Source organism: Rattus norvegicus, chromosome 15, assembly GCF_021556685.1.
Source record: "Rattus norvegicus strain SHRSP/BbbUtx chromosome 15, alternate assembly SHRSP_T2T, whole genome shotgun sequence".
NCBI classification, from domain to species: domain Eukaryota; kingdom Metazoa; phylum Chordata; class Mammalia; order Rodentia; family Muridae; genus Rattus; species Rattus norvegicus.
The window spans coordinates 40,395,702-40,508,244 of NC_141548.1; the positions used below are offsets into that span (position 1 = coordinate 40,395,702).

A 112,543-nucleotide genomic window follows, 5' to 3' on the forward strand; every position below is an offset into this window, starting at 1 on the left:
TATGGGCTATAGCCAATGGATTGGGGTGGATGGTAAAGAACTTGGAAAGACTATGGTTGGAAAACTGGAGAAAAAAACATCTGGGAGAAAAGTATACAGATAGATCTCTCCAAATGGATGAAGGATGTGAAGGCATTTGTGTCCCATGAAAATGCTCATAAAAAGTTCACCCAAAAGACTTTGGTAAAGGAGTTCAATAATCAAGGAGTCAGCCTCTTTCCCCAACCATCCTGGTCACTGCCCAATGGGCTCATGAACAAAGTAGTCACAGTGGTAGATTGTATTTGGCCTTGACAACATGGATTTTCTATTCACCAAGGTTTACCTGGCTATAGCTGGTGCTGAGTGCCAGATCTACCAACAGCAGACACCAACACTGAGGACTCAACATGGTACCATTCCCTAGGATGACTAACCAGTGACCTGGTGGTTGGACTCCTTCCTTTGTGGAAGGGACAACACTCTAGCCTTCCTGGAGTAGATACTTGCTCTAGTTATAAATTTGCCTTCACTTTATGTAATGTGTCTGACACAACTACCACCCATGAACCAACACACTCTTAAAAATATCCCCCATATGTGTATGTGTGTACTAATTTGTATATTCATTCTATCAATTTGTCCTCTATGGAATCCTAACCATGGAAACGTGTATTTTCACATCTCAATTATACTTTTGAAAAGAGAAATCAGGAAGCAGAGATGTCCTTATTAGCATTTTTTTATCCTAGGCTGCCTTGATGGACATGGCAAAGTTGCGCATAAGCCTAAGAACTATAATTTGACCCTCGTGCTCTAGAATTCTCTGTAAGAACCTCTCCAAGGGCTGATCCATCCCCATTGTGTCCCTGGCAGTGTTTATCAGGGCAAGTGTACCAGAATGTTCTGGGGAAGCTAAGTGCAAAGATTCCCTAGGAAAAAGAGGTTTCCCTTTCACAACACAATGTGTGTTTGTGGAAAGCTCCTGATGCCCACAGCTGGTTGCAGCCTGAGCCCTATTCCAGGTTCAAGGGGAGACACAGCAGGCACCTTGTGTTCCTCTCTGTGGTGGCTGAAAGCCACACATGGGACTACCATGTACAGGGGAGGATGAGTCAAGCCTGCAGATTAAGCCTCTCATAAAAGCAGGTGGAATTGAGTTATCAAGTCAGTCTCCTGGTGTGTAAGTGGTACTTTCTGATACCTACTCTAATAAATTACATCTCCAGTGTGCTATTTGCATAGCTATTAAATATCCTTATTATGATGATAGGAAATTGGGAAGAAAGGGTTAGTCTGGCGCAGTGGGAAGGCCAGAAGTGAAGCCACTCTCTGCTCACTCAGCTGGCGCTTGAGGGAGAAGTGTTTGAGCCTCGAAACAGCCTCTCTGCTCCCGCTGTTCACGCTGCTAACTGTTCACACTGCAGATGTGTTCCACACAGCCCAGTTAACAAAGACTTTGTGAGAATGTTCATCAGGGATGACTTGGGCACCTCACCCAATTACTGGAGAAATACGGATGTACACACGGTGAAATCCTTGAAAGAAAGCTTTTTATAAAAAGGGACAGAGCGACTTTTAAAAATTACCACCACAGGGGGTTGGGGATTTGGTTCAGTATAAGGCCCTGGGTTCGGTCCCCAGCTCCGAAAAAAAAAAAAATTAAAAAAAAATTACCACCACAAAACAAGCATTTGACATGATAAATAAATCTATTTTTATTTAATCAGTCATACACACAATGTCTCACATTGTATTCTGTAGATATAAAGTTACATTTTGTCAATATGGAATAAAATTACAAAGACACCAGATCTTCTTCACCCTGTATTTGTATTTTAAGCTTAACAAGTCACAATGCTAACTCACTAACGATTCAGTATAACACCATGAGAGAACTATAGAGATGTGTCGAGATGCTTGAATCCCTCTAGACCATTTGTTTTTCTTTATTTCTCTTGTACTTGACAAGATCCCTGGTAACACCTGATCAAAAATTTGGCTACTCCCTCCCTCCCCCACCCCACCCCGCATGCTGCTCACAGAGGTACTTTCCAAAACAGTTAGGACTATGTTGTTTATGCCTGAACAGTCCCGTGTGCACGGTGGGTAAATAAACAAGTGTGTCAAATGGTGGCAGACCTATAAAGAAAATGCCACAGAGAGAGGCTAGAGTGAGGTACAATTATTAAGACCTTATAAGGGCAAGGCTTGTTGAATCGACATTTGAGGGAAAACTGAAAGGATTTAGGGCCAGCATGAGTCCATCAGGTGGAAGTGATGTCCGGGCAGATGAGCAGTAAGTGTGAAGGCCCTGGGGTAGCGTGTGCTTAACCAAACAATATAATTAATATGATTCCTTTCAAACTTTCACTCCAGGTGAACACAGATCAATTGTGGGTTTGACACATATGTCAGTACAGTAGATTTTTTATCTACTTCCTGTTTTGTTTTTCATTCCTAAGATTAAAAGATATTAACCAAAATGACCCTTTTATTCTCTCAAGCAAATGAGAATTGCTAGACTAAAGGAACCAGAGAAGACTTAAGCTGGTAGCCTTACAGCATTGGGGTAGCCAATTCATCTGAGGACAAATGTTGCTTATTAGCTCAGGGCAATTTTGCCTATGACCCTGAACAACAAGACTTGACCCTCCCTTTGTAGACACTATCCCAAGAAAGGTAACTGGGATGATTAGCTTTAATTGTCAACTGGACACATGCTAGGCTCATCTGAGAAGAGTCTCGGTGAGGGATTGCCTGTGCCTGCTTGGCCTATGGGATGCCTGTGAGGGCTTGTCTTAATTAAGCTAATGGATCCGTGAAGGCCTAGGCTAATGAGAGGCGTTATCCCTAGGCAGGAAGTTCTGAAATGTCTGAGTGGAGAGATCAAGCTAAGCACAAACAGGAAAGCAACCTCCATTGCGCTCTGCTTTTGACTGTGAATCTGAGGTGACAAGCCACAGCTTGTCACCTCCTGCCTTGGCTTCCGCACACTATGGATTGACTGTCAGTTGAAACAAATCTTTCTCTTCTAAGTGTATTCATTCCTCACCAGGTCGGATCGGAATCTGCAGATCCTTGGACTGCAGCAGCCTGTCTGTCAGCTGGTTCTCTCCATCTCCAGCTATGAGCCCACACTGGCAGCCACAGTGATGACTCCTTTGCCTCCCTTGTACTGGAAGCTTCTTCTGAGGTCACATGGCACTTGACCTCTACCTTATATCTGACATGAGCTGACCCACCACTTTCCCAAACTGTCACTCCCCTGAACCATCACGACATGGTTTCCCACTGATCTTGAGCGTCCTTTCCTGGCGTCCTCTTCCCCATGTGCCTCCTTTAAATGCCATGTTCCCAGGTACATGGTACATGGTACATGGTACAAAATGGAATCATGCGAGGTTTCTGAGTGCTGGTGAGAAAACTCCAAGAAAACAGGGCAAGAGTCTTGTGACCTCAATTTCTTCAAAACAGGGACTTGTTCTTGGCAAGGATGTTCCTCCCGGGTATAGTGGATAGGAGTGAGTTTGTTCAGCTGTTACCATTCAGCTGCTTTCTATGTAAAATTATGTTTTACCATGTGTGGCGTCCCTGCCACATGTGGTTTGCCCTTGCTATCAAACACGTTACTCATGTGACTCCTCTTATTCCCAGAGTATAAATTGTCTGATGCTCGGAATAAAGTTGGCTATTGTGAGGGACTTCAGTCCACCTTAATCAGCTCCATTCTCCAAGGTCCCAGCACCTGTAGAGCGGTAGCACCCAGAGTCTGTCTCTAGTCTTTTCTCTCACCATCCTGGCACTGACGGTTAAGATGCTTTCCCCATTCTCTCACTGTTAACTTCTAGGAAGTGAGGCTATTTCCTCCCTACTTCCTGTCCATCACCACTGCACTTATAAATAATGTCACCTGCTAAGTGTTAAACAGAAAACCATGCAGTGGGTAATGTCACCCGTATATAAAAAGGAACAGAGAGATCGTGGGCACACAAGGCAGATGCAGTTTGAGTTTGCATAGTTAGCTCTGGGAAGCTGCTTCTTCCCACTGAGGCACAACTGAAGTGGGGTTTTAATTTCTAAATAAGAAAATTGGAGCCTGAACAATTGCATGTTACTTCTGGAGAAATATTTGGATGGCAGATGAAGCACTAGAGAAAGAGCCACATGTAACATCTTCCAAGTATTCAGCGGACCGGAGGAACATTTGTGTAGGCTGACTGAAAAGCTCATGCCCTCCTACAGTGTATCTGATAGAAGCAGCCTAAAGTTGGGATACTCAGCTTCATAACCTGGCTTGTAGCTGGGCACTCCACTAGCAACTGCAGCTTACTGCAAACACTGCTACCGGATTCCCCTGTAGATTTTACTTGGAACATTTTTTCAGGGAGCAACGTTAGAAATGATGCTTCTGGAGGCAAAACTCAGGAATCAACAACGTCAGCTGAAATTCCATCTAGTGCTTTCCTGAACACACCCTTTGTAGCCCATTTTCTGAACTCCCTTCTCTGGGATTTGGGATATATTAAAGAGTGGTAAAATTTGGCTCTGAGTTAAGGTCTCTGTGTCATCCTAATAGAGAGAGGGGTCATGAGATGCACCTCCTATTTCAACTGCTGCATTTAGGGTACTCATTGTGCAGCCCCCAATATCGGCTCATTTCCACACACTGCTTCCTCCCAGTAAGAGCCATTATCGCAGAGGTAAGGTGCTCATCTCTTGTGATTTTTTTAGTCTAATATCTCAGCAGAAGAAAAGACTCAAGTGACTACTTATTCACTATACTGTCTTATTTCCCCTAGCACAAAAGAGTTAGTAAATCAGAAAATTCTTCCCCATTTTGGGTTGAAATCCTAGTTAGACAAGCTATTTCTTAAGTACTGGTATTATTAAAAGGTGATTTGTTTTTAGAAAGAAGAGAGTAAGAGATTACCTGAATCAGGTGGGGATTTTCATCCATGGTTCAGAACTTAGGGAAAAATTAGTCACTACCTCCAAGTACAGAGTTGTGATGAATGTCTATAACACCAGAGAGAGTGAATGCAGACATATATTACAGAAGTTATTAAGGTTAAAGAAAAATCTGTGGCTCTGGGTAGAGAGCTTAACAGATGGATATATTTTGGGTTAAAGTCCTGAGTTTTAAGTTGTTTATTGGTATTAGAATTGATAGAAGGTGTTTAAGTTTGTTTTAAGGAGAGTACAGAGATTACACGAATCATGGGGAGATTTTCATCGATGGTTCGGAACTTAGGGAAAAATTAGTCACTGACTCCAAGTAGAGAATTGTGATATTTACAAGGCATTAAGGTTAAAGAAAAATCTGTGGCTCCGGGTAGAGAGCTTCACAGCTTGAGATATTTAGGCTAAAGAAAAATCTGTGGCTCCGGGTAGAGAGCTTCACAGCTTGAGATATTTAGGCTAAAGTCCTGGTTTGATATGTTGCTTATTGGTATTAGAATTGGTAAAAGGTGTTTAGTTTGTTTTATGAGTTACCCCGCTAAAGGCCATATGGCTCAATGATGCTGGCTAGTGAGGGTTTGTGGTTACTTTTGATATTTACCACAAGAGGAAGCTCGAATTCTCTTAACATGGGCTCCACGGGAATTTTGGGTTCATTTCCTGATATCATAGAGTACAAAAGCCTATCAGGCTCATTGTTTAGCTTACTTCCTTTTAAAAAAAATGTTTAATTTTCATAATGGGTGTGACTTTGAGTTTTATGGTTCTATTATTACTCTGGGAGAGAGTGCAAGATACAAGCTTTTCTGGTTACAGACTAAGGAACACAGTATTTTGGGAGAAAGATTTTGTCTTTGTGTTTTTAAAAAGTGTGATTAGGCTCTGGAAACCTCACAGAGTCATACTGATCAGATTTGATAGAGGTAAAGTGCCTGAAAAATTTATTCAGGAAAATCAAACAAAAAGATATCTCGATTCTAAACTTTTGTCTTGAGACTTGTATTTTACAGAGTGTGACTACTTGGATTCCTGGTCTCAAGGACTTTCAGCTGGGTCCAGTCAGGACACATTGGCTGCAGAATTTGCTTCATTCTTCCTACCCCCTACCCCCAAGGATAGCTCAATGCCTATGTACAGCTTGAAGAGGTTATAGAGGAGTCATTGCTCCAAATTCCCTGGACTTTGGGGGGCTGAAAGTGGTTATTTTAAAGTAGTTTTTATGAGGAATTTAGAAATGGTTGTAATTTAACAGGGAGGAATTAGCTAGATTGAGTTATACAGTCGTAATCTCATTTGTTAACTAAGCTAAAATCATATCTTTGCTTTGATATAGAATTTATTTGTTAAAAGTTTAAAAGTACAAGGTTTAGAGCCAGTCCTTCTATTGATGTCATTACAAACTTCTGAGTTGATTACACATGTGAGTTAAGGGCCAAATAGCAAACATATTACTGACTTTGTGAGAGAACTTTCAAGATATTATTAAGATATAAAGTCAACAGTACAGATTGTCTTATATAGGTAGATAGTTTTCAAAAATGTCAGAAATCCACAAAATATGAGATTTAAAGTTATTTATCTTTTGTTGAGACATATCCTAACAGTTCCCCTTTGGTGGATTTAACGAAGAATTTGAACATCTCAACCTCCAGATGAGGCAATACTTTGTGGCTAGGCAGCCACTGGACAAAACTGCCTGTTTCACCTGCAGACTAATACTGTCCAGAAAAGGACAAATTATGCAGAATAGTTGACTGATAAACTCTGCCAAGACAGGGTGAACAGCCCTTCAAAATCTGCATTTCAAGAGTCTGTCAGTTGATTTTGGGCCAGAAGGCTGAAGACTTGCGCTCACATATTGCTAACAGGGGACTGTGCTAGTGGAGATTTGTCTCTACAACCTCTCAGTTCTAGAAGCCGGGTTAGGCTTCCTATGTGTTTAGATATTTGCTCATTCTCAGATTTCTGACGGGGTTGAAGACTGATTATAGTTTCATAGCCTATCAGGCTGTTTAACTCTGGAAATACATATTTTATTAGATAGTTATCAGACAGTATACAAGCTAGCCAAGATATAATACGGATTTTAAGCCTTTCTTAAGCTGGAATGGATAACTAAATGTTCTGTTTAACTGATACCGTGTTGGACTGGGTGTTAGATATATTTTATGCTTTTAATTACAAAATGATAATAGTTGTGCTCAGCTTATATTTGAGAGAAAAGTTTTTTTTAATTAGACAAAAAGGGTGAAATGTGGGATGATGTCACAGGTGAGGCAGGTACAAGATAGAAGGAGGCCTGTCATCGGATGAGAAGGAAGGATGGGCAGGAGAAAAGTTTGAAGGAGGCCTGTCATTGGATGAGAAGGAAGGATGGGCGGGAGAAAAGTTTGAAGGAAGAGGAGGAGACTGGAATGAAGAGAGAGACTGGGAAGGGGGAGAAGCAGGCAGGACGGTGGAGGCTGACATTAAGATCTCGCTCTGTGTATTTACAGGTTGTTATCAATGTTCTTAAGGGATGGAAGGTACCGGGCTTTGTATGTTTAAGTGGGCAATTATATCTTATCAATTGGATCTAAAAAAAAAAGAAAAAGAAAGAAAGAAAATTCTTCCCCATGGCTCCTGGAAAGTATTAAACTGTTTTTCTGAGTCATGGTGTAGCTGAGATTTGGGGCTGCAGACGGGATGTGCAACCAGCACATCTGCATGGAGTAAGAATGTGATGAGCCATCCAGGGAGCCCTTGACATCAGGCATGGAGGGATGTAGTGTTCCCTGCTGGGTCTCTGTCTCTCTTTGGTCCAGCACTTCCTCACCTATGCCCCATTTCCTTCCTTTGGAATGGAAATGCATATTCTGTGTCATTATGTCTTGAGAAGGAGATGATCTGTTTTTCTTGTTGTTGTTGTTGTTGTTGTTATTTTACAAGAGGTTAAAGTTAAGGGATTGTTTTGAGTCTCAGAAGAGCCTTTGGTCTTTTAAGCAAAGCTAAGACTGTGAAAGACTATGGTGACTCTTGAAGTTAGACTGAATGCTTCTGCATAATGATGTGAATAAAAGCCTATGGGGGCCAGGGAGTGGAATGTGGAGTCTGAGTGAGAATGGCCCTTATATTTGAGTGCTGGGTTCCCTGTGGTTGATACTCTTTGAAAAGAATCAGGAGGTGTAGCCTTGTTGGAGGAGGTATATCACTGAGGGTGGACTTTGAAGTTTTCATTGCTCATGCCAGGTCTAGTCTGTCGTGTTGCCTTCTGCCTGTTGTATGTAAGCTTTCAGCTACTGCTTAGCTCCATGTCTGCTTGCCTGAATGCCACCATGCTCCCCACTGTGATGATTCCTGGTCTAACCCTCTGAAACTGTAATCAAGTCCCCAGTTAAATACTGTCTTCTGTAAGTCACCTTTTGCACTGTGTTTTTTCACAACAACAGAACGGTAACCAAGAGAGGGACTTCGTACTGCAGCTCAGTTTGGGGAAAGAAGTGAGGGTACTTGTATTTGTAAAAATTCATAGGATCACCAAGAAAAAAAGAAAGAAAGAAAGAAAGAAAGGAAGAAAGAAAGAAAGAAAGAAAGAAAGAGAGAGAGAGAAAGAAAGGAAGGAAGGAAGGAAGAAAGAAAGGAAGGAAGAAAGAAAGAAAGAGAGAAAGAGAAAGAGAATGGCAGGGACCTGGTCTGGAAAAGAAATAGTCTCTTATTGGAAATTACAGAATCTAGCAAAGGAAACTGAGAACAGAACCAAGAAAAGCAGAAAGAAGCCTACAGAGAGGACACCATGGAGGTCAAGGGCCAAATGTACCTCTAAAAGCTGCTGCTAAGGGTCAAGTTGAAGTTCCTCTAGCCCACTCTCGGGAAAGTCTACTACAGAATCAGAATGTCTATTTTTTTAAAGGATCTCTGGATATACAACGTAGACTCTAGTTAAATTTAATAAAGAAAATTTGCAAAAATTACTTATTCGGCACCAAAATAGAGATTTTTTTAAGCACATAATTATTCATACAGAAATGTCCTTCATGCCAAACACTTGAATGTTTTCAAATAACTCAGCGTTTGGCATCATAAAAAACCAAATGGACAGATGTTTAGTAGTTTATTTCTTCCACAAATCATCCTGGCACTAAGTTCATGTGCAAAACACTCTAGAACTTTCCAACCTTGCTGGCCCCACATTGCCATCTTCTTCACTGAATGCAGTGGTTTCCCCTGGATCTCCTCATTTTATGCATTGGTGGTTTTCTAAGTTGCTTAGCATCTGACAGTGTTCTGAGACTTGCAGATAAAATGACACATGCATTCCCTCCTACCACTGAATCCAGATTAATTTTTAGTTAGTAGCATAAGTGCTCCAAGTTCCCCATATTGGTCTCTGCCTGTTGCCAAGGTGACAAAATCCTGGGACTGATTCCTATTTCAAGGACACAGCCAGACTTCCGTCACTATGATCTCTTCCATTTTCTGTTTAATTCCAGCCCCAGAAGCAATCTCAAGAATTATACAGAGTTGCACACCCGCTCTTCTGTCAACCATTATTAACAGGGTCATGGTATCATAATGTAGAAGGAGACCTGGGGAACTCATGGAATCAATACACTCCCCTTTCACAAAATTGTTAATCTTACCACAAGTAACTGAGTACTCTCCATATTTAAAAGACACCCCTTCCTTCCAGCAGAGAAGATCCCACAACTTCTAACACACAACTTCCAGTATTGAGTGACATCCCCCCCTGAAGGACCCCTGGTTGCCCAGCATCAGCACCCAGTGCATTTGGAGATCAGCTTTGGCAGATAGACATGGAAGAAATGGACCTAACATACCTAGGGATGACTCAGACAGAATACTTGGAATTCTGGAAAATATTGAGGAAAATTGAAAACAGAAAAGCACAAGCAGTTCATAAAAGAATGTTTTCAAAGTTAGATTACTCATGCCTAAGAGAGTCCAGAGGTCATCCAATGTCCATTGGGGTCAGTTTTGGGGAGTTGTGGGAGTTAGATTTGTCACTCGTTGTACTGTTTTTGCATGCCTCTTTCAGCTAAGCTCCCAGAGGGAGAAAACAGTGATTTGAACTGTGTCTGCTTTACTCTACAGTCTTCCTTAACATAATGAGCACCTGAATAAAATTGACTTTTATAAAGGGTAGCTCTTTAGTTTTTCATAGTTTCCTAAAGGGGTTATAAGAGGAGTAATAATATTCAAAGCCCATCTACTCAGCCAACTTTCATCAACATCCATGAAACCTATTGTATGCTACATTGAATGATAAATACTAGGCAAGAAGGCCTACATTAAGACCTTTAATACCACCCAATGTGTGGACAGCCACTAAGTTGACAGTGAAAGTTCAGCAGCCAGTGTATAGTCTCATCTCCATGAAGCACATGATTTCAGAGTGAGGAGGAGAATAATCAAAGAATCTCACAGACAAATAATAAACCAGGATTTTGTAAAGGTTCTCTGAATGTTCTAAATTCTCCCAGTATTTAGTGAAATAGGGGAACTGATCTAGCTGAGAAGGAAATAATAACCACGTAGGAGTGCACCAGGTAGTTTCAGTGTGCCCTGTGTGTGGAGGAAGACTTTGGAAGAACTAAAGAAGCTCATTTGGATGGCAGAAGAGGAAGGACACTCTGGTGACACAGGGATGAAGGCTGGGATCAGAACAATTGAAGCCATTGTGCTCCTGTGTGCTATGGAGGAGACGACACGTTTGGTCTTCCCTCTGGCTATCTACCATATGGTATCTGGTACGGTTGGGGTGTAAATGGAGTGAGAGTCATTTGGAAGATGAATGTAGTGAGTTGTCCCGGAGGAGAGGGAATTGGAGCTAATTTGAGGACAGAGTAATTTGAGATTAGAGAAATTTCAGGGCTCATCTAGCAATCAGGGAACCCTAGAGTTGATAGTAAAGTCATTTATGACTAAAGACAAAGGGTGAGTAAGACACTGGCTAGAGCTCTGGCTTGTGCATGAGGCTAGGTGACCATGCTACTTACTAGTAGAGACGGCAGAGGATAATAGTTAGGGGAGGGGGAAAGCCATGACTACAAAGGGCTTTAGTGACTTCAGTCATAAGTGCCTGTAATTGTGGAAAGAAAGAGATCAAGAGTTCAGTCATATCAACAGGATCAAGGAGAGACTGTGGCTGGGAGCCACAAGAACATGTCTGAAATGAAGGCCTAGGGTGGCAGCCAAGACAAAGAAGCTAAGAACACAGTGAGGACACAGCCATAGATATGTCAGCATGGGGGACAAAGAAGATAACCATCCAAGGAGTGGAAGGAAGACCTGTTACCCTGGAAACCAGGAAAGACCACTCCAAGAGATAAGGATGTCAACAGGGACTGTGAAAACTGTGATATACTCTAGTAGGAGGATGTAGAGATTATAAATATAAAACATTCACTTGATCAGCACAGTGGCTGTACTCTCAGCACTTGGGAGGAAGTAGGAGGGCAAGAGTTCAAGACCATCTTCTGCTATACACTAAGTCAGCCTAGGCTAAATAAGTCTATCTCTGTCTCTCTCTGTCTCTGTCTCTCTCTCTTTCTATTTTCCTCTCTGTCTCTACTTCCCTCTCTGTCTCTGTCTCCATCTCTGTCTATGTGTGTGTGTGTGTGTGTGTTGAATGTGTGTGTGTGTGCGCACGCGCGCGCGTGCTGTTTACAGAAAATTTACATTGTGCAGAGTGGCTGAAAATATTTTCAGAACAAGCATGGAAGACTAGAGACACATGGAAAGACAGGCAATGCATTTAGTGGAGAGAGAAGGCACAGGCAGCTTAGGTGAACAGAGTTTATTTGAAGATCATCACTAGAAATGATGGAAAAAGATCAAGCATTTGATTATCTACAACAGCCACACATATGCTAAAGCAAAGACCATCATTGTCAGCACCAGGGAACCCCAGAGAAACACCCCATTATTCTCTCCATGCCTCTCCACTCTAGTTAGGGTACTGTCTACTGGGGAACTTCAGCAGCTCTGCAGAGAGGCCACTGTGGGGTTTTGATTCACAACACTTGCAAACCCACCACTCAGAATATGGGCCACAGGCAATACTGGGGAAAAGCCAGCAAAGGTTGAATAAATCAGTAGGTGTGGTGATATAAGTTAGCAAAGAGTCTTGAGGATTACAAGGTAATGAAAACATTGATGTAGAGCTTGAGAAGGATTAGCACTGCTTTGCTAAGCTTGCTTTAAGGCCTTTCCAGATCCTCTGTCCTTGTGTACCCTCTGCTCCCTGAAGTACACCCTGCCTCCTAATCTATCAGCATGTGAGGCGGTGGCTCTCGTAATCAGTATGTCCCATGTCCTTTTAGAGTGAATCCATACAGAGAAGCTTAGATACCTCTCTTTATGAGATTAAATATATTGGTCAATTTTGCATTGCTGTGACTAAAATACCTGACAGAAACAGTTAAGGGGTATCTTATTTAGGCTTTCATGGCTGTGAAGAGATGCCATGATCAAGGTAACTTTTATAAAGGACAACATTTAACTAGAGCTGACTTACAGCTTCAGAGGTTTGGCCCATTATCATCATGGCAGGAAGCATGGCAGGGTCCAGGCAGACATGGTGCTATAGAAGGAGCTGAGTGTTCTATATCTTGATCTGAAGGCAGCCAGGAGAAGAGTGGCTTCCAGGCAGCTAGGAGAAGGGTCTCAAAACCCATCTCCATAGTAACACACATTCTCTAACAAGACCCTACTCCAACTAGGGCACACCTCCTACTCGTGCTCTCCCTGGGCCAAGCATATTCAAACCACCACAAGGGGGGAATGATTTATTTCTTCTCATGGTTTCAGAGGGCTCTACCATAGCCTCTGAGCTCCATGTTCCTGGTCCACTGAGAGGTAGGCCACCAAGACTGTGGAAGAGTGTGGAATGGGTAGCTCCATGCTGAATGAAAAGCCAAGAGAAGAAAAAAATCTATCACTAGCCATCACATTAGGAATAAGTGAGGAGACAGAAATGAATTCGGGTGGGACTGCAGGTGAGGCCATGCTTCTGTGTCGTGTAGCTTAGGCTACACAGTTAGCACAAGGTGACAAGAATAGAGCTGTGCAGCATGGTCTTGAACCAAATGCCAAGGTCCTCCCAGGCATGGTGAAGAATGGCTGAAACAGCTCACCAGCAGCAGTGAGGATCAGGGTTGGGGGACCTAAGAAGACAGGGTCTCCCTTTGCCCTCTTTGTCTCTTTGCTGACCTCTAGTGACTCATCAAAACCTAACCCACATTATTTAGTGGGCACAAGTTTCTTCTATCACTTCCTTCTGCCTCTCCCCTTCCCTCACCACACTCTTTAGATGTTTCTGGCTCTGACAAGTTTCTGAATTGAGTGCCATGTAGCACTGTGTAACAGTAATCACATAGGTTTATTGGTCAGCTAAGACAGAATGTCAGGGCAGAGGGCATGGCAGAGCACAGATACCTCGAGCATCCAGGAAGCAAACCAAAGGAGGAAGGGGCTAAGGACAAGATATATTCTTTAAGGACATGTCCCTAAGTACCCGGTTTCTTCAGGTAGATCCAATTCTGAACTCTGTCAGCTGGTGACCACGCCTTGGTACGTGGTCTTTCAGAGATATCTCTGAGCCAAAGTAAACAGAGCATAGTGTACTTGGGCTTGAGAGGGTAGTGCTTTGTCTTGACTGTCTACCACAGTCAGGACTCAAGGGCAAGGTCTCTAGATCAGATCCAGTCCAGTAGCATTTACCTTAGTACATTGTGAAGGAATGCATGCATTGTGGAGAGAGGAACTCTGGGACCCAGAACCCACCAAAGGTCACATAGAAAGAATGAGTCTTGGAAATCAACTGCAGAGCCCAATGACAAGGCCAAGTATTTCCCACGCGCCAAGCATGATCTCAGCCTTCTATATGTGGGGACTAAGCAGTCCTAAGAGCTCTGTATGGTTGTAATGGGAACAAAGGAAGAGCGCCAGATGGGCTAAGTCAGCTGCTTCAGGAAACGAGCTTCGTAGGTGATAGAGAGAGGATATGATTTTGGACAGTCCTACCTATGGCAAGGTCTCCTATGTGAAATGACCTCAAAGGCAGTGTTCTGCGATCAATTCCGTACCCAAAGATCATGGCATCTCAGAAGGCAAATGCGTTTGTAGATGCAGTCTTAAGAAATGATTGTATTAGAATTGGATAACTAGAATGTTTTGAATTCATTGTGAACAGAGTCTGGAATATGATATTTAGGCATGCAGAGAGACAGAGGAAATACCACGTGATGATAGGAGAAGACAGACATCTCCAGACAAGCGCAGAGGCCTCAGCAAAAGCCAACCCTACCCACCTTGGCTTTGACTGAAATGAGAGACGGTTGTGTGGTGCCCCGGGCTGTGCTGTCTCATTGTAGTCTATCAGAGTGAGCTGAGCTATAATGAACTGGGTCACGAAGGAAGACTGAGTCTGAGAGGGACCAGGCCAGTACATGCAGGTTTAGGTTCTTGGTAGCAACATACACAGATGACTCCACCATAATTCCCAGAGGGCCTCTCTGTCCTCGCAGGAGCCGGAGGACAGAACCATGAATGGGAGTTCTTTCACGGCTTGGCGTGTTCCCACGAGTCTCTATGTTCCTCTCTCATGAGGTGCTCCTAAAGCTGCCAGGCACTGGGGGCACAGTGGGCAGGTGGGAATGTGTAAGCTGCAGGCAGGGAGTCCTTGGAAGACTCTGAGGCCACCATCTCTGCTGTCCCCATCACAGCAGTCATTTGTATCTTGATGGGATTGTTTTACAGCTCACAGTTACCCGCCCTTCCTCCTGCCTCTGCCATCTGGTCCCCTTCTGCTTCCATGGAGGGCTAGTGGCTTCTTTGTCTAAGTACATTTGTCAATAGCTTTTAATTTCTCTTGTCATGATCAAAATATTTACTTTTACATTAGACAAACTTCTGAAAACTTGGAAGAAAATGGGTTTTTCCCCATGTCTCTCTTTAAACTGAAATTCCGATAGACATGGTTTTGTAAATCAATTAATTAAAATAAATGACCAAAACTTCCTAAACCAATAAATCACACAGTTCTTTTGGATGCTGGGTAATCTAGAACATACTATATTTAAACTTCTACATTAGATCAGATTAGCTTTCATGCAGGTGGTACAAGGGCATGCAATGAAAGTGACCACCTCCCTTGAAGCCCAAATGGAGGAAATCCCATGTCTTGAATCAATCTCTCTCTCTCTCTCTCTCTCTCTCTCTCTCTCTCTCTCTCTCTCTCTCCTCTCCTCTCCTTTCCTCTCCTCTTCTCTCTTCCTTTCTCCCCCTTTCTTTTTATTTTAATTTATTAATGTGTGTTTGTTACGTGTATGTGTATGTGTGTATATATGTATGTGTATATATGTATATGTGTGTGACTGTGTGAATGTGCGTCTGTGTGTATGTGTATCTGTTTGTGTGTCTGCATGTGTGTATGTGGATATGTCTGTGTAGATGTGTGTATATCTGGAAGTGTGTATCTGTGTGTGTGTGGGGGGTGTATACATGTCATATCACACATATAGAGGTCAGAAGACAAATTTTAGGAGTCAGTTCTTTCCTTTTGCCACAGGTATGAGTTCCAGGGATAAACTTGGCTGTCAGCTTTGGGTGAAAGTGCTTTTTCCTTCTAAACTGTCTTGCTGGCCCTTTTTTCTCCCCCAGCCCCTGAGATATAGCCTAAGCAGGACTCACACTTGAGGCAATCCTCCGGCCTCCCAAGTGCTAGGGAAAGCTGTTTACAGTCTCTGGATTTAAAGTTTTTGCACCCTTCCCAATTGCTTTCTGCCCTCCTGATACTCTAACCTGTCTCTTTTATCAAAAGCGGATGCACTCTACTTACTGAGAGATTGCTTGCTGCTGCTTCCTCTAGTAAAGGGCTTTAGCCCTTAGACCTACTCTACTGGCCAGCCACATGATGCACTGTCCTGTGTGGGGAAGATCCAGGACGATGGACCTGGTGAGAACTCCAGCCTTGCCTTCAGGCTATGAAACCTGATGAATGCCCTCTGCTAACTCCAACAGCTTTACAAAGCCAGAAACTAGGTCTGCTTCGCAATGGGCCCATGGCACCAGTCACTGCCTGGCACATTGAGTGTACACTACACGGGTGTGTGAACGACCTTGCTTCTTAGCCATGGGACATTATCCGTAGAGGTGGAGTAGAGCAAGAGCATTGTACAAGACAGATAACCTGACCAAGTCAAATCATTCTGAGAAAGGGCAATCGGAAACTGAGTGACAGCTTGTGTTCATGAGTTCTGTGACTTAAAGAGACCTGGAGCTTCTTCAATTTTCAGATCAACAACTCCACTTTAAGGGTACTGGAAGCCGGGGTTGGGGATTTAGCTCAGCGGTTGCCTAGCCAGCGCAAGGCCCTGGGTTCGGTCCCCAGCACCGAAAAAAAAGAAAAAAGAAAAAAAAGAAAAAAGAAAAAAAAGAAAAAAAGAAAAAAGAAAGAGTACTGGAAGCCACACGTATTTATAGAAATTAATGAGATTCTACAAAAAAATATCCCTAGCACAGTGTCCAACATTTAAACACAGTGGCTCAGGACCAGAGCCACAGTCCCGTGTGCTGGCTTGCTCTACTTCCAATCACACCTCAGATCCTCAGGCTTGGGCAGAAGAATATCTTTACGACAGCAGGAATGCAACCAGAGCTGTAATGCTCTCCTAACCTCTTCCTTGGGATGGCGACGGCTTTCTATGCCATGATCAGAGCAATAAACATTAAATAGCTCGGAAATGGGGTGTGGAAGCCCCATGAGGCTAAACTCCCTGTGCTGACCAACACACAGGGTTTTTGACAATCACTCATCCACAGCTGCTACCCAAAATCACAATCGGTGAGGCTTCCGACCCTGAGGAACTGAAGCAGCTTGGGAATGACTGGAGACTGTGATGCTATTCCGGCTTCTGTCCCCAAACAGAATTGCGTCTTCAAGTTGCCAGTCAATGGGACAATTTCATCCTCTGCAAGGGACCCTGAGTCCAGAGCATCCCTATGTGATGTGGGTAGATGATAGAATACTTCATCTAAAGTGTCAAATATGATGGAGTGGAAATTATAAATGTATGCCATACTTTATGTAATTGTCATAATTGTGTCCAAAGGGCCTTTTATTGGGATAAAAGGGGGAAAGGTTGAGGTTTTGTCTTTTACTCTTTATTGCAATGTAAATGGTGACCTCCAAGATTTGGAGTCTCTGCTCTCAGCCTGAAGGGCCCCGCCTCTGGGTAGGTATGATTGGTAAATAAAGATGCTAGCACCCAATAGCTGGGAAGAAGAGACACAGGCAGTGTTTAGGTTTCCCAGGCTAGACCACAGGGAAGAGGAAGGAGAGAGAAGTCACCATGGGATAGGGAAGACTATTCAGGAGGAAGAACAGTAAATAAATAAAATAATGTAGTATAAAAAAGAATCTTATAGAACACCAATTTGAGTGGACCAAAAAAGAAAATCCTCCCGCCACATAATAATCAAAACACAAAATCTACAGAGCCAAACAAGAGTTTTAAAAGGGGGAAGGGAACGAAGCCTTGGGTCCTGCCTGGCCTATGCTGACATGGGAAAAGGCTGAAGTCATTTAAGTGCTCTTGCCTGTCTACTCCTTCGTGCCACTGAGATTGCAACTTCCTCATTACTACCTTTTCAGTTAGCTTCAGTGGACACCATACTAGCTCAATGCTTACCACATTGTGTTTCATTGGGGTTAAATGAGAGATAGACTTGAAATGTACCTACACCTAGAAGAGCATATTCCTTGTGGCTGTGAGACCGACAAGATGGCAGGGCGCTTGTTTAACCTGGACTCATGAATATTTTACTTGCTCTTCTGCCTTCCAAATGGCAGCCATCTACTGGTGGATTCACAGTCAGGGTCTCGTTGCTGCCTTTGTCTTTTTGTGCAGTGCCAGGCACTTTTCCCTAACTGAATTGCTTGGTGTGCACCTCTGTGCCCATCACTACTGGAAGACTTGGCCTCCCTCTCCATGCCCACGGGGGCCGCTTCTACCTGCTCACTCAATAGATGGCTCTTGGTCTCATATGAAGATGGCTTCAGTTATTGTGGACACAGCAGGGAGCCAGGCTAGGGGTGGAGAAGGAAGGACAGTGACCCTGTCATCCAACAGCTGTATCTGGCTTAGAATAGCAAAACAGGAGACTGTCACAGAGGCTTGGTCACAGGGGAAGTTTCCCGACTCTTGAAATGTGCAGAGGTGTTCTGTCAGGGAACATGAGAAAAGGGACAGGAATACAAAAGCCCCAAGGCAGAGCAGGGCTCCCAGTCTCTTTCTGAGAGGGGCTTTCCCTGGCACTAATTTTAATTGTGACCTTTCTTTTCAATACATGGTTTCTTTCCTTCCTGTTGAGATGATAGAGTACCTCTCTCCCTCTCCCTCCCCCCACTCCCTCTCCACTCCCTCCCTCTCCCCTCCTCCCTTCTTCCTCCCCTCCTCCTCCCCTCCCCACAGTCTATTTGTCTAATTAGTCACTCTTTCTCGATTATGATCCTCAGGATGGTAGAAATTTAATCTGTGGGTAAGTTTCTTGCATTTGCATATGCAAATCCACTCTCTCATTTGGTGATCAGTTACGTGAGAATGATTACTAAATCATTACTCAATTACATTGCATGTCTTTCCCAGAGCTCCTCACTGTGTTTGAGAACTTTCTTCAGGAATCTGTTTTCTTTGTCTTTCTGTGACTTTGAAAAATGCACTCAAGATAAACAATAACACAAAGTCACAGTTTGGGGTCTTCCTACCTGTGGTTGGCCAGCTCCACTGCCTCCACGCTGTGCTAAGGCTAAGTGTCATGGTATGCAGCAGACGTCTCACCTTATGGTGATCAGGGGACAGCAAAGGAGCATCTGAGGACAAGCTACACTTGTCTGCAACATGGGTCTGCAAGCAGCCTGGAGGCAGGTCCCAGCACCCGGTTGCCCATTCACCCATGAATTCCCCAAAGGATTAGTGTGCTGATAAAGCATGACCCTAATGGCCCAACACTCTGTAGACTGAGTCTTCGATGTGAGTCATGGCATGGAGACTTCTTATCTAAATTGGAACAGTCTGCCCCTTAACCTCAAAGGCTCATGTCTGTCTCAACAAGCAGAAGGCACCAAGTCCATCTCCAAGAACCCCCAGATCTCAGTAGTTCCAAGATTACACTTAAACCAAAGTCTCCTCTGAGACCGGGGTGAAGTTTTAGCTGTGAGCCTCACAGAATTCAAAAAACATCCCATACTTCTAACATAAAATGACCCAAACATTCCCATTACAAAAAGGAGGACCAGAGCAATGAGGAAGGGGAATGGGAAAGAGCACCTCCAAACCACAGCAGGGCAAACATTAAGTCTCTTATGCCTATATCTAGCATTTGGGCCACACGGAGGAGCATGGGTTCCAAGGGTTTACACAGCCCTGCCTCTACGGCCTTGCTGGCTCAGCCCAAGGCTGGCTGTTTGCTCCCTGCTGCTTTCGCTGGCAGTTCTGGGGCCTCGGCACTGTTAACCCTCTAAGGCATAGATCCCAGTCTTGGTTTCTCTCTACTTTACAGATTGCCTTCCTGGGAGCTCCACAGTGAGAATGCCAGCCCCGTTACACCTGCTTTACCCTCCCAGACCTTCTTTTGAAATGGACTCAGAGGCTGCCATGTTGCTATAATTCTTGCTTTCTGCTGCATGCCTGCAAACCCAGCACCTTACAGACAATCAGCCTGACAGTACCTGGGTCCCCTCAGGCCACCCCTGCAGCTCCTCTGAGGATCTGGATGGCTAAAATCAGGGGGAAGAGAGTGGGCAAGGGGGTTGGGGATTTAGCTCAGTGGTAGAGCGCTTGCCTAGAAAGCGCAAGGCCCTGGGTTCGGTCCTCAGCTCCAAAAAAAAGAAAGAAAGAAAAAAAAAAAAGAGAGTGGGCAAGCAGGGTACCCTAGACCTCTCCTTTCAAGTGAGTTTTCACCCTTATACCTCTGAGTTTGTCACTTGTGAGGCCACATCCCTGAGGCAGTTTTCTGAGGAGTAACTGCCTCCTGCCTGCTGGCACCAATTTCTGCAACCACACCTTCCTGGTCCACCATCACAGAGATTATTTTCCCTCCTTAAGCCCACTGACCAAGCCCTTTCTACCTGCGTCTCTAAATGTTCCCAGGCTCTCCCCCCTAAGCTGGTCTGAAATGTCCTTGACCCCACGGGCAGCTCCCGTCACAGCAGCAACCCCACATCTGGGCACTGATTTTCTGTGTTGATCACTTCATGTTGCTGTGAGAAATATCAGAGGAAAACAATTCAAAGGAGAAGGACTCGTGAGATGGATCGGAGGTGACGGTGCTCGCCACCAAGCCTGACGACTTGAGTTTGAGTCAAAACCCCTTATGGTAAAAGACGGAGAGCAACTTCTGAAAGATGACCTCTGACCTCCACATATGTGTATCTGTTCATGTACACACACACACACACACACACACACACACACACAAATAAATAAATAAATTAATGTAAAAATAAAATAAAATAGAGTTACTTTGATACAGTGATACATTTTTAAAAATATTCTTTGACCCCAAAGAGACTGAACTTTTGGCAGACCTCAGAGCAAAGTTAAAAATAGCCCACTGAGGTCATTTAAGACTGTGTACTCAACCTGCTACCCTATTATGTACTCAGCCTACTTAAATTAAGTTGCCTTTAAGGGAACAATGTAACCAACCTCACTTGTCTTGGATTTCCCATTTAATCAGCTTTCACCTCTTAAGCAAATGCATAGCTTTAATTTTAGGTTATGTATTCTTCCATGCCCCTGCCTCAGAAGTGTGTGTGTGTGTGTGTGTGTGTGTGTGTGTGTGTGTGTGTGTGTGTAATCATTTACTGAAAACAGTCAACAGCCAACAGCATGTGTGATGGCTAAAGTTTATATCAACGAGAACTGAAGATGCAGGCATGACTGAGGGATTACCTTGGTTAGATCTTTGAATGTGGGAAGACCCACCCTAAATCTGGGCCGCATCTTTTGGTGGTAGCCGGCGTAAAAGGACATGGAAGAAGGAAGCTTTTGCTTTCTGCCTGCTTGCCCTCATTCTCGTCATCCACTTCATCTATTGTTGATAAGACATTCCTCCCCTAGTATCAGAACCTACTTCTTGGGGATTCCAATGTAGACTAAAGACGGATGCTCTCTAGGAATCCCCGGGACTCCAGCACCAGGCTGGGACTCCAAGACATAGTCTCATGGACTTGATACCTACTGAATTCTTGTCCTTTCTGTGAGGACACAGCCAACACCCTTAATAAATCCCCATATTCTATCTGAATACACATATTCTATCTGCTCTGTTCCTTAAGAGAAACCTGACTAATACAATCTGAAACCAACCTTATGTGATAAACATCCCACACAGGTGTTGGAAGCAACCTGTGGATATCATCTGATAACAGGCTTGCTTCTTGCTGTTTGCCTTTCTGGGTCAGTAAGATGACTTCTTTCCTGGTAAAATGCTGTTAAAGGTTTCTGTAGAGAATCCCTCATCCCTTTCCCAATGTCAAGCTCTATGTGCTGTTCAGTAAGTACAGAGCAAAATCCTTTGTTAGGGCAGACAAATCACAAGCGTCAGGCACAGACACACAAGAGCCGGATTACAGGCAGGCTGGAAACCATAAAGTATAAGGACACGGAAGACACGAGCTAGAAATGGAGGATTCGAATTTGGGCTTTCCCTTGACCAAATTAAACCAACATTCCTTAATGTGAGGTCAATGTGTTTGGTGCCTCTGAGGTTTTATCTAATGACTTAGCCGATGCATTTGAGTCTCTCCTGAGGGGGCTGCTGAGGAAACTTAATTTGACTCACAGATTGAGAAGTGTCAGTTTGCGGTTGCTCAGCTCCATGGTTTTTGGCCTGGTGTCACAGAGTGTGTGGCAGAGGTTCTACTGAGAGGAAACAGGATAACTTCCCGCTGATCTACTTCCTCCGACTAGACCCCACCCCCATACACACACTGTCCAATTAACTATGAATTCATCCATTGATGAGGTTAGCACCTTACTGATCCAATCACTTCTCAAAAAGCCTACCAGCTGGTCACCAAGCTCTTAACACATGAGACTTCAAAGGACATTTTTAGATTTCAAACCACAATACAGTAAATTGGCTGTGTCTCCCTTAAAGAACTGCTCTTTGTTTGAGTTAATGAGCACCAAGTTGATTATAACATATCTATTTTTGCTTGTTCTGGGGAAAGAATTTTAGGTTTAGGGAAGGCTATTCAGGTTTGGCATGGGCATACTTACCTATATTTTTTCCTGGTCAATACTATGTTTCTACTCTGCCCTTCTCTTTTGTGTAACATGTTTAAAATAAGATTTAGAAAACAATGATGATTATGTAAAGTGGGGAGAACAGGGAAAGAAGGAAAGAAAGAAGGAAAGAAAGAAAGAAAGAAAGAAAGAAAGAAAGAAAGGAAGATTCCTCTTTGACACTTGTCACACAGGAGTGACGCTGCCGTGCCAGTTGAGAGAAGGCTCGCAGCTAGTTAGCCTTCGCCTGTGACCCTGGCAGCTCCGGGTAACCAGTACTTGGCACGTAGCAGAATGCACGCAAGCCGTTTTACAGTAACTCAAATGGAGATACAGGGAAGATCGCAGTAGCTTAAATAGATATGATCCCTTCTAAATCACAATGGAGGTACAGGGAAAATAGCAGTAGCCCAGTATGCAAAGAAATTAAGGCTCCAAGAGGTTAAATAACTTGTCTGAAAAGAAAAGGTGGCTGGGTTATAGCCGGTTGGCAGAGCATGCGCAAGGCCACTGGTCGCGTCTTCGGCACTACCCGACAAAAGTGAATAGGGCTTACGAGAAAGCGCTTTCCATGGCTTCTAATGACACCTCCAGAATTAAGTCTAAGTTGTTCTTACTCCCCCTCCGCCTCCTCCCATCACCAAGTTGCCTCACCTCAGCCTGCTAGAGTGAAAATGACTTCCTGCTACCTCAGTCATTAACCCACCCCAAGGAGTGGCTGGGTTTAACAACATCCATCACCCTCTTGCTGCCAGACCCCTTGAATGGAGACACATCCAGGGAGGGCTCTTCGTGTTATTTTAAGACAGATAACAAAAGAATCCTTTCCCTGGCAAGTTGGGTCAGTGAGAAGCCAGTCTGTGCACTGAGCAAGGTGATAATGAATTCAATGTATGCAGTTCTAAGGAACCTGGAAGAAAACACCCACGTGTTTTAAGTGGTCCCCAAATGGAGATATCGCACCCTGCCCTGGTTGTGCTGGTGGGTGTTTCTCCAGTGCTGCTAGCAGACTGGGGCTGGAAAATCTCTGGGAAAGCCCGGGGACTCCGGACTCCTTACTGTGGGCCCAGGGGAGGGCAGCTTTGCTACTAGACACACATTTTGTCCGCACCAGTCACTGTAGAACGCACAGCAGCGGGGCATTAGCCAGGCGGGTTGCAAGGTAAACACTGCACGCCCATTGCACTCCATGCTCACCGAGAGAGTCCATCCCCCGACACCTCCCGCACTCACGCTCGGGCTCGTGCACACGCGCGCATCCCGTGCACACGCTCGGATCCTCGCCTAGTGGCGCCCGGCGCGCCCGCGCAGCAGAGCGGAGGGCGGGGAGGGCGCGGCCGCGAGAGGGCGCGGCGAGCGGCTAGCGTTCGGGACTGGGTCGTTGCCAAGGCCGGGTACGAGGCTGTCGGAGGGTCCCGGAGCGAGGGAGCGCAGAGGCCACGCGCGCCATGAACCCGAAGGCGGCCGGTGAGGAAGAGGACTGCGTGGACTCTGGAGCCGAGACCGGAGGGTGAGCCAAGCCCAGCCGGGCGGGACGGGAGCTCAGTTCTTGCGGTCCCGAGCCCGAGCCGGGGTTGTCCTGGGGTTGGGGTTCAGTGTCTGCGTGCAGGCGGTTTGATGTGTGGTTGCCTGGGGCGGGGTGGGGAGGGGCGGGAAGAACCCCACCCGGGGCTGATAGGTTGAGACCTGAGGCTTAGCGACATTCCTCGCAGCCCTGTGGACCCCACGGTGCCAGGTTCAGCCAGTATCTCCCTTCAGCTAGAAATGCCCCTGCACTTGTTCCCACCAGCAGGGCATCTGTGATAGCTATGGAGCCCCAGGCTGGTGAAGAGGAAAGCAGGTGGAGAGGGTGGGACTCCGGGCACAGGAAAAAGACACAGGAAGCCGGCTAGAAGAACTGCATATCTCACTTACACTGTGCGGCTGAGCCTCTCCACCCCGCCAGCCTGGAGTACCTACTGGATGCTAGGATGGGGTCGGTGTGCTTCAAAGGACTCAGTAATTAGCTCAAACCTTTGGAGGCTAATTAGCCCTCTCCCAACAGCAGTTTTCCTGAGTAGGACAAAAGACGGAATGCATTTTCAGAAATGAATGTCCCATAATGGTTTCCACCCAGCCCATATCTAGAGGATTTCCCTGTGCACAGTCAGCACCACATCCAGGATGCAAGTGCTACTCCAGTAGGAAAGTGTGTCTTTTCCTATCTAGAGAAGTCCTGCTAGAGGTCAGGGGCTACCCAGACTACAGAAGACCTCGGAATTCCTGGAAGGTGGAGAGGTTTCAAGCTAATTTTGAGATTTGGCAATCTACTGAGGACAGGGAGAGGCCAGTTCCAGAATGGACCTATGTTCTGACCTAACCCAAGAAAGAGTCTCCCAAGCTCTTCCTGTCTCCCAACCCCACCCTTCCTTGCAGCCTTCTCCACCAGCCCTACCCTAAATCTAGACCTTCAATCTTCCCCACAGCGGGGCTTTCTCTTGTCACCCATCCATGGTAACGGTGAGAGAGGAGTAACTTGATTTGAAGCCCCCACCCCCACCCCTGTCCACCATTGCTTTTGCTTCAATTCTGTTGATGTGACAGTTGTCAACTTAGTTTATTTCTTGATTTTTTTGGAGGGTTGGGGGTTCTGGAGTTCCAACCTAAGGCCTCACAAACAATAGACAAGGATTCTTTCACTAACTCACACCGCCACTATTTATCAACATTAGTTGACGACCTTTGGTTCCATTTCCCCCCTTTCCCTCCCCTCCCCTTCCCCATGGTTAGCTGAACCATGAAAAAAGAAAAAAAGCCAATTTTGCCAGCTCTATTATAGCTAGCATGAAGCAGTCACTGTTCCACTAGTTTTCAACTTGAAGGGCTCACCTAGAGCAGATGTTTGCCCAAGGACCTTGCCTTGGAGAAGAAGTAGTGCTGTCTTTGAGGGGTGTCAAAGACAAGAGTCAGGCTAGTATGAGAGCTACCAGGACACTTGGGAAGAGCTAGTTAAAATGGAGACACCCACGCCTCTATTTTCTGCTTGTCTTTAAAGAGTGTGGCTGTAACAGGACAGGATTGTTTAAAGAACTCTCATTGCACCACTAGAAAACTTAAAATGTAAGGTGATATTATTTTATACAGAAGTTTCATTTGTGATCATTAACCTTATATTTGCTCTTGACCTCTATGTATTTTGAATTTTGGTTTAACTATAGAAAGGGATGTTCATAGTTGGCTCATCTTTCTGCTGTTTTCCCTTTCTTCTCCAAGCCGAATATTAAGCACAGAAAGCTCCCTCACTGAATATCCCCACTGCTTGTTGCTGCTGCTGCTGCCGTTGGAAACAATGTAGTCCAGGTTGAACTTGAAATCACTAAGTAGCCATGACAACCTTAAACCCTGATCTTCCTGCCTCCCTTCCTAAATACTGAGTTTACAGGCTTGTATCCCGAGCAGGATTTCCTCAGTAATGTCCCTCTCCCTTCCAAGTGTTGACAGCTCTTTTGTCTATCAATGGCAAGAACTGAACGTAGCCTTGGATTGTTACACTGGTCCCACTTCTCCTCAGGTATTTTCTTTGCTCTCTGACCTGGCCACCCTGGCAGGTTTTTCTGATGCCTTGCTTTCGCCAAACTGCCCTTTCTGCCAGATCTGCGCTTTCTGCCTGGCATGCCTATCTATCAGGTGAAATTCTACTCCCTCTCTCAAAACCCAGCTCAAGTGACATATCCACTAGGATGTGTGTCCTTAATTTGGGGTCCACAAACGACTTCAAGGCATATACAGCACAATGGACTTGGTAAAGTTTTATGAGAAGAAAAAAATTAATTGGATTCTAAAACTAGCTCATGATCCTTTCGAAAGGGGGGAAATGTGAGATGTTTTTGGTGTCAGCAAACACAGTCTTAAGATGGGCAGTCAGCCACTAGGTATCTGGAGTTCAGTGTGGAGGTCTAACGTGACAATCTCTTCAGAACCGCCCTTTAAGTCCTGGGGGGGATGAACTCAGTTGAAGGTCACAGGGAACATTTACGTAACCCCCACTGTCTTTCTAAGCCTCTGCTCGCTCTGTGGGCTCTCCATGTCCTTGGTCAGCTTTGAGAAGCCATCGCATTGAAATGTTAAGCAAAGGGAAGGAAACTAATGACAGAGCCCAAGAAGAAGAAACAGGCTGTCCCGGATCTGAGAAAGGGTTAAGTTTGGGAGGAACAAAGGTCAATAATGACTAACTGAGAATCTCATTAAGATAAGGACTGTGAAGTGTCATTTTATTAATGGAGATAACTGAAGTGAGGCTTTGAGAAGTGGAGTGGTGGTGAGAAGTCAGATGAGAGCAGTGGCTAGAGGGGGGTGGAGGATGGGGGAGAGGATCAGACTGTAAGGAAAAGGTGAATGCTGGGGCATTTGTCTGGAAAACTATCCAGAAAAATGAGGACTAAGAAGGCCGGAGCCAGAGGGGCAAACGAGTCCTAGTCAGGGCTGTGATGGATCAGTCCGTGTCCACAGAAGGGGTTCTACTACAAAGGAACAATCAAGATACAGGAGAAAACCTGACTTGCATCAGTTCGCATTCTGAAGAGGAGGACTTCAGACCACATGCGGATGGGCCAGCCTTGGCTAGAGGGGGGCAGAGGAAAGAGCAGATGGCACCTCCTCTTTGTGTCAATACAGACTGGAGCTCTGACATGGACGGATGGGCAGCATTGAGTGGGCGTTCACCAGGAGGCAAGAGCTGGCTTGCTGCTTCTTTCCCTGTAGCCTCGGTGCCTCAGGTCTCACAGAGTCCCTGGCTACTTGTGGTCCTCACAGATTAGGAGAAGGGTGTATGTGCAGAGAAGAGCACAAAGCAAAGGACTCTGGGTCATCACTTAGGTTGATTTATCTATTTATTTTTTCTGTGTGATCAGAGAAATGGTTCTAAGAAACACCGTGGGTCTGGCTGGCAGCAAACAGACTGGGCTGGTCATTCTGGAATTTAGAGTCTACCTGCTTATATTCAAGCCTTGGTTCCACTTAGGAAGTGTGAAACCATGAGCCAATCCCCTCCTCTCTCTGCCTTTGGTTCCCCACTGTATCCAGTGGAGACAATAGTATTTCTTTGTGTCAGGATTAAATGAGTGTGCTCAGTCATTGGTGAGTGGCACCAGTCAAGGGAGCCCCTGAGCCTCATTTCTCATCATACTGTTATGAAAAGGACTCTCCAAATGACAGACTATATTCTATAGGATAGCAATGGGGACATCGTAACCACAAGTTCTCCTTTTGTTTTGTTTTTGAGACAGTCTTACTATGTAGCTGAGGTGGCCACCAGTTGTGAATGCCCCTGCCTCAGTCTCCCAAGTGCTGGCCTTACAGACATGTGCCCCTACAGTGAGCTCTGTGCATTCTTTGTATCCAACACAGTAGACAGTTGGATGTTTTTAGACATTTGAAGGAAGCTGGTCTTCATTGTTCAGAGCACCGGCCACACTGGGGATTGTTACGATATTTCAGATGGGGTGCCGGGGTGCCGCAACCCAAGGGGTTTATGACCTATTGTTCTGCTACCCAAGTCCTCAGCATCCTCCTCACCTCGTGGCCTCACCTCTCAAGGGACCATTTCATCTATAATCAGTTCTTGCTTCTATTTGGAGGAAATGCTCCCTTTTCAGACCTTCCTAACGTGGGCCAAGGCTAATGGCAGACGAGTGTTCTGTGACAATAGATGTCATTTGGCAGCTGCACTGGAAGATGAGCCTGTGCTTCTGTCTGCCGTTAGGAGAAACTAGCAAGCCATTGGCAACATTGGCAGGGTAGCCTGTGACACAGAATCTCTTAACAGAGGGACAGGCAGTTCCTTGAAAATACAAATAAAAGCCAGTGCCAGCAAGGACTAGATTTAGTGAGCCTTCAAGACATAGCCTCTACCCTGCCATGGCAGTAGTTTGGTCTGGCATTGGGGACGTCTACTTCTGTGTCAGGTGTCACTGACCTTTTGGCTCATGGCAGTGGCATACATTTCAGGGAACGACACCCAACCGCCCCCTGCAGCCTAAGAAAAGAGGCAAGGACTGAGAAGAGAAACAGGAGTATGGGAGAATGGGTACAGTGAGATTTTAAACGGGTCAGCCTTTTTAAAAAAGGAAACCTTATAGGGAGTGCAAAATGTCCTTGTAGAACGTTGACATACTGCATACAGGAGTACATCCTTTGTGTCCAAGGCCACTTAGCTCTGTTACCATCATTCAATTTAGTGCACTGAGAATAAGTGTGGATGTTCATGACACAGGGAGCCATGCGTCTGCATCAACAGGAAGGCCAGGTTTACAGAAAGCCCAAGATCAGTTGTTAGGCCATAGCTTCCTGGAAAAGAGAATTAGAAAGATACTCATTTTTTAAATAAAAAGAATATATGTGCAAATTATTTAGTGGACCTCCGGCAGAGGTGACCCATCTTAATTACAGAATGCCTTACCCTAGAATCCCAAATGTGTGCATTTTAACATACAGTCCGGATCATAATGAACTTTTTATTATTAGCACAGTTATTAAATGAAACAATATTTGGAATATATATGTCAGGTATGAGAGAATAATCCCTACATTAATATATGTCATGTACAGTATAGATTCAAGAATTTTACATCTCAGGATTCCTAAGTTCACCTCTCATGCTTCATTCTAGAAGGCTTGCATGTCATCCGCAGAGCTAGCAGGGGACCACTTTGTGATCAAGACCAAGAAAAAAAAATCTCAAGCTGTCCCCACCCACTAAGTAAGTTTGGGGAGCACAAAGTCCTTCAAGCAGTCTGGTCGAGTACCTGATTGTTTTCTGAAATCACCTCAATCTATTTCTTCATATAGCTGTCTGAAGCTTTATAGATCGTCTTTCCCTGGCCATGCCATTAAATAAACTCATTTAGAGTGTGAGCCGCAGATGGGGAATACCTTGACCCAGTGTGTACGCCCAGTCATGGTAGTTTTTCTAAGGACATGAAAGGAAGCACAAAACTTTACTCATAAATACCTCGTGGCCCTGTATTCTGCAAACGTGGACAACCAAGAACAACCACGCAGCGATTTCCGAAGAGAAGGGTTGAGTGGATTGCAGGGCATCACTTCATCGAAAGTGGGAACCACAGGCTGCCAAGGACGCGATCAGATGGTTTACAATGAAAAGAGCAGCACTTCAGAGCTGTTGCCTCTATCGTCATGGCAACTGTGCAAATCACATGAACTCAGAGCCAGGGCCTGGAGAGCAAGGTGAAATTTCAGATGCCTCTTCTGTTGAATTGGTTTGAATAGAAAAAGCTCTGCAGAGCTGGGCAGGGGTCACCCTTCGTGGAGAAAGGGGTTTGTGTTTTAGCTAATGAGCATGGACACCACTGAAAGTCAGACAGGATCCTGGAGCTGTACAGATTGGCTGCTGCATGAAAGAACTGGAGTTCACGAATCTGTCAGAGACTGGATGCTCAGCAAGCCTGACTCCAGCATTGCCATAAGAGATTTAGGGGAGCCTGGCGGAGTGGTGTCCTTTACTCTCGTGCTTATCCTAAAATACTATCCAGGCGCTTCAAGATTCTTAACTGTGGTTTTGATGTAATATTCATTCTGCATTCATATTCATCTGCATGCAGATCTTTACCCGCCTGCCTGTGTGAATCTCATCTCTGCCAAGCCCTAGCTGAGAAGACTGGCACCATTTTGCTACAGGAGGCATAGTAATACACTCCCTGTGTGGTATTTGGATAGTCGTGCAGTTTCTGGAAAGTCTGGTCATCCCACGATGATCATAGTTGTGGAAAATGTGGAAGAACGGTGATGAAGAGCCTTGCTATCAAATGCTTTCTGGGCATCCGCTGCACTTTATATAGTTAGTTTCCTCAGTGCCAGCCTAATGTGTTGTTTCTGCTCTGTCTGGCATCAGAAAGAGTTTAAGGTGCCAATGCCAGGTGCGGAAATCCTGGGTTTCAGGATGTCACCAGCCTTTGCTTCGTTTCCCTCAGGCAATATGGCACTATGCCCTAGCCCAACCCATCCGACTTTCTAACTTGCTCATTTCCCGTCCACTCTGCCCAGTGGGTCCAAACCCTTGTCCTTCCTCATTTCTGGGTCTCCTTAACAGACAGTACCACTTTCACTTCCCAAATGGAAAGTAACCAACCGACTGGATTTAGAATCACCTAGGAGACAGAGCCCCAGACATGTCAGTGAAGATGCTACCAGAGGTTCAGCTGAACAGGGAAGACCTAGCTTGAATCTGGGTGGCATCCTCCCACAGGCAGAGAGAGAGAGAGAGAGAGAGAGAGAGAGAGAGAGAGAGAGAGAGAGAGAGAGAGAGAGAGAGAGAGAGGAGGAAGGGCTGCATGCCAAGTTTCTTCTCTTTCCACTTCCTGTCTGTGCACAATCTCGTTCTCCCCACCCCCAAGATCCTTGCTTCTTAAGTCATTTGTATCAGGTATTTTGTCACCCAAACTGATATGACAGACAAGAAAATAGAATTTGGCACATGTGAGTGCAATTTATAAGAAGACCCGTAAATCTCTTTAGCAGTTTTTATTCTTTCCAGCTTGAAAGACCAAATGATTTTGACTACTGAAATATTTCATCAGGAAGAGAAAGCCAGTGCCCTTTTCCCTCCATTTTATTTCTTAGCAATAAACCAGGGCATCGTCTAGTCTGGGCACTGTGGTCACTTTAACATATAAAAGATAATCTTTCAAAAATTTTATGTGCAACTTTTAAATGTGGTAATGGGGTGAAACTGGATAGTTCAAGAAAGGCAACTGGGGACTGAGGTGCAAAGGGGAGAATATATACCTATAAAATTAAACTCCATGTAGCAGTTCATTTACAAAACTACACCCCCCAACTCCCAGGCACTGTGAATCCCTGCATCCCTAAGAGATTCCTACTGAGAATGACTTTGACAGCTTCTTGCCAAAGAGGAAAGTCTTAAGAGCCCTACCCGATGACAGGAATGTGGCAGACAAGGAGGCAGGGCAGGTCCTTGGCAGGATTCCATTCACATACTGACTGACTGCCAGCCATCTAGTTCTTCACATAAAACTCGCATGGATGGATCACTTCTCTTCCACTCTCCTTCCCCATCACAGCCCGTACCCTGTGGCTCTCCTACCCAGCAGGCTTAGGAAGGGAATCAACTGAGGTGCCCGGTGCTGAGGGTTCCTGTTGTCCTGTGGACCTGTGGATGCTCTCCTATTCCCTGGTCAAGTTCTGTCGTCCTTCCTCAGGGTCCCTCCCATCGTGTCAGCAAGGAAGCACCCCAGTGGTGCTGCTAGAACGATGGGAGTGTAGCCTTTTGAGGAGTTGTCAATCTGTTGAAAACTTAGACGCTTTCTCACCAGAAAAATAAACAAATATTCAAAAACTCTACAGCAATTTAGAGGGCCTGAGAATCACACAGAGCGACTCGTGGAGCCCATATGAAGGCCCAGTTTTGCTTCCAAAATTCAAACACAGCGCTGATTTGCACAAAAGAAGCCTCAACACTTTTTCACCCGTGACAGCTTTAGCAGGCAAATGCTCCTACCATATCACCATTAACGAAGCTTTTAGCAACAAGAGGTTCATTTGGACAGAGGAAAATGGTGTCTGATCCTACTTCTTATGTTTCAGGTCCGACTACAGCCATCTGTCCTCCACCAGCAGTAAGTATCCTTTGAATGTCCTTCAAGGTTGTCTTTTTAATTGAAATATAATCACATCGCTTTCCTGCTTGCTCCCCTCCCTCCCACCCGTCCCATGTACCCCCAACTCCCTTCCAAATTCACGACCTCCTCTTCTTTAATCATTGTTGTTACATAAACATTCAAACAACAAATAACCAGGCTGTGTTACTGCATGCATTTGTTTCTGACCACTTAGTATTGGATAACCACTCAGGAGCTCACCCCTGGAGAACACTAATTCTCCGTCTCTCAGAAGTTGTCAATTGCGTGTAGCTCCTCAGGGAGGGGTGGGGATCCCATTATATTTCCTCTATCTATGTTGGGATGTCAACTGCTATTGGAATGGTTCAGATCTTGAGACCCTGTCATGATGATGAGATCTCATGGTTGTAGTTTCCCTGTCATAACTAGAAGGCGCAGTCTCACAGAAAAGTGCCTGGTCTGACTTTTACACTCTTTCTACCCCTCTTCCATGATGTTGCCTGGTCCTTAGATGCAGGAGTTGATTAGCAGATGCATCAGTAGGGGCTGGGGCTAATTGCGCTTTCTGTAATGGCCTCCTGCTGCAAAAAGAACCTTCTTTGGTTGGGGTAAGATCTACACTTAACTCTGAGTGTAAAGAGTAAGTATTTAGAATATACTTAGGAATGTGCTGCTTTAGGAAAGTGGCAGTTGTAGGTTCTCCTCTAAGATCCATGACCTGACCTGTCACATATAGTTGGCCAACTTACAGTGTACAGTACCACACATGATTTCCCTCCTGTTCGGTGAGCTGCGAGTTCAATAAGATGGCTGTTGGTTATTGCTAAGATTAAGTCCCACCGTTGCCCCTTTAGGGATATCTTGTCATGCTGGAATTGCTGTGGTTCATAGGTGTCACAGCTGGGTAGAGCAATTGACCGCTTGTGCCTCTCAGCAGCTTTCATAGCACCTTCTAGCACTATGAAAGCTAGTTCACAGGGCGGAGATGGTCAGGTTAACTCCATCTCAAATCCTCCAGGCTCGATGTCCAATATGTGTGGTGTCTTTGGCAATAAGGACTCACCTTCAGCCTCTGGGAGGCAACCAAGGGCAATGGCAATAGCATAGATTGTTTTAGGAGAGTCTTGAACTCCCCTGCCCAATAACTCAAAGGGAGGTTTCTCCTGCCTGCTACTGGGGTTTTTGTTAGATAGTCTATGGTTCTTGGATGGAGTATTAAAGCCAGCCCAAAGTGGTGTAACTTCACTAAAACTTCATTAAATCAACCTCTGTCCCTCCTTCCCTCTGTCCTTCCATTTCTCTGTCTCTCTCTGTCTCTGTGTGTGTGTGTATGTGTATTATGTGTATATATGTATGTATGTATGTACTTATATTTATGTGTGCACATATACTTGTATATTTCATATGCAATTTTAGGTAAATGTAAAATAATAATTCCCTATGCCCCTTTTCAAACATCATTAGTTTTATTTACCCCTTCTCCCTCCCTGTCTTCCTGTACTGACACCCCCCTCAGTTATAGACAATCCCTTCCTCGTTTTCCCATTTCCCCTCCAAATCACCTGTAGCCTGCTACCCTTCTCTAGAACTCCTTCCCCAACACACACCATGGTCCTTTCAGTCTCCTGACTTCTGCAGTTCTCCAGATTGTGTACTCATATCTGAATGTTTGGAGCTAGGAACCACAGATAAGAGAGAATGCATGGCATCTGTCACTGTGGGACTGCGTTACCTCGCAAAGTATAATATTTTCTAGAGTCTATGCACCTGCGAGTTTTGTGGTTTCATTGCTTCTGACATCTGAGGAGCACTTCATCGTGTTACCATGTTTTCACTCTCTGTCCATCGTCGGAGGACATGTAGGTTATTTCCATGTCTTAGCTATCGTGGATAAAAGCAGCAGTGTAGTTACATGTATTTGTATGCGTCTGTCCAGTAGGATGTCGGGTCCTTTGGGTGTGTGCCAAGGAGCGATGGAGCTGGGTTTTAGGGTAGACTCAGTCTTAGCTTTTTGAGAGTTCCCCATGCTGATTTCCACAGTGGTTGCCTCCATGGATGTGGGTCCCCTTCCCCCAGATCCTCACCAGCATTTGCTGACAGTTATTCTGTTGAATGTTGGCGTTCAGACTGGGGTGAGATGAAATCACGGTAGTTTAATTTGCATTTCCCTAATTGCTAAGAACAGTGAATAAATACTCCTTTGAAATGTTTCTTGTTTTTCTATTTCATCTTTCGAGAGTCCTGTTTGGATACAAAACCCATTTTTAAACTGGATCATTTGTTCTCTTGAGTCTCTGTTTTGAGTTCTTTATATATTCTGCATACTAATCTTCTGTCAGAACTGTGGCTGGAAGGAGTGAGTCTCTCCCTTTCTGTGGCTTCTTCTCCACTCAACTGATGTCTTGCTTAGCTGTGCACAAGCCTTTTGGTTTCATGAAGTTCCACTTGGCAAGGACAGATGCCTGAGCAAATGAGGCTTAGAAAGTCTGTCTACATCCACACCGTGCAGGTGCAGACTGTTTCCTTCTAGCAGTCTCAGTGTTTCCAATTTCATGTTAAAAGTTTTTTGTTTGTTTGTGTGGGGTTTTTTTTTGTTTGTCTTTGTTTTTGTTTTGCTATATCTGGAGTTAATTCTTGTGCAAGGTGATAGATACAGGTCTTATCTATTCGTTTCTTTTACATATGTACATCCGGTTTTCCCAGCAACATTTATTGAACGTGCCTCTTCTCCAGTGTATATTTTTGGCATGTTTGCCAGCCACCAGACTGCTGTAGTGGTATGTATTTATATCTGTGTCTTCTAATTTCCTCCCTTGGTCTATACATCTTTTTTTTTTTTTACTGTTTATGGTCATATTTATTACTTGGCTCTATAACACAGCTTGAAACCTGGAATAGTAGTCCCTCCGGCGTTGTTCATGGTGCTTGGGATTGTGGGAGTATTTTGTTTTTGCTGCTTTTGTTCCATATTAATTTAGGGTGCTCTTCTGTGTTCACGCAAAGGTCCTCGTGGGTGTTTGATTAGGAATGAATCCGTAAGTTACTTTTGTTAGAGTTGTTATTGTCTCCACATCAAATCTACCGATCCATGATCAAGAGTTATCTTTCCGTTTCCTGGTGTCTTTCTCAACCTCTGGCTTCAGCGGTGAGTCAAGTTTTCGTAGCCCAGTTCTTTACTCCCCTGGAAGGTTTATTCTTGGTTATATTGTTCCTTTTTGAAGATACCGTGAATGAGAGTCTGTCGTGATCTCTTCCCAAGTCAGCTACTACGAATTATTGTAAGTTGATTTCATACTTTGCCATTCGGCTGAATTGCTGTTTGTTTCTAGGCGTTTTTGATGGAATCCTTGAGATGAGTCTGCAAATAGGAGTAGTTTGACTTGTTCTTCTGCTCTTCTTGCTCCAGCTCAAACTTCAGGCACTGTATTAGGTAGGAGACAGCACCGTCTTATTCCAGATTTTAATCAGATTACTTTGAGTTTTTCTCCATGTAGTATGTGCTGGCTATAGTTTTCCATATATAGCTTTACTATGTTAGAAATGTTCCCTTCAATCCTTGCCTTCCTCGGCAAGGCATGCTGGATTTTTGTCAAGTGTCTTTTTCTGTATCTATTGAGATGATCATTCAATGTTTGTCTTTAAGCCCTCTTACATGGTTTATTATGTTTTATGGACTTACGTATGTTGAACAATCCCTGCATCTTTAGGATAAAGCCAACTGGACCATGGAGAGTGATCTTTTGAATTTATACCCGTATTCAGTTTTCAAATACTTTGCTGATCATGTTTCATCTATATGACTGGCCTGGTTTTCTCTTGTCCTGTCTTGACTGATCCTGACGTTAGAAGGCTGCTGGGTTTGTAGAGGGAGTTCCCAGGCATTCCCTCTGCTCCCTTTCCTTTCTGCTATGTGCACAGCTAAGCCTGTGTTTTCCTTGGGCACTTCAATCTCTTTACTTGTTGTTGGTCTGCTTCAGTAGTTGACCTCATCTTAATCTGACCCTGGTGGTTTAGATAGATCTAGAAATGCTCCCCTGTCCTTTAGGTTGTCCAGCTTAATGGAGCACAGATTTTGAAAGCCTTCCCTTATTCAGAGTCACTGACTCTCAGTGGCGTCTGTTGTAATGCTTCTGTGTCATTTCTGATTCTGTTAACTTAGGTCCTCTCGTTCTATTCGTTGGACCAAGGGACCATGGATCTTGTTTATTGTCCCAAAGAAGCCAACCCTAGGTTTACTTCTTCTTTGTACTGTTTGTTTCTGTGCCATTAATTTCTGTTCTTATTATTATTTCTTCCATCCAGTGGATTTGGGCTTGGTTTGTTGCTGTTTTTCCAGATCCTTGAATTGCATCATTAAGTCATTTATTTGTGCTTTTTCTGATTTTTCACTGTCAGGGCTTAGAGCTCTAAATTCCCTCACAAGAAGTCATTAGTAATCAATTCAGTTAGCCTGGCTCTTAGGCGTCCCAGTTTGGTTGTGCCGTGTGTTTGTTTTCATTTGGTTCCAAGATTATTTTCCTTTCTTGATCGTTTCTTTGACCCATTCATTATTCACCAATGAGCTGTTTGATCTCCATGAGCTTGTGAACATAACCGTAGGGTTTGGGGGGCAGCTGTTTGCTACCTATTTTTAAGTTTTGTTACAAATTAGCAGATGGCATTAAGTTATTTCAATATTCTAACTTTGTCCAGATATGTGATATGTTTTAGAGAGGCTTTGATGAACTGCTGAGTAGAATGTATTTTCTTTGGTGTTTTGGTGAAATATTATATATATATATATATACATATATATATATGGACCATTTGATGTATGATGGCATTTAATTCGGATGTTTATCACTTCATTTTTTGTTCAGATGACTTTTAGAGAAAGTGAGATGTTGAAATCACCCATTGGTATGTTGTTATTAATCTGTGTCATTAATTCCAACAGTACATTTTTTAATGAGATTAGGTACACCAGAGTTTGGTACCTGCAATGTTTTCTTGGTTAACTGTCCTCTTGGGTAGAATGACGTGCCCCTGTTTATCTCTTCTGATTAGTGCTGGTTTGAAGTCCACTGTGTCCGGTTTTAGGATGGCATTGCCCGCTTGCTTCCTGCTCCTGTTTGTAGGATGGCATTGCCCCCTTGCTTCCGGCTCCTGTTTGCTTGCAATGCTTTTCCCGTCCTTCAATTTAAGGTGTTGCCTGTCTCGAGAGGTAAGATGAGTTTCTTGTAGGCAACAGAAAAGTGGGTTTTGTTTAAATTGTTATTCAATTTATTTGGCCTGTGTCTTTTGATTAGAGAGTTGAGGCTGTTAATATTAACTATTATTGAAAATTCTATGGTTCCAGTCATTTTATTGGGTTTGGTTTTTTTTGTGTTTTTTTTTTTGTGTTTTTTTTTTTTTTTTTTTGCTGCTTGTGGTCACAGTTGTCCTTTGTGTGTTATGATTATAACTTCATTCATCCTCCTGGTAGAGTCTCTTGGCTGTGCCTAGTCCTTTCTTCAATCCAAAACATTGCTTCCATTATTTTCTCTAGTACTACTCGGTGGGTAGGAATTATTTTAGCCTATTTGTACCATGGGAAGTTTTTCTTTCCCCTTTAACTATGACAGTTAGCTTTCTGATTGCAGTAGTCTAGATTGACAGTCATGGTCTGTAGAACTTGGAGCATATTACTCTAGGTTCTTCCAGATTTGGAAGTTTCCATTGAGGAATCAAGGCTGTCTTAGCCGTCCTCCAGAGCTCAAGTACCTCAGAGAGCATCTGTGTGGCACATGCTTTGATATGAGTAGAAATGGCCAAGGAAGCCCTTTTCCACAGAATGTAGTAGGGGAGACTTTAACTCTGAGCTGGGGGCTCTTCCTGTCCCTTGGGTATGTGACTCCTCTCCCTAGAGACCCAGCCTGGATTAGGGTTAGGGTTAGATATGGGGACAGATGTGCCCCAGGCTTTGTCAGCAGCCTGTAGACCTCCTCAGGAAGCAAATTAACTCATCCCCTGACCCTGAGTGCTCCAATTCCTGCTGTGTGAAGGCAAAGAAAAAACCTCAGAGCCTGCGCTGCCTCCATGGAGCTCAGCTCACTCCTCTCAGGGCTTCTCTCACTTCTGTCTCAGAAGGCAAATGTCCCCTCCCAACTTAGAGAGGACACCCTGCTATGGAAACTCCTGTGAAGTGTGTTACAGCAATACCAACACCAACAGAGGCTATAATTAGACAAGTTACCTATTATTTCTCCACTTCAAATTTTGCTAAAAGGAGTAGAGAGATTCTCGAGATCATCCTGAGTCTGGGCCCTGCCAAGCAAGCGCCCTCCGTGAGATGGACCTCCAGTTCCAGATGTAAACATTTTTATTAATCCATCTTCCTAATTCAGTAACTCCTGGCTTATAAACGATCATTGAATGTAATAACAATGAATAGAAATGTGTTTTATACTCAGAGTGAACTCTGAACATTGAAAGGTGCTTATACTCAATATGAAAATATCAGTAAATGTGCACGTGAAGAATGAAGTCTTGTGTCTAGACAGGATTTTCAGTGATTAAAAACTTTACACCAACATTTGCTTTAAAATTACCCAAAACAATCGTCTCACAATAAACGCCTTGACGCTTTGATTCAATAAATACTGAATTGCTCTGCCCTCTCTCCTGATCCTGTTAAGTTTTCAACTCTAAGTAATTCCCAAATGGAGAGACGCTTAATTGACTCATTATGTTTACGGATGTTCTGGCTTGGTTTTGCTCTGCAACAGGAACTATGAAAAAAACTGAGTATCTAGAATTGTAATTTAGTGTCAAACTTTACTCACTTATTAGTGATGGCTGCAGTGAGCAGTTTCTGATCATCGTAGCCAACTGGGGATACAGCATCACCCCCCCAACCCCCCCACCCCGCCCCCGTTATTAAAGCCATTGTAATCATGAGAGCAGGTCCCCGCTGGCTGGCGCACAACTAAGCCTCCAAACTGCTCTCCAGACTGCCGCTTTCGTTCCTCTCTGACCCAGACACTACTATACTTCCTCAAGAAGGGTTTCTCTAAACTCCCGGCCCACTGACACTGCTGGATTTGCTCTCTCGTGGCCATCCTCTGTTGTTGCGAAGCTCCTCTCCAGGCAGCGAGTGCGGCCATTTGGTTTGGATTTTTCCCTCTCCTCCATTTTGCCATCCGGGATTGAGGACTGAGTTTCTGTCCTTCCCCCATCCGAACCCGTGGTGTTTGTGCCTCACTCGGGAGAGCTCATACTCAGTGCGTGTTTCTATCAGGGAACAGGAGAAAAATGGCCTTTAAGCAAGTAGAGATTTATTCTCCTTCATCCTTAAAACGAATGCGGCACAGATCTGAGGAGCACTTTCAGTCACTCTGTGGCACCAGGCTCGTCCCTTGGCTCTACCCTGAAGGTCGCCTGAGACTTAGAATATGGCTACTGCCACCACAACCGTCCTCCCATCCTTATTCTCAAGAAAAGGAGAAGAGGAAGGCCAAAGTGTTACCAGAGATTTTAGGGTCGAAGCTTGGCAGCCGGAAAAAGCCAGCCATCCTCAGTGCACCAGTTCAAGGACATGGCTAACAGTAAAAAGCAGAGAGAAGGGCTTGTTTTCCACTTGGATGAGAAAGCCCAAGTCCACGGTTAAAACAGAGGCCAGAAGTAAACACGACTAGGCAGTCTGGGTCAGCGTGTGACTTTGCCCATCACTGTTTTGACTCCAGTGTCCCTTGTCATGGTTATAGGAGGAACTGTTCAGTTTTTCTTCCTGAGGAGCCAGTTTCCTCCTCTAGCCCCAGGCTTCAGCCCTTCTCTCCCTGCAGCAAAAGTCAGGGGAATTCTAATCTCTTGAACATTCCAATAGTTTCCATAACCAGGAAACCATTGAGCTACATCTCCAGGCCCAGTCTTTGCTTGGAAAGTTTTCCCAAAGACATTTACCTAGTAATTTTCTTACGCCTGAGCCAGATTTTTGACAAATGTTTATTTCTAGTTCCCAGGGCTCGGCAGCCCTTTCCTGGTAGTAAAGAATACTGGTGGATCCCAGCTGGCCTGCTTCAGCACCTCGCCTGGCCCTCCTCCTAGCCAGGCACATAAATCTTGCCCCACCCACATCCAGAAGGCCCCTTGGGCAGTCACTGAAAGAGTGCACTTTCTGAAAACATTGTTAAAAATTAAGTCTAAAGTCTATCGTGGAAAACACAAGTATCACCACGGTGCAATATGCTCATCCAAGGAGATTGTTAAAATCACATCTCCTGTGACCGAGAGGCAGAGCAGGAACAATGACAACTGTGTCATTGTCCTGAAGATTCTGTTGTGGGGGTCTCTCTCCATCATGAGGACCGGGTACGGTCCCCCTGTATGATCAGCAGGTTCAATCCTTACCTTATACCTGTGTAGGGAGAGGCAAGAAGAGCCTGCACCTTTTTGTTCTCTTTGACCCAGAATTCCCAGAATGAAAATCTGAGGAAATAAACATGTGCGGCCTGTTTACGCCAATGTCAGGGCTAAAGGAATCAACCCTGAATGTAAAAATAAATAAATAAAAAGGAGGAAGGACATAGCTGCTTCTAGGTAAGGTGGATGAGAATGTTTATTGGTATAAAAGGGAGAATGCAATCAGCCGCAGAAGCAGACACATCTGAAAGAGTCCAGAGTGAACATGACCTCCAGCCAGGCCATGTGAAGAGAGGGGGAAAGGAAGAGGGGAGAGCGAGGAGACCAAGAGGCCAGAGGGGTAGAAAGGACCAGTATAGCCCAAGTGGCTGGATTATACAGGGAAGAGAAGCTCGTGGAAGGGCAGCCAGCCCCCTAGACTGCAGGGCATGCCAGCAAGGAGGATCCTATAACAGGGACTGAGGGATGCTGGGAGAGCCTGGCATCCGGAGTCTGCTTTGATGTGTTAAATAGGCAGCCCTGCTATCTGAGTCGAGTTTGAGACCTAACATCCCAGCCTTTTGGTTGGTAATGAATGATGACGGTGATCTTTGTATTGCTACTTCCTGCCGACCCTGGGGCACTGATGCTGTTAAAGCTACAGTTAGTCAGGCAGCATCACCAGAGATCTGAGAAGGATAAGTTACAGCAGGAGGTATAATCTAAAAGCTAAATAAAGGCTTACATATCAATTAAAATGGCAGAGACTTACCCACCACCTAGACAGCTGACCTAGGCTCCCATGGCCTGGATGACTTTGTCCTGGGCAGTAGTCAGTCCTCAGCTGTCACGCAGTTCACCACTCAGTCTTCAGCTGACAGAGCAGCATCACTGGCCTATGGGTGCCAGACCCAGAAGACCTGAGAGATTTTTATGTGCAGGAGGAACTTGGAGCGTTCGATCTTACTTTGGCCAGGTTGAGTACCAGGCTGAGTATAGTCGTCATCCCAACAGGGTCCACAGTTTGGGCCCAGCCCTGGCAGCAGCTGAGACATGGAGAAGATTTTTGCCCAGTGGTTAGTGTTACCACAGTCCAGGTGGGGTCATGCTCTACCCTTCTTCTTTCAAAACCGTAGGGTTCCTGCTAGGAGCCAGCCCTTCTATCTATTGGGGAAGCTTTTTCATTAACCATTTTAAATGACATAGTCAGCAGATCTCTGAAGAGTTTGAGAAGTAGAATCTATTAAGCATACCTGAGTTAAACAAACTTTAATCGTTTTAAACACAGGAGGCTAAATAAAGCTTGTCACTAAATGAATTATCTAACAGCTTATGCATGAACAGTTTTTTTTATAAGATTAGGAATTTACAGCTTTCTCCCTGTTAAGTTTGAACCTTACAATTTTGAGTTGAAGATTTAGCTGAAGATCTTTTGGCATCAAAATAAAATTTTAGACCATAAGTGCATAAATGCATAATATGTAAATACAGACCACAGAGAAGCTGGGAGCCCTACTTTCCTGTCCCTTTTGTAGTGCACCATTATAGAATATCACAATTTCTTGTGTGACTCAGTTTACCCAGATAGCTAAAGCTTAACACAGTGAGCAGAGATGCAGGGTTAGACATACATCATGGTGACCCTGTGCAGACCTCAGGAATTTATAAATCTTATTTACCAAATATGCCTAGTCAGACATATGTTGTTCCTTATTTAAAATTTTTAGTTACGCGGTGGTGAAAACAATGGACGGTGACATAAGCAGCTAGACATACGTCCCTATGTTCGCTTTTGGTAACCCGAGTATATCTTTATAACCCTAGGAATTTATCATCATACCAAAAAACCCATACCAATCCAAAATATTTTGGAGAACTGCTTTGCTTTCTTAGTCTAACAGGAGGTAGGGGGGTCGACCGAAGGCTCAGTAGGACTAAGAAGCCTTGCGTGTTGCCTTAGCTGGTTTATACCACGTGATTATCTTACAATGGTGAGTGACGTGACATGCACTTCTCTAACCTTAGTAACAATGGCTGCCAGCCATGCGGTTGGTATTAAATGTGTTTGGGTTGTTTTATTTGGGGGGGTTGTTCTGCACATCTGTTTTTTTAAAACAAGAGTTGGAGCTAAATTACAAATATTTTAAACAGGGATTGAATTGAATATTAGTAAATTGTAGCAAATTAAGATTACCTATGTGTCGATTTTTAGCTATAGGCCTTTTGTTATATGTTTTAAAATAAGTTTTGTAACAGATTTTACAGTTTTTAACCTTATCCAATGAACATACAAGTCCTGATAGTTTACAGCAGAGTTTGAAGAGATTTTTTTTTTTTATTTTTGAAAGCAGAACCCAGAGAAATCATAGAGAGAAAAGAGTTTTAAGAGTGAGAAGTAGAACCTGAGAGATAAGAATCTTTCGGAAGTTCAGAACAGGGCATGTTTAGATGTGATGTCTGGGGATCATTTGTTCAGACAATGGCAGACAGTGTTATGATTTGTGAGAACTTGGAAATCAAGGGTGCCAAGTTTTGGTCATTGATCTGTATTGAAGCCAAGGTGTTTATAGTCCAAGAGGAGAAAGTGGTTTGCAAAACAGAATTCTGCTGGGGGAATTTTTATAAGCTCCAAGATGGGGTGGGGTGGGGAGGTGTTGTGGGGGGGGGAGGTCGAGATGGAGAGTGAGCTAGCTCACATCTGGTGGCCTGTCTGGGCTCCAACAGAGAAGAGGACACTTTAGGAGGGAGCTGAAAGAGGCTAGGGCTGCAAAGTACCATGGAAGCCACCAGCCGTGGAACTTTAGGCCACGGAACTCTAGGTTCCCCTAGACAAGGAAAATGTCACGGAAAAAAAAATCACAGGAAGCTCCTGGGGGAGGCAGTAGAGAGTGGCTTGCCCCGCCAGCTGGGACCCAGTTATTTGTTGGGGTCGACGGGGACCCATACCTGCGGGAAAGAGGAGCGAGACCAAGCAGTGTCCTTGTCAAGGTCTGTTTATTGAGAGGAATGTATAGCATTTAAAGCTCTGAAGCAGGAATTGAAGCAGGAACTGAAGCTTAGGGCGGGGGGGGGGGGGAGTACTGGGAAGTGCCCAAGGACATAAGGTGAATCTCTAAACCGCAAGATATTCTCCTTAGACAAGGAGGCAACAGTCTTCCGGGGACAGGTTCTTTCTTCGAAAAGGTCAAGCCCTTCTCAGGAATCTGCCTAGTCCCGCAGTCCGGTCCCTGACAGTGGCTGAGGTGGATAAAGTGTACTTGTAACAAGAATATTCATGGCGGGGAGGATGTCCCCAAGAGAAACGGGAAACTTGTCAGAGAGGAAAATGTTCCAAATCACAGATTTTTGTCCCTGTGATTTCACGGGGCCCAGAGGGGGCAAGAGGAGCGTTTGCTCTAATGGCAGCTCCATGGTGAAGTTTATCTAGTAGAGGGGGTGGGGGTAGACGAAGCAGGCAGCTCCGTGGTGGTGCTTTTCCTGGGGGTGGGGGTGGGACACACGGGCAGAGCAGGATTCTGGAACTACAGGGTTGGAGAGAGGTGTGATGGAGTCTAGAATTTGGGGTCAAATTTAATGGCTGGCAGTGTGTGTTTATAAAAAGATAAAGGGGGAGAAGAAGTATGTTTTGGTGGATGTGCGGTAAGGTGTGGGGTAAGGGGATACCTCCGTGGGCTCAGCATGAGGCATCCCTTCCCCATGAAGAACCAGCCACAGGACCGTATAATATAGAATAGAGTTTATTCAGGGCATGGAGGGGGGAGTTAAGAGGGTAGTAGAGACAGAAAGGCAGAGAGAGAGCAGAGTAGACACGTAGAGGCCGGCCATGAGCACTTGGAGAGAGGCGGGGGGCGGGGAGGGAATGGGAAAGGGGGGCGAGTGAGAGGAGAGAGCCAGAACTAGAAGGCAAGGGCGAGAGAGAACAGAGTGGGCGAGCAGCCCCTTTTATAGTGAGTCAGGCACACCTGGCTGTTGCCAGGTAACTGTGGGGCGGAGCCCAGACAAAATGCTAACAGGCAGGAGCCTTGGTTCCGAGGCCAAGTTACCAATCCCCGGTTTCTGCACCCGATAAACAAAATGAGCGCAGTAAAGAAACCAAAATAGACCCTTCGTGGGTAAAACAAAGAAAAGTTTATTCCAACCTCCTGTGGAGGCTTGATGCTCCAGAGAAGGGAGATGCTAGAGAGGTGAGGCGGGGAGTGAGTGGGTGGGTGTGAGAGCACCCTCTTTGAGGCAAAGGGGAAGGGAATGGGGAGGGGGTTCATGGAGGGGAGACTGGGAAGGAGGATCAAATATGAAATGTAAACAAATAAATTCCCCTCGTTGTCCATGTCTGAGAGAAGGAAGTTGGAGCTAACGATGTGCCTCTTCTGAATGATCCTGGAATCCTGCTTGCACTCACATCTTGTGATGCCGTCTAACCACGGAGGGTGCATAGCTGAGAGGCTTCTCTACCGTGTGGCTTCATTTGGGGGCGGGCATGAGTTTTTGCCAGCTATGAATGGTTCATTTGCCCTTTCTAGGTTGGTGGAGAAAGCCAGGCCCCCTTTCAGGCTTTCTGCAAAGCTCGGCACACTGTGTCCCTCATAGAATTTCACTGAGGTAAAGGAAGAGGAATTCCATTCACTCTCAGAATCTTAAACGGTGTTTCCAGAACTCTGGTGAGATCATCAAGCCATGAGGCCCGATTTGCATTCTTTTCTTTTTTTTTTTTTTGGTTCTTTTTTTTTCGGAGCTGGGGACCGAACCCAGGGCCTTGCACTTCCTAGGTAAGCGCTCTACCACTGAGCTAAATCCCCAGCCCCTCCGATTTGCATTCTTAAGTGGTTTGAATAAAGGGGACAAATTTTACAAGCAGGATGAAAGGAAAACAGTCATTATACTGGGGAGGGGGAATTAAGCTTACCATGTAATGCTGCTGGGATCTGATCCCATGTGATTGGGAATTTCCATTCAGATATAGATTATTATAATCACACTGGAGAATTACTCTCAGAAGGTACTAGGAGCTTATAATTTACTTTTTTGGTGGGGAGCATATGACATCTCCTTAGGATCGCTAATCCCAGAAACAGATCTCTAATCCTGTGTAGGAAACAAAGAATTAACTAGCTGTATTTGAGGTCATTCTTTAGGACCCTCCTAGTTTGAGCCTAAAGTGGCCCCAGCTGTAAACTCAAGACACCCGTTAGCTCTCCTCCTGCTTCTTACCACAAGGAAAGAGGAAGCAAGAATTGGAGGTATTTTCCCATTAGAAAGCCTGGGTGGGTGTCTCGGCTGGCTGCAGGGCACTGAAGCTCGCCTGAAGCTCGTCTGGAGCTCGTCTGGAGCCACAGGTTGTGCTGAGAACATCTGTACCTGCGGGTTATCTCCTTTTCACATCTTAGGGGCTCTGCTTCCTCTTGCAATTGCAGGATACTCGGTGAAGCATCAGAGATTGGCATTTTGCACTGGTTATGTTCATGATCCCTGTAACCTTTTGGAGAGAAGTGACCTCCCTGTGGCTTAATCACTAGCTTAACTGGCCCTTGAAAGAGTAGATGGCAGAGACAGCTCAAGCTGTGCAGGAATCTGCACAGACTCTGCAGAGCGAGGTTCTCTTCTTTCTGTTTATTGTGGACATCACTTCTTGACAACTTCATCTTCCTTTAGAGCCATTTTATCAAAAGAAAGATCGGTGTTTTAGAGAAGCTGGCAGCATCAAATTTAACTCCAATCCGCTTGGAAACATCATAATCATGTTTCTCTTCTGTTTCTAACACAGGATTGTGAATCTCAGGACATATCTAGCTCCCACTGTCGTTCTTTTACCTTCCTCCCAAAAGCAAGGGCCTCACTCACACTGAGGGAAAGAACAGCCTGCTGGGGGCAGCTCCTCTCACATCCTGCACATCAGGCCTTCGTGTAACAATCATGGCTTCAGCCTTGGAGACATTTATCATGTTCCTGGACCTTCCTTTTAGCAATGGAGTCATTTAATAGCTTATAGCACCCTGATATATCTGGGTCTTGCAATGGTTCGAGTGGAGGCTTAGCCACAGTTAGCAGGTTGGATAGCCTATGTGACCCCACATTTTATCAGCTTCCCAAAGATGCTGTTCAAAGCCTGGAAGACAATATGCAGTTACTGCCTTGGAGAACTGCTGCCCCTGATGCAGAGTGTCCCCACCGGAAGTTGCTTGGGGTAGTTTGGGGAGCCCTGACACAGTGCTCAGTGACACAGTGACGTGTGCGTGTGTTTCCTGTACTTGGACTCTAGCTTTGTGGTTCTCCGATTTTCAGATTGTCCGCTTAGGAAATGTGCTCACTTGATAAATACTTAGATCGTGTTGTTGAGCTTTTAAAACAAATAATTTCATCCCCCCCCCCACACACACACACACTAAGAATGGTTTACTTTAAAACCCGGACCACGTCCCTTCGGTTTTGTGACAAGTGGCAGCAGCATTTACAGTGGTAGAAGTAGCTAAGGAAATCTCTGAGGTACTGAAGCACAGCCTAAGCACTTGTACCCACACTGTGGCCGATGGTGTAGAGTTCCTGTTTTTTCTGCACGGGAGATGAAAGCTACAGTGTATGGGTGTTTGACAACTGACAAGGCAAAGTGTGTCAGGAAATCAAAGGGTCAAGACGCTGACACACAGACAGCCCTCCACCCCACACTCGATGCTCTGCACTGCTCAGATCTAAGTTTTAAAATACAGCAGAATCCTTCTGGCTTCAAAAATAGGAGATATGGCTTCAAAGTTCTCATTTTGAACTAAGTGCAACTACACGAAATTTCTACCAAAGAAGAAAACAGACAATGGAGCCAGATTCTCTTGCTTAAGTTTTCCCAGGGAAAGCACAAGTGGCCCCTCAGGGATACATGGTCTCTACCAGCGTTGTCAGGCCCCTAGGTGGGGGACAAAAGAGAGTAGCTGGCACTACTTGCAGCTGTCCTCGATGTGACTACTACATTTCTCATTTTAAAAATAATTTTATGGTACAAATTGTTCATAGCCATTGGGGTTTTTGTTGTCGTTTATTTTGTTTAGTCAGAAAATGCAAATTAAAACCTAGAATCCCACCCAGAAAATCCATTATTTGTCGTTTGGTGTCATCCTTTGCATATTTTTAATGACATCTGTAGTATTGTTATTAGAATGGCGGAGGCAGATAGAAAGACGGACGTCTCATTGTCTATCATTTCCTCACTGTAAGTAACTGTGTCTCCAGGAGCATCTTCCTGTCACAGTTTGAGCAGAATTTATTTCATCGCTTGTGTCTTGGGACAGTCACCAGTGCCTAAAGCAGACCATTTCCACGTTCACCATTATCAACACGGCCTCCAGGGTCATCCTTACTCAGTCTGTATTCATCCATTCGGAGGGGCAACTCCTACAGGTAGAACCATTGAGGTGAAGATGTGCTTTTGCAAAGCTCACAACACCGTCTTCTCCCCTGTAAACCATTTCACTCTCCCACACCGCCGAAGAATAACCAGATGTCCCGTGAACACTGTGACTTAATATGCAAAAGGGAGACACACCTACAAAGACACTGCACATAGACACACTGTATATAGGCAATGAGCAAAAATGCTCTGTGGAGTCTGAAATGAGACTCTTGTGGGGCGGAGCTCCTCAGGTTGAAGGCTTTTTTACCCCTCTCATTTAAAGTGTGACCTAGTTCCCTCTTGGTCTCAGGCAGCAGTAGTAGCCACAAGACCATGGGGCAATGAACAGGCTTCATGAGAAGTAGTTCCCACTCCTGTGGGCAGTTCCTGGTCAACATCCCTACAGGCTGCCTTTAACACATGAGGCTCAAGCAGGATGACTTGGGAGGATGTTCACAAAGACCCCAGATCAGAACTGAGGAGGCTGGGACCTGTAAGTCTCCTCCCTGCCTCCATACCCCCATTCTGCACATTTGTTAAACTTGTCTTGTACAACACGGTGGCTATGGGTGGAAAGAAATGATCGGTCTTCCCTCACTTCCTCTTTTATTTTTATCTCACTCTGGCATCACCCACTGACTCCTGAAGGAAGTGAGGCTGAACTGTTTAACCTGTACAGGAAAGCACAGCATTCATGTGGTGGTGGTGGTGGTGGTGGTGTGGTGGTGGTGGTGGTGGTGGTGTGGTGGTGGTGGTGGTGGTGGTTATGGTGGTGGTGGTGGTGGTGGTGGTGGTGGTGGTGGTGGTGGTGGTGGTGAGTCTTTCAACTATGGGTCTTTCTCTGCACTTCTACTGTTGCCTCAGGCTTGATGATAACATGAACGGGGGTCACATGTCATAATGGAGAAGGTGTACGTCTTTCTGTGAGATGGCATCATAGAGAGTTGCCCTTGTGTTTTATAAAATGTACTGGAGTATAGCGCAGCGGGAGGGAGCCCCGCAGAGGGCCCTGCCTGTTCCCCTGAAGAATCAGTTAAATGACAGACCTAATATGAAGGTTTATTGGTGGGATGGGAAGGAGACCTGGAAAAGGGGTAGAGGCAGGGAAAGGAGGGGAACAGAGAAGAACAGAGAGAGGAGAGAGGGGAAGAGAAGAAGGGAAAGAGGACTGGAGGGGAAGGGGTTAGGGAAAGGAAGGGGGAGGGTGAAAAGAGAGAGGGGGAGGGAGAGAGGGAGAGAGGTGTGTGGAGGAGAAAGGAGGGAGGGAGAGAGGGAGAGGGAGAAAGGGAAGGAGAGAGAGAGAGAGAGAGAGAGAGAGAGAGAGAGAGAGAGAGAGAGAGAGAGAGAGCAAAAGCCCTTCTTATTTTCAAGCCAGGCTCCTACCCTCCAGCTAGCAAGCTGTTGCTAGGTAACTGTTGGGCGGAGCCTAGAAGAATTGCTAACCACGGTCAGTTGTCAGCCCCACAGCACTACTATTGGAGTAGAAAGCCCTGCCCCTCAGACCATTTATTTCCTCTGCTGTAAGTTCAAACAAACGAAAAACTTCAGGACATTGGTTCTTGGGTTTTTCTCATCCTACAGCAATAAAGGCAGGAATTTGCAGAAGTGGGAACTTGAAATAGTAGAAAAACTGGGAAAGGGGAATCTATATCCTGCATTCCATCCTCTCCATATTTGGAACTAAACATCCCCCATGAGTTTTTTTCCCTATGTCTGCATGTCAGTCTTTCTTGCTCAGTTGCACGGTACTGAGTCCCCAGGGCAAGGGCGACCTATTGTTTGCTGTGTTTGAACACTTGGTTCCCATCTAGTGACCACGTTGTCTGAGGTGGTGGGCCTTTAAGGCACGGAGCTGTAGAGGCAGGGGCTATGCCTCAGCGCAGCTCCAGCCTGAGTTCCCTGTCTACTGATTCACCAAGATGTGCGCAACCCCCTCTCAAGCTCTGACCACCACATATAGGAATCGCTCTCCCCTCTGAGAACTCCACCACACCTTCCTCAGCATGAGGAACTCCATCCTTACAGTCCATGAACAAGATGAGTCTGGTCTCTGACAGTCATGCCGGCACACGATGGCATGGTGAGTATGCACCCATCTCTTCCTTTGAATCTTTAGGGCTTTGGCAGGTTTCTGCACTTTGGAGCCAGGGAACACCGAGGTGAAGTTTAGAGACCAGAAGTGCAAGTTGGGAGATGCTCGCTCTACTTCTAGACTGGTCTACCTGTGAATAGCGCTTAAACTTGTCTGTTAACAAAAGCCCAGATGAAATGTCCCCGTTGTCTTTAGGTTGTATCTCTGTCCAAGCAGCTCTCTCTTCGAGCAAGCCTGAAGTGTACAGGGACAACAGAGAGCATGTTGGTGCCATCCCAAACCTGCCAAAATGCTTGACTCTTCCACTGACTTTTAGGCCAAAAGAAGTCTAGGAGCTCCTTTCCGCCCATTTCTAGGTTAAGCAGGGGCAAGGCCAGCACAGGGTCACAGCTCTGGTTTCCTAGGCAGGCAGTTAGGGTGTACTTGGCTAGTGTGCACAAGGGATCTTGTCTTTGAACAATTAGAATAGCAATTTCACCTAATGCTTAACACCCACCAGACCAAACCACTTCTCAGAGAAATCTTCATTAGAATTGTGAAGCTCCTGTCCCCAGCCTCCTATAACAATGGGAGGCCTGGAGTTCTCCAGTGAGCAAGTCCATGAGCTCGGTGCCGGCTACATCTCTCTTTTGTCTGTTTTGTGACAATAGACTCATTTAATTTTCTGCAACTAGATGGATTTTAATCTGAGTGTGTTCCTCCCACGGCTGGCCGCCACATTCTCAAATCTGTAAGATAGTAAGAGTACAACTTTCTTAGAATGCTTTTGCTATAGGGGAAATGTGACAAGTCTTTGTGTACTTTGGAAAGAATTGAAGTCTCTGAGCAGAAGAAAGGTTTGGGGGCACCTGATGGCTTGAATGAAAATGGCCCCATTGGCTCATAGGGAGTGGCACTATTGGGAGATGTGGCCTTGTTGGAATAGGTGTGGCCTTGCTGAAGGAAGTGTGTTACTGGAGTTGGACTTTGGGATTTCAAATGCTCAAGCCAGACCCACTGTCACTCTCTCTCTTCCTGATGCCTGTCAATATAGAACTCTCAGCCACCTCTCCTGCGCCATGTCTACCTGTTTGCCACCATGAACCTCTGAACCTGTAAGCCAGCCCCAATTAAATGCATTCCTTTAAAAGAATTGCTGTAGTCATGGTGTCTCTTCATCGCAATGGAAACCCTAACTAAGAGAGGGTACAATGCCACAGCCTCACCAGGGTCTTAAACCAGAAGTTTTGTACAGCGGAGTCTGAGCTGTCAGAGAACCTGGTAGGCAGAGTCGGGCGTCCCTTCTCAGAAGCTTTCAAATTCTGCTCTAGCATGCTTGTTTCTAGTTGTGTTCATCTCTCCTCAGACTAATTAATGCCCTCTCAGAATCTGTGTCAGGCTATGCCCAGCTCAAGTTTCCTTTCTCACTGTCTGGCAGCTGCCTTTGATCTTTCCCCTTCCCCCGGGTGTTTCAGAACACAGCCCGGACAGAGCTCAGAAACGCATTTAAGGTGAAATGGAAGCCCTGCTTCCAAGTGGGGAACTGTCACACAGGCAGCCTTGCTTTGTGCTGTCTGCCTTACTGGCCGAGTTCTGTTTTCTTAATAATGCCCCGGCAGAAGAGCTCAGTGCGTAGATTAGACATCCAGGCCCTTGACATTGTCTCTGTACCAATGCTGAAAACAGAGAGCCTAAGTGGTCCAAGCTGTAGCAGAGGCCTGTTGTTTACAGAAGCTTGAAGGGCCCAGGGAGCTCAGAGACTCCTTATTGTTCTCCGGTGTCCGCTTAACCAATGCAGCCTGAATTGGTTCTGAGCTGCAGGGAGTTGGAGGAACTGACAGAGGAGAAGCCATTCTACTTACACTACAGATGTGGCTTGTAATTGCCCACAATTGCTTCCCTGACAATTTTATTATTGAAATTATAAAATTATCAGTAATTGGGGAAATCTGAGATTTGTCTTAAATATTGGCAGCTTACGGGAATTGTTAATGATTTTCTCCTTAGGTCAAAGATGCAAACAACTGTCTTCTTAAAACATGCTAAAAGCAAAGAAGGCAGCTCATTCATTATGTTCTGGAGGAACGGCTCTCCAGGATGGAGCGCACCCCTTTCCGATGCTGCTGAATAGAAAGCATGGCCCCCTGTGAAGTCTGTGTTCCTTGTTACTGGGATCTTTCCTTCTCGCCTTCCAACCTGTTCGTGGTTCAGTGTCAGCCTGTGCTGGGGGAGTCTACTTCATGTCTAATGCGTGTTTTCTACTGCTGGTTGCTTGCATCCAATTGACAGTCACAGCAATGCCTGGGGCAGTTCATTGCCTCAGTGAGGCCTTAGAGCGGCCACAGAGGTTCAGTCTCTCTCCTCTGCCTTTCCTAAAATGATAGCCCTCAGCTGGCAGTGTGAGCCTCCTGAGTGCTCTGGGTACCGGTATTCATTGGTGGGCATTTTGGCACTGGAAGGGCGCCGAATGGTTTGTTCAGTGACAGGACCTGGTTCTGGCTGTTGCTGGGGCTCCTTCCCACGTCACATGGAAGTCATGTTTGCTAAGTAGTTTTCACTGTCTATGTCACTATTCATCGCGTCTCCTCCCACAAGAGTATCCACTCTCTGAAGGCTATCTAGCCTACTTTCCATTATGTAGTAACCAGCACATAGTAGGTGTTCAATGAGCATCCCTCGATTAAATAAATGGTTTCAAATGGATTACCCTGTTGCAGTAAAGATAAAAAAAGTGGAGGAACCAGTTCCCGAGCATAGTCTGGCGGTCACGCTCTCTCTCGCTAGTTCTAGCTCCAGCAGGTCATTGGAATTCGTTCTAATTTATCTCTGCAGCTCCATGTCGCCCCCATCTACTTCCTGATCTGCTGTCCTCAAGCCATGCCAACACAGCACCCTGTCAGGCCACCCCGCCCTCACTCACAGTTCTCCTGGCTAGTTTCCACCATGCCAGGCATACACATCTCAGTTCTGTGGTGGGCCCACTGTGTCCCGCCACCACACACTCTCTTGAACTCAATTAAGTTGTCACATGAAAGAACATATCACACAATATCCTCTGATCCAATTGATAAGATATAATTGCCCATCTAGACAACACAAAATCCTATACACATCCATCCCTTTCTAGCCCAGGGGCTGGGCTGCCTTTCCCTCAGAGTCTCTTTCCTAAATAATCCAGACATTTTGGTTGACTTTTCTCTCTGCCCTCCTCTCTGCCCCTTCTCTGCATTCTCTCTCTCTCTCTCTCTCTCTCTCTCTCTCTCTCTCTCTCCCTCCCTCCCTCCCTCCCTCCCTCCTTCCCTCCCTCTCTCTCTCTCTCTCTCTCTCTCTCTCTCTCTCTCTCTCTCTCTCTGTATGTGTGTGTATGTCTCCCCTCACTCTCTCCCTGTCTGGATATGGCAACTTTACTGACCCCGTCCCCAGAGACTGGTGACACTGTCCTAGAGTTGCCCACAATAAACCTACTTTTATACTTTTAACTTGGCCTGAATTGACTTATTAAGTCAGCGGGGAAATCTGATAACAGTCACTGGGGAGACTTGGGGTTCAGATAGCCCTTGCTCTTCTCTAGCCCAAGGGCCTTAGCAACTCAGCAGCTTAGCCACAAAATGGGTAAGATACACCCGCATTTTGTTTCAAAGATTAAATGAGATCACACAAAGGCTTTAGGATAGTACTTGGCAAGCAATAATGACTTAATAAATGTTTGGGTTGTGTATTTTTTTCTTGAGTTTATGCAAAAACAAAACAAAACAAAAAAACAAAACAAAACAAAACAAACAAAACAAAAAAAACGCTGCACGTCTAAAGGCTGGGAAAATCTGTGGGAGCATTGGAAGCCAGGGCTGGCTGTGCATCCTTTCTTGGGGAAGGCCTGGCCTCCCCTCTGCCTTCCTTAACATCTGAGCTGCTCCACGGTATCAGGAGAAACTCTAATCCTGTAGCCACAGGAGGAGCGACCTGAGCTAATTGAAAGCAGGTCCTGTCACCGTGGCAGCCTCCAGCCTCTCCGGAGGCATGGGGCGGTCATTGTGGGGTTGCTTTTGCTGTGTTGTGCCGTGATGGAAGAGGTGTTCTGTGGAGTCCTTGGAAAAGACGGAAGATCGATGTGATAAAGGCAGAGCACACCTGGGCACAGCCCCTCTCTCCTCCAGGGAGGTCCGGGAACTGTTGATGTTTATTAATTACTCATGTCTCCTCTTCTTCCCCTCAAATACTTGATTTCCTGCTCAGTGCCACAGAGATGCCCACGCAACCCTCGTGCCCAACAACTGTTTGAGAGCTGTGCTCAGGGTTGCTCAGGAGAGCACCAGCAGGCACTCAGATGCTCCCCAGGGCTGGCTGGGGCAGCACCTCAGCCTCTCCTGGCTCCAGGTTCATACAACATAAAGGCAATGCAGGCCCTGGTCTTGTCTTTCCACCTGCTTGATCTTGACTGCAATGCTTCTCAGTCCCAGCTCGCTCTCCCAGGCTGGGCGGCCTGCCCTTTGCAAGCTGTAAACACTCCACCATCCACACAGGCTTCAGCCTTTGTTCCTGCTCTCTGGGAAACCTTTATGTGGCTGCAGGAGATGGCACAAGGCTGAGGGCCATGACAAGTCTAGGATGGGAAATGTAACTCCCACTCCTGGCTTCTTCATGCCCAGGCTTTCCTGTCTACCTGTGGGCTTTCTTGAAATTTCTGCCCTGTTTTTATCTCCTGGATACACCACCTGTGCCTCTGGCCTGTGGTGCCCTCCATTTTGAGATATAAAGACTTAGGCATGAGCCAAGAGGGAGGTGGCTTCTGGCATGCTTGTCCTCAAAAGGAACCTGGGGCCAGAGGTAAGAAATGCAAATAAGTATCTGAAACTTCCTAGCTGGTGGCTAGGAAAGGACCGTGGAGAGGAGGGGAAGATGGGGTCAGTGTGGCCAGACATGTGCTGAGCATACGGCTAGGATGTAAGCATAGCAGAGAGAGGGGCTTCAGAGGCTCACAGGTGCCTATGCTAGAGCCTCTCTGCCTCTGCCTCTGCCTCTCTGCCCCTCTACCCCTCTGCCCCTCTGCCCCTCTGCCTCTGCCTCTGCCTCTGCCCCTCTGCCCCTCTGCCCCTCTGCCCCTCTGCCTCTCTGCCCCTCTGCCCCTCTGCCCCTCTGCCTCTCTGCCCCTCTGCCCCTCTGCCCCTCTGCCTCTGCCTCTGCCCCTCTGCCTCTGCCTCTCTGCCCCTCTGCCCCTCTGCCCCTCTGCCCCTCTGCCCCTCTGCCTCTGCCTCTGCCTCTCTGCCCCTCTGCCCCCCTGCCCCTCTGCCTCTCTGCCCCTCTGCCTCTGCCCCTCTGCCCCTCTGCCCCTCTGCCCCTCTGCCTCTCTGCCCCTCTGCCCCTCTGTCTCTCTGCCACTCTTAGCGGGGAACTGGCTCTGGTATCTTGATTTTCTTCTTTTTAAAATGCAGGCTGCGATCTCAGCCACTTCAAGGGCTGAACTGGGACTAAATGAGCTTGTGTACTCAAATCTTTACAAAAGAACTCCTGTTAGTTCGCTCACTCCTGGCCTCTGGCTATGTGTGCACCCTGTGAGGGGTCTGAGTCTTAAAGGGACTACCTCATTCCTCTGACAAGTTCTTTACCCAGCATTTCTTCTGCTTCAAATACTCCTGTTTTCCTGACAGAAGCCGTCCGTAATGCCTCGACCAAGCTTCGTCACTGTCCTGTCCAAAACCAAGCCCTTTTGCATTTAAGTTGAAAATTGACTGGTGTTTAGCAAAGTTGTATGTCTCCGAAGTCAGGAGTTCAAGGCATCCTGGGAGAGGGCAGCTATATTTTGGTAGCTGTGGAGCCTTCTTTTGAAGAGCTGTGGCACGGGGAAGGGACTGCTTCCACTTCATCTGTGCTGTTGCTAGGGTGACGCCAACATATAAGGAAATGTAAGGAAGCCAAGCAGGCAGAAAGGGCGAGCTCCCCAAATGGCCAGAATAACCCCGTGATGATTCTCTAAGCCAATCATGACGGATTTTCATAATTCGAATCTGGATGGAAAGCCACATATCAGATAACCACACAAGTGCAAGGCATTATCTAAATGTCCACACAAATCGGCCTACCCCGCCCCCTCCCTCTCATATTTGGTAGAAGCTGCCATGCCTGACACACGAGGTTTGATTCTTAGGACCCACACGGTGGAAGGAGGGAACCGACTCCAGTCCTCTGGACTTCACCTCCCACACCAATAAATGAACATTAAAAGCATGTTCCAGTGTTTATACCTTCTACAGGTAGCCCTAACTTCTTGTTAACCCCCATCCCAAGATGCAATTCTGTTTCCTTCATTCTAGGCACATACTACATTGGGTTTACAATTTTTTTATTGATTTATTTAATGTATATGAACACACTGTCCTTTACACAAGAGAAGAGGGCATCGGATCTCATTACAGATGGTTATGAGCCACCATGTGGTTGCTGGGAATTGAACTCAGGACCTTTGGAAGAGCAAGTCAGTGCTCTTAACCACTGAGCCATCTCTCCAGCCCCCGGGTTTACAATTTTATATCTGTGTTCCCCACCTAAATCATGAAAGTCTCCCCTGTGGCTATGGTTATGTTTAAAGCTGCAGTCTGCGGTGACACGGGCTGTACACTTCATGACTAAGAGAGCACTGTTCATCGGGAATCTTCCCAAACAGACCCCTAGCACTTTATACACACCAACTGCTCAGACATTGTGAGTGAGTGGGAAGGGTCACAGTGACCCCAGCCGTCCTCCAGTTGGGTAACAGAGTTGAGATGAGAAGTTAAGGCACATTTTGGCCTAACATTAGCAAAGCCCTCCTTCAGCTGGCATAGTGTAAAGGGAGAGACACGACTTTCCTTATTTAGAAGAAACTAGGCAAGCTGATGGATAACCAAGGTTTTCCTAACACTGTCCACCATAGAAACTAATAGCCTCCTTTTCCTCTCTAAAACTTGAAATCACAAACTCTAGGATCATGGATTCCATTCAGTTAGAATTTGGCTTCTCTTCCTGCCTTGGCAATATATATCGTTACTGTTTCTCTTAGTGGAATAATTATCACTTCACACACTCACCAACCATACACTAACCCATCCATACACTCACCCATCCATCCACTTACTCATCCCACCCATCCATGCATCCACTTCCCACCCATCCGTCCACTCATGCACTCATTTATCCATATATTCATCTGTCCATCCACTCATCCATTGGCCCACCTATCCATCCATCCATCCATCCATCCATCCATCCATCCATCCATCCATCCATCCATCCACCACTCCATCCATCTACCTAAGCAGCCATCTGGCCATTCATTCATTCATTCCTGTGTGCTCCCAGGTGAGCTTTCTGTGGAGGAGGCCCAGGACCCTTTCCTGGTGAGCATCCACATCATCGCAGACCCAGGGGAGTCTCAGCCACTGCAGGAGGCCATCGACAAGGTTTTGGCATGGGTTCACCCTGATCTCCCACTGTTCCGAGTGTCTGAGCGGCGCACAAGCAGGCGAAGACGGAAGTCTCCCAAGGGTGCACAGCCAGCACTGGCGGTGGTGCTGTTCCTGCAGGAGGAGTACGGAGAGGAGCAGATCCTACAGGTGCACAGGGTGCTGCAGCAGCCGCCCTGGCGCCACCATCACACAGAACGAGTGCACGGCCGCTTCATACCCTACCTGCCTTGCAGTCAGGACTTCTTTACTCTGGCTCCCGGGACCCCGCTGTGGGCAATCAGGCCAGTGCACTACGGTAAGGAAATCGTGCGCTTCACCATCTACTGTCGCCATAACAGCTATGCTGACAGCCTCCGCTTCTATGAGCTGATCTTGCGGCGGAGCCCCAGCCAACGGAAAGCAGACTTCTGCATCTTCCCCATCTTCTCCAATCTGGATGTGGACATCCAGTTCTCCCTGAAAAGACTACCCTGCGACCAGAAGCCAGTGCCCACCGACTCCTCGGTGCTGGAGTTCCGAGTGAAGGACATCGGGCAACTGGTACCCCTCCTTCCCAACCCCTGCAGCCCCATCAGTGAGGGGCGCTGGCAGACTGAGGACCATGATGGCAACAAGATCCTTCTGCAGGTACAGAGGTCGTCTGACATCTGTCTGTCTGTTTGTCTGCGAGTCCGTTGTGCCGGAAAGTCGTGTAGAAGTTGCACAGCCAAGTTAGGGCAAAGAATAACACAATGGCCGTGTCCATCCTAGAGTAGTAGGGTATCCCTCACTCTTCCCATCTAGAGCAGAGGTGTAAAGATCTCTCTGCCCTGCAGTGGTGTGGTCTCCGTAGACGCATGAGCAGTTCTTCCAGGTGTCGTCCTAGGCTGAGCACTCCTAACACTCATGGCCCTTTTGGGGTGGAAGTACACAGGCTTCTCAGCTGGGGAACTTGCTGATAAAGAGCCCTTAATTTGATCTTCCATACCACGGGGAGGTTTCTCAAGTATGTTCTCTACAAAAGATGCCCAGAGGTTTGAAAATCGTGCCAAGTCTATAGACAAGATTATGAATCTCTTCACCACCCCCTCCCCTTCTGCTTTCCACATGCCACAGGAAGATTGTTACAATCGGTGATATATTATATTAAGTAACCCCAGGGTCACCTAGAGATGACCGCTGTTGATAGGACCTCCTTGATTTTCAGACTTCCTTTGGAAGAATGTGGCTCTGTTATTAAATAAACACTAGCCTTTGCTCTCTAATCTTTGAAGTGTGAGAAAAACAATTCTGTATCTGAACACTGACAAATTTGTATGCAAAGTTTAACAGCCACACAGGTAAAAGTTAAGGACATGCAGAAGTCATATGTGTACTTGGGGGCCCAGGTAGAGGTGATGACTGTCATGAATTGTCTTGGTCCTTCTAATAGTGCAAAAGAAAGGACAGTCTAGAAGGTTTGGACTGGGCCCTGACTCACAGGAAACTCTGAAAGGATATCAAAGATGATCCACACATTTTGTTGACTATAAAGTCTACATAGGTGTGGGATTTTGAAGACCAATGGTTGAAAGAGAAAGAAAAAAAAATCTCTTCTTGGGACTAAGGAATGTAGAGTTTTTCTCTAAGCCAGTTGCAGCAAGGTAAATACCACAGGCAGGGGCAACAAATTGCACCTCCCAGTTTTGGAGAATGGTCACTGTTCACCTACAGAGAACAGCCTTCCGCTCTAACACAGCCACACACCTGCCCGTCTCTCTAAGTTACTTTCTAGAATAAAAATTTATATATCAGTCTTTAACAAAATTACAGTATTCAGGTCATAAGGGGAAGGACACTGAAGAAAGTTCTTTTTATTTTATGCACAGTTCTCTCTCTCTTTTCTTCTTTCTCTCTCTCTTTCTTCCTTCCTTTCTTTCTTTCTTTCTTTCTTCCTTTCTTTCTGTAACCAAGTATTCCTACAATCATCAATGCTCATTGCTGGGAGAGACAGAAAGTTAAGGGAGGAAGAATTTATCTGGGCTCACAATGTGAGAGTACACACAGCCCATTGTGTCAGGGAGGGCTTAGCCCCAGGAAGCTTGAAGCTGTGCCCTCTGGAGGCTGAGGCTGCCCACTCATATCTCAGCAGATCCGGAAGAGCCTAAGAAATGACTGCACTCCTGGTTCTCTTTTTATTTAGCGTGGGACCCCAGCAGGGACAAATGGTGCCAACTACATTCAGAGTGAGTCTTCCCTTCTCGGTCAAACCTCTAAGATTCTCACAGACACCTCCACAGGTCAGAGCAGGCACTTCTTAGTGCAATCAAGTTGACAGTCAGAATTAGCCATTACAGTTTCCTAAAACTCTCTTCAAGTATACTTTTTAAGATAAAGTTTTGAACCATGGATGTAGTTATACACTGTAGAAAAACTTTGATCAGTGGATGTAGTTATACACCATAGAAACCCTTGACAGCATAGTTCGCCAGCTGCCTTGTTTAGACTGAGACCACATTTAGCTTCTCCCCTCCTCTTCCTTGTCCAGACTCTGGATTGGAACCTCTTCCTCCTCTGTAGCTCTGTAGCTCTTCCAGAGGAGAGGGATTATTTGCTTTTTGGTTTTTTGTTTTTGTTTTCTATAAACAACACAGCCCCTCCCTGAGCTCTGTATTGCTCAAGAAGAGAAGGTATTAGTTAAAACAAGGTCCAGAATGGCTATAGTCCTCTCCGTGCATACTCATTTTGCATACTCATAAGTACATACCACATTTTTTAAAAAGATGACTGATCATTACACATACTCAGCAAGGAGAGGACAGCAACTCGATACAGAAGGATTTGAAGTAAAGAGTAATGTTGACGTGGGTACAGGCCTTGCCGCTCTTCTGAAGGACCCAAGTTTGGTTCGCAGCCTCCACGTTGGGTGGCTCACAACCGCTTGTAAGTCTAGCTCCTGTGAATCCGACACCTAATCTCTCAGGGGACCCTCACACTTGTGTACCAACCCATGACAGGCGCACACAGAAGAGTAAATAAAAATGCATCTTTCTACGATGTAAAAAGCAAAGCAGCCTTACACAAGAAGTTGCTGCCTGTCAAAATGAGCTTCAAGACAGAGTCCTGAGAATGTCTTCCCTGAGAGACATGGTACCACGCAGAGCAGCTGCCTCAATCACTTACATGCAGCCTGGACACTGACGAGACACTCAATCCCAGAGTACTCATAGCCACAACGCCGACAGCTGTCACCAACCTTCATGGCATTGCCTGTATCACACACTGCTGGAATCCTTAGGTCATGAGGAAAATAGATCAGGCCTAACTGTAGCCAGACTCAGCCAATCCACAGGGTGCCTTCTCCAGGCCAGGCACTGTGACCTCTGGATGCAGCCAAGCAGAAGTCACTGCTTTAGTGAGATTAACGTCTGCAGGGGAGGCAGATAGCAAAAACGAGGTATAATAAAAATTGTAGAGTATGTTAGGAGGTACAGGGGTTGGAGGATTCCATCTAGCTTCTAAAATTTCCACTGTGAGTTTGATTCTGTTCATAAAAGCAGAGTTAATTAGTCTGTCAGCATCCGAGAGTTCTCAGTTGGCTCTAGCCAAGCTAGAATTGTGCTTGTGTGTGCTAAGACACACACCAAAAACTTGGGAAATGTGGATAAACTCCTCTGGGATGAGAAGATCATACTCACTTTTCAAGTTCACTTTTCTGCCTTCACATAGTATATATTATACAAAATATATTGTTTTGAAAACTCCAAGATGCAGACCCTTCTTGTCTGAACTTGGTGCACTGCTTAGCTGAAGTATTTATTGTGAGAATTACGAGTGTTACCGATCTCTGTAGCTGCTTCGTCTGCTGCAATGGCAGATAACAAAGAAAAGCAAAGACAATACCTGGGACTGCAAGGCCAGGCTGCACATTAGTCACTGTGTGACTCCTCCTGTTTCCTACTACTTTCTAAAGCACTGGGCTGCCCAGGTTTCTTGTTCTATAAATTCCATGTAAATAAGATGGTTTCCAGTGTTGCCCTTCTCCGGATGGGTGATAGCATTCATGTAACTGAAAAATAATTTAATCGTCTATGAGAAACTACTTCCATTGAAGCATGTAAGTGGGGGCTGAGGATAAGGGTGAAGCTTCCTCTTCTGTGACAGGTGCTGTTCAGGTCTATATTTTGCCAAGACATACCCTCCCCAGAAGGCCTTGGCTGAAAGCCCCTCTACCCCATGCACAGTTATAACTGATGCAGCCCAGCCTCCTTAACTGTAGCTGGTGCACTGTGTTGAGCAGAGGGCTGACCCGGTCCAGCCTTCTGCTGTACCTACAGCAGACTGACCCAGTGTGGCTTCCCTGGATGTGACTGGTGCATTCAGGTTGTCTGTGCCCCTGGCATCACATAGACATTAGGAACTAGAGTTTGGAAAGAAAAACTACTCCCCTTTCTGGTGGCTAAACCCCCCATATGCAAAATTTGGAATGAGACAACAGCTGTATTTTCCACCAGGGAGGGGAAAGTGTCCCACTTTGAGTGGGACAGATCAGACTCTCACCTGCGGAGAGGAGACTAGAGAGCTGTAGGACAAGGTCTCGTGTCCCCACAGGTCCAAGAGCTTGTCTGCAGCCTCACAGCTATAGCTGTCTCCTCAGCGCATTAGCTACTTCTGTCATGGAAGGAACTTGTCAGGGAAAAGAGAGTTTCTTCTCACAGTTGAATGGGCTGCAGCCCATCCTGCTGGGTGACAAAAGCAGAAAGCAGCAGCTGATGTTGCCTCTGTGATCAGGAGGCAGAGAACCAACAGGAAGTGGGGGTGCAGCTATCACACCTCCAATCTCTCCCAGGGGCCCCTCTGTCCAAAGAGGCCTCACCTCCTAGATGTTTTCTGTGAGAGGGACCAAGTGTTCGAGCCCATGAACCCATGGGGACATTTCCCAACCAAAACCCAATGCTCTGCACAGCTGGAATTTAACCTCAAGTAAATGAATTCTCCCTTCTTCACAGTACACGTGGGTTTTTGCTCATGATAACCAACAAAGAAGTACACAAAATTCAGCACTGACCTCCATCTTTGGAGAGAACTAGCTATAAGGAAGGAGGGATGACTGTGTATTTTTACACAGGGGCTTGGCCTGGACATTAACTGCAGGCTAAAAGGCAGTCTCTACGGAAAAGATAACAATGTATTTTATTACCCTATGATGTGGTCTCTTCATGAGGAAAGTTTTGCAAAGTGTTTGCCTTCACTGCAGGCACATTAAAAAATAATTATGGGTTTAGGCTCCCAACCAATTGGACATCTAATGGAGCTCTCAGCCTAGACATTAGCAATGCAAACACTTCTGTTGGCCTGGCCCTCCGTGGCCATGTATGCTGACTGCCACTCACCCTTCAAAATCAAGTGTGTTTTTAAAAATATTTAAAATTTTATTTGCCTGCATATGTGTCTGTGCACCCCATGTGTGAGTGCCCAAGGATGATACCAGGGAAGGGCATCCGCTCTCCTGAGGGTAGAGTTACAGCCAACTGTGAGCTGCCATGTGGGTGCTGGGACTCGAACCTGGGTCCTGGAAAAGCATTCAGTGCTCTAAACTACTACCCTATATCTCTAGCCCTATGAAGTGTTCTGCCTCTTTGAACAATATCTTTATGTATGTGAGTGCTCTATTTGCATGCCTGCACGACAGAAGAGGCCATCAGACCCCATTACAGGTGGTTGTGAGCCACCATGTGGTTGCTGGGAATTGAACTCAGGACCCCTGGAAGAGCAGTCAGTGCTCTTAACCACTGAGCCATCTCTCCAGCCCCAGTGTTCTACCTATCACAGGATTCTGAAAGAATGAGCTCTAAAAGGAAAGACTCATCTACTGGACAAATGTATATTAGTCAGAAGGAGTACAGGTCCTCTGAGTCCAGCCAGTTGTCACTGAACTCAGCAATTCTCCTGTTCCATGTGAGATACTGGGTTTACAGAGAAACAGTGTGTGTGTGTGTGTGTGTGTGTGTGTGTGTGTGTGTGTGTGTGTGTGTGTTATATTTATATATGTGTGTGCACTTGTGTCTATATGAGTATACATGTGTATATAAACATATGTGTGTATATATGTGTGTGTATAAATATATATATTGCCATGTGTTGTTTGACTTTACTTAGAAACTGACACAGAGATGAGATTTTGCCCTCCCATCTCAGACCCTAGCATGTCTGCCTCAGAGTGTCCTCCAAAGCTGCCATCACGAGTCGTGCTGACCCTTGACTCTGGGACAGGGATAAAGGAGAATAACCACAGTCCAAGAATGAAGACAGCGCACCCTTAAGCGCACCGAAGGGGAGAGTATTTCCAACAGGGATTATCATTGCTTACCTCATAGTATGGAGATATCTTCAGCCAAAAACAGCTAATGGGATGCTCACTCCTGGGGAGGGAGAGCAGACCCTCTTCCTAAAACAAATCTCTACAGGAACCCCACACCACAGTTGCCACGGGGCTTCCTTGATTGAGTTCTCTTGGGTGTTACAAGCATCATTTCAATAATCTTTGTTATGTTGTGTGTCTAATAATCTCTCTATCTGCTACTTAGACTCACTTCAAAACTCAAACCATAGTTATGCTAAATGGCTCTACATACTATATGAAGGTGTAAAGACCACAGGGTTTACCTTGGCACTTTCACGGTCTACTGGCATGTACACAGATGATATTAATCTATTACATTAACCTGTGTGTTTAGTTTGGCTTGGCTTTCTTTAATTGGGGTGGTGTTGCACGGCACTGTCCTCTAAGCCACACTACTATCTTCTTGGCTTCAGCTGTGTCTGCTTGCAGACGATCATCACAGCTGGGCTTTTTGACTATTGACACTCCTTCATAAAACGACAGGTTGGGCAGACTCCTTAGACCACCACCTCATATAGCCAGCTCCTCCTAGCCAGGTGTAGGTAATTCTGCCCTAATATCACATGGCCTTGTGGATTGGAGGACCAGCAGAGTATACGGGCTAGGGAGTGAGGACTCCACAGTGTCCATGAGAAAACCGTCATCCATGCTGGATGAAGACTTTCTAGTGCAGATGCTTAGGAAGGTCCCTCATACTTCTGCAGTCATCCCTCACCCATGTTCTGGAAGTAAGTCCATTATGTTTGTTGGCTTCCCAGGGTAAAACCAAGCTCTTGCTTATCCATGGGACTTCATGAGGAGACTATAGACAATATTCTCCTCCACTCCCCAGAGAAAGAAAAAAAAAGTTCACATCAGATACTCAATGTGTTATTGTCACTGAGCCTCATGCTATTGAGGAAAAAACAGTGAGTAAATGATTTTAGTAAAGATGGGTTTGTCTATGTAGCAAACACAGGCAAACACAGAGGTCTGAGTAAGTCATTTCAAGTTTGTAAAGAATGAGAATTGGATATGATGTATATGCTATTGAAAATTCTAAGATCAAAGTCCAATACACTGATGTCCAACCAGTGGAGTTATTGATAGGTTCTTATTAAATAAAAATGTATGCTTGACAATGTCTTGCTTTTCCCAAGCTTTATGTAAATGTTGCACAGAAGTCACAGTGCCAGATTGGAATAAATAATCTTCTGTGTGTTCCATACCCATGGCCATGCTGATGTGCCAAAGGAATCAAAACAGGAGGGAGTCAGTGAGGTCCCAGGGGACTATAGGACATCTCAAATGTTCTATGTCTGTGGCAAGGCATCTATTCTCTTGTTTAGGAAGGCCATGAAGACCTCACCTGGTGATTCTAACCAGTGTCAGGTCTACAAGAAGTGGACCAACCCAAGAAATTTTCCCTAATGCTTCTGTGGTGGTTTGAATATGCTTGGCCCAGGGAGTGGCACTCTTTGGAGGTGTGACCCTGTTGGAGTAGGTGTGGCCTTCTTGGAGGAAGTGTGTCACTGTGGGCATGGGCTTTAAGACCCTTGTCCTCGTTGCCTGAAAGCCAGTCTTCTAGCTGCCTTCAGTACAAGAGGTAGAACTCTCCTGGATGCTGGAGATGATGATAATGGACTGAATCTCAGAACCTGTAAGCCAGCCCCAATTACATGTTGTCCTTTATAAGAGTTGCCTTGGTCATGGTGTCTGCTCACAGCAGTAAAACCCTAAGACAGCTTCCAAGCGAAACCACGGTCAAGCAAGGCTGCTACCTTAACTTCAAATGAAACGAACAGCTAGCCAAAGAGAGTCTGGAGGAGCCAAAGGTCACTCCCAAATCCAAGTGACCCCCGAGGACCAGATCTTCAATTGGCCTTAGCAGGAAAAAAATGGCTATTCAGGAGTAGTGCTGCACACCTTTATTCCCAACTCTCAGGGGCAGAGGCAGGTGGATCTCATTAAGTTCAAGGCCAGAATGATCTACATAGAGAGTTCCAGGACAGCCAGGGGACATAGGATTTGTCTCACAAAACCAACAGAACAAAGCCAGTTAATGGCCACCAACATAGTCTTCAACATCCAGCATAAAAATATAACCAAAGACTAAAGTGATTAGTGTGGTTTTAACAGTCCCATGGATTGCACTCCCTAAATATTATCCGCCACTCTCTAGAAAATATCACGTACACACCTATGTCTTACTAATGACTTTTCTTCTTGATAAGAAAGCCGTGTAGATGTAATACTTCAGAGATGAGCTCCGTTCAACACTGCAGTACCTACCTGCACCCAAGAGAGAGAAACCCACTATTGTTAACCTAAGAAACAAATGATGATTAAATGTCTTCTCTCTTCCTCTCTAGAAGCCATCAGGGAGGGACACCACATTGTGGTTCTAGATATCCTAACAGCTATCAAAGTGACTAAAGACAGATTCTGGGTTCATCACTATTGAGTCCACCCTTGGAGGCCAAGAACAATGAGGAGCCAAGTAGATAGGTGCTCTCGGGAGCCCATCAAGAGACTCTGATGGACTTTGATTTAAACATAGCCTGTGCTCTGGCTTGTCCTGATTCCCTGAGGCACTGGTTAGCTTTTTGTCAACTTGACAGAAGCTAGAGTTCTCTAAAAGGAGCACATCTCCTTTTAGACTGAGAAGATGTCCCCATAGAAGTAGCCTGCAGGCAAAACAATGGGGCATTTTCTTATTAATGATTGACTTGGAAGAGCTCAGTCTACTGTGAACAATGGTGGTCCTTTTATAAGAAAGCAAACAGAGAAAACCAGTAAGCAGCATTCTTCTATGACCTCTGCTTTTGGTTTCTGCCTCCATGTTCCCTCCCTGACTTCCCTTCATAATTTATTATAAGCTATAAGGTAAAATAAACCCTCCCCCCACACACACAAAGAGGGATGCAAACAATTGAAGAAATATTGATAATAAGAGTGGAGAGGAAGTTTCCAGAGCTCAGTCATTATCGAAGATGATTTTATAACCTCCCAATGTTATCAAAAGAAGGACTCTAGTCTTTCACAAGAAAGAATGGGGTCAGATCAGAATTAGCAATCTTTCCTTTAGATACAACCTCAGACTCCCACTGGAGTTTTGGTGTGACCGTTCTCCTCTGTGTCTGGTGGGGTGGGAGAATCCAGGCAGCTAGCCTGCTAACCACTCTCCCTATACCAGATTCCACCCTTGGCATAGGCACGTAGGTAGAAGGAACCAAGTTCGTGTGGCATGAATATGTAGAACCAGGACTTGAGCGTGTAGAAACTGGTGGTCTGTGGCCCATGAATGATGCTGTGTAGGCCCATAGAAGCCAGAGAAGAACCTACCTGCAGAGAACCTCGCAAGGTGCTTTGAGGTCTTAGTCACTGTTCTATTTCTGTCAGAAGTTGCTTTGACCGAGGCAACACTTATTAAAAGAAAACATTTAATTGGCGATTTTCTTTCAGTCTCAGGTTTAGTCCATCATCATCATGGTGGGACGCGTGGCAGCAGGGACGGTGCTGGAGCAGTAGCCGAGAGCTACATTCTGAGCCACAGGATGACACACAGCCAGACAGACAGACAGACAGGCAGGCAGGCAGGCAGGCAGGCAGGCAGGCAGGCAGGCAGACACTTAGAGAAGAGAGGGGAAGAAATACAGGGCCAGGTATGGGCTTTTGAAAACTCAAAACCTGCTCCCAGTGACACACTTCCTCTAACAAGGCCACACCTCCTAATCCTTCTAATTTAATGAGTTCCACTCCCCAGTGAGTAAGCATTCAAATACGTGAGCTAAGGGACCATTCCTATTCACTCTACCACAAAGCTTTCTTGATGCAACAGCCACTTATAAGCACTGTTGCTGACTTCTGATGCTCCCCCCTTTAGTTGCCTAGTTACCTTGCAGATATGCCTTTGGTACTGAGATCTTCTTAGTAGGACTGCTTGCCTACTATGTATGAGGCCCTGGGCTCCATCCCCAACATCTCCAAGCAAAACAAGTCAACTCCTAAATATGAATACACCCAATGCAGCTATAAAATATTAAAGGAAATTAATTCAGCCACAAAAGGCTCCTTTAAAGCAACTATTGCTAACATTTGCAGATTATTTTTTTACTAGTGTAATAAAATTTACAAATTGAACTGAAATCAGCTGAAGAGAAACTGACAGCATTAGGGGCCATGGAGGTGGTCCAGGGCTCAGAGCACTTGCTGTGCAAACATGAGGACCCACGTTTGAATCCCCAGCACACACATAAAAAGCCAAGTGTGGTGGCATATGCCTGGAACCCCAGTATTGGCAGAGAGAGACCAAGTGATTACCAGACAACCTATCACAGAGTGCAAACTTCTGGTTCTTGAGAAGCCCGGCCCCCAGGCAGTAGCACAGAGGAAGATAAAGAAAGACAGGAAAAGCCCTGCTCTGATCTGCACGTGTGTGTACAAGCACACAATGAAAGCTGACAATTCTAATTGGCTCAGTGTCATTGTCACGATTACTTGGTGGTGTGAAGAGTGGCCACAAGGCCTGGTGCCTGCCAGGCAGATGTCCTACCACTGAGCTATGTTCCTAGTCCTGAATATTTAGCTTCAAAAGTAGCTCTTGGGGGCTAGCAAGATGGCTCAGCAGACAAAGGCACTAGGTCCCAAGCATGATGAGCTTGGGACCCACATAGTAGAGGGAGTCAAGTTGTCCACAATTCTCCACACATGAATGGTGGCACATGTACATTTTTGTGCGAGCGCGCACACATACACACACACACACACACACACACACACACACACACACACACACACCCTAAATGTAATTAAAAGGAGTTTTAGATGTTTTTTTTTCTGGGGTGGGGGAAGTGTGTGGTTTTGTTTTGTTTGCTTGTTTTTCTGTATGTGAAAGCAAATTGAGAACACTTGCACTAATGACCTGAAATCAATCTTCTGGAAAATGAAAGATGAATTTAATTCCAGTTAGGACTGGTCCAGGTAGAGCCAAGGCTGGTCCCCAGCTCGGCAGAAGGTCTAAGGGACTTAATTGCTAAGAAGGGAGAGTCACGGATCAGTGAACAGTTCTGGGATTCTGTTCTAGTTCATGGTGTTCCTGAACGAGCGAGAGTAAGAGCTGCCCTACCCCCTGGAAGGTCATCTGCAGCTCCAGCATTTGCTCAGTTTCACTCAGAGACCCCAGGCCCACATTTGTCCTTCAGCCCGCATGTCCCCAGGAGGCAAAAATGGCTGATGTCGCTGCAGACAAATGCCATCTTGCCACATGTCATCATTGCCACAACTGAAAATGTGTTCATCCCTTGGGCCCTGCAACGCCGCTTGCCTTCTCCCTTGTCTCTGGTGAGAATTACCACCATCCTTCTTGAACATCAAGTTCTTCCACCCCGAGGTTCTCTGTTTCTGCCTCCACATCTTAAATACTGAGCACAAATGAGGTTTCCAAGTATTATTTAAGGTTTGTATTCACAGTTTCACAACGAGGAGAGCCCACACAGATTTCTGGCCAGGAGAGCACCTTAGGGTGGACTAATAGGAGTTCCTGACACACTCCCTGGGCATCTCATAGTAGCACAAAATGCTATGGCGTGATGACCCCAGTTCTGTAGAGCAGAGGCACTGTTACTAGACCAAGCCCTGTAGTCAACACTATCTCCCAGGTAAGTCAGGTTTACTAGGACAATTAGATCTGTCTTTACACTTCAGCCTGTCCAGTGACCATGACTTCCCATACTCTGAGGAAGACAGGGTGGAGTTCTTGGCTTTAACCTGGGCGTTCATTCTGAGAGAGCCATCTGATGGCAAGCACCCCAGCCTTCACATCACAAATGATCTCGGTAGCTCTCTGTTTTAAAGGAATGAACAGATGGGATTACAAGAGCAAGCTCCTAACGCTATAGAAATGGTTGGTACTGATGAAGTTCAAGGCCAGCAAGCAGGGTCTGTTGTAAAAACAGGTTTGCAGATAAGAACACGGTCAAAAGTTGTGGCAAAGGAGCTACGTCGGGTAAATTCCCACTGCTGTTTTACTTTCTAGACAGATGAACTAAGAAGACAAGTTCACTGCACCTTAGTCCAAACACTTGCAATGAAGGCCAAACGAACCACCACAGAAGGGCATTAGACAGAGAGGGAAGTGGTGGTTTCCTATCCCTACAGGTCTCTGGCTTCCAGGGGCCAACTTTTGGAGTTGCAAAGTTGCAAAGGCTTACTTCAAGTAGATCAACCAAAATGGTCCTTAAGGTTCTAAAACAGTCATGTGTTGTCATGGAAATTCGAAATCATTCAGAACATCGTCATTCAAGTGGCCATAGAAACAGGTATGGGCCCTTGAATAAGAAAGAAAAGGCTGTAGCATGAGGGGTCCTCAGCAAGGCAAAGAGGACATTTCTGTGTATATATTTGGTGCATGTGTCTGTGTGTGTGTATCTGTATGCATTATCTATGTGTATGTGTGTGTGTGTTTATCTGTGTATCTGTGTGCATACGTATCTGTATGCATGTGTCTGTATCTGTGTGTGTGTGTGTGTGTGTGTGTGTGTGTGTGTGTGTGTGTACAGGTACCACAGAGCAGTCCTGAGGGTCTGAGGACAACCCACAGGACTTGGTTGTCTCTCTTCACTATAGTAGGCCCCACGCATAGCGAACACTTACCCAGAGTCACCTCACCTGCACATCCTTAAGATAGCACAACCAGCAACAGTTTTGAGGAAAAAAAAACCATGTAAATGTCTTCATTAAAAGCGCTTAATCATAAAACACAATCAGAATAAAACCACAAGTTCCAGGTGGGTTTGTAATACCTGTGATGCTTAAATCTTTGTAGAAGTATTAACTCCAGAATGTGTACAAAAAGGCAGGCACTTTACACACAGAGTCTCAGCCAATGAGCATTGAAAGGTACCCAACAGTCACACATGGTGTGGTACAGGCCTACAATTCCAGCCCTCAGGGCAGCAGCAAGAGGATCTTGAGTTTGAAGCTAGCCTGGGTCACATAGGGTGTCCCTGGATACAGGGGTGGGGTGCTCATCAAAGAAATACAAATTAGCACAATGATGAAGTACTATTGCCCACCAGAAGAACTAAAATTAAATACAATGATAATACCAGATCTTGGTGAGAGTGTGAAGTAATTAAAATACATTTAAATCTTTGGCAGAATTGTACATTCATACCATCAATTCTGGAATATTTGAAAGTGTCTATTAAAACTAAAAATATGCTCACCTAGGGTCTAGCAACTCTGCTCCTATTCATGTGCCCAAGAGAATGAATGCTGTCCAGGAGAAGAGAGGTGGCCAGATCAATCTTCACAACATCCCCTTGCCCTTTGCCTCAGAGGCTGGGCAGGCATCTAAGCAGGCATGGATAGGAGAGTTCATGAAGATGTGAATGGATGAGCTTCTGAAGACACCTGAGAAAGGTGTGTTGGCTCAGGAGAACACTTCACTTCACCAGAAGTCTGCCTGTGCTGCCATCTCAGGGTGGGCTCATAGCTGGATTCTCTGTCAGAGAAATGACACTCCTGATAATTGGCTTAAACTACTGGCTTTTTGTCTTTTAACACTTACTTTATGTGTAGGGTTGTTTTGCCTGTATGTAAGTGTCTGTGCACCAACATGAGCGCTTGGTGCCCACAGAGACCAGAAAGAGGGTATCAGAGCCTCTGGATGGGAACTTAACAGACAATCGTGAGCTGCCAAGAGGGCTGAGAATCAAATGTGGGTCCTCTGCAAGAGCAGCCTGTGCTCTTAACAGTGGAGTCATCTCTCCAGCCCCCTTAAAGGGCCAGATATTTATATAATAATCCCCTTCCAACCTTCTACCTCAAAATGCCATGGGTTACAAATTGTAGCTGGCTTTCTCCACCTAAGTTTACCTATCTTTTCCCCCTGTCTCTTCCCTCCTCCTCCTCCTCCCCCTCCTCCTCCTCCCCCTCCTCCTCCTCCTCCTTCCCCTCCTCCTCCTGTTCCTGACCATTCACAAAGGAGCATAGGCTTTGACCATGACTGGCATCCTCAGAAAGCATATGAAAATCTTCTAAAGAAAAGAGAGGCAAGATGCAACATCTTTCTCTCAAACCAAGCCCCACTTTCTTATGTGGAACCATTTTGCAGTGGAGCCTCAGATTCTCAAGACTCAGTTACCCATTTTCCTTGAGATGCCCCTCATTGTTATTAATCCCTGATTTTAAAGGTATATCTTTGATTTATTAGACAGCAGACAGTGGTATGCTGAGCATGTTTACCCCAAGGACAGAGCAGGAGAGGATGCCCTTATTCAGAGAGAGGAGGCAGAGGCAGGGTTTCCTGATCTTGAACAAACAGGGAGACACTCTGAGCCCCTGGAAGGGAGAGCTGGTGACCTCTACTAGCACTTACTGAATGGCTCTACCCACGTACGGATGAGCCTCTTAAGACACCTGAGGAAGGTGCTTCAGCTCAGGAGAACCTTTCACTTCACCAAGTCTGCCTGTGCTGCAGCCTCAGGACGAGCTCCTAGCTGGATTCCAATTGCCAGTGACATGAGAAGCAGAAGCAGCTCTCCCTGGCTGGCTGCCTTCCTGTGGCAGATTAATTTATGCATGCTGTTCTGCTCTTTGAGAAAGTTCCTTAAATAGTGAGGAAAGGAGCTTGTGAATTCCAGTGGGGCATCCAGCCCACGCTGCTCCACAGAGAAGGGAGGTGGTGCTGACTTCACACCATCTCTGCTGTCACTGCTGGTGCTCAGGAAGGCTGCCCCTGAGAGCTGGCAGCCAACAGTGAGGACACAGCTCCTGTTGTACTCTGGGAAATCCCACTAGGGCAGAGTTTCTGGGTTTGCTCTTAGCCCCATTGTTCCCAATCAAGCAGAGAGGCTGGAAACAAAGCCAGCCCCAGGGAAACAAGTCAGAGGCTCCATCCTTGGCACAGGTGGACTGCCTTTAGGTCAGATGAGATCCCACTGGGGAAAGCTAAAGAATAGCCACCAGCCTGGGTTCAGGTAGATGTCCCACGGTCGTCAGCCCTGGCCCTAGAGTCTCGAAGATGTGAGAAGGGTAGGAAAAGCTCTGCAGCCTCCTTCCCAAGCTCTCACCCCCGGATGCCTGCCGTTATCCACAGTACTGTGCCAGCCTTGAGACACACACCCAGCAGGCACCTCCACTGTGCAGGTTGCACTCCCCAGCCAAACAGAGCCACTGCCAGCCTTCATCAGAGCAGCACGGTATGGGGTTTCTCTGGCTTCCCGGCTTCATGGTGCAGTAGAAACTAGAGAGACCACCTGTGGGCTTGTTGGAAGCATGAACAGCCCTGTTCAAGTCCACAGTCTCCAGCCTGCCATGTTGGACTTTAAGCCAAATTTAAATCCACCGGGCTACGTGAGAGAGACAGGTTTGAATGTCCCATAGCAGTCACTTGACTGGGAACCACAACAAGCCCATTCTGTCTTTTACCCGGCCAAGCTTAAGGATGGTGAAAAGCATCTGTCTCAAAACCACCAGCAGCTGTGACCTTGCTCCGCGCACTTGGGTCTTGTATCATATTCTTTAAGCATCCATAATTTCAGCTCTAAGAAAAAGGTCTGTGTGTGTGTGTGTGTGTGTGTGTGTGTGTGTGTGTGTGTGTGTGCATGTGTGTGTGTGTGCGCGCGTGCATGCGTGGTGCATATATGTATCTTTGTGTGCCTGTGCATGAGCATATGCATGTGGAGGCCAGAGGTCAACATTGGGTGTCTTTCTGAAGCTCTCTCCACCTTATTTTTTGAGATAGGGTCTCTGAACCTTGAGCCCACCAGTTCAGCTAGGTTGACTAGCCAGTCAGCTCCAGAGATCTGGCCATCTTCCTCCCCAGCATTGAAGTGACAGACACATGTTCCTGTGCTTGTCTTTTTTTACAGGGCTGCTAGGGAATCCATCCAGTCATCTCCCCCACTTCACACCACCATCGAGCCATCTCCCCCACTTCACACCACCATCGAGCCATCTCCCCACTTCACACCACCATCAAGCCATCTCCCCACTTCACACCCCCATCCAGTCATCTCCTGCACTTCACACCACCATCCAGCCATCTCCCCACTTCACACCTCCATCCAGCCATCTCCCCCACTTCACACCACCATCGAGCCATCTCCCCATTTCACACCCCCATCCAGTCATCTCCCCCACTTCACACCTCCATCCAGTCATCTCCCTACTTCACACCTCCATCCAGCCATCTCCCCCACTTCACACCACCATCCAGTCATCTCCCCCACTTCACACCACCATCCAGTCATCTCCCCCACTTCACACCACCATCCAGCCATCTCCCCACTTCACACCACCATCCAGTCATCTCCCCCACTTCACACCACCATCCAGCCATCTCCCCCACTTCACACCACCATCCAGTCATCTCCCCCACTTCACACCTCCATCCAGTCATCTCCCCCACTTCACACCTCCATCCAGTCATCTCCCCCACTTCACACCACCATCCAGTCATCTCCCCCACTTCACACCTCCATCCAGTCATCTCCCCCACTTCACACCACCATCCAGCCATCTCCCCCACTTCACACCACCATCCAGTCATCTCCCCCACTTCACACCACCATCCAGCCATCTCCCCACTTCACACCACCATCCAGTCATCTCCCCCACTTCACACCACCATCCAGCCATCTCCCCCACTTCACACCACCATCCAGTCATCTCCACCACTTCACACCTCCATCCAGCCATCTCCCCCACTTCACACCACCATCCAGCCATCTCCCCCACTTCACACCACCATCCAGTCATCTCCACCACTTCACACCTCCATCCAGCCATCTCCCCCACTTCACACCACCATCCAGTCATCTCCCCCACTTCACACCACCATCCAGCCATCTCCCCACTTCACACCACCATCCAGTCATCTCCCCCACTTCACACCACCATCCAGTCATCTCCCCCACTTCACACCACCATCCAGCCATCTCCCCCACTTCACACCACCATCCAGTCATCTCCCCCACTTCACACCTCCATCCAGTCATCTCCCCCACTTCACACCTCCATCCAGTCATCTCCCCCACTTCACACCACCATCCAGTCATCTCCCCCACTTCACACCTCCATCCAGTCATCTCCCCCACTTCACACCACCATCCAGCCATCTCCCCCACTTCACACCACCATCCAGTCATCTCCCCCACTTCACACCACCATCCAGCCATCTCCCCACTTCACACCACCATCCAGTCATCTCCCCCACTTCACACCACCATCCAGCCATCTCCCCCACTTCACACCACCATCCAGTCATCTCCACCACTTCACACCTCCATCCAGCCATCTCCCCCACTTCACACCACCATCCAGTCATCTCCCCCACTTCACACCACCATCCAGCCATCTCCCCACTTCACACCACCATCCAGTCATCTCCCCCACTTCACACCACCATCCAGTCATCTCCCCCACTTCACACCACCATCCAGTCATCTCCCCCACTTCACACCTCCATCCAGTCATCTCCCCCACTTCACACCTCCATCCAGCCATCTCCCCCACTTCACACCACCATCCTGCCAGAAAGACACCTAGTTTTGACACACCCATGTCCTAGATTGTGTGTGATTCAGGACCCACTTCCACTCATATCCACTCTGCCCCAGCACCCTCAAAGGTCGACCACCACATTCTCTACTCTCTCTTCTTTGTTTTGCCTTAGATCCTTTCAATAACTTTTTTTTTTAATCATGTGGTCAAACCAGAATCTTTTCAGCTGTAGCTCCCCCTCCTTTGCCCGTGATAAAATCTCAATGGATATATTCTACACCGAGCAGTAGCTCCTGGGTGGCTTGTGGAAACCAAGTTCCTCATTAATGGGGGAAGTGGGGTTGTCTGTTGTGAAGACACCACACATCTCAGCCTGCCAGAAGGAAATGCCCCTTCTAGTAAAACCCTGGAAACACCTTTTTATTTTAGGTTTTGTCAATCAGAGGCGCCAATCCTAAATAAATTCAGACCTGTTGTCCTCTAGTCTGTTGTTTAATGTAAATTTTCATTATCAGCTTGGGATCACTGGGAAGAAGCAGGGGAGGTGAAATGAGCCTGAGCAGAGGCCCAGTCCCATGCAAAAGATCCTGGTCAATTGTGAAGTCAGCAGGGCTGGTGTGTGCAAAAGGAGCAGAGCTGGGTGTCGGAGGGTGATGCCATCTTCCCCACCACCCATCCTTACGACTCATCAGGAGGCAACAGTCCCCTTCCTGTTCCTAATCCCTGAAAGGCCAAATGTGAATGAATGCTGACCCCCTCCCCAAAAGCCCCTCTTTTGTGGAAGACATTCTGCCCTGGGAAACCTCCCTTGCTGGGTCTTCTGCTAAGGTTGGAGTGTATCTCAGTCTGGGGTGGGAGGACAGGGGAAGTACAACTGGCCCCTCATTGTGACAAGAAATCATATTGCTTAAAGTCAACACGGAGTGTACCCACCAGACTAGTACGAAGAATGAGACTCTCCTAGAAATGTGGAAGAGTGTAGGTGGCATTTTTTCTCCCCTCAACTAAAGCCCTGCTGCGTGATCCAAACTGGACAGCAAAGACAGAGGTAGCAGAGCGTTGAGCAGTGCAGGGAGACTTTTAGGGCTTCTCGTCTCCCCGTGTCTGCTTATCCAGGGTCTTGCTCCTTAGTACATTCCCATGTGGGCTCTACACAATTCAATACCCTGTCGGAATGAGGAGCCAGCTGTACTCAGATTGGAGGTAGCTTCCTAGCCAGCGTTGGAGTTCCCAATGATTGGCAGTATGTTTCATGCTGCATTTAACAGTGAGCCTCAATGTAGCCTCTGACTAATGGAGCCCTCTCTCCACAGGCTCAGAGGGCACACAAAAAGGGACCCAAGTGCAGCAGAGCGCATCACTCCTCTGAGAAGAAGCCTCATTCCGCTCCTCCTGCAGCCATCGACACACCAAACACAGGACAGGGCAGCAGCCAGACAGCCCTACGTGACAGCCCATCCAAACAGATGGCCCCACTCCCTGGGAACAAACAGGAGTATAGCCCACAGTTGAACACCTCCAGTCCTGCCTGGTCTTTCCAGAGAAGCAAGTCTTTGTTTTGTTTGCCCAGTGGAGGCACCTCCACGACTGAACCACAGCCACTACTAACTGGTTCCCAGAGACACAGCGCATCAGAGTGGAAGCCCAGCCGCCTCATGTCCATTGATGACTTAGAGGGGGCCCAAGAGACAGATGTGGACACAGGCCTGCGGCTGTCCTCCTCAGACCTGTCTGTGGTCTCTGCATATTCCGCCCCCAGTAGGTTTTGCAACACAGTAGAGGCATCCCTCTCCTCTGAGGGGTGTAGCAGCCGCTGGCCAGCACACAAGAGTCCTGAGAAAGGACCACTGCCTGCTGCCAGTGAGGTGAGCCCAGATACGGCCTGTGTTTCTCACCCTCTCTTCACCAAAGGGTCTCCTAGCCCTGCAGAGATAACTACTCCTGGCCTCTCAGCTTCTGGTGCCTCCTTGCTCACAGAGTCATCCACACCCCCGCCATGTCATGACCCCAAAGCCACACAGGGTGTCCAAGACATAGTACTGCCTCCAACAACAGTTGGTCCCGAGGCTGATGACATGGAGGAGTTCTACATCTGAGAGCGCCATGGCTTTCAGACAGACTCAGTCACAGGAACCACTATGCCCGGCTGGCTCTTTATTTACAGGGTGCTCTCAGTCCCAATTGCCAGCTCTGAGAGAACTTAATTCTCTGTCTAGGGAGACTGTTAGCATGCCAACCACGCCCCTATCCTTAGCTGGCAGGTGCCATATTTCTAGAAGTTCAGAAAAGAAAAAAAAAAGAAGAAACACATTTGTATGGAAATAAATTTTCGACACACTTAAATCATAAAATCTATTTTTAAATGTTCAAAAATACAATCTAATGCTTCCTATAATTATTTGAAGTGAAAAAGAAAGCATAGTCAGAGATGACTGATGATTTTTCATACTCCAGAAGTAAAATAACTAAGGCCAAAATGTTGACCAGAAAAGGACACAGTGACTGATCCAGGGTCAGTGTGCAGCACAGAATGCATGCCTTCCTGGTGCCCAGGCACACAGGGACCCAGGACCCGAAAACCCACAAGTACTGCTTTCAGTGGATGGTTCATAGCACAGCCACCAGCCCACAGCAGACAGCAGAACGCCTTGCTTTGAAGCCACTGAGCACTTGAAAGTCTGGGCCTACACACAACTAGCTAACAAGCCTTATAGACAGCGTGAGTCATCAATGCCTTGCACACTTATAAAATAACCTGAGTTAGGAAAACTAGTTTTGCACACTCTTCCTCAGGCAGCTCATGGTGGTAAGCAAGCCTGTAGACTGTCCCCCCTGAACTGATGTGTGTAAGAGAACTCAATGCCTGCAGTTACAAATAGCAGGTTTGACGTGCGCTGGGGAAACAGGTGTGAGATTCTCTGACTTTAAAAAGCACACACTTTAAAAGGGCTACATACATCTCTCCATAAATGACCACAGCCATCTTTTGTATTTTGTAGCACTGTCTAAACAGTTAAAATGGAACATTTTTGGCTGTCCTTTTGATTGTACCTGTGAGCCAGTGCCCTGTGCCCCAAAGTAGGAAAGTGTGTGGTGCCGCCCCACAGGGCCAGCCTCCAGTGAGTGCACTGGAGCCTTAGGGAGAGCAGGCACTGCAGCCACACCAGCGTTCCCCATTTGTTGTCCGTTGCTGCCACCATGTGAATGGTGACTAGACCATCCAGTAAGGCTATGTTTACAACCCCAACCTCACCAAATGCCAACTTCTGGCATCAGGAGCAATGCCAAATTATCCCCAGATTCTGTTTATCCTTGGGACAGAAAAGCATGGGTGTGTACCATTCCCTGCCCAGTGTGGTGCTTCCTGTCTCCCCACTGGAAGGGCCCACAGCAGCTCAGATGCAACTTCAGAACCTTTCCAGCAGGGCCTTCAGGCTCGCTTCCCCATCACCGTCCATCAGCCTCAGGTTCACCATCCTCACAAGGAAAACCCAGGGCTCTGACCTGCCTCAAATACTTTGGACTTCCCAGGACTCCGAGTTCTGCTCCTGTGGAAATCAATAAAACATGATCTCGTCTAATTCTGGATCGGGATTAAGCCAACTTCTGAGAAGGGCTAAATACTGAATATTTTAAAGTTTGTCAAACCATGGTTTAAACTTTAGCCAACTGTGTTGCTATCACTTCTATTGCAGCATGAAAAATAAAACCTGTGTGAACGGAAATGGCTGAGCTGCAATCAGATTCTTCTCTAAGAGCAGGCGGTGGCCAGTATTGGCTCAAGTGCCAGCTGGAGAGCCCTCAAGACTGCTGCGGAAGGTTGGCTCAGGATTCCAGCTGGCCTTCAGCTTAGGTTTTCGAAGCCTCTGCTGGGCAGTGGCGGTAGCAGCAGCTGCTGATGGTGATGAGGAGGAGGAGGAAAAGAAGGAGGAGGAGGAGGAGGAGGAGGAGGAGGGGGAGGAGGATGGGGAGGATGGGGAGGAGGACGAGGATGATTGATGAGGATATTTGATGATTGATGATGATGATGGTGATGGTGATCGATGATGGTGGTGGTGGTGGTGGTGGTGGTGGTGGTGGTGGTGGTGGTGGTGGTGGTGGTGGTGGTGGTGGTGATGATGATACTCGAAGAACCTTGATTTCTCAGGTCAGGCCAGTGGCGACAGATCCACAAGCTCAGAATGCAAGGGGATGCTCTCTTCGAAGCTGATTCCTGATAAGTCCCTATAACTCACCCCAGCCCAGAAGTATGACTCCAAGTCAAAAGCGAATAGTGATAAAAACATGTTAATCTCAGAAAGGAGGAAAAATAACTTAGGGGTAATGGCAGGCCTCTGGGACAGGATCTAGTGTGTCACTGCCAAGAGTCAGGAAGGTAAAAGTGAGCGTCCTGGATCCCTGTGATGGCATCTGCCTTGTTCCTCACAGTAGCCCTGCTTTGGCATACTCACCTCATGCGGATCGCTTTGGAGCCCAACTCCAATCTCAGCATTTCTACTCTTTCCTCTGTGAACTCACACACACACACACACACACACACACACACACACACACACACACTCCTGTCTGCCAAACTGAGTGACCCCCAAAAGGTATCAGATACTACATAGAAGAAAGGCTTGTGAGTACCCCTTCCCGCTGTAGCCCACTCCCAGGCTCGCCTGGACTGGCATGGGAGATAGGAGGAGTCCACAGAGGAGTAACTTCTGTGAAACCTTGCTTTCAGCCTGCGCTAACCAGTGCTGTCCTCCCGGTGCTCCCCAGTGGATCCTGACTCTTGGGGTAGCACCGACCTTACGACAGATACTGGAATCCAATAAATGACACATAAATTTGTTCAGCTGAAAATGTCGAGATGACCTCATAAGCTAGCCCTCTTCAAAAGTGGGTTCAGTGATATAGGAAGTGTCTGTCTTATCATTCGCTTTATGTTGTCCTGTGAGACCCAATCTCTTTCCTCCTTGACCTGAAACCACCCCACCCCCAGCTGTGCCCGGGAGGGCTGACTACTGAATGCCTTGGTCAAGTTTACACTATAACCCTTATTTGCTTTGATTCTTAATTACAGCCCAGAGTGTCACTTGGTCCTACACTAGGCACTACCTGGTATCTGCTTTAAGATAACACACATGTCTCAGTGTGCTGCCAACTGGACTGACACTACAAAAATCACCTTGAGTTACATCTGTTGGTTAAGTATGTATCACAGGGACCCATGGGGACAGGGATGACCCTCTTGTGATAGGAGGAGGGGTGGTATTTAACAAATTGGCTTTACTGCCGGTGTTTCTTGAGTCTTAAGGCCCAAAGAGGAGGAGCATCACAGCAGAGGAGGACCACCTTCCTTGAACTGTGTGGGCCCCAGGGAGACCAGATGTCTGTTTTTAGCCAAGAATGCTTTAAGTATGTGGCTGTTGTCTGTATCCCTGGAAAACCAGAAGAGATGTCTGTATTTCATCCAGCCCCTTCTCCTTGTAATGAATGAATACTCTAGTCTGTCAGCCTTCAAGCACCTGATCAGACTAACAGAAATAGAAAAAAAATTTAAGGACAAATGAAACCAACTATGGAGGAGGACTGTGGGCATGCTCAGTGCTTTAGCGTTGGCCTATCATATCTGGGGCACCGGGTTCAGTCCCAGCATTAAAATTAAACAAGAGATGGAGAGATGGCTTGTTGGTTCAGAGTACTTGTCCTTCTTTCACAATCCCTCTCCTGACCTTCATAAGTACCAGAGCACATGTGTTTTTAAGTACACACACACACACACACACACACACACACACACACACACACACACTGGCTAAATACTCATACACATAAAATAAATCTAAAAATAATAAAAATGTAAATAAGCTGTGGGATCCTCCTCATGGTACACCCTGACAACAGCGCCAGCAACAGTTCTTGCAGGGAGCACCAGGCCTGGATGTCAGTGGAGCTCTGGGAGTAAGTGGACGGTGGTCTCCTCCCAGGTCCTGTTGCTCCATGGGAGTGCTCTTTGCTGGGTTACACCTCTCCTGGGTCCCCTAGAAAGGCTTGAGAGAATAAAAGTGAAGCCACTGTTGGGGGGGAAGATTCTCAGGGGAAATACACTTTGTCACAATTAGTTATTGCAACAAATAGATTTATGAAGGACCAGGAACCTGACTATAAAAATTATACATAAGTGTATTATTCCAGCCTTTGTCAAAGGCTTCTTCTAACTTGAGGACATGGAGGGCTCGCTACTGAGTGACTGTAAATGCCATATTCCCTACTAGTAGATAACGCAGGCAAAGACGAACAGTAGCATTGGTCCCTTGGGTCTCGTCAATGAGTACCCCCGTCAGTTGTCTGCTTGTTGTTGTTGCTGCTGTCATTGTCGTTGTTTTGGGTTTTGTTATTTTGGGGGTTTTGGGGTTTTCATTTTTTGTTGTTATTTCTGTTGTTTGGTTGGGGGTTGGTTTTGGTTTTGTTTGTTTTGTTGTTTGGTTGGGGGGTTGGTTTGTTGTTGTTTGGTTGGTTTTGTTTGTTTTTGTACAGGAGGCATGCCACTACCAGTAGTGTATTCCTTTCAGACAGAAGTCCAAAGACACTTGGTGATGGAGAGGCTGCTCCTTCCTTGCCCCACGGCACCCTCCCTGAATGCTCCACTTGGGACAGCTAGAGTAAGCTTTCTATTGCTGTGATAACCACCATGACCACAGGCACATTGTGGAGGAAGGTGTTCGTTTGGTTTACACATCCCAATCAGTCATGAAAGGAACTCAGGAACCTGAGGCAGGAGCTGATGCAGAGGCCATGGGAGGATGCAGCTGACCGTCTTGCTACCTGCAGTAGCTTTCTTCTACCACCACAGTGGGCTGAGTCCTCCCACATTAATCGTTAATCAAGGAAACCTTCCACAGACCTGCTCACAGGCAATCCGGTGGAGGCGTTTTCTCACTGAGGTTCCCACTTCCCCGGTGACAATGATGTGTGTGAAGTTGACAAAAGGCAAACCAGCACAGGACCAAAGTCCCGCCTCCAGGTGCCTGGGCCAGCCACCCCCACCACTTCCATTCCTTTAGGAATGTCTATGACAATGATCATATAAGTTTAATGACTGGAAGAACCTGAAGCACTGGAGTCATCACATGTACGGTGGCCTGCCAGGGACCATTTGCAGGGAGAAACTTCCAGGCCAAAGGGCCTCCCTAAAGAAGACAGTAGAGAGCGCTGGTGCCGCCTGGCGGCCACTGCTACCAAACACAAACCCTGTACCCCTTTCAATCAAACAGATCAGAATGGAGAGAAGGCATTTCTTCTCCATTTATTATTCTTCCATTTTCCATTTTATTTCTTTACAAAGTACTGAGATAAGTCCAATCATACAAATAGGAATAGAAACTCAGGGCCAAAAAAAGAAGTCTACAAATATATCTAGCAATATAAAGAAAAACATAACTGCTCTAATGATTGTCCTGAAAGCCAGCAAAAAGAGAAAGGTAAGCAACTTTATAACTGTAAATATAAATATTCATATATATGCATACATACATATACATACACATGAATATATAGATAAACATGCTTATGTATATAAATACATATACACATGTATAGATATACAAATATATGTATATGTATACATATATACACATACAGGTATATATACAAATACATATACAGATACACATTAAAGATATGAATGTACATGTATATATGTATATACACACAGATGCATAAAGCTAACATACATTCATATATGTATACATGTACAAATTATATACATATATGCACATACAAATACAGATACACATAAATATATGTATACACATACATATATAGATACATATACACACATATGCAGATGCACACATGTGTATATACATATATATACACATGCAGATACACATAGATGTGTATACACATACATATATATACATATACAAAATGCAAATACACATATTTATGCACACATATACATGTGCAGATAAGCCCACATAATATGACTGAGGAAGCTAGTGATGACTTGTCATCTCAGTGCAAACACTCAGAAAATCAAGCCATTTTTAGAATAGAGTCCTAATCACCTTCTCTCCTGAGTTACTACTTCAGTCCAGGTTAGTGGCTTGGAGGGTGAAACCGTCAATAGCTGGAGGAAGGCATCCCATCATTGCGCCTCTTCAGACATCCTCCAGCTATACTGTGAGGTCAAGGAATTTCCTAGGAGGTGGCTTCTTCCATGTTTTTGAAGTTCTTGCATTGTTAGAAAAACTGAGGGCAGAGATGGAACTAACGTCCTACTGAGAGCTACTGTCCTAGCTCATGCTGACGGAAGGCTTCTGTCCGGCTACCCCCTCTGCGTCCTCTGCATCCTCAGGCATTGTCAACAACTGCAAAGGCAGCTCCCATCCTCTAGCCTCCCCAGCTAGAAGGGGAACAGAATGGTGAACTGGGTTGTAAATCCCCAGCACACCCTGTGCCGAGGCCCCTGGAAGCACAGAGGAGCTCGTGTCCCCACACTCTGTTCTCTAACAATGTGGGCATTTGGTTATTTCATTCATTCATTCATTCATTCATTCACACATTCATTCATTCACACATTCATTCACTCATTCATTCGCTATTGTTACTTCTTACCACAGAGTGTAGAATCATCTTCATGATAACTTTAACACAACTAACCTCTGTTTAATTCACAAATAAATGTCTTGAATTTTAGCATCAGAGGCCTGCCTCCCATACCCAAGATGGCGCTCACTACTAGCATAAGTGGTCCACCACCTGTGACATAAGGGCCTTAGTGAGTCATTTTGAGGCTTCCATTACATACCTTGTGTCAAAGCCCCTAGACTGCTGCACACGAGGGTTCAGAAATGTGGCATTCCTTTTCTAAAGAGGGGCCATCGTGTCCGAGCATGCCAAGGTGGGAAAACAAGGTTCTGCCTAAGCCTGCTCTCCTAGCACTTGTCTCTCTCATCTTTCTGCAGACAGGAAGTCGCAGCTATGGTAAGCACCGTGCCTGCCATCCTTCCCTCAGCCCTAGCTTTGCAATGTTTTCCCTGTCTATTTTCAGCCATCACCAGTGGAGCCGGACTCTATAGTGTTCCTTCTCAGACCTCCATCTTTGGGCATCCCTTCCCTAGCCATTTTCTTCTTGCTCTCTCCAACCTCTCCTATCTATAGAAACTGTTTGCTAGTTTTGGACCATCCCCCTGCCTAACCCAACAGGGCCCCAAGGTCCTGCTACCCTCTAGCAACCTTTGACCCTCTGACCTTCTATGAACTTCATCCGCTCCCAGCCCTCCTGTTAGATGCTCTGTTACATCCTATAACTTCAGGCAGCACTCAGCTAAGTCCTCCCCTCCTCCACCATTCAGCCTTTTACAGGTTTCCATGACCCAAACCTGCCCTGACTTCCCAAACGGCCTCAAGTCACCTTGCATTGTTCTACTCTCAGAAGCTAACCTGATCCCACTCAGCCAGGGCCATTGCTTTGTCAGGGTCCTTCCTTGTTGTGTAAGACACACGGGCATGTAGGGAGAAGAATAAAGGGCCTTCGCCCTGGGCCCTGGCTGGAAGCCAAAACTCAGACTGGCCGAGCAGAGTGAACAGATTTGAGCTGCAAAGGATTTCTTGTCTTATTTTTCTCCAAAAGTTATGTCCCACATCCTGCGAAATGGGCCTCCTGTCCCCAGTACCAGCCTGCTCACCCCTGCCAGGGGCTCTGAAGATATCCTTGGTCATAAAGTTCAACGGCTTTCTGGCTCAGTGTCCGTCATCCACGGTGCTCCTGCAGAGCTGTGGGGACCCACTGACCTCTCTGGTGTGCTTCAGTGCTCACGGCTCTGCCCGGTCATCAGAATTGTCTCCTCATCTAGCTAGAAACACCCTAGCAGCCAGGTCACATTGACCATCCCAGGCTACCCCAGCCTGTGCTCTGAGATTTCCCATTGTGTCTTGGCCTCCTTGCCCTGTCCTATGAACCTTCCCAGTCTCTCCCACATATTCCAGCGCACTTTCTTAGGAACCACACTTGGATTTTCAGCTGCATATCATACACCCATGCAATGGCATTTTTCTGTGCCTCAAAATCTACCCCACCAAACACCATAAACACCGATATATCACAAAGAACTCTCCCTCAGCCCCTTTTAGCTCCCCCCCTTCCTGGTTCTCTCAGTTCTGTTAATGGTCTTGTGAAGCATTCAGACAGCAGAGCAGTCAGAGCTGAGGAGCCACAAGAGACTCTACAGCTCTGTGACCCTCATTAAACACTCCTTAGCCTTCTTCCCTTGTTTGCAGAGTGGACTCTGTGAAGCCAGAGGGTACTTGCATTAGGGGCCCGCCTTTAGAATGGGTTGGAAACCTTAGCTATAAAGATCAGCACACCCAGGAAAGAAGCCCTTTTTCAGGGTAGTCACAGCTTTCATCTACCTTGCAAATTAGCCAAGGTTTTCAAAAATATTCAATTTCTGTGTATCTGGATTTTAGCACTAATTGTTACTACTGTTTTTAACGCCCCATTATTCTGTTTCTAAGACTCTGTCCCAAGGATACGTCTTAAACAGAGATAATGGCTGTGTATCTGTTCATCATGGAGCAGTTTATAATAGCAAACCATCAGGGAAAAAACTTGAAAGTTTCCATGACTCAGACATTTGAAAAGAAAGGAAAATCGGGGTCACGAATCCAAGAAATAATGCTTCAAATAATGTTAACAACAGAAGAGAAAGCCTGATAGAACCTAAAGCTGGGAACATTAGTATGGGATGCAGGTGTGACGGTACATGCCTGTAATCCCAGCACTTGCAAAGAGGAGATAGGAGAGTCCTGGGTTCAAAGTCAGCCTTGGCTATGTAGCAAGCTTGAAGCCAGCTTGGGCTACATGAGGGGTTTTCTCAAAATAAATTAATAAGTAAGGAGGAAGTAATGTACACTATACATTATACAAATGTACATTGTACTTTTAATTATGTAAAAGTGATCAGAGGAAGATATAGGGTAAAGAACTGTATCAGAGTACAAATTGCTTCTAGAATCATGAGTGATATTTTTTTCGGTTTTGTTTGTTTTTGTTTTGTTTTGTTTGTTGAATTTGACATATTTTCTATAACAAGCATTTATTACATTTATAATTTTAAAATACAGATAGTAAAACTGGAGAAACTTTTCCCATTTAACTCTCCTTGATGTCGCCAAATCTGCCTGACTTTGTTTGTGAGTCCCCACTAGGCTTTGAGGCCTTTGGTCCTCCCTCCCCCTCACATCCTAGTTCCACAGACAGCATAGGCCAGTGGGTAAAGCCTGGATCCTCACATGTTTAACTACAACCAGTTCCTTAGCCTTCTCTTGAATGGTGCCCTTCCATTGAGACATCAAATTCGCTTTGCATGTGTCTTCATGGTACAGAAACTGCCTGACAGTGTCACTGCCTGTTAGGACAATGTCATCAGTGGGACCACAAAGGGACAAGGACTCTACCCCATGTCACCCTGCTACATAATCCTCCCAGGTTCTCATTGGGGGAGGGGCTCACAATTGTAACCACAGTGGAATGTCACACAGAACAGTAGCTTTGGGTCAGAATGAGTTCGGTTTAAAGGGCACAAGGCGTGCTTCCCACCTCTGGTCTGTTTCTTGAGAATCATCACACTAGAGGCTATGTTCTTGATCTCCTACAGGGTCATAGAGCCAAGGGTCCATAGTCCTACCATCTGCCTGCTTCTGTCTGTCTGTGCATATGGCCAGTTTTTCAAGTATTTTTGCATACCCTCTTTCCCAAAGCCTTTTCCTGACTTCCTGACCACCATCACAGTCTACTGCTGCAACAAGACGCCATGGCCAGAACCAAGTTGGAAAGAAAGGGTTTATGTGGCTACTTCTCTCTCACTGTGGCCCATCACTGAAGGAAGTCAAAACAGAAACTCAACATGGCAGGAGCCTGGAGGCAGGAGCTGATGCAGAGGCCATGGAGGGTGCTGCTTACTGGCGTGCTGCTCATGGCTTGCTCAGTCTGCTTTCCTGTAGAACCCAGGACCAACCAGCCCAGGCATGGCACCACCCACCATGGGCTGAGCCCTCCCTCATCAATCACTAATTAAAGAAATGCCCTGTGGCCTGACTTTCTGGAGGCATTTTCTCAATCAAGGTCCCCTCAGCAGACTTTTGCTTGTGTTGAGTTAACATAAAACTATCCAGGAGAATAACAAAGTAAAAGCAAAAATGGCCTGTGCCCTCACCATATAACCTGTTCTGTACAACTACTTACATTCTAAGTACTTAAGCTAGGGGGCTCCCAACTCTCATGAAACATACCAGTGCTTCCTGCCTGCAGATCAACGCTCCTTTTCCTCCCCACTCTGCCTTCCCATCAAGTTCCTACCACCCAGAGTTCAGTGCAACCATAGCCTCCCTCAGGGGACCTGTCCATCATCCCTGCCAGAGCATGGTGTTCACTGCACAGACACTCGAGGACTGGGTTGTTCCTGCCTGGGAGTGGATCACAGGTGATGTGGTTTTGTGGGACACTGGACATACTTATCCAGGAAGTTATAAAAAAAAAGCCCTTGGTCTAAAACAGCATCTTAAGCAACAATAGCTCAGTGAATGAGTGTGTGCATGAATAATGTGTGTATGACAGACTCTGTCCAGCATTGTGATATGCATGAAAAAATCCCCCACCCCCACATCAAGGCCCTGACTATGATAGATTTTCTATTTTCATTATATGCAATCTAATGTCCTGGTGGGCCACAAGGGAGAAATTACACACTATCAGAAAAATTGTAAGACTATTCTGAACAGGCTTGCATTTACCTTGCATCCACCATGAAGGAATCTCAAGGTGCTATTTCATAAGAGTCTACTTGCCAAGGAGCCCTGCTTCCACTGTTACACTTTAGTCCACTCATGAAGGAAAACCTCTCCTGATGAGATCCTTAGAGGTCCTGCCTTAGATACTGTGACAGTGGAGGTTGATAAGCAGGGGAGATAGCTCAACAATTAAAGAGCTCTCGCTATTCTTGCACTGGACCAAGAACTCACATGGTGACTCACAACCATCTATATAATCCCAGTTCCAGGAGGTCTGACCTCCATGAGAATTGTATACATGTGGTACAAAGACATATGGACAAAAATACCCATACACATGAAATGCAATTAACTCTATACCAGTGACCTAGACATAGTTAACTAAGTGGACTAATTATAAATTATATTTGTTTTAAATAGGAAAGTTCTGCTGGTGGTAGACAGAAGCAGGGAGCACCTGGTTTAAGAGTCTAAAGTGACATGTCTGTGGAAGGCACTTGTGTGTATCTACATATGACATGAAAGAGCTGCTCTTATGACAGCCAAATAGAGAGTTTCCAGCCCATCCATGGTCACTTGGTGTAACTAGGGCCATAGAATCCCATCAACAACACTCATGTCATCCCCATGGTTTGACAAGTAACTCACATTCTTGCAAACAAGGGCACCTACACAAGTCAGGCAGTTCCTCAACTTTCTAGTACAGGGTACAAGAAGGGAGAAATAAGACTCAGTCTTTACCTTCCTCTCACCTCCAATCAAGAATCAACCCTTCCACCATCTTCTTTCATGTTTGGAAAAGGAAGAGGCCATAGGTAGAAGGTAAGAAGGATGGAGACACCCCAAGTTCCTCCGGAAGAATTGGTCTCCACTTCTTCTCACTGCTAGATCCTGGAGGGAGAACTGAGAATGAACCCTGTTGTTTCCTAAGAGGTCCTGACTCAGTGCTGTGCCTTCAGCACCTGAAGTATTTCAAACCTTCTTTGTTTTAAAGAGGAGACACAATTTATAATTTCACATCAACCCATGCTGTGCACAAAGGACCAATGCTTTAATCTCTCAGCACCAGTTAAGCATAGTTAGTTATAGGAAGGAATCAGGTGGGGTCAGGATAGACCATTTATGAGAGTTGGATCTGACACTTCAGCTGAGTCAAAGCCTGTCCCAAATTCTCAAGTGAGAGTGAGTGTTCTCTCTCTCTACTTATACTTGTCTCTCAATGCTCACCTGGAATTGGGGCAGAGCAGGAGCAGGCGTGAAGGACTCTTGCTGGGGAAGAAACTACAAGCCAATGACCTTTCCACTCTTACTCTTGTTGCTCTGAGGAAATAGTCAACAAAACCAGCTTAGGGAAGGAAGGGCCCATTTGACTTGTGGTTTAAGAGTGAAAACCATCCATCATGGCGGGGAAGGCCTGGTGGAAGACTCACAGAGCAGCTAGCCGCATTGCATTTGTTGTCAGAAGCAGAGAACCCACAGGAAGTGAGACCAGATGACCAAAACTCCAGGTCCAGCCAGTCACCTACTCCCTGCAGCAAAAATGCACTCATAAAGACTCCAATCTTCCAAACAGCACCAGCTGGGCACCAAGTGTTCAAACACATTCATTTGCAAAAGACATGTTGCATTCAAATTGACAACAAGATCCCTGAAACATACAGACAAATGAACCCAAGAATGGGAGCTACCCTAGAATGACCATGCATGTGTCACAGCACAGTACAATCTTTAACCCCTCAGTCTGAAGTAGTTCTTAGCTATAAACAGGATCCAGTCTCCTGGGTAAATGTAGGAAGACACTTGGTACAGGGATGCCAGACCAACCCCAGAGTCACTGAAGGGATGAGAACCAGGTTGAGTGTATACAGCAGGAGTGCAGTCGAGACCAAGCCACTCTTTGGCCTTTTCTAGCAGGAACAACGCTGATGCTCTGGCCAACCATGACCTACCAAATCTGGGTATCTGATTTGGCAGAAACCTTTGTTGTGGTTAACTGGCCAATCTCCCTTCACTGACTGCCATTTTGCTCATGTCTTCAGAGTGTTTCTAACCAACAGGGATGGTGAGCCTTATTGTCAAGTTAATGGTATTTGGTATTAGCATGGAAACACACCTCTAGGTGTATCTGTGGTAGTGTCTGTTGAGAGGTTTAACTGTGAAGGAAAGACACACCCTGCATATAGGTGGGACCATCCTTTGAGCTGGGGTCACAGACTGAAGAAAAAGGAAAAAGGAAAGTAAGCACCAGCCTTCACCTCTCTCTGCTCCTGACCACACACTTTGTACTCCTTCCCCCATGCCTCCTGTGCTTCGATGGGCTTTAACCTGTGAGCCAGGAGGGAAAGCCTTCTTCAGTTGTCTCTGCCAGGTATTTTGTAACAGCACAAGAATAGTAACTAATACACACACATGCACATACACACACATACATGGGCATGCATACTATACACACACACACACACACACACAGAGAGAGAGAGAGAGAGAGAGAGAGAGAGAGAGAGAGAGAGAGAGATTTGAATGTACACACACTGTGGTAGCTTGAATGTGCTTGGCCCAAGGAGTGACACTTTTAGGAGGTGTGGCCTTGTTGAAGTAGGTGTGACCTTGGAGGTGAGCATAGGCTTTAATACCCCTATCCTGGCTGCCTAGAAACCAGTCTTCTAGCAGCCTTCAGATGAAGATGTAAAACTCTTAGCTCCTCCTGCCATGCTTCTGCCTTGATAATAATAGACTGAACCTGTAAGCCAGCAGCAAGTAAATGTTGTCCTCATTAGCGCTCCCTTGGTCATGGTGTCCATTCACAGCAGTAAAAGCCTAAGACACACACATACTTAGAAGTAAACAAAGGATTGATATATGCTACAAATATTCTATATTTCTGGGGGCTTAGTATATGCAGATCCAATACTAGACTCCAGGATTACAGTCTGACCCCTGGTCTTAGGAGATATAAAATCTGATTGTATAGTGTAAGCACCAAACAATGAATTCTAGAGTAAAGCAGTCTAAGTCTCCTTGAGCTGGTAAATCAAGACATGGTGGATGGGAAGATCTGACCGATGCTTTGACTCTGAAAGGGAACAATTTCATCTCACAGCTCAGAAGACATAGAAGGACATGTCAGCCCCCCCCCAAAAAAACTTGCCCAACAGGGATGAACCTGTCCTTTAGACAGGACAGGAATGAGCTAGGATGCCACTTCTGACACATGGTGGAGGGCATGGAAACTCAGGAACTTAATCACTGTGCTGATTGGCTTTGCTGTTAACTTGACACAAGCTAGCGTTACCTGGGAAGAGGGAACCCGGTTGAGAAAATGGCTCTACCAGATTGGCCTGTGGGTAAGTCTGTGTAGCATTTTCTTGATTGATGATTGCCATGAGAAAACCCAGCTTTCTGTGGGTGGCACCCTGCAGGGAGGTAGCCTTGAGTGGTATCACAAAACACCTGAGGAAGCTGTGGGTGTTCCTCCATGCTCGCTGCTTCATTTCTTCCCTCCAGGTTTCTGCCTTGGGTTCCTGCCTTGGCTTCATGATGAACTCTAGCTGCAAAGTGCAATTGAGCCTCTCCTCTCCACATAGCTTTTGGCTGTGGTGATTTATTATTGCCTCAGAAAGAAATGAGGACATTCCCCATGGACTGGTGTCTCTTCAGAGTTCAAGGAAGGCAAAGCAAGCCATAAAATGAGGAAAGAAAGCAGAGTATTGTAACCGTGGAGATGTGCATACATGGAATGAGATCGATAGCCAAAGGAGCCTGCATTCTGGACAGCGTCCTAAGATTGTATCAGGAGCGGTTATGGATTACAAACAGTCCACTCAGGCATGCTGTGTTTAAGCAGCAAGCATTTCTGAAAGAAATGTATTAGTGTTTCCAGCCTCTGGGAGCTGATGGATTGGGTTTGGGAAACTGCACATCTGGGAGTCATTCCTCGCTATTGTCACTGAGAGGCAACCTCATGGTGAAGGCCAGACCATCACCCTTTCCAAAAATGTGTGCTGCAGGTGTTATCTTCTACCCCTTGCTGTGAAATAGGGGTGTCTCTTTACTGGAGTCTTTCCTCATGATTATGTGTTGGCTTCTAGTGGCCCAGGGCATGCACTTTGCCTTCTCCTCTGGGAAACAAAACAAAGCAGAAGAGAAAAGATTGCCCATGTGTCTGACAGCTACATGTATACAAAGTGTCTGCCACAGAATGGTGTGAACTGTGATTCACACTTGCTTAGGACCTGCAATGCTGAATGTGCCTGGACTTCCCTGACCAGGCATTCCCTAAGAACCACAGAGAGGTGCTCAAGGATCCTACTCTTGAAGTGAGAGTTTGAGAACAATTAGGCCTAGAGGGAGAGAGCTGTGGGAATGGATGGGAGAGAACTAACTCATCCTGAGCATGTCAGCAATGTCTCTAGGCTACCTCCACATGTGTGTGCATAGAAAACACCAATCAAATGAGAGGCATGACTTACATCAGTGGGCTTCTGTAGAAAACCCCCTTCAAATGAGGAAGGCATGACTTAGCAGCTGGTCAGTCTGTGTAACCAGAAAGTGGGACAAGGAATCATCAGATAGGTTATTGTCACAGACATTCCAGGTCACCAGTCACATGTTCATTATTTCTGGGTTAAAGGTTATTCAAATTTGGTGTGGAGCTAACAGAGTCTGAAGTAGCCCAGGGTGGTCAGGTGACCCAATACAAAACCATTTAGTGGAAGGAATTTATAGAGAAGCTATTGTTTGCTCAATTCAATCAGCCCAGTTTTAGGGCTAGAGACAGCTCAGTGGGTATGAGGACCTGCATTTAAATCTACAGCAACCATGTAAAGAATGGGGCATGGCTGCCTGGGCCTGTAACCACAGCTTCGGTGGAGCAGAGACAAGTGAAATTTGGGAATTCACTGGCCGGCTGGGCTAGCTAAAACTGGAAGCTTCAAGTTGAGAATGGGGTCTCTCTTAAAGGACTAAGACAAAGAACAATAGAGGAAGACACTTAGCATCCTCCTCTGTGCACCTTTGCACATGTGTGTGCATGCACCACACACACAGCTCATAGACATACACACCCTATGTACACAAATAGTCATGCCACAGTCACACACAATCACAGACACACAAATACCACAGTCAAAGATACACACACAGCACAGACATCAAAACACATACAAACACACACACTCCATAGACATACACACCCCATATGCACAATAATCACATCACATTAACACACACATACCACAGACACACAGACACACACCACACACATCATAATATATACAACCACAGAAACACACACACACATACCATAACACACACCATAGATACATACAACCACAAACACACACCACACACACACACACACACACACACCCCATAGTCACACACACATCCCATAGACATACACACTCCAAATACACAAATACACACCACAGACATTCACAGTCACAGACACATATAACACAGTCACAGATGCACACACATACCATAATACACACAGTCCTAGGGTTTTACTGCTGTGAACAGACACCACGACCAAGGCAAGTCTTACAAGTAACAACATTTAATTGGGGCTGGCTTACAGGTTCAGAAGTTCAGTCCATTATCATCAAGGAGGGAGCATGGCAGCATTCAGGCAGGCATGGTGAAAGAGAAGCTGAGAGTTTTACATTTTCATAGGAAGGAAACCAGGCGCAGACTGAGCATCCTCAGGCAGCTAAGAGGAGGGTCTCCAAGCCCACCCCCGTAGTGACACACTTCCTCCAACAAGGCCACGCCTTCTAGCAATGCCACTCTCTGGGCCAAGCATATGCAAACCATCACACACACCAAAGACACATACAACCACACACACACACACACACACACACACACACACACACACACACCCGCACAACCGCAGATACCCATACAACAGAGTTGTTTTTTTTTTTTAAGGCAATTTTAGGTTCAAAGCAAAACTTCAAGCAAAATACTGAGAAACTCTACATTCTCTCCTCCCTCAGATATGCCGGGACACTACCCCACCAGTATCCCCCTGTTGCTGGCAACCCCCTACATCAGAGCAATGCATTTGTCATTGTCTGTGAGTCTACTCTGGGACATTACCATCACCCAGAGTCTACAGAGTAGAAGAGGAATCAGTCCCAGTGTAGTGGGTTGTATGGTTTGCACCAGGTGTGATGACTGAGTGTGTCCACCACTGTGGTGTGCCCAGCATAGCCGTCCAAAAATCCTCTGGGCTCCCCCATCCCACCCTCCTCCTAGCACTCACAGCCACTGATCCTTTCTCTCTTTACCATTCTGTCTTTCCCAGTGCAACAGACGGTTGGGCTCAAACAGCATGGCTTCGTATTAGGTTCATTTGCTCGTCGAGATGCTTTTAGGTTTCCCTTGTCTCTTCACTTCTTTTCAGTGCTGACTAATATTCTACTGTCTGGATGTACCACAGTTGATTTAGCCCTTCTCCTACAAGCACATGCTGCTGATATTATTTGGCAGGGTAGGGTAGTGGGAGAGGGGATGTGTTAAGACAGAGTCTTAGGTAGCCAGGGTAGCCCTTCAACTTGCTGCATAGCTGAGGGCTATCTTGAACTCCTGCCCCCACATCCTGAGTGCTGCAGTTACAGTTCGTACACCGCCAGACCTTGTGTGCACAGTGCTAAGACCCAAACCCAAGGTTCTATATGTTCTAGGCAATCACTTTACAGCTGAGCCACACCCAGAGCCCCCTTACATTTTGGTGTTTTGAACATGGTCTTACAACCCTGGCTTATAGACCAGGCTGGCTTTAAACTTGATGTGGCCCTCTGCCTGCCTGCCATCCTCTGCTGTTACTGACATGTGCACCACAACGAGTCCCCCATCACCTACTAAAGGATGCCTGGCTACTTTGAAGTTTGAGCAATGGTGGAGAAAGCCCATAGCAGCATCCTCGTGCTGTTGTCTGTGTGTAGACAAGTTTTCAGTTTATTTGCTGAATGCCCAGGTGTGTGGCCAATGGATCATGTCCCTGCAGTGTTGTATTTTACTTACTGTCATTTTCTGGCCTGCACCTTTGGGGCAAAGACAGAGGAAGAGCAGTCCCCCCTCCGCTTGGGGTAGAGGCGCTCTGCTAACGAAGGAGAAGTCAGAAGCCAGAGGGCCCTGAGGGGGCCATGGACTGCCCAAACAACCATTTCCACGAATGAGAAAAAGCTTATGCTTATGCTACTGTGTTCAGGTTCCTACTTCAGCCAAGCTTAGTCCTAACTGATGTGGAAACCTCCCTTTGTGGCTACAATAACACCGTATGGGTAATAGCCTTCATTCTAAGAGCAACTGTGGAGATTAATAAAAAATAATAATTGCATCTCAAGTTCCGTCTAAAATTTGAGTCTTTACATTTTTTTTAAGATAGTTATCTCCCTCGAAATGAATCTCCAGGGAAAGGAGACTCTGCACTGACCTGTGAGGGAGACCTAGAGCCCAGCCCTCCGTAAATGCCCAGCTGGGAAAGTTAAAGCAGTACTGGGTTGGCATACCTGCTGGGGAGTCGATCTGCTTTCTGAGCAGAGATGGAGTCCAATTGCTGTTATGAGAAGGCATTCCCGCCTTCCTTTGAAAGTCCTATTACAGAAACAATTCGTCTCCTTAAAGCTCTGCAGAGGAACCAATTCCTCTGCACAGCTAGCTGCTCAGCCTTAGAAATGAAGTCAGTGCCGAGGGAGGAAGGATCCCAAGGCTCCTACAGAACCTTCTTCTAGAGCCTAAACCAGCTTGGCCAAGAAAGGAACCAGCTTGCATCTCCATAGACACAGAAGTCTCCACCCAAGTCAGGCGTAAAATGGGAGCCTGGGACAGGACAAGAGCCACCAGTGCTGCTCTATCTATGGTCAAGAGGCCATGGAGATGAAGCCCAGGGGGAAGGCAAGAGCTCAAGGGCAATTGGACATCACTGGAGGAACACATCTCTGAGGTCCCCATTACCTTCTAGTATGTTCCACAGCTCTTGAGTATACAGTGGCTGTTTTCACCATCGTTTTGTTTGGTTATGCTGGACACTGCATTGAGCAGTTCTAACATGTAAAATACAGGTAGGTGTCTGGATGCAGCTTAGATGAAGAGCAAAAGTTTACTGTATATCAAGCCCTGGTTCCAGTTCCTAGTACCAACAAGCAATTTTTAAAATTAAGTTAAATCAATAGGGAAGAAGGGAGAAAGGCGTGGAGGAGATTGATTTTTTAATATAACATTATGTTTTGCCAAAATCAGCTTTTTTACTGAGCAGCAGGTTTCCCCAAAGACTTTTCCAACTGCTAACAGCTTTCAAACCATTTATTATTAAGATGATTAAATTCATCTACTAAGCTTTACACACATCTATTTTTAAATTGCTCCCTTGGGCACATGCTGGCTTCCTGTACCTGGGACTTGGAGTTAGTGATGTACTGGTAGATACTGAACGCTCACTATCCATCTCAATTTGGGGTAGCGAGTTGGAGTGTTGGCCACTAGGAGAGTATTTTCAGGGGCTCTGGGGGTGAGGAAGAGCCATCTCACTGAGGAAGTAAAGGCAAGGCCTTGGTAGAAAGTATAAACTGATAGCAGTTGTCAATGTGAATACAGATGTTAAAAGGAAGATCAGAATTACAATGACTAGCATGGCATGGTAACCCACACACACACACCTTGGTGGTAACCAACACCTCTCTAATTGGATTCGAGACCCTCACAACAGGAGGGGAACCGTGCCTGGTATTGGAAACCTAACTAATTACTCAGTGCTAGTCAATATGGGAGGAGAACCTGCAACCACTAATTTACTAAGCCAGCATAATCACTAACAATGATCTAAACACCAACCCTATACCCAAATATATGTAAGTCCTCATGTTCATTCAAGGGAACAGAGACCACTGCACGAAACCACAACCAATCAAAATGCAGAGTTGTGGAGCCCAGTCCCAGTGGACACACCTACAAAACTCCCTCACCTAAGGCTCAAGGAACACTGGGGAAGAGGGGCCAGGAAGGTTGTAAGAGGCAGAGGATGGGGGAGTTGGCTGTGAGATTGTGTCTCCAAAGTCATCAGAAGGTAAACCGGTCAAGCCTCACCAACATGATCATCTAAACATGAGCTGAACAAGGATGAAGGATGACACCAAGGGAAGGATGACACTAAGGGACATGCCACACTGGGCGGGAGAAAGCCCATAGGGCCTCCACCCTATACAAAAACTAAAGGCAACCGAGTGAAGCTGGAAGTGGGAGAAGTAGTCATCCCTAGGGACAGCCACACCAACTGGCTGTCCAGTGTCAAATGGTCAGCCCTACAAACAAGGAACGTCATAAGGACTCAATGGGTTATATTTACGAATACATATGCACACAAATATAATATATATTCATATGTTTGTGCGATAATAATTAGTGAATACAAGAGGCCATGAAGTTGAAGGAGAGTGGGTAGGGGTATGTGGGAGGTGGGGGTGGGGGTGGGGGAGGGAAAGAGAGAAGTGTTGCAATTAAATTACAATCTCAAAAATAAATATAAATAAATGGAAAGTTAGGGTTGAAAGGTGAAGTCCAGAACACTGAGGAAGATAACGGGGTTTACAGCTGGTATGAGACAGCCTCCCTGAAGGAGGAGAGCTAAGGATGCTGGGAAGCGAGTCAGTGTCAGCAGGCCTGCTGGCTTGTGATACCCTGGGAACTTAGAGAAGGCGCTGCTCCCCCGACTCGTGCTTCTAATGCAGCTGGTTGTAACAGACTAAATTGTCTGCAAGAGCAGATAATTAAGAAGTCCCCACCTGGGATGGAGAGATGGCTCAACGATTAAGAGCACTGACTGCTCTTCCAGAGGTCCTGAGTTCAATTCCCAGCAACCACATGGTTGCTCCCAACCATCTGTAATGAGATCCAATCCCCTCTTCTGGTGTGTCTGAAGACAGTGACAGTGTATTCATATACATAAAAATAAATAGTTTTTTAAGATTTATTTATTTTATGTATGTAAGTGCTCTATGTACACCTGCAGGCAGAAGAGGGCATCGGATCCCATTACAGATAGTTGGGAGCCACCGTGTGGTTGCTGGGATTTGACCTCAGGACCTCTGGAAGAGCAGCCAGTGCTCTTAACCACTGAGCCATCTCTCCAGCCCAAATAGAGTTTTTTATTTCGGGAAAAAGCCTATCGTATCCCCTGCATAGACAAGGAGTCACACATGAGGAAGGTGAGACAACTGTGGCTCCATAGCTGTGAGAAGAGTGAGCTGTACAATCTCACTGCAAGATTGAAGGCTGGCAAGCCTAGGCTGGCAAGCAGTAACAGTCAGCAGCTAACAGAGCACACACTGCACACAGGGGAGGCTGCACTCCCTCTAACTGGGGATATCCACAGGGCACGATGACCTACCTCTCTGGTTAGCCAGAAAACAAGTGCAGAGTGAACCACTTCCTAATTGGTTCGGCTTATGACAGGTACAGAACACTAACCGGTCTCAACAGAAGCTACCCCAATCTTTGTCCCCATTCCTGCCACGAGTCTAAAAACCCTAAGCAGGGTAGTTGGATTGTGCCTCTCTTGGGAACCCCTCTCAGGAGTTTCTCTCCCTTCCCTTAATCCCTCACTTCCCTAATGGCCCAGCATTCCTTTCCTCCGAGTAAACCCAAGCTTTTCTGTATTTTTAATCTTCATGAAATCTATGGTCTCAGGTTTTTAGTGATTGTTGATCTTCTAACCACATCCATCTGGGTCTAGAAAGATTCCCTGGATCTCAGAACTGCATCAGTGGAGAGGGCCAGGGCTGTCACCTCTTCAAATGACTATTAACACTCCTTCAGGCTGTTTGGTTTTGTTTTTTTCATTCCAGATAAGCGCCCCTGCTAAGAAATTTACAAGAAACAACCCAAGTCCTTCTGACTCACTCTTTTTAGGTAACCCAGCATGAACCTTGCTCATAACACTGAATTCTGTCTTTAGAAAGTTTCGTGTCCATCATTTTCCTGAACAGGTTATGTATGGCCTCAAACTCAGTCTCATGCCCCAGCCCCATATAGCCATTCCTGTATACACATGTCTAATTCTCAGCTGCAGCAGCAGTCCTGTATTCTCTGTTCAGAGTGGTCCCCAGGAATGGCCCCTTCTACACCCCATATTTGCCTTTCTTCACTCTTGCACCTCCTGGCCAGCTTTGAGGTCGCTAAGGGTGGGCCCAGCACACTGGTTACAGGTGAAGCATTGTTTTGTGGTTCTGCTGGTCCAGGCAGTTAAAACTCCTCACCATAGATGATCTCAGGCTACCAGTGTGGCCTCTCTCACACAGAACTTCAAGAGGTAAATACAACTGAAAATCACACTGCACAGAGAATTCAGAGGGATTGGACTCCAATTCCCACCCACCCCAACTGGGTCTGCTTCTCGGGTGTTAAGAAAAGAAGGACAAGAAGGCCAATGACATTTCCAAACCAAACAATGACATGCTGGTGAGACAAAGTCAGTCCCCTGCTTAGTATTGGTCAATGTCATCAATCTGTAGCATGGCTGCCCCTCCTTGGTGACTCTGGGCTGTCAAGCAAGCCTGTTTGTCTCACTCCTCAACATAGCAAGTTTTGATGATAAGAACAAAGAGGCACACAGCATGGTGGCAGTCAGGGTGAGAAACCACACCCCCTTCTCCCCCAACCCTTGGTACAACCTGTCATTTCCCAGAGTTCCCTGTAACAACAAAGGAACAGGTCCCCTGGTATGACCCTTTAATGGCAGGCTGCTGTGTTTCCTTCCTGAATGATGCTCTCTCCTAAATGATCCTCCTCCCTTTCATCTATTTGCCCACTGGTCCTATGCAGTCTGCCTGCATCTCTGCAAACCTTGTACCTTCAGCATCCTTGCTCAGGAGGAAGACTGTTCTTGCCTCCTGCCTTGGCGACACACCTCCTGCTCCTGCTGCTGTCACTCATATTGGTAGCCCGCTCTGAGCAGACTTGTTCTTTGGAGGCCTGCTCTTGCTTGACATCCCACTGCCCCAAGAGCTCAAAGCTACAACACCCACCTGCAGCCTGTCCCCACTGGCATCCAGCCACTGCCGAGAACCCAGAGCTTCGATATCGTCATTTGAGTTGTTACTCCTGCACGAACGAAGCCCTCCTTGTTGGCTCACCCCTCCTTGTCTGTCTACCTCATTCTTTTTTTTTTTTTTTTGGTTCTTTTTTTCGGAGCTGGGGACCGAACCCAGGGCCTTGTGCTTGCTAGGCAAGCACTCTACCACTGAGCTAAATCCCCAACCCCTTCATTCTTTAATGAGGCATCCTGCACAACTTTGTTCTAGAAACCCGACTGTGGTGATGCAGGAATAAAGACACACATTCAGAAAAGCTGGGATTAGAGGAGCATGCTCACTCTGATGGAGGATGCCCACTGAGCAATCAGGAACTCAGCTATTATGTACAGCACAAGGCGGAGTTACGGGTCTCAGCCGCAGGTCTCTGTGAGTGAGCAGTGTAGGGCTGCACACATCCCAGAGGAAGGAGCTGTTGTCAGCACTGCACACTGGCCTTAGCTAAAGGTCAAGCTTCCCTCAACTCTAGCACTGGGCACATGCCAGTTCTCCTCACAACTTATGACAAGTTTCCAGCTAGGTCACCTCATTTGGTCCTCACAGACACTACTCACAAAGCTGAAGCCCATGGACCACAGGTGGCCCCAAGGACTTTCCAAGTGGGAAACCCTGGGCATGGATCTATCCAGTAATGTTAAGGAAGACATTGCTGACAAAATCATGTTTTTCTTCTTCACTCATAATTCCTGTTTCATTATCTGTTAAAAGCTAGTAGTAGATTGTCTTTTGTCAGTTGTATACTGACTAATAACTCATGCCTATAACAGTTCAAGGGAACCATTTCCTTACGGCTCTAGGGAACGGGTTTTAACGTTTCATCTTACAGGCACACTTTACGGTAGGGAAGCCTGTGACACTCTTGGAACACACCCTTGACGCCCGCCTGTACCTGCTGTTTTCCTGTGTGTTGCAGGCAGAGCCTTCTTTTTATAATCTACCTCACCAGCCAATTTATGGTGATGGCATAGATATATAATATGCTTATGTGAAGCCAAGGATCTCAAGAAAATTTGCTAAGAGGGAAATACTTTTATCCCTAATTTTTTTTAAAAAATGCTTTTCCCCCTTTTTTCATTTGAATAATTGGAAGACTCAAGGCCTGGAAATACTGCAGCTGCCTTAGAATCATGGGAAAAGTCAAAAGGAGCGAAGCTAAGGCAAGGCCCTACCATCATTGAGCTGCTAAACCAACCCTAGGAAGGTATTTTAGAGTAAGGAATGATTTTTCTGTCTTACATCTTGGAGAATATATTGTCACGAAAGGGAAGGCGTGATCAGGAGGCTCCGTAGTGACAGGAGTTTGCAGTGGGGACCCCTCACCTGCTTCCTGGTGATGCTGGGATCAGATAAGAAAGGAAATAGAGCCAAGCTTTAAAGAATTAAGCTTCCTACCCACAGGAGAATTCACTACTTGAATGGGTCCGCAACTGTCCAAAATGGAGATGCTAGATGGGGAACAAGTGTTCAAACACACGAGCCCCCAAATCTACTGTGCTCTCTAGGAAAGAAGGGCACACATTTCTCCTATTATAATCACTTGTTGTGGGAATTAAAGAACAGATGAAGTCTCTTACCAAACTCGGGTCTATAAGGAATTCCTTAGTGGGTAAGTAGACGTGTTGGGCACCACAGCACTCACAAGTGGCCTCCTGCTCTAGTCTTTGCCATTCCCCAAATTGGGAAAAGGTGAAAGAGACAAGGCAGGACAAATCTCCAATTTAAATAAAAGCCCAGAGGCTGCCCATTTTACATTTGGTTCGAATGCCATAGGCCATACATAGCAGCAAGGGAGACTGGAAGGTGTAATTTGGATCTGGAGATCATTTGTTTAACTAAACCCAAACTGCTTTGTGACGGGAAGGAAGCAAGAATGGACTTGAGAGACATCTCATTTGAAAGCATAGTTGGTATTTCTTGAGATTAGATACACATTTCCTTAAGATGAGCCCAGTCTTGAAAGAGTAGAGCTGATAATGTGAGGGTCTCACAGGCACGAATTTGACATAATCTTGGCCTTACTGACCCATTACTGTTATCAGTGATTCCATGGCACATAAATGAATGGGCCTCTGAATTCAGGACGGTTATCAGGAGGATAAAGCAGAGCCTACTCTGAGAGGTCAGGGGCCTCCAGTAGCAGCACAGAGACTAAGAAGTAGACCCAGCATTTGCTAATGCTTTCAAACTCTGTGAAACCGGGATGATATCAAAGAAATCCTGGCAAAAGACATCACCACAAGAGAAAAGTGAGCTTCCTAGATTAAAAACTGCTGCCTATGGGTGTAAGCAAGCTCATGAGAAACATAGACAACCGCCAAGTATCCTGACTCGCTGACATCCAGAGTCAATAGCCATCTACCTGTGGCTTGTGAAAAGCGCAAAAATAAATAGGAGAAATTGGCAGGTCTCTTCACTAGGGTTTCCACTGCTGTGAAGAGACACCAGGACCACAGCAACTCTTATAAAGAAAACAATGAATTGGAGCTGGCTTACAGTTCAGAGGTTTAGTCCATTATCATCATAATGGGAAGCATGGTGGCATGCAGGTAGTCATGGTGCTAGAGAAGGAGCTGAGAGTTCTACATCCAGACCCACAGTCAGCAGGAAGAGACTGAAACACTAGGCCTGGCAAGAGCATCTGAGACCTCAAAGCCTAGTGACATAGTTCCCCCACAAGGCCATACCTCCTCATAGTGCCACTTCCTGTGGGGCCCATTTTCTTTCAAAGCACACAGCCAATAAATCAGATGACAGTGGCAGCTGAATTTAAATTCCATGCTCCTAGATGCAAGAAGCCACAAGCACACCAGGGACAGCTTGGAGAGAACTGATAAGGTGGAGCAAATGATGCCGCCCGTATTGATACAGATTGGTGGTCCCTGGTGGGACTACAAGTGTCCTCTATCCAAGTGTTAATAACTGTATAATGAAGGCTACAATCTTGTCAATAGCAAGCCTCACTTAGTATGTTTTTACACCTGAAGGAGCTGAACACTGAGTAGGTTCCTCTCCTTGAGCAAATATGTTTCTAAGAGTCTTTTGCAAGCTATAAAGAACGTGTAGAAGCCACCGAGAGGGAGGCATGCACACCCTATGCATGATAATATGCACTACTGCGGTCCAGGAGCCCTGAGCAGTGTCCTCCAATAGCATGGCCTCTGTGAGGTACCTTACAATGGTGCTTTCTAATTTTGTCAAAGACCTTCTCTGCATGTAATGAAATGGTCGTGTGGTTTTCTCTTTCATTCTGGCTATGTAAAGATTATTGACTTATGTATGTTGAACCATCCTAGCATCTCTGGGATGAAGTTTACTTAAGTATGGTGGATGACTTTTTGGATGTGTTCTTAGATTTCGTTTGCAAGTATTTCATTGAGAATGTTTCATATATGCTCATGTCTTAAGGATTCTATTGCTGTGAAGAGACATCATGACCATGGCAACTCTTATAAATGAAGATATTTAACTGGAGCTGGCTTATAGGTAAGAGGTTTAATTCATTGTCATCACGGCAGGAAGCAGATACTGGAGAAAGAGCCAAGAAATCTACATCCGGATTTGCAGTCAGAAGGAGGAGGGAATGAGCAATTGGCCCTGGCTTGATCTTCTGGAACCTCAAAGCAAACCCTAGTGACACACTTCCTCCAATCAAGACACACCTACTCTAACAAGGCCACACACCCTAATCCTTTCAAATAGTGTCAATCTGTATGCGTTTATAGTGGCCATTTTCATTCAAACCAACACAGTTCACAAGGGAAATTGTTCTGTAATTTTTGGGGCCTGGGGGGAGATGGTCAGGTCTTTGTGTGGTTTAGGCATCAGGGGAATGCTAACTTTATAAGAATTGGGTGTCCTTTAGTTTCTATGTTGTGGAATAATTTGAAGAGTATTGGTGTTCATTCTTTGACGGTCTAGAAGAATTCTGCATTCTGCATTGAATTCATCTGACCCTGGACTTTTTTTTTTTTTTTTTGGTTGGGAGATGTTTCATTAATGATTCTTTTTTATTAGGAGTAATGGGTCTAGTTAAATTGTTTATCAGATCTTGATTTAACTTTTGTATGTATGTATGTGTATGTATACATACATATAAAGAAATTTGTCTATTTCATTTAGATTTTCCACCAGTTTGATGGAATACAGATTTTTAAAGCATATGCTTATAATTCTCTGACTTTCCTTACTATCTGTTGCTATACCCCCTTTACATTTCCATTTTTTTATTAACTTGTATCTTTTTTTTCTATCTTTAGTTAATTTGGCTAAAAATTAAAAAGCCAACTCTTTATTTCATTGATTCTTTGTATTTTTATTATTGTTGTTTCTATTTTATTAATTTCAGGCTCAAATTTGGTTATTTCTTGGCATCTACTTGTTTGGGGTGTTATTTTTTCTTGCTGATCTAGGTCTTTCAATTATACTAGTAAGTTTATAGCCTACTGCTATTCATTTTAATGTTAATGTGTGGTGTGTTATGAACTTGCTTCCTAGGATCACCTTCATTTTGTTCCATAGCTTGATTATGTTGTTTTCATGTTCATTGAATTCTAAAAAGTTTTATATTTCCTTATCAAATTCTATCTTGATCTATTTTCATTCAGTAGTGAGTTGTTCTGTTTTCATGAGTTCATATACTCTCTGCTATTGTTGATATGAAGCTTTAATCCATGTTCATCAGATAGAATGCAAGGTGTTACTTCAATTTTCTTGGACCTGTTGAGAGATCCTTTGTGTCTGAGTATTTGCTCAATTTTGGAGAATGTTCCATGGGCTACTGAGAAGAAGGTGTATTCTTTTTCTTCTAATTAGATATATTTCTTTACTTACATTTCAAATATTATTTCCTTTCCCGGCTTCCTGTTCACAAGCCCCCCCCCCATCCCCTCCCCCTCCCCCATATGAGTATTCCCCCATACATCCCCCTTACAGCACCCCCATGTCCCCCTACACTGGGGGTCCAACCTTGGCAGGACCAAGGGCTTCCCCTTCCACTGGTGCCCCAACAAGGCTATTCTCTGCTACATATGCAGTTGGAGCCCTGGGTCAGTATAGACTTTCAGTAGTGGTTTAGTCCCTGGAAGCTCTGGTTGGTTAGCATTGTTGTTCTTATGGGGTTGCAAGCTCCTTCAACTCTTTCACTACTTTCTCTAATTCCCCCCAAGGGGGTCCTTTTCTCAGTTCAGTGGTTTGCTGCTAGCATTGACCTCTGTATTGGACATGCTCTGGATGTGTCTCTCAGGAGAGATCTATATCTGGTCCCTTTCAGCATGCACTTTTTAGCTTCATCAATCTTATCTAGTTTTGGTGGCTGTATATATATGGGCCACATGTGGGGCAGGTTCCTTCAGTTGCTGCTCTAAATTTTGCTTCCATATTCCCTCCTATGGATATTTTTCCCCTTTTAAGACGGAGTGGGAGCATCCGCATTTTGGCCATCCTTCTTCTTGAGCTTCCTGTGGTCTGTGGATTGCATCTTGGGTTGTTCCAGCTATTGGGCTAATATCCACTTATCAATGAGTGCATACCAAGTGAGTTTTTCTGTGATTAGGTTACCTCACTCAGGATATTTTCTAGTTCATTCCATTTGACTATGAATTTCATGAAGTCATTGTTTTTGATAGCTGAGTAGTATTCCATTGTGTAGATGTACCACATTTTTTGAACCCATTCCTCTGTTGAAGGGCATCTGGGTTCTTTCCAGCTTCTGGCTATTATAAATAAGGTTCTATGAACATAGTGGAGCATGTATCTTTGTTGTATGTTGGAACATCTTTTGAGTATATGCCCAGGAGAGGTATAGCTGGGTCCTAGAAGGTGTATTCTTTAGTTTTTTGGTGGAATGTTTTATAAATATCTACTATGTCAACTTTATTTATGACATTATTCAACTCCAGAATTTCTCTGTTTTGTTTGTGTCTGGGTGACCTGTCTACTGGCAAGAGTGGAGTATTGAAGTCTCACATTATGAGATTCAGTATGTGACATAAGCTGAAATACTGTTTCTTTTATGAATTTAGGTGCCCTTCTGTTTGGTGCATAAACATTTAGCATTATAATAGTCTCTTGGAGAGTTTTTTTTTCCTTTCATAAATATATAGTGTCTTCTGATTGGTTTTTGTTTGAAGTCTATTTTGTCAGATATTAAAAAAGATACACTAACTTTCTTCTTAAGCCCATTTGCTTGGAATATTGCAATCTTTTTACCTCAAATTATGTCTATCTTGATATTAAGGTATGTTTCTCAGATTCAGCAGAAGAATAGATCCTGTTTTCAAATCTAACCTATGAGTTTGTATCTTTTTATTGGGACATTGAGACCATTGAAATTGGAAGTTACCAATGAGCCACGTCTATTGATTCCTGTTATTGTTTTAGTTCACTGGTCTTAGATTGTTTGTTATTTATGTTTTCTTGGGTATAGTTAACCTCTTTGCACTATTTTTTTCTTCTAATTTAGTCTGCAGAGCTTGATTTGTAGAGAGATACTACTTCAATTTGGTTTTATCATGGAATGTTTTTCTCAATCTATGGTGATTAAGAATTTTGTTGGTTGCCTAGGAAGCGCAAGGCCCTGGGTTCGGTCCCCAGCTCCGAAAAAAAGAACCAAAAAAAAAAAAAAGAATTTTGTTGGATACATAGTAGTCTGAGCTCACATCTGTGGTCTCTTAGAGTCTGCAGAACATCTGTCCGGGCCCTACTGACTTTTAGAATTTTCATTAAAAAGAAAGATTTTATTCTAATAGATTTGTCTTTATACATTATTTGGTCTTTTTTTCCTTGAAGCTTTCAGTACTCTTTCTTTGTTCATGTGGTGTTTTGATTATGTGTCATGGAGAACTTCTTTTCTGATCCTGTCTATTTGATGTTCTGTATGTTTCTTATACTTTAATAGGCATCACCTTCTTTGGGTTAGGGAAAGTTTTTCTATGATTTTCTTAAAAATATTTTCTGTGCCTTTGACCTTTGTTTCTTCTTCTTCCTCTATTCCTATTAGTCTTAGATTGGTCTTTTCATGGTATCCCAGATTTCCTGGGTGTTCTGTACCTGGAGATATACAGATATAGATATTTAACATTAACATTTTCTTTGAGGTATCAATTTATCTACCTTATCTGATTTAGGGTTATTATTGCTGTGATGAAATATCATAACCAAAGAAAATTGGGATGAAAAGGTTTGTTTGGCTTATAATTTCATACCACTGTTCATCATTGGAGGAAGTCAGGACAAAAACCTCAAACAGGACAGGAACCTGGAGGCAGGAACTGAGATTCTGCCAGGGCCTGACAATTACAGAGGCGGATGCTCACAGCCAATCTTTGGACTAAGAACAGGGTTCCCAATGGAGGAGTTAGAGAAAGGACTGAGGTAACTGAGGGGTTTTGCAACAATAATATCAACCAACCAGACACCCCATGGCTCCAGCCACATATGTAGCAAAGGATGGGCCTTGTTGGACATCAGTGGGAGGAGAGTCACTTGGTCCTGTGAAGGCTTGATGCCCCAGTGTAGGGGAATGTCAGGGCAGAGGGGCAGGAGGGAGTGGGTGGGTGGTGGGTGAGCACCCTCATGGAGGCAGGGGGTGGGGGATGGGATACGGGGTTTCTGGATGGGAAACCAGAAAAGAGAATAACATTTGAAATGTAAATAAAGAAAATATCTAATAAAAGAAAAGAAAAAAAGGCCTACAGGCTTGCTTATACCATGATATTATGGAAGCATTTTTTTCTATTTATTGGTTCTTTGTGAATTTTGCATCCTGCACCCAATCTCACTCTTCCTCCCCTCCCCTTATACCTACTCTCCACCCTAACAACCTTCCTCCAAATAGTGAAAAAAAAATCCCATTGTGGAAGCTATAGTATGTCACTGGGTGTCTCTCACTTCTTTGCTTGCAAATACTTGTTGCAATGGCTCGTGGGTTTGGTATGCAGCCTCTGACTTCTGCTACTCCATCAATACTGGAACCTCACTGGGACTCCTCTTGGATACCCTATTATTACTCTGTGTCTTGGAGATCCTGCAGTTTTGGGTCTGTAGCACCAGCCATTTCATGTACTCCATCGCTGGGGTAGATGTTGGAATCTGGGTCTGAGAGGTATATGAGTTGGTCAGACTCTGGGCTTCCTGCGTTCATGCCCTCAGGACTAGCTCACCAGCAACCCTTTCAACTAGGGCCACAAGCAAGCCTGTTGCAGGGCCTACTTTCTCCAAAGTGTTACAACGGGTTAAGAACAGGGCCAGTTCTCCCACTCTCATGACCCCAGAATCAGCTCTCCTGCCTGCCATAGATGGCAAAAGACAAGTGTAGAGAGGAGGGTGGAGAGGAGGGTATCACTCCCTTCTCCATGCTACTGCCCAGGAGACAAGAGGCAGGGCAGGTCACACTCACGCCATTAGGGCCTGCTCATGTGCAACCCCCACATCCAGGGCCAGCTCTACTCTGCTGCCCAGCTGAGGTTCAAGAGCCTGCTCTCCCAAGTGCTGTAGCTGATGAGGGCAGGAACGGCTCTTCTCCTCTCATGACCCAGAGTTAGCTCTCCCACCTGCAGTAGGAGGCAAGGGGCAAGTGTCAGGGGAGGACATCTCTCTTTTGCCCATGCTGCCATATGGCAGACAAGTGGCAGGCCCATCTCTCTCATACTCATGCCTCTGGCTTGCTCCCTGTCCCGGGAGCCCATCTAGGTTTTCCTGATGCAGGACTGATCTCTGGCACTGGTCTAGTGGTCATCACAGGCTTGCTTTCTTCAGGGAATGTTAGACTACTGATCACTCAGATGGTCAAACGTCAGAATACAGAGTGTAGACATAGCCTCTTTCTTCCCTGCCACCCACTGACACACACAGCAGCCATACCTGTGATGCCTCTAGGAGCAGGGGACACATTTTCATAGTTGAGGTTCCTCCTCTCAGATGACTTCAGCTTATGTGGGTTGACATAAAACCAGTTAGCATGTACCTTGTCTTCAATGCCTTAGATGCTCTCTTCCATGTCTTATACTATTTTGGTGACGATCTATGTCTGAGGTTTTGTTTGACTCCTTAAAGTTTTCATCTCCAGTTGTATCTGTGTTTGGGTTTTCTTTGGTGATTTTATCTCTATGTCCACTCTGTTAACTGTTGCCATTACTTTATCCCACTGTTTGTATTTTCACAGACTTTGTTAAGGTATTTATTCACATTCTGTCAAAGTCCTTGAAAATATTAACAGTTGCTGTTTTGAAGTCCTTGTCTTGTGCTTCAGTTACATGGCACTTCTAAGGGTCATTGGGCTCTGGTATATTGTCTGACTATCCATGTTAGTGCCTTTGCACTGCTGTCCAAGCGTATGATGTTAGGTGTTGACATCTGTCGTGTCTTTGTTGGGTAGGCATTCCCTTTCTTGGTTTCTGTTGGATTCACTGGAACTTAGGAATGTGTGGTGGCTGTGGGCTGCGTGGTAGAGAATGCTTCTTCAGGTTTGTGAATGGAAGAGGGGAAGAGAGATAGGCTAGGAGAAAAGGCTGAGAGAGGCTTCAGGAAAGAGCTAAGGAGATCCTGTCCACACCAAGAGGTGGGGCCCTCAAGGAATGGGAGGTGTGGTGGGAAGAGGGGATCCCGCAAATAATATTTGTCGTAAAGTAAATAGTAATCTAGAGAGATGGGAATTAAAGGCTAGAGCAAACTTGTGTCTGTACCAAGAGTTGGAGTCTCCCGTGAATGGAACTGAGGTGGAAGATGGGTACCTGCAAAAAGGTTGTTGCAAGAGGCATTACTTCCTAAAGTGTCAATCAGCTTGAGTTGCCAAGAATCCCCCAGTTTGAGCATTGGAAGTTCCAATAAATTAATAATTGATCATAATTGCAACTAGAGAAATGCACAGAACAAGAGAACACAGAATCATTGTCCCACTAGCCCTCCTGTAACTCCATCTCCAAAGGATCCAACACCCTCTCCTGGCCTCCTTAGGCATCAGCATACATGAGCGTACACTCACACAGACATGCACGAAAAGAAATAAGTCTTCTTTAATTGAACATAGTAATCACATATGAAGTAAAAAAAAAAAGGCTTCATGGGATACTTTGATTTTTAACTATTTTTGTGAGCAATTCACTAAGAGCTAAATCCAGTTTTTAAAAGGTGGGTTCTCACTGTAGAGACCAGCATGGCCTCAAACTCACTGCATAGCACAGTCCAGCCTTGAACCCACAATCTTACTTCAGCCTCAAGAGTGCTTTGAGTATAAATACAACTTTTGTTTTGTTGGTTTTGGTTTCGGTTTTATGGAGACAGGGTTTCTCTGTGTATCCTTAACTCAAACTCACAGAGATCAACCTGCCTCTACTTCCTGAGTGTTGAGATTAAAGGTGTGCGGGGGTTGGGGATTTAGCTCAGTGGTAGAGCGCTTGCCTAGCAAGGGCAAGGCCCTGGGTTTGGTCCCCAGCTCCAAAAAAAGAAAAAAAAAGAGATTAAAGGTGTGCACCACCACTGCCTGCTTTAAGTACAACATTTTAAGATCACTAAAAAGTTGTCCGACAAATAAGAGCCACAATCAGTAAGAGAAGATTGGTAATAAATTATAGATAGATAGATAGATAGATAGATAGATAGATAGATAGATAGACTGACTGACTATATTTTAAAGCTTCCCAAAAGCAACAAAAGTAATCAATAGGTCCACACCTCTGTCTCCTGCGCAGGATACGTGTCGACCCGGAGATCCCCATAATAGATCTCCGTAATAAACCTCGCCTTTGTTTATTACATCCAAAATGGTCTCTCTGTGTCTGGGGTCTGCGATTTCCCGCGACTTTAGAAAGGGTCTCTCTTCAGGGATCTTTCATTTGGGGGCTCGTCCGGGATCGGTGTTTCCTGGGGCGCACCATCCTGAGACTCGAGCCAGGTTCTTTCATTTGGGGGCTCATCCGGGATCTTCACGACCACCCCAGACTCCGAAGACCCCTTGGAGGCTAAAAGACCTACAGGTGATACAGAAAAAAATCTGCTCAGAGCTGGCAGCAGCCTATGCCCTGGGGACCCCCAAGACATCTCATCAGTTCCAGGTCGGAGAGTCGGCTACATACGATGGCACCAAACCCAGATACTCGAGCCTCACTGGAAAGGACCATACCTGGTGCTGCTGACCACCCTGACAGCCATCAATTCTCAGCCCTCACCAGCCATGTACTAGCTGTTGGGGCTGAGAGCTGGGACCTAGAGGGAAACTCAGATCTTCAAAAAGCTCCATAGACTTAATTTCATGTTTGCCCTGGGTTCTATCAAGATAGATGTGGGGATAGGCTTGATTTCTATTACAAATGATGTAACATTGCATATGTAAGTACTCCTAACACTTCTTGGGACTGTGCCTCAGGGATCACAATCTGTATAAGTTTAGAAGTTCTAAGATAGTCATGACCTTGGTGTGTAGGTTTAGATAGTGTCCAGATTGGAATCCTGATGCTAAAGACTTAGTAAGACACAAAAAGATAGAGACACTTAACAAGATTGGTTTGAGTCTTGGTTCACTCGGTCTCCCTGGATGACTACCCTACTCTGCTATAGCTGGACCATTACTAATAATTTTCTTGGTTTTAGTTTTCGGCCCCTGCATGACAAACAGGTTAATTGCTTTTGTTAAAAATCGAGTGGGTGCTATGCAGTTGATGGTTCTGAGACAACAGTACCAGTCAGTTAGGACAACTGGTGAGACCAAATACGAGATTTGATATCAAAATTCTAAGATTAGAATTACTTAGTAGAAGAAGAGGGAAATGAAAGGAAAATTATACATATTTAAGGTTTAAAAATATGAAGTTAAAAGAGTAAGTTTCAAAATTCACAGACTCAGGGCTAAACACTGTGAAAAGCAAGTCCAGGCAGCCCCGCCCTGCCGCTAGGACTAACAGACCATAAAGATAAAGAAAAGGAATGCAGGAACCAGCCTGAGTTATCAGGACTGACTCAAACCATCTGGCAGAAGGGCACCTCCCCCAGCTTACTCAGAGTCACACCTTAACCAGATGTCCTTCAAACCCTGATATGCCCCTATCTTCTAAAATCCTGTCAATACGTACTCTCCTGCTGTGCTGTAATCTCACTGCCATGTTTAAATGAGCCAATCACTTATAGCCACACCAGAAATTAGCCAATTGTGTGTAACCTAGCCAAACCCCCTAGCCTTCCCTATATAAACCCCTGACTTTTGAACTTCGGGGTCGACACCTCTGTCTCCTGCGCAGGATACGTGTCGACCCGGAGATCCCCGTAATAGATCTCCGTAATAAACCTCGCCTTTGCTTATTAAAAAAAAAGTAATCAATAACAATCAAAAAAATTGTCAAAGTGCCATTTGGCAAATTGAGAGTGTTCACATCTGAAATGAACCTGTTCGCCTCCCCCCACTCCCCATTACCATTTGCCAATGTGTCACTGTGAGGACTATATATGGAGCAGGGTTCTTTCACAGCACTGGACACTGTCGATAGTGTGTGCAGCATAGGTAGGTCCTAATCCTCTGAGAAGACAGGCAGCCTGCTGCACCTCATCTCAGCTTCTTTTCTTTTTCCATCTGTGCAGAGCCTTACCTCACAAGCTCTTACTCCTCACTAGCACTACCTTTGCTCTCAAAGATGCCAGCAATGTGCTTCCTTTGGATGCATTCCACGCCCCCCTGACCCTCTATAACCCAAGCAAAGGAAGCAATAAAGTCTGAGAAG

The 112,543-nt window shown here is 45.8% G+C and overlaps 1 protein-coding gene, 1 long non-coding RNA gene and 1 pseudogene across 3 annotated transcripts; 2 read left to right on the forward strand and 1 right to left on the reverse strand.

Moving 5' to 3' along the window:
- Positions 1–23,501: 23,501 nt before the first annotated feature.
- On the forward strand, positions 23,502–78,689 carry Fam124a (family with sequence similarity 124 member A). The gene is made up of 4 exons (NM_001433101.1): positions 23,502–23,745; positions 31,836–31,867; positions 57,007–57,740; positions 76,278–78,689. Exons 1-4 carry the CDS (start codon positions 23,684–23,686, stop codon positions 77,058–77,060), a joined length of 1,611 nt encoding a protein of 536 aa, NP_001420030.1. The 5' UTR covers positions 23,502–23,683; the 3' UTR covers positions 77,061–78,689.
- Positions 48,587–51,825, forward strand: LOC134482129 (uncharacterized). Of its 2 annotated transcripts, XR_015638857.1 has the most exons (3): positions 48,587–48,660; positions 49,523–49,683; positions 51,682–51,825. It is a non-coding gene; the product is annotated as an uncharacterized LOC134482129 (long non-coding RNA). The 2 variants fall into 2 exon arrangements; XR_015638856.1 differs by lacking the exon at positions 48,587–48,660 and having other exon boundaries at positions 49,415–49,683.
- Positions 78,690–108,595: 29,906 nt separating the features above from the next.
- On the reverse strand, positions 108,596–108,720 carry LOC120097246 (small nucleolar RNA SNORA17; annotated as a pseudogene).
- Between the last annotated feature and the right edge of the window lie 3,823 nt (positions 108,721–112,543).

What these genes read in the sequence shown, in the direction of transcription:
- Fam124a (NM_001433101.1), top strand. Translation starts at nt 23,684, where the DNA reads ATGAACCCGAAGGCGGCCGGTGAGGAAGAGGACTGCGTGGACTCTGGA. An exon ending in TCTGGAGCCGAGACCGGAGG is followed by an intron (nt 23,746 to 31,835) that starts GTGAGCCAAGCC and finishes CTTATGTTTCAG; the next exon opens with GTCCGACTACAGCCATCTGT. An exon ending in GCAACAAGATCCTTCTGCAG is followed by an intron (nt 57,741 to 76,277) that starts GTACAGAGGTCG and finishes CTCTCTCCACAG; the next exon opens with GCTCAGAGGGCACACAAAAA.